Raw genomic sequence first — 144,179 nt, forward strand, 5'->3', positions numbered from 1 at the left:
AAGATAATTTGGCCAATGTCCGAAGATTGGTGATGAGTTCATCTTTCGTGAATTGATAAACCGCAGATGGAATTGATATCAAACCACCGGAAGCATCAACCGGAATTGACCCATTTCCAATTTTTAGCGAATACGATGTAAAATGTCTTCGACAATGTCATTTTTGTTCGTATCTCATAATTGACGCGGATTTAAAGGCTGATATGGAGAAATGATTATCGCGAAAAGTGTGGGAACTTCAGTGGCATTCGAAGTAGCTATCGCATCGTCCAACATTTGTTTCCACTGATTATCGTGTTCCAGCAATTGTAATTGCACACACCATACCATTCACAGTACGCAATACGCCGCGTACATTAATCAGTAGCAACCGAAGGTAGAAGCAATCATCGTTTTTTGGGTGGGTTGTGTAAATTCATCCTAATGCATTAGTTGAGAACACACCTGAATGTCCATCTACTGTTCGGACTTGCTTTCAGCGTAACTATTTCTTCGACGATGCATTCCATGAATGCAAGGTATTTTCAAATAGAGCAATGTTCTCGTAAGCGGATCACTGACGAAAGTTGAGAAAAAAACTCGTCAATGCTAGTTTTGTTGTTGGCGGTGTTACCACCGGCTGTAATGTATTCTCTGGGCTGAAATAAACTCTTTGGCCAATCTCCATATTAACTGCGAGACACACAACAATCGGAAACCGTTCATGAATTGCAAAAGTAAATATCCTACAAAGCGCTTTATTGCAGTTCACGTATGGACCGTATCGTTTAAGACCATTAAGCGCCATGTTGCTTCCCTTGGTGACGTACTTACAAACGTATTTTATAGATTACACCAAACTGCAATACTAAACATTGATATGAGTTTAGAATGTGAATTAGACAACAGTGGAGAATATAGTACGATCCATATGTTGTCAACTTCGATATTCACTACTCTAAGTTGTATGGTCGTCTGATGAGCTACGACGATGGAGTGGATATCCATCATTTCCAGTTTGCGATTCCGAAAGAAAAGCAAGCGGATAGTGTTTCGTGCATTTATTGTTAGACATATAAACCGAAAAGGGATTGTAGTGTCCGCAAGGTCCATGAACCATATTGCTTTCTATCAATTCATATAATACTGGATCTTTCACACGTAAAGTTTTCACTGAATAATTTTCAATTGTTCAATTCACAACCTGTCGTAAAGCATCGTAAATCGTAATAGTAATAATTTTTCTCTTGAATAGCCGGAATAAAAAAGCAAGCGATCGAGACTGAACTATTCAAATAATTTCCAAATCAAAATATTGAAAAACAAAACAGAAATTGAAAAAAAATGTTTTTGGAAAAAAGTTACTTTTTGGAATTATCCAATTTGCCGACTTTTCATGAAAAGTATAAGATGTTTTTATTTCTAAACCTTCCCTAATCCACAACGAACAACATCTTAAAATTTCATCAATATTGGTTCAGCCGTTCTCTTAGCGTTACTAACGAACAAACATTCATTCGTTTGTATGAGAAAAAGAAAAGGACTGTTTTTAGGGGTTTTCCGGCAATTATTCGAATAATCCCTGAACCTAAACGAATATTTTAAAAAAAGAATTATCCAATTTCGTTCAGTCGTATTAAAGTTATGCGCGTACATACATTTTGGCGATTCATTTTTACATACATACATATTTATATAGACGAAGATGTAAGGTTGTTTTTATTGTTTTTTTTTTTTGAAGAAATGAAATATTGAAATGATTCCTACAAACATGAATTTTGAACAAATGCTTATGATTTGAAATATAATTTTTGTATTTATGAGTTGTATTAAATTTTGACATAAAGAGATAAAAAGTATCCTATGTCCTTACCCTGGTTCTAAGCTACCTCCCCACCAATTTTCAGCCAAATCGATTCAGCCTTTCTTGAGTTATAAATTGTGTAACTAACAACAACTTTCTTTTATATATATAGATTATAATTTTAATCAAACTTACAAAATTGTCTCCCACGTTATAGTTTCAGCTTTACAACATTTCAAAGATTTTCATTTAGATGCAATTTATATAGCTACAAATGCCCCACGACGCATGGCACCTCTCAGTCGCAAACGTACTGGTGTACTATTAAATCATGATGATTTTGGGTCACATCTTGATTCAAATAATCGAACTGCTGACTTAGATCTAGAAAAACGAAACTTCGAAAGTGCGGGCAATGTGTTGGCTGACATTTGGAGCAAGTTAGTCATTAATAATTTTCCAGTCGTTGCTGAATGTGTTGCACCAACTGTTACTGAACTCAATATTGAACAGGCTATGATATTGAAAAATAATGCTACTTGGTACGCTAATCATGTACGTGAGTCACAATATTTTTTACAAATAGTTAAATGTGAAACTATTACATGTTTCGGTGTAAGACGTTCTAGTCTTTGGAAATTATTAAAAGAAGGATTTTTACCACCACCTATGTTAATTAAACAGACATCAGAAGGTTATGGAGTTACAGGGAGTGATGACAACGACGCTAAGTTTGCTCCATTATTACTACAGATATTATTAAATCTCCAAGCATCATCCCATCTGAAACAAGTTCCATGTGATAGTTATTGCCTTAGTGTCGAGTCATACTTATTTAAAAGATCGTGTAGCATATGTGGCCTATATTTTTCTTCATATAAAGCCACCAATCAACACAAACAATCACATAAAAAACAAGAGCTGTTACGTATTGCGAAAATTTGTCCTCAAAGAATTGCGGCTAGACGTGCCCGAGATGGATGGAAGAACACGATGTTGATACGAAAGATGTTCCTGACATCCAACTTCAGAACGAAAATGAAGTGCCTGATTTACCAGTAATAAATGATATAAAGGGAGTGGGTCAAAAGTCCATGGACACAAGATGATTAAGTTTTGTATTTTTAATTAGCATAATTAAGTATCTATTATTGCTTGACTAGCCATTCGTTGTGTCTGTACTTTAACATTTAACTAAATGTTGATTCTATTAAAGATTATTCAATAAATATAAGAATAAATAGAATAACCTTTTTTTATTTTTTGATAAATCCATAAAATTGGAAAATGTGTGACGTCACGAAAGGGGGAGGGCTAGTTCAAAATGTGACAACTTGTGACAAGGACGGGGGGAGGGGTTAAAAAGTCCTTAAATTCGTGTGACATAATTTATGGATGGCCCCTAAGATTATACACTTTTTCACGCATTTGAGCCAATTGTTGAACCACGTTTGCCACTCTGATTGAGGTATCTTCAAAACATGCCTTTCTAACGCATCAACCGTTAATTTTTTACGAACGGGATAATGAAGATGTCATTCGATGCCAAGTCAGGACCACACAGGAGATGACTCATCAAATCTATGTTTTGAGTGTTCAAAAAGTTGATGTGTGAGATCTCCCATTGTCGTGGTGAAGAGTGTTTCGTATTCGGTGGTTAGTTTTTATTATTTTTTGAAAGCAACATGTCCAGTTTGTACAAAAAAAGTAGAGGACCATTTGCATGGAAGTGCTTCGTGAGCGAACAACTTTTGTTGGATTCGGTTCATGTTGAAATAACCATACAGTCGACTTCTGTTTACTTTCGAGCGAGTAAATCCACAATTTCTCACCTGACATGAATCCCCGCTATCGCATTTTGTTATAATTTCTCTCGACCAGTCGACATGAGCCTGTTTTGAGCGTTTAACAAATTGTGTGGGATTCAGTGTTGAATTATTTTTTTTTTTAAGTCAGATGTTCATGCAATATTGAATGTATGCTAGCCCCACTAATGCATACTATGGTCTCAATCTTACAATAGGTCACCTGACGATCTTGCAATATCAGTTTGCGCACAGCATCAATAGATTCCGGAACATCAACTGATTTTGGGCGACCTACGCGAAATTTGTCTTAGAGTAATCTAGGGCTTCGATTGAATTCACCATATCATCGATAAATCCTGGAGCGAAAATTTAATTAAATTCATTGATGCACTCTTGATGAGTTAAACCACGTCAAAAGTTATAAAAAATAAACGCACGAAAGTGATAAAGATTTAATTCCATTTTTTGACATATCAAGCTGACGAAAATATATTTTTTTCGATTAATTTTATTGACTGACCCCGCAGTCGTTGTCCTGCGTGAAATTATGTGTTTTGAAATTAAAAGAAAGTTGAATTTATCATTTCATTTTTTTTTTTTTTTTCAATGTAACGCAGCTTGATGAACAAAATTTTTTTTTTGGTTTCTATTCCGGTGTACAGAAATGCTGGTTTTCCAACATGAAAAACATAGCAATAATAACGACAGATCCAATTTTGAGACGCTAATGATGCGGTGGCATACCAAGCCTCTCCAAAGAATTCACGGCGTCGTATTCATTGTCAAGACGATCGATCGATTTGTAAGTATGAGCGCAAGTCTACCGGAATTTGACTTTGAATCTTCCAGTTTAAGTCAACAACGGCAGATGGAATTGATATCAAACAACCGGAACCTATGTATTTCCAATTTTTAACGAATACGATGTAAAATGTTTTCGGCAATGTCATTTTTGTCCGTATCCCATAACCGACGCAGATTTGAAGTCAGATACAATATGTTGAAATGATCGCATCGGATCGACCATCGTTTGATTCCAGTGGTTATCATGTTCGAGCAATTGTAATTGCTGAATTCTTCTCAAAGAGTTGCACATACCGTACCATTCACAATATATAATGACTCAAATAAAATTGAACTGCGTACATTAATCAATACCAACCAAAGGTAGAAGCAATCGTCGTTTTCGGGTGGATTGTGGAAATTCATCCAAAGGCATTAGTTGAAAACACATCTGGATGTCCATCTACTGGTTGGCCTTGCTTTCTGCGTAACTATTTCTTCGACTATGGATTCCATTATTATACATGTAATCAAGGCATTTCCGAATAGAGCAATGTTCTCGCAAACGGATCACTGACGCAAGTGGAGAAAAAGTTCGTCAAGGTCAATTTTGTTGTTGGCGGTGTTTTCAGAGGCTTTAATGTATTCCTTGGGTTGAAATACGCTCTTTGGCCATTCTCCAAATTAACGAGACGCACAATAGTCGGAAAACGTTCATGAATTGCATAAGTAAATATCCAACAAAGCGCTTTATTGCAGTTCACGTATCGATCCATTTGATACTTGCTGATCTCATCTCGTTCAAGACCAATAACCGCCACGTTGCTTCCTTTAGTGACGTACTTACAAACGTATCGATTTCACCAAACTGCACTACTCAACATTGATATGAGTTTTGAATGTGAATTAGACAATAGTGGTGAATATAGTACGATCCATGTGTTGTCAACTCGATGTTGATGTTTCCGAAAGAAAAGCACGTGGATAGTGTTTCGTGCACTTATCGTCAGACATACAAATCGAAGGGGGATTGTAGTGTCCGCAATGTCCATGAACCATATTGGTTTTCACCACTTCGTATAATACTGGATCTTTCTCTGTATCAGGAATTTCCGCAGAAATGATTTCATCAATTTGATTTAGTGTAACCACCTTCCACCATCCAAAGAAGAATGTGTGCTTGCAGCAAACCTCTCTTTTGCAACTACATCTCGCATGTAACAGCACCACATAAACGTTGCTTCAAGATAAAATCCATCAACCATCGTAACTGTTGTTTGAAAGGTCGTATGTCATCGCATCCTGGAAGTACTCGGTCATATGGCAGCCCAAGCCAATGTAGAAAGTGACAAAGTAAAGGACTTGAAAAAAACAGAACAAATCGGGTTTTCGGTAATATCAATTTATTTTATTCAAAATAGTCTCCTTCTGCTTCAATGCAGCTTTTTGCACGATCCAAAAGCATGTCGAATGAGTATTTTAGCTCGTTGGCCGGTATGGCCGCCAGTGTGCCGGTGCAAGCGTTTTGAATGGCCTCTGGTCTGCATAACGCTTTCCTTTCATCGAAAAATGCATTTTTCCGAAAAGGAAGAAGTCGCACGGGGGATGAATAGGGGGAGTGGTTAATGGTTGAAATGTGATTTTTGGTCAAATAATCGGTCACAAGCGTCGATCGATGAGATGGCGCATAATCGTGCCACAAACGCCAACTGCGGAGCAAACGTGAACACACACCTTTCGTAAGCCCAAATGTTCGGTCAAAATGCGATAAATCGATGTTTTGGTGTTGTGCAATTCTATTTCCATGAATTTCAATGATAATTTCGGGTAATTTTTGATGAATTCATGTACAGTTTCCATGGAATTTCCGGTGATCACGGATTTTGATTTGCCCACATGTTGATCGTCACTTTGAAAACGTTGAAATCACTCGTGCACTCAGCTACAATCATCATCATAAACTTGTTTCATCAATTGAAACTTTTCGGTAAAAGTTTTACCAATTTTAAAACAAAATTTAATGTTGGCTCTTTGTTCCAAGCTCATTTTCGCACCGATATCACAAACATACTGACACTTAAAATGCAATAACTTTATTTCCAATTGATGAAATGTTATGAATGCACAATTGATAAAGATAACAGATTCTAACGCACCAGTCAACATATAGATGATGCCACCACGGGGCACTAAATTCAAAAAGTCTTGTTTACCTTGGAACTCACCTTGTATGTTGATGCCAAAAAATAACGTCGACCGATATTAGGGTGACCTCTTCGCGCCAACGTAACAAATTTCAACCTGTATTTGATCACTTTACATGAAACACACATACAGTTTTCACTGAATAATTTTCAATAATTTTTTTTTTTTTAATAGCCGGAATAAAAAACAACAAACGACAAATTTGAACGATTCTAATAATTGAAAAACGAAGCAAAAAAATTTTTATGAAAAAAGTTACGTTTTGGAATTGTCCAATTTCCCGCCTTTTCCTCACGAAAAGCATACGTTTTTTTATTTCTAAAACTTCATCTGGATTGGTTCAGCCGTTCTCGAGCATTAGCGTTACTAAGGGGCCATCCATAAATTACGTCAGACGAATTTAAGGACTTTTTACCTTCACCTTCGTGACGTCACACATTTTCAAATTTTATGGATTTATCAAAAAAAAGGTTATTCTATTTATTTTTATATTTATCGAATAATCTTTAATAAAGTCAACATTTAGTAAAACAGACACAACGAATGACTAGTCAAGAAATAATAGATACTTAATTACGCTAATTAAAAATACAAGAGTTGTGTCCATGGACTTTTGACCCACTCCTTTATATCATTTATTACTGGTAAATTATGCACTTCATTTTCGTTCTGAATTTGGATGTCAGGAACATCTTTCGTATCAACATCGTCTTCTTCCATCCATAAAGCATCGTCATTATTCATTAAACAGAGAATCTCCGGGCACGTCCAGCCGCAATTCTTTGAGGACGAATTTTCGCGATAGGTAATAGCTATTATTTTTTATGTGATTGTTTGTGTTGATTGGAGGCTTCATATGAAGAAAAATATATCGTGAAACTAATTGTCTTACTAACTATTCATAGCAAATCATAACCCATATAGGTATCAAACTAGATGCTAAGCTACGCTAGAAAGAGCATGTCAAAAAAAAAAAAGAGTGAGGTTGATATGAAATTTGCTAAACTTTACCACCTTGTTGGCAGGAAATCTGCTCTAACAATCCAAAACAAGCTGTTAGTATACAATCAAGTTCTAAAGCCAGTTTAGGCCTACGGAGACCAACTATGGGATTGGTCAAGTCAAAGCTGTATTGCCAACATTCAGCGCTTTCAAAATAAGATGCTAAGGACTTTAGTAAATGCTCCTTGGTACGTGAGGCCTTCTGACACATGATCTAGGCGTGCATTTAGTGGTAAATGAAATATACAAAATTGCAAAGTATCACGAACTGAGGCTTAGAGAGCCCGTTAATGAGGAGGCTTCCAGACTCATTGAAACTGGTGGGCGAGAAATTCGGTTGAAATGCAAGAAGCCTTCCGAACTAGTGAGAGAACAGTAGTAGCAAATGTACAAGGTGCGTTCCAAAGTTAATAGGACTTAAAAAAACCCGATGAAATTATTTTTTCAATTTACCAAAAATAAATTTATTTTATGCAAAATAGTCTCTTTCTGCTTCAATACAGCGTTTTGCACGGTCCAAAAGCATGTTGAACGAGTGTGTTAGCCAGTATTCCGGTGCAAGCCTTTTGAATGGCCTCTACGTCTGCATAACGATTTTCTTTCATGGGCAAATGCATTTTTCCGAAAAGGAAGACATTTTGCTTTAAAACATTTTTCCTAATTAATTAAAATAAAATTTTTTGTTAGCATTATATCTTTATATACTGGGTACAATTGTAAAATAATAAAATAACACTTATAATATATCCCATAGGGTACATCCATTTATTTTCTAAATTGATGCAGTTTAATATTAACATATATTATAAGCATACTTATACACACACTTGAGAAATTACCTTAATATTGAATAGGGAAAAATTCTTATGGTACCAGGGAAAGGAAAGGTTTTTGAGTGGTTCACCTGGTATACATAGTTGAAGTGATCTCTATATTCCCAATTGTATATGCATGTATGTATGTATGTGTATATTTATGAATACTTGAGTTATCACATACAAGCAAACAAGAGAAAGTATATGCAACCCTCAAAACATACTCAGGCACTCACATATATTTCAAATATTTCTATGCGATTAGTTGAGTTTAAATCAATACCATAGGAAAACACAAACATTGAAACCGAATTACTCAAAGTAACAACAGAAAATACAACTTAGGGAAAACTTAAGCCTACTTAACACTTTTGGGAATAATGGCATTGAGTCTCGGATCTCAACAATGGTTCACAAATGGATCGGTTATGATCAGTGTTTGCGGTGCGTTGCGGCTTTCACTGCGGTACAAATGCGTTTATTATTTTTTAAGTAACGTACCTATATCAATTCATTGGCATAAGAAGGTTCCTTTTAAGTATAAGTAAAATAGAAATATTGCAATGTTTAGCTAAGTGTCCATATTTCTCAGAAATGGGTACATACAAACACACAAATGTAATGTGAGTACAGTGAAGACACTGACAATAAAATTTACTAGTGAGAGAAAATCACCAGATTTATACCAAATATAGAACGATTTACAATATAACTTACAGTTTTGGTCACGTAAAATTGTTTACAACACCTAAGTAATACTAAAGATATAAAAGAGCCATATAAGTATGCTATATACCAAAACTGTTTAATTGCGGATGTCTGTTCGTCCGTCCTTCTCCACTGTTGACACCAAGTACACGCATTCTTAAGCACTCTGAAGAGGTTGGTTTTGCAGATTAGCGAAAACGGTCTATTAGCATGCCTACGAAATACCGTTAAGCTGAAAATTGTAAAGTGATGGTACAAAGGTTCATAGCACGACGCGGGGAGGACCATCCTCATACGTGCGAAATTAGACGAGTCATGACAGTTTTTTAAGCGACGAGGTTTAAAATTAAGTTATAATAAGTTGTTACGATTTTATTCAATCAGAGAAAACTATATAGTCTTTTTAATTTTGAAAACTGAGTCAGATAAATCAAATGTGCAGGAATGAGAATTAAAGTAGGAATGGGTAAATTAAGGGAGCCAAGCTAATAAGTTTTGAACAGGAATAAAGTGATGTCCAACTTATTCCAGTGTGAGAGCGCCTTAAAATTAGCGTTTTTATGACATTTTTCATTGTAGCCAGATCAGAAAAAAACAATTTTTTGGGCATTTTAAATAAAGCACCCAATTCGCATTTTCCACACCACCTATGAGGTATGCTAAAGGGCGCGTTACCGATGTTATTTTTGGGTGCTCGGTTCTCCAGTAGGCCTATATCACCCATTAAAAATTTATTTACATGAAAAAATAAAAAAACAAAACGATAACAATTCAAAGTTATATAGTTAAAAAAAAAAATTAACAAAAACAATATCACTCCATATTACAGAATACTAAAACATAATTAATAAATCTATATATATAAAAGAAAATAACGTTAGTTACTACGCTTATAAATGGAGAACGCCTGGACCGATTTCGGTGATTACCACCAATTCGGACAGGTCTCCGCCCAAACAAGGAGAATAGTTAAGAAAATTCTGGAAAATCATCCGAAAAAAATAAGAAAATCTCTATATATAAAAGAAAATGACGTTAGCTACTACGCTTATAACTGGAGAACGCCTGGACCGATTTCGGTGATTACCACCAATTCGGACAGGTCTCCGCCCAAACAAGGAGAATACTTAAGAAAATTCTGGAAAATTTTCCAGTAAATAATAAATACTAAAATACTAGCTGACCCCGCAGCCGTTGTCCTGCGTGAAATTATGTAGTTTGAAATGAAAAGAAAGTTAAATTTATCATCTTATTTTTTTTTTTTCAATGTAACACAGCTTTATAAACAAAATTTTTCGGTTTCTGTTCCGGTGTACAGAAAAGATGGTTTTCCAATTAGTGAGCACGCTACGGCCATGTGAAAAAACATAGCATTTCCAAAATTATGCCTCACACTATGCGACTATCTTTAGGTCCTGTTGACTGTCATCTCAAATTCAATTTTCACTGGAAACGGAATACGTTTGAACTGAAATGGCAAATCGTTAGAACTCAAAGGAATTCGTAGGATCAAGCATTCTATCCCTTTGTACTCGATACGTGCGTCACAATCAGTCGGGTTCCATTACACAGTTTCGGCGCATGAAGATTGGGAAACATAATAACGACAGATCCTACTTTGAGACGCAAATGATGCGGTGGCATACCAAGCCTGTCCAAAGAATTTAGGAATACCACTGGATAATTCACGGCGTCGTCTTCATAGTCAAGACGATCGATCGATTTGTATGAGCGCAAGTCTCCCGGAATTTGACTTTGAATCTTCTAGTTTAAGTCAACAACATTGGTATTTTTGGCAGCTAACATTGTGCGTGCACTTAAGGAATCGCAGTTATGATAATTTGGACAATGTCCGAACATTTGATGAGTTCATCCTTTGTGAATTGATAAAGGGAAGATGGAATTGATATCGAACCACCGGAAGTATCAACCGAAATTGAACCATTTCCAATTTTTAGCGAAGACGATGTAAAATGTCTTTGACAATGTCGAGGTTTATATCGAAAAGAATGCGAACTTCATTTTCATTCCAGTAGTTAGCGTGTTCCAGCATTTGTAATTGCTGGCTTACTTCTCCAAAACTTGCACATATTCCCATATACCATTCACAGTAAGCAATGACTCAAATAAAGTTGAACCGCGTACATTAATCAATAGCAACCGAAGGTAGAAACAAAGCGTCGTTTTTCGGCTGGATTGTGTAAATTCGTCCTAATGCATTAGTTGATAAGACACCTGGATGTCAATCTACTGGTTGGCCTTGCTTTCTGTGTAACTATTCGACGATGCATTCCATGTACAATATCAAGGTATTTTCGAATAGAGCAATGTTCTCACAAACACATCACTGACGAAAGTTAAGAAAAAACTCATCAATGTTAATTTTGTTGCTGGCGATGTTTCCACAGGCTATACTGCATTCTCTGGGATGAAATACATCTTTGGCCATTCTCCAAAATAACTGCGAGACGCACAACAGTCGGAAAACGTTCATGACTTGCAAAACTAAATATCCTACAAAGCGGTTTATTGCAGTCAGGCACGTAGCCAGGGGGGGGGCTAGAGGGCTGAAGCCCCCCCCGAAATAAGGAAATTTTTTAAATAAATCGCAAATAAAAAAGATTTATCACTGACTGAATCTTTTGAAACTCTTATACACAACTCAGCTCAAACCTATAACAGTCGTACGCAACTACACTAGACGGTGACTGAAAACTTATCAAAAGTCATACTTAAGGGGTTATATACAGTTAGGATTTTCAAAAAATCGATTTTTTTGTTTTTACGTTTTCTTAATATATACCTACCTACCTATACACATACAAAATTTTAAGTCGATCCGACGAATATTTTCGAAGTTATAGACACATTAGTGAAGGCGCGCCGACTACAAGTAAAGTGCTTTCAAAACTTTAAACTCGTTTTTCTCGAAACGGTGTTTTCAAAGTCGGTGAGCAAGATTTCTCAGAAACGGCTGAACCGATCGGTCTGAAATTTTTACATAAGCTTCTTAACTATATTTTTTAGTACCTAATCGAAGGATTTCCCCATCCGATGAAAATTTCTTATTTTTAGAAACAATTAAAGACACGAATTTTGGTCGAAAATCGAACCTTTTGCTTTGAGTAGACGCCATTTTTTCAAAAAAATTTTTTTTGCTAATTCCTTCGATCAATCACTAGATTATTTCTTATATTATTGAAATTTATCTGGTTTTTGCTTTTTAGATGATCCAGTCCAGAGATATCGTGCTCACCGCAAGAGGCCTTTTTTTTGCGGACCTCTGCAAAATTGGCAATATCAACGTTCCCGATAATTATTTTTGGCAAAAAAAAACATGTGAATATAGTTTAAGGTTGTCATAATATACCTGCCAAGTTTCAAATCAATAAACCAAATAGTTTGCTTAGAAAAAATTCTTGAAAAATGCCTTTTTTTCGACCTCCTAACTGTATATGACCCCTTAAGCGTTGTACAGATCTCCATCTTGATATGGCGAAGTTGGTTGGCCAGGGATATGACGGAGCAGCAAACATATCAGGGCATTTAAGTGGAGTGCAAACCAGGATAAGACAACTGTATCCAAAAGCACGATATTTTCATTGCGCTAGTCACCGATTGAACCTTGCGCTTTCTAATACTATGTCATTACCTTCAATACGGAACTGCCTTGGTATTGTCAGTGAAATAGCAAATTTATTTAGAAACCATTCAAATGCAAACACAACTTTCCAGGACGTTATACAGAAGCACGCACCAGAAAGCAAAAAAAGACGACTTGTTCGCCTTTGTGAAACAAGGTTTATAGAAAGGCATGAAAGCATTATAAGCTTTGTGGAGCTTTTCAAATTCATTGTACTAAGTTTGGAAATAATTTCGAGTAAGACATGGTCCATTTCGTCTAAAGCATCAGCCTTCTTAGCAGCGGTAGAGAAAAGCGATTTTTTGCTTAGTCTATTCGTCTATGAGCAATTGTTCAGCTTAACGCTGCCACTGTCTGTGTAACTCCAAGAAAAATCTATGGATTTTGTATTAGCAATGAACCGAGCCAAAGAATTAATAAGAACTCTGCACCAGATAAGAGAAACAGCGGATGGTTTTTTCAACGATATTTTCCAAACAGCATCACAAATGTCTAAAGATCTTTATGACATAGATCTTGTAGTGCCTAGAGTGACTTCGCGTCAAACTACTAGTGCTAATCCACCTTGCACAACCCCTGAAAGCCACTTCAGAGTTACAATATTTATTCGATGCGTTGATGCTCTGATTCAAAACATGACAGAACGTTTATTAGTGAATGAGGATATACTCTCGTCATTTCAAATTCTACTCCCAGGTTTTGCTGCAATTGATAATGCCGAAGAATTAAAAAATTTAACTATTTACTTCGAGGAGCAAATATCAATGACAGCATTAAAATCAGAGTATCGATTGTGGTGTGCCAGCTTATCAACAATAGATCCAACCATAGAAGTGTTGAAATTACTGCAACATTGCGATGCAACGTATTTTAAAAATATTCACTACCTGCTTACAATTTTACCAACTCTTCCAGTGAGGACCGCTTCCTTCGAAAGAACTTCTTCAACCTTAAAAAGAATAAAAACTTTACCACGCAGTGTGATGGGCAATGAGCGGCTGAGTGCACTTGCTGTTATTGCAGTGCACTGGGATATTAAAATAGATCCAGATGAAGTAATTAATGATATGGCAAGCAAGAAGAAAAGAAAAATATTACTTATTTAAGTTACAACTACCAAATAATTTAAGTAATACGTATATGAATTTATATTGTTTTTTTTAATAAACAGAAAATTCAAAGTTTATATATGTTTTTACTTCAGCCCCCTCCGAAATGAAAAGCTGGCTACGGGCCTGATTGCAGTTCACGTATTGACCGTATCGTTCAAGATCAATAATCGCCATGTTGCTTCCTTTGGTGACGTACTTACAAACGTATTGACTGAATTAGACAACAGTGGCGAATATGGTACGATCCATGTGTTGTCAACTTCGATGCTCACACCTGTAAATTGAATGCTAAATGTTCTGCCATTCTCGTCTGGTGAGCAACGCCGATAGAGTGGATATCCATCATTTCTAGTTTGTGTTTCCGAAAAAAAAGTACGTGGATACTGTTTTGTGCATTTATTGAAAGACATTCAAAGCGAAGTGGGGTTGTGGTGTCCGCAAGTTCCATGAACCTTATTAGTTTTCATCACTTCGATAATACTGGATCTTTCTTTGCATCAGGATTTCATCAATTTGATCTGGTGTAACCACCTTCCACCATCCAAAGAAGAATGTGTGCGTGCGGCAAACCTCTCTTTTGCCACTCAACAGACTACATCTAGCATCTAACAGCACCATATATGCGTTGCTTCAAGATAATGTCCATCGAAGGCTTGCTATGACATCGTGACGATCGCTTTCTGATTGATCGCGACCCATAATACCGCACGTATATCATTGCATCCTGGGAGTACTCATTCATGTGGCTTGGGCTGCTAATGTATGTTGATGCCAAAAAGAACGCCGACCGATATAAGCGCGACCTCTTCATGGCATCGTGACAAATTTCAAGCTGTAATTGATCACTTTGTGTGAAAAACACATAACATTTTCACGGAATGATTTTAAAAAATTTTTGAAGCAAACGCCAAATTTGAAAGATTTAAATAATTGAAAAACAAAACAAAAAAATTTAATAAAAACATTTATATGGAAAAAATTAACTTTTTGGAATTGTTCAATTTTCCGACTTTTCCTCATGAAAAACATACAGATTCTTTATTTCTAAACCTTTCCCGATCCACGACGAACAACCTCTTAAAATTTCATCAATATTGGTTCGGCCGTTCTCTTAGCGTTACTAGCGAACAATTCATTCGTTTGTATGAGAAAAATAAAAAGGCTGTTTTCAGGGGTTTTCAGGCAATTATTCGAATTTTTTTCTCCGCAGAAACCATCCCTGAACCTCAACGAACATTATAAAAAAAGAATCATCAAATTTGGTTCAGTCGTATGAAAGTTATGAGCGTACATACATTTTGGCGATTCATTTTTATTTATACAGATTTATTTTCTTCATATTTTTTTCGGAACATTTTCCAGAATTTTCTTAAGTATTCTCCTTGTTTGTGCGGAGACCTGTCCGAATTGGTGGTAATCACCGAAATCGGTCCAGGCGTTCTCCAGTTATAAGCGTAGTAACTAACGTTACTTTCTTTTATATATATAGATATTAAAATTATATACATATATGTATGTACATATTTGTATAATACTTAAAACTATAAAAATAAACGTATATACAAATGCCAGTATTAAAGCATTAAAGCCCCAAATTCTAATTTATAATTAAAAACTTTCTAAAATCGTTCTAACTTTACAGATAAGATTTTAAAAATTTTCAAATTAAGTTAACCGCAAAAAGAGCTGAAAGCATTTTCTTATAAAAAGTTAATTTCTAAACTACTATCCAAAGTAGTGGATCTAACAATGGAGTGTTCGGGCTGTGGTAAGCCCTGGAAATCCTGCCAAGAAAGTTCACTTGAAACAGAATCATTGCACATGTTAAGAAGAACATTTTGGCTATGTTATGGAATAACTGTGCCTTCGGGTTCTAAAGGCATCTCACAGCGACTACATTTTAATAAATGGGGGCTATCGTAAAAAAAAAAATATTTCCTTACCATTAACGTTGAAAAAATGCTGTGACATTGAAACACCTAACAAATTAGCTAAATTTTGAAATGTGGTACCCTGGTCACAAACAAAATGGTAAGGAACTAGCCCTATATTTTGAAGTTGGGTAATGGCTTCAACAATATATTTATTGAGGACATCCTCTTTACATGAGCCTCTAACGAAAAAAAAGCTAACGGGTGGGACCAAGGCTCCCCACCTATACCTTGAACCATTATGGTCATTGCAGTTGTGGCTATTCTAGATGTGCGATTCTCATCGACATAATTTGCAAGACCTATCACCCTATCAAATTTCCTATCATACTGCAAATGACATTTCATTCCCTTACGCCTAATTTGAGACTTTATGCTGCTTTGGGTGCAACCTGGGAAACGAGGCCAATCTGCGACAAAATTATATAAAGTATTTTCCGAGAGAATACTAAGTTGGTGCCTTAGGTAGCGGTAAGCAAATGGCGACAAAAAAATACACCCAAAACCAAATTTAAAAAAAAAACTATCATATCGCCGACCGTGATTTTGGCGATTACTATTCAAAAAACTACTCCTAATACAAGCACCTAACTGAGGAGGAACTTTGTTGCAGACTATCTCACGAGGATCTGACTTTTCCCTAAATGAATTACTTCTTAACATTTCCCTACATCATTCTAATTGTAATTCTCCTGTTTTCCATCTAATTTTATTTTCTATTCCTATTATTCTCTTCCCTCAATTTTTTTTTGTATCTGTCCCTGCTGTCAGACCCCTACCTGTTTGCGCGGCTTTTTCACTACTCTTTAATAGTTCCTCCTTAAGAAATGGCAGAGGCTCTAAAATATTATCACGGTCTTTCCTTTCTAAAATCGGAAGCTGCTGCCTCGATGCACCGTTTACATTTAAGACAGATCCTTCCATATGGGGAAAAAACCTTCTACGCCCATTTCAATGGTATTTTCAAAAAAAGAATTTAAGGCGTTAAATATTAGCTCAATAATTGAATTGATGTCCGGCACGGCTCTCGGATGCAATTTGTTTGCGTTACGCATCAGAAAAATGCCGCTCACACGCAAAAATGTATTAAAAGAAAAAATAATACGTATAATATACAAAATATTAAATATAATCATAAAATATGTATAATAATAACTGTGCAAAAAGTGCCTAAAAATTAACTTATATTTGAATAAACTCGTTGAATATTTAAAAGTTCGATTTTTTTATATATATAATAACTATCATAAATATTCAATGATAAATCGTTACTTTAAAATAAGTTATTTAATTAATTAACGGCAATGGCAATAAATTGACAGTTACGCTCTGAACAAGTAGAGCGCAACAGACTGCAAGCGACATCTGTCAAATATTAAAATGCACACGTTCTTAAGGACACAGTTATTGAGGCAACTGCACGACTACATAACTGTGTCCATAAGAACGTGTGTATTTTAATATGTGACAGATGTCGCAGTCTGTCGCGCTCTACGTGTTCAGCACATCGCACTTAAAAGTACACGGAACCTCATTTCAATTATTGTATTTATATCCAAAATTACTATTTTAATTGCAAAATCGAAACACTTATTTCAGCAAATTATCGAAATTTTTCAAAAAGTCACATAAATATGCTAAACACTTTTTGCACTATTTAGCGTTTTTTACTCACCGTTCGAGATCTGTTCCACTGTTAGGAAAATTGAGTATTCTTCCTCCCTCCCTGCAGCCAGCAACACATTTCCTTCAACTGTTTCTTGTTTTATGCATTTTGTCTGTAAAATAAAATAAAAAAGTATTAAATAAATGCAATGCAAATGCAAAAAAATTAAAAATGTTCCCATTCGAATAATAATTTGGCGAGATTTTAATCTGGTCGTGCCTCTTTTCCAATTGCTAAACGTCAAAACCTCCTGAACTCGATTAGCTGTCAAATTTCAGGAGGTTTTGACGTTTAGAAATTACTCTCTCACTTCTAGTGTTCTCTGGTTTTGAATGTGTATGAAAATAAATAAATTCTCACAGCCCCCATATACGTAAAATATGGACTTTTAGATTTCTGTTTGACTTTTCAAGTATACCATGTACAACCGTCAATATATACAATATTTTAGCAACTTAAGTGAACAAATAATCTTGGATATATTACAGTTTACTGCCATAATTGAGCATTCGATCTCCGAATTACCCAGCCCACATTTTTGTTATTCCAGTAGGTTTTTTGTCACAGTATGTGAATGTGTGAAATATCATAACAAAATTGTTCGGAAAAAAAAATGGAAAATCTTTATTTGAGGTATATGGGGTTATCAGATATGTTTGCTGATGTTAATAAATACGGTATCCGGAGGCTTGAAAAGTTTGCACCGATTTCGATTTTTAGAAGTAAAATGTCATGCCCCAAAGAAACTCTTTGTACATAGTTTTATTCTGATATCTTCTTTAGTATTGGCTTCTACACTGTAAAGGAAGAAATCAGATGGAATGGTTGTTTTTCAGTTTCACCCATTTTCGTAATGTAACAACTAATACTACTAAACGAAATAATATTATGCACTGAATTTGGTGGAATTGATATGAATTCAGATCCTTAATTTTCTATATACAAGTATATCTTAACTTTTTAGAGGAATATAGATTAGTTTTAAGTGTTACAAACAACATTTAGGTGAACAAACATGTGTCGAGGGTATTAAAAGCACGTGTAATGTTGCTTATCCGGGGTATAGTCATAAACTACTGAACCGATTTTACCGCATTTGGTCGAAGGGGGCCGTCGCCCCGGGCGCACGTCTTGGGGGCGGTAAAACGATCTTCGCTGTTTTTTAATATTCAGAAAAATACTTCAACAAGTTTTTTTACAAAATTTTTTATAAAAGATGAAGAGTTGTACACTCACAATGTATGTAATGATCTGAATAACAATGAAAAATATTAATTTTTACTCGAATGCTCTTCAGTCGTAGGAGTGACAAAAAAAAAACAGTATCTTTATATTAACTCTGTCGTCGCGACGTGTCACTCTCACAGTTATCCTGTGCTTTGAATGTAACAAATACTTTTATTACTCCAAATTTTCAAAAATGGTATTTAAAAACTCCAATTCGGGCAAAAATTCCTGTAAATTGTGTCAAAAGTGTACAAGATATAGGGTGAAAATGGGTTTTTTCTATGGCTTTTAATAAGATGTCTTGTAAATTTACTATCAATTTCCTCAAAAACCGTATTGTGAGAATTTTGGAACTTCAGAATTTGCGTGGCTTCTGATTCCCAAATTTTATATACTTAATATCGAAGATATTTTGTAAAAGTTCACTTTTGTTCGAACCACCACATGAAACTTATAGGTATGTAGATAAAAGGGGGCAGCAGAACATCTTTGGCCCCGGGCGCCCGAAGTTGTAGCTACGCCACTGATTCATAGTCAGTGATTGCTAAGCATCCATACTTATGTACATATGTACATACATATTGTTAGTTGTGTGTAGGGAGAGGTGTATGTGTTTGATGGTCGAATTGCACATCAGTATCCCCCTCATTTTGTTACTGTTCTTCGAATTACAACTGTATCAATGGATATGCTTGTACTTACATATGTAGTTATATGTGCTACACATGTAGAAGTTATTTGAATGTGTGCATGCACTATATAAGCAAGCAGAAATATTCAATGATGGAGACACAGATGTTATATAGTATATTGACTTTGTTTTTACCCTTCAACTTTTATATTCATTGTGTAGTTATTATGATGTTTTATAAATACTTGTATTCACATACATACATATGTATGTATATGTACAAAATTACTCATGCACATTTACATGAACCGTATAAAAGTTCATTTATTTACGACATGTACATATTGCCTAGGATAATGTTGCGCTCTTTTCAAATTTGCAACTATTTTTATCTAAAATTGATTTAAACCACTATTGCGGAATGTTAGTGGACTTTAGTTTCCCTTGTACTTGCATTGGATACTAAAACAGATTTGCTATTTGCGGATGAGGCAAAGCCAGTCTTCTAGAAAACGCAGATAATTTTTTTACATTATATCGAGTATTTGGCAGCATAAATGGAAAATAATGACGTTCATTAGAATTTCAAACAGTTAGGTTTCGTAGAATTTCATTAATATCTACGCTCGTTAATCGAAAACATATAAAGTGTTGTAACTAAAATCTTAGTTAAGAAACAAATATGTGATTTAGTACAATAAATCACAGTAGAATGCCGCATTTGTAATTTAAAAGAAGAAGAAGTTTTTCAGCAGCTCTTTACACAAAATTTGATAATGAGTGTGGCACCGCTCACACTTAGGTGACATAGTATCTTAAACCGCTTGACCAATTTCAACCGAGTTTGGTGCGTAAAAATGGATGAAATTGAATGACAACCACGCCTATTTTCCATATGTAACAATTTTGAATTCCATATGGCTTTTTCTCTTCGTCACATTGTCGAAATCGGACCTTAGGTTTTTAAGGAGGGGAAAGAAGGCGTTGTAAGGTCAAATCATACGAAAAAAGCCATGTTTTTGTGATTTTTTTTCCTTACGACACAGTTAAAATTTATTTTTTCCAACCATTCATTGAAGTATGACATTCGAAAAATGTCTTATCAATTTTTTACAAGAAATATTAAAAAATACGGCAATGGCAGCAATTGTCCGGACGGGTCTCAAAAAAAAGTTGAATTGCAGTGGCCCTCATAACTTCAAAACTATTGCACCGATCCTTTTGAAATTTTAAATACTATTTCTGTTCATATTTTAAGAGGTAACGCTGTAAATGTTTTTTTGAAATTCCAATTTTTGAATTTTTTCGAAAACTTTGAAGTGAAAACACATGTTTAAAATTTCAAAAAGAACGGTGCAGTAGTTTTGAAGTTATAACTTTGATTTTGAAAACGTGAGTTGTGGGAAAAGCACGTTTAAAGTTTCACAGACGCTCACAATCAAATCGGAGGGCGGATACTTACAAGTGTATTCCGTCAATTTTTCTTTAATTGCTCTCAAATTTTCACAGAATAATCTTAAGATATTGTACATTAATATAAAACAAAATAAAAAAATGCAAAAAAAAAACAAAAATACCTTAAAGTATGTATAAGATATCTTAGCAAAATTAAGCGAACGTATAATTTTGAATGTACGAAAGTTTAATCCCGAAAATGTGTGAATCGGATTACAAGGTGTATCCTACAATTATTTTTTTTTTTAATTTGAATGCTAATCGTCAAATCATTATAAAGTGTAAATTTAGCGCTAAGAAAAGGCTTGAGTTCTGGACTTTAAAAAATATGCCTAAAAAATTATCAGTGCCAAGTGATAAAATTTTTCGGCTACCATTCACATAAAGTTGGGACTTCTGTAAAGCTTTGTGAATGCTATCAACAAAGAAAGTGCTTACTTTCAATGTCTCAAAACAAATTATTTTCGAGCTTGGGAGCTTTTTTAAAAGTACGTCATAATTTTTTTCTGGAATAAAAAACTAAAAATCATTGACAAGCCTTAGGACTCGGACGTACATTTCTTTCTGGAAAGTATTGGAGACGTAACAGATGAGCATGGTGGAAGGTTTCTTTAGGTTATTATGCAAATTAAAAACTGCAGCGACTTCTTTTGGTAGATTCGTCGCGAATTTCTATTAGAATAAAGTATCTTGAATTTTATCACCATTATGAGATCGTTTATTTGAATTTTTTGGAATTTGTGCCTGTAAAATTATAATTTTTCAGGGTAAAACTTAATACTTCAGTTGAGTTAAAGCCGTTTGAAAGGTTGCAGCTAAATTCTAAATTTCACAAAATATTGTAGGCAACTGTTTCTGAAAGTTTTCGTGATTTTGTCATTTCGAATAAGGATTCGACTGACAACTCAAAGCCTGCGGTAAATAGTTGTTTTTCATTCGTAAAGTGCATATTGATATTCTGTTATCGAAAGGCAGTTAGACGAGAGTTATTAGAGGTGCAAATTGGGAGTTTTATTTTTAAAAACAGAACAATATTAAGTTTTAGAGATATCGAAATGAAAGCTTGCCAACGTATTTTTATCCCCTGCTAAAGCAGATAACTACAAACTGAAATTAAGATAAATATGTTTTTATACCTAGTACGTATGTATATGGACCAAACTCAATAAACAAAATACATTTGTTTTGTGTAATGCAAACCATATACAATATGTTAAAATATATAATGACCCACTGATTACCCTCCTCCCGTCCAATCGAAGCGAAGATCGCATAAGCCGAGTCATGAAAGGCAAAAGCGTTTTTTTTAAGGACGAGTTTCTAAAATTGAAACAAAAACAAAATTTTCAATAGTTAAGATTTAAAATTATGTTATAATATTACGTCTACAACTTTGCTTCCGCCGTTTTCCAATAGATGTCTCTAGGGTCAAGCATTGGTCGATTAAATCGATTAAGTCGTTTTATATCGACCTTGGACATTTGTGTCAACATTAACCCAACAAAATATTTGTATTTGATCTGTTCGCATCCCAAACTTATTCTCAACTGAAAATGTCACTTTTTGAGCCGAATTCTAGACATTAGCGAGAAATTTTGCTTTTCTTTTTTAATTCCAAGAAAAGTGCGGTTGAGGACCCGTCCACGCTTTACTGAGGTTGACACATACATAGATAATACTATTACTCTACTACTACCATCTATATGATTTCTATTAGGTATTAAAAAAATATAGAATTTTTGTAAAGCAAATTGTGTTAGTTTACAAAAAAATGGATCATAAAGCATTTCGTGTGTTAATTAAGCATTGCTTTTTTGAGGGAATAAAGGAAAACACTTTTGGACCGTTTTTATACAATAAAGCCTTAAATTTACAAAACGACCGGCAGAAACAAAGTTGTAGACCTAAAAAATTGCTGCGATTTAATTTATTACGAGATACCAATACAATGTTCGTTCCAAAGTAAAGAGGACTTAAAAAAAAAACAGAATAAATGGGTTTTTCGGCAAAATCAATTTTTTCATTCAAAATAGTCTCCTTCTGCTTCAATATAGATTTTTGCACGGTCCAAAAGCATGTCAAACATTGAAAGAATTACGAACGGTTCCAATTAGTATTTTCTCTAAGAATAATATGCCAAGCATTTCTCTATGTTTAGCAAGTGTAGGTAGATTTATAAGATTTTAACGACTGTTATTTGCAAGAAGATTTAACATAAAACCCCTTCGGTAATGCCATAAGGCGAACCATATTCTAATAAAGGCTAAGCCAGAGTTGTAAAAAGAGTTTTAGTAACATATGAAAATCAGAAGCCCAGGGTTTAACAAAACTAAGAACACCTTTGGCTTCCAAATATCAGCAAGAAGACTAGAATTTAACTTAAGGTCCATAGTAACTTCCAGATCAACAAAATTGAAAACGTTCTAGTTTGTAATTTTCTTCATTAAGGAAATTTACAATATATAGAGATATGACTATGTCGTATTACCTAAATGTGCCTTTGTAGTGGATAAATATGTATAAAAGTGCTACCTCATCAATGTCCCTGAAACCCATCCCATCGAAAGCTTTTCGGAAAAAAATTAGTGGTAATATCTCTCTAGCATTACCCTTGCTTCATGAATATTCTAATTTCAGTAAGTTCGAAGATTTCAAGGTACATATAAACATAGGTATTGTATTATTTGTACCTGAGACGTCCGTCTATTTACATTTAAAATATTTCATATTGTTATTCAATGTAATTAGAAATTTTTTGGCCATTATAAGGATTTAAAATTCCTTCGCACCATAAAGGGATCGTCATCACACGTGAGTGGGGTAGCCACTAAAGCTCTTGGGCATTGCTCTTGCTCTGGGTCTGCTTTCTTTTTAGTACATAGTGCATTTTCCACATACGAGGCAATTTACTGCCAATTTTCGTTGCTGGTTATAACTTACTACTAGATTTTGCGTATTGAGTTGCCTAAGCTTGTTTTCTAAAGTCCTTCGTGCTTCTTTCCATCAGTGGCACTTAAAAGGATATGAATTTCGTCGTCTAATAATTCCTCCTCATAAATAAATACATGCAGGACTTTCTGTTTTTTCCATTAAGTGCAGGTGTTTTCGAAAATACTCGTGACCGGAAAGCATCTGTGTTACGTAGAAACTATTACAATTATATATATTAATATTTAAATATGTATTAAAAATATCATATTTTACATTTTTTGCATGAATCTTTCTTGCAATGTAATGCTTGTTCAATTCACATTCTACTGAAAATATATGTAATAGGAATGACACCGTTTCATTTAAGGGGCTATACCAGTGTGACACTTTCAAAAAAACATTTTTTTATTTGCTTTTTCGGTAGAATATATTTCCGTAAATATCCTGTGAAATCGGGAAGGTCGTATCTTGAATAGTTTTCGGATGGCAGCGTTCTAAAGAGCGACCGCTCGAAGGTGCAAACATATATACATAAGTGAAACTTTAAACGCGTTTTTCTCGAAACGACATTTTTCAAAATTGCTGTCATCATAACTCAACCAGAAATTGACCGATCGACTTCAAATTAAAACTGAGTATTTTTGAATACATTTACTATACAATGGACTACGATCTTTTTGATTGATTGAAAATTGTCAATTTCGCATTAAAAAAACGACCAACTTTTTCCTAAAACAACGATTTTTTTTTTTCAAAATTACGCCATTTTGTAAATTTTTGTTTTTTTTCAAGGATCGTAGTACATTGTATAGGAAATATCTTTAAGTTTAATGAACTTTTCAAATTTTTTTGTTTCAGCTACTCATTCGGCCGGAATCATGCCAACAGTTGGGGCACTTTTTTTTGGCAACTCTGAAGGCAGCCGTTATTTTTCAACATTTTTGTAAAAAAAAAAATCTTAAAATATAGCTGAAAATATACCTTATTACGTCCAAAGACGTTCGAAATATTCAATAGCGTACTTTATTTAAAAAAGAATCACGAAAATCGCCAAATTTTTCATGCGTCACACTGGTATAGCCCCTTAAAAGGTTTCAATTAACTACAAATTTACAATTTCAATGAAAATTTTGAAATTATGCTTAGAATCATGGTATGAAATCATTTCTGTTTTGTTTTTAGAGCATATTTATGCGGTTTAGTTTTTTAATAAAATTGAAAATTTAATTTTATTATCAATAAACAGTTTTTAGCCTTTATAGAAGAAAAAATCTGCACCCTAGTAATATTTGAGCATAGGTAAAGTGTTATTCACGTTGCCCGACATTCATACAAATATATAAACTTCGAATGCTGTGTACAAGCATTTGCGTTAGTCAAAAACTTCTGAGTCCCCTCATCAGTCCACTAACGGTTGCGGGCATCAGTCTTTTCCTAACATGTTTGATTTTGTGCTCGGCTATCTCGACACTTTGGCTCTCTTTCCCATTCAGAGAATTTTCGGTTTCATGCGTGCTTTGGTGCAGTTTTTTTCATTTTGTGTTTTATATGTATATTTCAGTCTCTTCCTCGCACATATAGCTTACCTTTACCGTCACCGACAATTCGAAATATCTTTCTTTCTTTCACATCATGCCACCAAACTTTACATTTTTGTTGGGCTGCAACCGAAATGTTTTTTATGTTTGTTTCATTTTTTCTCCTTTTTTATTGAGATGCTTGTGAGTATAAGTGTATATAGCTGTTAGATACGTGAGGTACACGTTTATTCATTTTTATACGGCAGTTTACAGTTAGTACGGCAGCTGTTATCAGCGTCGTGTGTTTTATAGTGGCAGCAACGACTTACCCTGCAGACATACTGCTCATTCGTGTGTTTGTATATTTCTTTCTTTTTAAAGGTTTCACTACGTTGGACCTCTGGTTGGCTCAACATTTGCGCACATAAACAAACGTACATTTATATGTATAATTCATATAAGGAGTCTACCGACGATTTTTAAAATTCGTGTCAAATTTTTATAAAAATATATAATAAATACACGAGAAAGGATAGTAATGGGGATGCGGCCATACGTTATGACCTATACAAATAATTAATAATGGAATAGCGGGCACTGACAGGACCAGACTTTTTCGGTTAATAAATTATCCTTAACAAATATCAAAAATAGTTGGAACCGTCCAATGTTCACGGTTTATGAAGATGTTTGCTGTATTTCATTATGTGCACAAAATGTGGTCAAATTACTCAAAATACACTTGTTCCTTAACGTATGAATTTATAAACCCGTAACTTGCGCTTCGGTTATAGATACACATTGGTGACAACCAATGCTTCACGTATCGAGGTTTCAGCAAAAATTTTGTTAACGACGGATTTTGTTAACGGGCGATCAAGGCTACACGAATCGAGGTTTCAATGAAATTGTTTTTGGAATGCGTTTGAACTCAAAATCGAACAATCAAGGTTTCGAAAAAAAAAATTCTGTTATTGGATCGCTTTCGGATTCAAAAGAAAACCACACCCAAAATTGTTTTGAATTTTACAAAATCCTGTATCTTCAAAATGGCTACGGGAAATTCGTGTATTTAGCAATAATTTCAGAGCTAAACTTAAACAGTCGGCTCTATTTCTTCAATATATCCATAACTAATTACAGTTAAATTCGTCGTATCTGGAACTCCCCGACGTGGTACTTTTGTCCGGCTACTGGTGCAAAATCGCGTGTTTAAAATGTATTCCTAGAGGCAGAAGCTGCAACACAGAACTATATTTCTACTAAACTAATAAATGTCAAGCAGGAGTGAATGAATGACAATTATCCCATTAGATTCCGTTGAACCACCACGAAGCAGACGGCGCCAGGGCTAGTCAATTTTCTTGCTGTGATCATTTTACAAGTTTGTATACATGTATATAAGAATTTTAAAAATCCGAAACTATAAATCGTTCACAACTTTCTTGAAACATTTTATGAAATTTTGTCTGTTTTCAAACATAATTTGAACAAAATATTACCAAAATAGTATCCGTGTCCGGTCGGAACGTACTCATGTCCGGTTGTAAGAATTGATTTTTTATGAAAATATTGTTTAAAACAATGTATTCATTAAATTCGTCCAGATATATGTAGGTATCCGGTTATAAGGACTGTCCTGACTGAGTGTTTCACTTTATTACCGTTATCATCAACATTTTATGGACCCTATAACTTTTATAATTAGATGTGCGCATATTGCTATTCTGATAATACCAATGTGTTTTCAATTTAAATATGTTTAAAGTGTTGCTGACACGGTCAGCTGAGACATCTGCGTTATTAATGCATATATATGACAATATTTTAAATACGAAATTAGAAGCTACAATACATGTACAATGTAAATAAAAATATTTGGCAGTTATGTACACATTTGCAAAGATGGTTGTGAGGTGCACTAACTGTGCAATGTTACTAACATTAAAGATTTTCAAAATGTTCACGGATATACATATATTGTATTTGAGTTTGTACAACCAAGTAAATATATGTATACATAAGTATGTACTTGCATTTGTATCTTCCCAACTCGTATGATTTAGTTTGCAGCGTGGCAGTTGTTGCGGCACACTCACTGAAGTCGAAGCTTCAGTCATTTCGCTTCGTTTGATGCGGCTTTTATTTTAGCATCGGGTTTGTCCACACGATGATTCTGGCAGCGAGTTACTGCCGTCTGTTGGATGACTCCGGGCCCAAAAGCGTTCACAAATAGTAAACAAGCGCACATTTCTTAATGCATACATCCATATATACACTTTGTTTCATTGCTATAAAGACATTATATTTCTGTGAAATATAGTGTGATGTTAAAGCTCCATAGTAACTCTAACAATTCTATAAATACATATTTTTTTTCTAACGGTACTTTACCTACCATTGTAGGTAGTAAGCGGAATGCACTGAAAACGGTGTTTCATAGCTATAAAGACACTCATACTGATCCGTGCCATTTAGAGTTATAAATTAATCTTATTAAATTGTGTTTGCTAATCTAAGAATGCCGCGCAAAAGCATACGTAACGATTAAGAGAAAGAATTTGAATGGTGAGGGTTTGACCAATCGAGTTATTGCTCTGAATTTGGGAAGGTCGGTAACAGTGGTAATTACACTGTGCAACATTTTTGGGATTATTGTCTGGGGGGTGAGAAATTCCAAGTCATTGTGATGGTACTAGGTCAGTATACTAAAACCCTCAAAGGGTTTGGCGTTCGTATGAGTCAGTTTTCCCCAATAACTCCAGACTTCTGGCCATAAACTACTAAAAAAATAAAGTAAACATTTTTATAATTTTTTATTTTTATTTTATTTATTTATTTTTATTCATTTTAATAAATATTGCCTAAAAAGAAATTATAAAAAAGGCGATAAATGACACTTTTTTGAATAAAAACAAATAGAAATTGTAATTCTTAATTTTTCTAAATTTGTTTCATCAAAATCGGACAAGTGGTTCGCGAAAAAACATCAAGATAAGGAAAAAATTTAAAAGGTCATAAAAAAACTGACACATACGAACGCCAAACCCTTTGAGGGTTTTACTATACTGACCTAGTACCATCACCCTGACTTGAAATTTCTCACCCCCCAGATTAGCTGTTGTACTGTGTTACCTGAATTACAAAGAAAATTATGGTCAGAGAACATACATATATATGTATCTATGTACTTATTAACACTCGACAGGAAAGAGAAATTTGTGGACAATTATCAAATAAAACGACGCCAATGCGGAAAGTGAAAAAGGACAACCAAATTTCTGCATTCAACAACGATTTGGTGTGCGGTGAAACGAAATTTTAACATTGTACGTAAGCAAATGCAGAAAACACCTCTTTTTAAACCACGCCACAAAGTCTATCGTCTCAGTTTTGTCTGAAATCACATGAATAAAGAATGGCATGAGGTAATAATAATACGATTGCGGCAAAGTAGACAATGCGCTTACAAAAAACTTTACTGTTGATCGTAGGTGATTTTTTCGATGATTAAAAGTTCAACCTTGGTAGTCCAGAGGGCTTTTTGGGATACTAGAGAGATTTATGAAAAGAGCCGCAATATTTTTCAAAACGCAGTTTCGGCGGAGGCGCATTTATGGTATGGGCGCATTCTCAAATTCTGGGACAGTACCATTGGCATTCCCTTCTTACCGAATGAATAGTTCCGAGTACCAGGAAGTATTAGAAGCAAATATGCTACCCTATATGGCTTGAATGTAAAAATATCAATATTTTGGAATAGCCAGCTGGTTCTTCTGATGTAAGTCCTATTGAGAACAACTGGGGATGGCTGGGAAGAAAGGTTTAAGTGAATTACCGTCAACTAATTACGATGTCGAAGCTGAAAGCGGCTATTTTGAAAAATTATTGACCCTGGAAATACTTTTTCATTACACAAACTCAGTGACAAATTGAATATTCGTACTTATTAATTATAATGGAAACACAATAAACTATTAGAAAGAAATTGTTTCTTTCCTTTTTTCGTGGTGGAAGGGTTGTCTTTATAGCAATGAAACACCGTTTTCAGTACATTCCGCTTACTACATATCAAGAAATTTTTTCACAGAAATATAATGTTTTTATAGTAATGAAACAAAGTGTATGCATGCCCATGTTCTCATGCACTTATATAATTATGTATGTACATGCTTAGTATATAGTTCGTGCGCTCCGACTTCGCCATCGCCATCGCCATCGACATCGTCATATTGTCGTTTATGCTCGTTCGTGTTTGTTGATTTGTTGGTTCTTCGGTTCGTTGGTTTGTTGGTGTATTTTTTCGCTTGAGAGCTCATTAACGTTTCGCTTCGCTAAGTGCGCTGTATCGCCTGGGAGACAGCAACGCGTCAGCCCAAGCAAATCGAATATCGTCAAAGTTAGCAAAACCCAGTCATACAGCCAAAATTAAAATTCATTAAGCTGTGAAAAAGTCTCGAACTTATATTTTTTGTTAATGTTTTTCTTCACCCGTGTCTATGCGTGCGTATCATAGTTTCGTGTACAGGTGTTTGACTGTCTGTAGGCGAATGAAATAATGTATCTGATTATCTAAAAACGCAAAAATATCACCTTTGGAAATTAGTGACATTACATATATGTGTATATACAAATATTAAAAAAAATTGCAGTGAAAAAAGAACATAATGAAGAAAAACGTTACAAGTAGTTAAATTTAAAGCGCGAAATAAAGTAAAAATGTAATTTTTAAAATTCTACTGGACACAATGAGAAATAAAATCAATCATTTTATCTAAAAGCGAATTTTTGTGTAAAATGTCCCACCGTTACAAATACGTACATACATACATACATATATTTATATAATATAAATTATATGCATATATGATATATGTTAAATTATTAACGTATAAATAAAATATTTCCATCGAAATTCTCGCAGAATAATTAGTTGCACTCCAACAAACACGTTACAGGATTTCTCATATATTAATCTTAAACAGTAAGTGTATATGTAATAATAAATACAAAATAATAAAATGTGTATATGTACGTATTTTTTAAAATTGCCGAATTACAATAACAGCAATTGAACTCGATTCTAAATATTTACGTATTCAATGAATGCTGAGAAAATTTTAATATACATAACGTGTAAAAAATTCGTAACGGGAATATGCAAAAACTATATGCATTCGCATATGCAGAGTGCAAACTTAGCAAATAAAATAAAAGTAGAACACAATTTTTTGAAATTATATTTTATACTAATATCTTACATAATACATCAAAATAAAACGTGTTGGAAAATATAATATAAATCATAAATACGTAAAAACATCAAAAATTAAAGCTACATATGTATATGTACGTTTATTCCTGTGCTAATAATTTCAACAATAATAAGCAAACTCATATCAACTGTATGGTTCATTGTTATTCACAATCATACTCCACGAAATATAGACAAAAATAAAAACATCCGATGATGATGCTAACTACAGAACACCTCATGCATGGCCATGCATCTTCGGTCAGCCAGAGCGCACTTTTTGGCTGCTCGACGGCAGGGCATAGTGGCATCAATCAGCTTGGTGGCGTCTATGTCAACGGGCGACCCCTGCCAGATTCGACACGTCAGAAGATCGTCGAGTTAGCGCATTCAGGTGCGCGTCCCTGTGATATATCGCGTATACTGCAAGTATCCAACGGATGCGTTAGCAAAATTCTAGGCAGGTAAGTGGGCCAACTAATAAACTGGCATTGACAATCAATGACATAAACGATACTTTTGTATAGATATCTAGATTAAAACTCACAGATACAGATACTACATACATATGTATATTAACAAAAAACATTAATTAATTTATAAATAACATTAGTCATCCATTTTGTTTATGATATTTTGGGTACTCACAAAATATATGTTATTATCCAATAAGTTAAGAAATAAATAACCATTAAATTGATTTGAATAATTGAAAATAATTGGTTAATTTAATGCATAACTTCTATTTTTTCGTAACATAATGTAGTCAATTATGAGGTTTAATATATAGTTGTAGAGACACATGTACACACGCCACCGGCAGCAATTACTCGCCAGTGTTTCGTGAAAAAGTCAAATTAAGGTCCCTTCATACATAACTCGGTGCTGGATCATCTGAATTCGAAAAATCAAAATTACATTGTTGTACATGTACATTATAGTGATCTTAACAGAGTATTATGGTAAACAAAGTTTTAGAAGGGATAAAGTGATGCTCTGTTTATTCTAGTGTGAGAGCGTCTCAAAACGAGCTTTTTTCGTAACATTTTTCATTATAGCCAGAATCAGTCAAATTAATAATAATACATTCTGAACTCAACTCAACTGTTAAAACTCAGGAGGTGATTTACTTTCTCACTCCTAATGAGATGAAAGTTGAGCATGTCTTATTCTTAGAAATTATCTGCGACTTCAAAGTTATGACTGCAAACAGTAAGTGAGCCTAGTCGCGAGTGTGATGCCCATTTGTTTGATGACAGAAGATATTTCGTCTTGCCCTCGTTCACTACCATACCCATTTTCTTTGCTTCTTTATCCATTCTGCAGAAAGCAGATCAAACGGAGCGATTGTTGAAGCCAATGATATCAATATAATCGGCGTACGCCAGTAACTGAACACTCTTATAGTACCTCCGTTATTTAGTTCTGCAGATCGAATTATTTTCTCCAAAAGTAGAATGAAGAAGTCGAAAGGGAGTCGCCTTATCTGAAACCTCGTTTCACGGGTCTTTTCCATGATTTGGCGCATGGTGGATATCTGGTCAGTTGTTGATTTTCCAGGTCCAAAAGCACACTGATAAGGCCCAATCAGCTCGGTGGCGGTGGGCTTTAATCTTTCACACAATACACTCGATAGAACCTTATATGCGATGCTTAGGAGACTTATCCCAGTTTAGTTTAGTTTGCGCAGATTGTGGGGCCTCCCTTTTTGTGGGTTGGGCAGAGCGCAGTTAAATTCCAATTGTCGGGCTTGCTTTTGCCCGACCATATTCCACAAAGAAGCTTCTTATCAGTTCTTGCCCGCCGTTTTTGAATAGCTCGGCCGGCAATTGATTGGCTCCCGCCGCTTTATTGTTCTTCAGACAGGTAATAGCTATTCGAACTTCTGCGTGGTCGCGCAATGGAACGTCTGCTCCACCGTCATCGATTGGAGATCAGGTTCACCATCTTCTGGTGTTATCCTTTTACTGCAACAGACTAGAGAAGTGTTCCCTCCATAATTTTAGCATGCTCTGAGCTAGATCACCTCTGGGGTTCTACAAGAGTGATCTCCGGTCATGAATCTTTATGTTAGTTGCCGCATCTTTTCGTAGAATTTTCGAGCATTCATACTGACGCATTTCACCCTCTCTCCTTTGCTGTCTACAAATGCGTCTCGCTTCCCCCTTCAAGTTTCAGTATCTATGATAGGATATATAGCACGTGTTGACGGCTTTTCTCATCTTCACGGCATTTCTCTTCGTTCCAGCTGTTATTTTACCTTTTCCGGAAACCAATGATTTAATTTGCAGCTGTACGTAAGAAGCTCGACGTCCCACAGTTCCCTTATACCAAGTTTCAGGCGAGAACAGGAGTGCAAGTCGAGTAAAAAATCGCACAGCTGTCTGTTGTGGATGCAGCTTTTCGACGTCGAACCTTCCTTGTGTTTGTTGGCGTGCGTTTTCTACTTCACAGAGGCGGATGCGTATCTTGGCTGCAACAAGATAGTGGTCCGAGTCAATGTTAGGACCTCGGAGCATACGCACAACTAAAACACTGGAGACGTGTCTTCCGTCTATCAAAACATGTCCGAGACTGTTGTTATGTTTTCATTGGGGCCGTTTTTTACGTGGGGGGTCCCAAACCCAGCGCTCAACCCTGGGAAGAGATTGTTTCACCTTCTCACTTTAGCTCGCCTTCAATCGTTGTTCTTTGGTTTGTGACCTGCTTGAGCCATATGTAAAATAATCATTTCTGGCCACTCCAAAGTGAATGATAATCACAGACCTTACTCAATTGCGATCTCTTCTACACACGACTCCACCCTCCATACATAACACTCAGTTGTCACTCACCATCCATAGCACATTACTCAGTTATAAAATACATACAGATTAATTGAATAGTTCAGTCAGCAGGTAGTCATGCCTTGCCAATTATTACCCTTGTTCTACCTTGCACAGGTAGTTTGTAACACCCAGAAGAAAACGTCGATCTTCCTTTTCTCCATAAGAAGCTACTCATCGATCAGATCAACATAAAACGGAATAAAGTGCTTATACGGAAAGTTTTTTCATTTGTCGAATTATTTTCACGAAATTTAACGTGGAAAATTCATAGTAAGTACTCAATAGTGCAATTTTCGAAGAAAGATCAGAACACTATAGCTGTCATATAAACTGAACTATCGAAATCAAGTGCTTGTAAAGAATGTTTTTTAATACGTTTTTATTAGCTTCACTTGTATGTATGTATGTATGTTTGTAACTTTTTTAAGTGGTACTGAAACGTAGAATATCTAAGCGACACTGTAGGAAGGCGATAGTAAGTTTAAGCAGCTCACCAAAAAGACGCGCTTAAAAGTATGCAACATCTATATAAAACTAGGTTTAGTGACATTTAAATAGTATACTGATTTGGGCGTCGACCGTTCATAAGATGCAAGGTTGTACAGTAGAACATGCAGTAATTTATCTGGGCTCTCGACTGTTTGCTGCTGGACAAGCTTATGTAGCACTTACGTGTATATCGGTATTCTGCTTGAGACGATTGTCTCATGTCTCTAATTGTCACAATCTTCATTTAGTGACTCTGTTAGTCAGGAGTCTTATTTTGGTATTCTGGCAGATACAGTATATTACTATACAGTATACTACTTTACTGTGTCTGCCAGAATATTAAAATGAGACTCCTGACTAACAGGGTCACTAAATTACTATTGTGACAATTAGAGACATGAGACAATCGTCTCACGCAGAATACCGATATTAGTCGTTGTAGATCTTTGGACTGTATTCGAATTGAAGAACTGGACTGCTCAAAGTTGACACGTAAAACCCCATGTAACAGTGAAGCTTTAGAAGAAATGATTCGATTAAGAAGTAATAATTCGTAATATTCCTGCATTATTGTGAGAAAAGCGTGGGCTGCTTTGTGACATATTTTTCATATATCGAGCATGCCACGCTTTTCTCACAATAATGCAGGAATTTTTCCTTCATTATTATTGTTAGTTTATACAAAGAATTATTTTTCACTTTTTAGTTTGATATGCTTTAAAAGCGTGTTTTTTAGTTTTTTTAAACTATATTTATTATTTGTGAAGGGTACTATACCTTCGGTACAATCGAAGTAAAGGGGTTTTCTTGCTTTTGCTGTTCTTGCGATGTTAATATCAACACAAAAATTTATGTAGAATGCTCCAGAGGTGACGTCTATAATTATATAACACCCAAATGTGTTCACTTCAGTTTTGATAAGGAAACTCCTTTGTTCGGAACTTAATTGCTGTACCCGTTTAAAATATATAAAAGGTGTTTTACTTCAAAAATAAATTTTTACTCCCTTTAATATCTCTGCAAACATTCAATGTATTTTAAACAAATTCGCTGAGGAAAAGTCTTCTAGCACTTTATCATAAAATGTAAAAATGGCTGAATTGTAGTAATAAAACTCCATATAACGGTTATGACGATTAAGTGTGATAAGTCGCTAAACAAATAATTTTGCATGGCCAGAGTTCGTGATACTTTTCAATTTTGTAGATTTCATATACCATTGAATTCACGCCCAGATCATGTGGAAGGTCACTGGCAAATAAAGCATTGGCCCCAACACGCTTCCCAGAGGAACATCCGCTTCTCTCGGTTGCAAGTTGAAGTATGCATCCTCTTGTTTAATGCAGAACTACCTATATTTTAAGTAGGAAACAATTATTTCGCAATACTGTTTGGGTAGCATGTATTTCAATTTGAGAAGCAGGCCCGAATACCAAACTTTGTCAAAATCTTGAGACACGTAAAAGAAGGCTGCCGTACAAACGTGCTTTTTATCCATTGTATTTTCAACGAAATTAACAATTCGGTGCACCTGATCAATTGTTGAATGGTGCTCATGAAAACCAAATTGATGTATTGGTATGAGGTGTTTACGATCGTTTATTGGTTTGAGCCTATTTATGAGTACATTCTCAAATATTTTAGATAAAGCTGGCAGCAGCGATATTTGCCCATATGATGTAATACCATGTTCAGACTACTAATCTTATAATTTTAACTAGATTTCGTAATACAAAAATTATAGTTCTTAATCTTATCGCCGAGGTGGTTTTTATCAAATTCACGCGAAAACTCTCTGAAAACGACTCTGATTTAGCACCATCTACTTGTCAGCATTGGAAATCTATCACATTATAACCGCTGATTTAGACACTACAAAGAGAAAAATATGTACACAAACAAATGAATTAAACGCAATGAATCTGAACTCACCTGAAAATCGATTTCCCAAATAAAAAAATGTGTCCATTATTTTCATTATGGGGAAATCATTTAAAAGAAGACTGCTTTTATAACAAAATACTATATAACAATATTCGTGTATATCGGTATTCTGCTTGAGACGATTGTCTCATGTCTCTAATTGTCACAATCTTCATTTAGTGACTCTGTTAGTCAGGAGTCTTATTTTGGTATTCTGGCAGATACAGTATATTACTATACAGTATACTACTTTACTGTGTCTGCCAGAATATTAAAATGAGACTACTTTCTTTTAATAAATATTAGGCGATGTGAATTCTTGAATGGCAAAAACATCTCTGTTTTATCATCTGTCTAACGACAGTGAGAACGGCTAGATTAGTAAAGAGGTGAAATGTAATCTAATCACTTCAAATTTTTGATGGGAACATAGTATAAAATCGTGTGTGGTTTACACGGCTTACCCCGTTTATAATGTTTACAAGTTTCTATATACAATTTTTTGGTAAATTTCATAATATTTCTCCAGTTGTTAAATCGTATCCAGGTGCTTTTTTGAGTCGCGTATTCCCGATAAGATTTTTAATTTATTTACTATCAACAGGAGAAATGCTGAAGTGTGGATCCAACCAACTATTTTCACAGTTTATTTCTTCTCTATCGTTAGGCGTAAATGTTTTTCAAATGCTTTGCAAATACGGCAGCTTTATGTTCATTCGTTTTGGCCCATGTAGCTTCGTTTAGTTTTATTGGTGCGTCATGTTTTATTTGCTTATTCATATTTCTTGTTGCTTTCCAGATTGAATAATCAGTGGATTTTCAGCTGTAAGTTTAGCCAGATAACTTAAAAAAAAAAAAAACAATTTTTAAAATGTTTAGTTTGTGTCCATAGTTTTTCCCTGTATATTTATCTCCGACGAAGCTTGAGCTTTTTATGGATACTTTCTAAGTTATGTTTTGGGTATTTGTTACCATTTTGATTCACGCGAGTATTTGATGTGCTCTTTCACGCAGCATTGTGAATTAGTTTTGTGAAATATTGAACCTCACAGTCAAAGTCAATACCTCTCAATATGTGCTTAAGTTTTTGTCGACTTTATTCAGTATAATTTTAAATTTATACCAATAAGTACGTTTATTACATAACGTTGGCGTGACGGCCGAAATGATGGGCTTTCATACAGAGAAAGTAACACTTGTTAATGGTCAGAGCTATCTTTAATACTTAAATTGTTTTAGTTTACTGATTATAAAGAAGTCAAGAAGGCCTGGAAATTTCTGTCTATCTGTAGGTCAATAAGTGGGTCAACCTGTAGAAACAAAATTGCATTCAACTGCTTGTACAGCTTTGAGAATTTGTCGACTTTTGGTTGTAGTTAAACGAGATCATCAATGAGTGTGCTTTGCGTTAAAGGCACCACCGATAATGTACCTTCCGTAATATTTTTTAAATAATTTCATATTATCAATATGTCTATCGTTATTCTAATTCAATTAATATTTATTTTTGGAAAGACCATTAGCGTACCATAGTTATTATAAATCAAGTAAATCAAATTAAAACGAGCTCAACACGAAAGAAAATAGGATATCCAGATGAAACTAATGATGTTGCTATTTAATTTCTGGTGCAGTGGAAGGTATCTGATTAAAACTCTAAACTAATAATGCCTTCATGGTATAGCAATTTTTCATTTGGCAGACTTATTGTCGATAATATCGATCAATTTGTGTAATAAATTAAGAGAGTATCTCTTCCACTAGTTTTAGGTTATCCGGTAGTATAAATTATGGCTATTAGTACTGGTATTTACCTTCCCACAGCACTAATACGATGAATATGGTATTTTGTCACGGACAAAAAGCATCCTTGCAAATTGTTAGAGTATAGAATATTTTTTAATTTGTTATACATACACTGAACAGGGTATATTTATTTTATCACGAAGCTTGTATTTATAATTCATTATTCTGACGAACTGAGTTCATTTCGATCTGATCATTCGCATATCAGATCAGAATTTTCGGGTTAACGAGCGAAATTCTTGTAGTACACACCTTTAGACCTTTTATTTACCTACAATATTGACATATAACTATTTTCTATAGGACTCGTAGTTTCGCCGAAAATCGAAATAAGCTACTCGCAATCCTCAAACAATCCTTCAAACTGCATGGTGAACGAAAAAATTGTATTTTTAGTTATTACACTATTGAAATAAATGAATCCAATATAATATGTAGAATTCACAATGATTGAAGTGTACTCAGTGTATTTTAAAACAGTTTTCAGACAAAAATCTTTTGACTGTTATTATTTTTGTTTTCAGATATTACGAGACGGGATCCATTAAGCCGAGGGCGATAGGTGGATCCAAACCACGTGTTGCTACAACGCCTGTCGTACAAAAAATCGCCGATTACAAACGAGAATGTCCGAGCATTTTCGCGTGGGAAATAAGAGATCGATTATTGTCGGAACAAGTTTGCAATAGCGATAATATACCAAGCGTAAGTATATATTGAAACAATTTGATTTTTTAAGGATTTAACAATTGTGTTATTGTGATATTGTGCCATTGTTGTTTTGCTTTCGCTTGAACAATTGTAGTCATAAAAATACGCATCAAGTTGATTTGTAGCGAGGAAAATTCATTCAAACGACGACAAACATATACAAGTAAGTCAGGAGCGAATCCTGGGGCCTATTTCACTAAACTACAAGTTCACAATTACAAGTGTTTTTACATGTGAAATTGTGAACTTGTGAATCATTGTGTTTCATAAAAATACAATTACAAGTTTGTAGCTACAAGTGAATTCTACAAGTCACAAGTCTACAAATGATACTTTTACAAGTGATCTTGTTTCACTAAATAAAATTTGCACTTGTACACTTGTAGAATTGTAGAAAAAAGCTTAGGGTCGACGGAGACCCTAAGAAAAAATTTTACAAGTTACAAGTGAATGATAAATGATTTAGAATTTGATTTATAACAAATTGTTCTTAAAAATTAGTTCAAATGAACACAAAATCAATCATATTTAATATTTTATGACACACATTAATCGAATCGCATTGTTGGTTTATTACAAATTATCGATAAGCGGCAACACCACTAATCATATATTATAAATAAATGAACACGTGTGCAAGTGAAACTTATATTATATTAAGAAGCTCATATTTTTTGTGTGTGTGCAAAATGAACTTATTATACAATTTTAGTGATGAAAGCGATAATGAAATCACATTAAAAAGGAGAAGACTATTTGGGCCACGTCTAGAATATGAATTCCTGGAATCCACGTTGGAGTATAATGAGCGTTTTAGGCTAAAACGTGAAAAATTTGTTTTGTTGTTAAATTTGTTGTGTCCAATACTGGAGAGGAAGACAAGTAAAAGCCATTCTCTAACGGTGTGCAACAGCAGAACAGGAACAACATACCATGCAATAGGTGACTTGCATGGTGTGAGCAAAGCCACTGTGCGCAGAGTGGTAAAAAGCGTAGTTACTGCAATAAATACCGCCTTGTTTGCAACGTATGTAAGATGGCCAGAAAATGTGGATCAATTGGTTACTAAATTCTACGCCGTTAGTTTGCGGCTGTTTGGACGGCACTTTAAAATAAAATTAAGATGCACCTAAAGAGCATGAAGAAGCTTATGTTGATAGGCATGGTAATCACTCCATTTCGTGTATGGTGGTTTGCGGACCCGATCTCCAGTTCTATTACTCCTATGCAAATTGGCCTGGGATACTCACGATTCTCGCGTCTTGCGGAATAGTTATTTGTTCCGCAGAATGGAAAACGGCTGGCGTCCAATTCAGAATGGAATCATTCTAGGTGATTCAGCATATCCGCTGAAAGATTGGCTGATTCCTCCACTATCTAATAATAGAAGATTCCTCAATGCCCATAAACCAACCAGAAGAGTTGTGGAAAATGCAATTTGTATTTTAATTGAAAAATTTCCCATTTTAAATTATTTGCGGGAGACCCCTAAAATGGCCAGCGATATTTTTACTTGTGCGGTCACACTTTGCAATTTTTCACGCACTGAAGAAGATGAAAACTATACAATTACTAACCTTAGTGACTCCGATAATGTAGAAGAAGTCAGCCAAACCATAACAGACATTAGAGGCCAAGCTAGGCTACAAACTATTTTAAATTATTTTAATTAATTTACAAATAAGAAAAATATTAATAAAAAAAGTATAAAGAACAAAAAGTTGTTACTAAAAAAATAAGGGGGTGTATGCCCCCTTACGGCCCATACATTTTTGCTCCAACATTTTAATCTGAAGAGCTTTATTTTTCAAGTGAAAATTTTTATTCTGCAGCTTCAAGTTTTCGATCTGGCACTCCACCTTTTCATCCATCTTCAATTTTTTAATTTCTGCTTCCCCGTGGGCGGAAGATCCATTTTCCATATATCGCTCTAAATTAAAAAAAAGATGGGACAAATTTTAAATATAATTTAATGGTACTCACTTCTTTTTCGGGAGCTCTCAGGCATAGGCACTGGCTTTTCTTCCTTCTTGGTAGCAGTCACTTCCGTAATTACCAATTTAATGTGATGCCAATCAAATCTTGCAATGACATATCCTCACCATCATTCTCTTGGGGCCGAATACCATCGCAGGTTGGTGACTCCTTCCCAATCACTTCTAAGACCAGGGTATCCAACTCGGATAATTTACAGCCCCTGCCTCCAGCCGCCCCTGTCTTTCTGGAGTTGTCCATTTTGGCCTTAATTTGAAAAATTGCTATATAAATTTTTAACACTTTTTTAAGTAAACTCATCAGTGTCGCCCGTTTGATGTTTGCCCAAAAAACATCACGTACTTATTTGGCGTCTTCTGCACTTGAAACCAGTCCAATTGTAGTTTACAGTTTATCGCTAAACTTACCAAAGAGAATGTCTTTGGCAGCTAAGATCTCCCGCACTACACTAATTTTGTTATGTTCATTTGCCAGTTTTACAAATAAACAATTTTTAACTTTTTTATAAACACAACAAGTGGGCAAACAACATAAAACACACACAACATGTGTTTTGATTGATTAGGGATGTGATAACAATCAAAACACATTATCGATATACATATATTTACACATACATATGTTTGATTTATCAAAATAACTTTATAAAAATATTTTATTTTATTTAAAAATTCACAAGTATACAAGAACTTGTAATTGTAGAAATTGTAGTTTACAAGTGCAGAAAACTACAAGTGTTGTCAAAATTTTAATGAAACGCAATTTATCAACACTTGTGAAAATTAAACTTGTGATTGTAACTTGTAAACTTGTAGAATTGTAGTTTAGTGAAATAGGCCCCTGAAATAGTTTTTTGGGGGGCGGAGACATTTATTTGAAACATAAAGATTATTATATTAAATATAGTAGTATTTAAACAGTTTAATATCATGGTGCAAAAATTTCAAATTGACCTTATAATATCAAACCCTACTAAATTGACACTGACATATTTTATTGCAATGTAAAATACTGTAGTCAGTTCGTGTATTGAATAAAAAAATTTTACAAAACAAAATCATTTGGGCCAAGTTTTGAGAATCTTTCAAGAAATTCTTCTGCAGTGACTTCAATGTCCTGCGCGTGTGCAGCAATGCCAGGCCGATTAATCTATCTTGAAGAGTTCGTTATCAGCAACGATTTTAAGCGGCGAAGTGTCAAAAAAGAGTTCGCAGTTCTTTAACGTTTCCAACGCAGTACTTCGTAACTTGTTGTCTTTTGACTTTTGAGTTTTCCCCAATGGCACTGCCAGTGCTCAAGTTCACCTTTGAGCTTCAAACGTCTTCCTCACTTTCTTGTCTTCAATTGCGGAACATTACAAGCAGCGCATCTATCATATTTGATGCCTTCGCCAGATCGATCGAATTTTTCCGAAGAATCAAGCTGAGTGACTTAGAATATCACATAGACAAAAAATCCCAATCATAAATAGTAATTTTGACACGGCAGCAATGAGTATTGTTACTTTTTCCGCTGTTTGTTTGAATTTCCTCGCTCTGAATCCGCCACTGAGTAAGCCCACTTCCAACTCGGCTATAAAATATTGGAGTGGGCGTACTATATTGTGAAACTTTAAGTTCGTTTTTCTCAAAAATTCTTACTTTTTCCAATAGGCGAGACAAATAACTTTGGCAATTTTTTCCGATCTACTTAAAATTTTGAAATTATATTTAGAATTGGATTTTGCATAGAAGTACTTAGGAAATTTTCGATTCAGGAAAACTTTAGTACACCTTCCCAGGTTTTCGAGAATATAGTGAGTATGATCGGTAAGAGGAGGATCTCCAAATCAAAAATATGTATAGCAACGGGAAGTTATAGTTATAGTTTTCGAGAGAGCGTTTAAAGCCGAAGATTTCAACTATTTAAAGTAAGTTTTTTTCATATAAAATTGATTTTACGGTTATATTTTTCACTTTTATGTCTACTCCAGTTTAATAGAACAAAAATGTTTTGTGACTTATGCGTAAAGTGTATTGTCCCTAATAGTTTTACAAAAGGATCCTCGGTAAAATTCCGATTTCTTTGGAAATTTGAATTTGAAGGTACCGTTGAAAAGTGGAAATCTTCTTGATCAAATAGGTACCGCAAACACTAAGTTTACGAGATATTCGACTTTAAAATTCAAAAATTCCAACATTTCTACAAGTTATTGCACTACATTTAAGACACTTTACGCACATTTTTCACTCGTAGTGGACATCATTTATGTACTAACAAGTATGCTTCTTTATTTAGCATTATTAGTTCTAATAAACACAAGCGCCTATTGATTATATTTCAAATAAAACACTCTTTCCATGCATATGTATATTTTCTTATTTAAATTTAATAAACATATAAGTAATATTATTTATATAATAATATTATGTAATAAAATAATTAGGTTAATAGATTACCCCGTTTTCTGTCCCCTACCGCCAAAGTAATCGGAATCGTGCTGGATCCTCGTGACTACTGGCATTTTTTCGCTAAACGTATTCTAATATCGAATCCACAAAGTTTTCGGGATTATTGTTGTTGTTTCTCGCAAACAAATTTTTATTACACGCCATTGGAGTGTGTTAAGTTTTTTCGCGTATAACTCCTTTTTGCGTTAGCATCTATCAATTTTTTTCGCGCAGAACTCCTTTCTGCATGGGCGGCTTTCGGCAACGTTTGAAAAAAAATAAACCTGGTCAATCAAATACCGGGGTTCCTTTGTTCGTGAGCCTCCTCCGATCTTATATGATATGATTTTATGTTTAATAAATAGAATTGAACAATAAGTTAAATATTGAGTTTGTACAAACGAATTAGTGAAGTGTTAGTGGATATAAAAGTGTAAAGTAAATTTTAAAACGATAAAGTACAGTTGAAATTTTCAACTTTAAACGCAAATATCTCGAAAATTATAACTTTTCCTCGGCTATAACTATACATATGCATAATTATTGTACATATATAGCATGCCGTGGAGGAAACACACCATCGTAGTCGATGGAAATTAAACGTTGAGAGTACTTGTTCAAATTATTTTGTTCTACTCTACTGCTATATTTTCCGGTTAAAATAAAGTAATTCCCATTGCGCATTTTCTCACAACCAGCTGTTACTCTCTCTACAGTTGCCATTGCCTGGAATTTTATCTGTTATTGCCCATTGGCTGTTGAGTAATGAACCAATCACGAATGTCTGCGCAAGAAAGAGCGCCAGCATACAAATTGTAACATGTCGTCCTGTACTTACATTACTAACCGCCATTCGTATGCATTATATTGTAATACCACAATACCAACTTATTAAAAGAGAAACATTTTGTTTCGGCAAATCTTTTTCTTCTTTATTGGCGTAGACACCACTTACGCTGCTATAGTCTATATCGACAAATCCTAAAATATAATATATAATAAGAGATATACATATGCATAAATGTCAATAGAGTATAGCTAAGTACAAGATATAGTACAGTAACAAATTTTATTGCATTAAACATATTACATATATAAGAATGGATAATACTAAGTAGTAAAATTTGGAAAATAAACGGAACATGGAAAAAAATCAAATGAGTTGGGCGTTTTATATTTTGGGTTAAGAAGACAAAAACAAATATCAATCATCAAAAGTCGTTTTTTAGTTTTGAAAATATTCTACAAGCGTGTGAACCAATTGTTGAAGTTTTGCCTCTTTGATTGAGTTATCTCCAAAACAGGCGTTCTGAACACATCAACCGACTCTTCAGGTGTCGAAAAACATTGACCTTTTAGTTCATATTTTACGGGCGGGAATAAAAAGAAGTCACACGGTGCTAAGTCAGGACTGTACGGAGGATGACTCATCAAATCGATGTTTGCAGTGCTCAAATAATTCAGCTGTGTCAGTCGATGTGTGAGAGCTGACATTGTCGTGGTGAAGAGTGATCCGTCGGAGGTTGGTTTTCCTGATTTACTGAAAGACAACTGACCACAAACATACTGCTTTGTATTGTTTCAGTGGTATGATTGTGACATCTCCAGTTTTCAAAAAAAAAGAAAACTATTTGCTTAGAAGCACTTCGTGGACGAACACCTACTTTTGGAATTGACTTACACGAGCATAGAAAATTCATCACTATGGTTTATGAATTTAACGCTTCTTATTATTTTTGCCAACTATTATATTTTTTTTCTTTCATTAAATGAGTATCAGTATTTATTCATTAGGAAAAGAAGAAATAAGAATATAGTAACCCAGTGGTTTTATAAAAAATAGTTTTAATAATAAAACACTTCTGAATTAATTTTTTTCAAAAGTTTATTAGAAATATTCAACAGGATCTTTCAATATTCTGTTGATTTTTTCAACTCATATGTAGTTATTGGATTCCTCTTGGAAATCTCTTGCTTTAATATTAAGACTTTCTATAGGATTTAAATCGGGGCTATTTCCCGCCCAAGAAAATGTTGGAATCTCATGCTGTTCTAGAAAATTTTAAACCTAAAATTAGGAAATGTGGAAAATAGAATGTAGTATAATATAATAATTCCTAAGATATTAGGGGACAGAAAAAAACGTATACTCACTTTTTATGCCCAGAATCGTTTTGGAAAATAAACTTTTTACAGCGTGAAAAGTGGTTTTCCATTGAGGCCACCAAACTGTTCTCCAAAATTTTTAAATATTTTTTCGAGTTCACTGTTCCGTCAACGAGCTCTAGTTCTCCAGTCCCGTAAAAATAAAAGTTCCCTCAAAACATTACCTATGGATTTTGCTTTACAATTCGGTACAATTATACGCATCATTGCTGCATTTTCTATGAACGTGGCTGTATATAGAAGCATCCACAGTCGACTGCTGTTTACTTTCGGTCTCATACGGGTAAATAAATCCACGATTCCTCACCTAATACGATGTCATAGAAGTGTTTCGAAGTATCGTAGTCGTAATATTTTAAGTTAAGTTAAAACAAGTACGGAAGTGCTCTCGCAAGTCTTGAAAATACTTTTATATTTTCAGTAAAATTTCAGTTACTTTGTAAAGAAAATATAACCTCCTAAACGCACATTTTGTTGGTCAAAAAGGTCTTTTCGTATTTTGTCAATAGATGTCGTTGCAGTCGTATGTCTCCAGGGCTACCAATCACAATGTGTCATTCCATATAGTGTTGGAAAGGAGAGATTTTAGGCTTTTTAAGTTGATGTGTTCAAAAATAAGTGAAAATAGTGAAGAAATTCACTATATTTTGAAATTTTTGTATAAAAAAGGAAAAAATGCCACGGACGTCAACCAATTAAATTTGTGAAGTTTACGGCGACTGAATTTCGAAATTTCGATTTATACTGATGGGATAATGTCTCTAGCGGAAAAATGGAAAATAGTGGTCTACCAAATTTGTTCATATTTGTTTAATTTATTGGTATAAATATAATAAAATGAAAAAATGCGTCCATTATTTCAATTATATGAAAAATATTTAAAAGAAGACGGCTTTTATTACAAAATGCTATATGGCAATATTTTCTTTTAATAAATACTAAGCGATGTGAATTCTTAAATGGCAAAAACAGCTGTTTTTTCATCTTTCCAACGGCAGTGAGAACGGGCTGATTAGTGACGGGCTTAAATGTAATCTAATCCCATCAAATATTCGGTCTGAACATGGTATAACGAAAGCTTTAGAATATTAATAATTAGTGAATTGCTGATTTAGTCCATTAATGGTAATGCACGATAGACAAACATTACTCATCAAAACACTGATAGACCCTTTCTCTGAAGACGAGCTCGGCTAGCTGAGCCAAATAAAATTTTCGCTAGGGGATTAGGGTGATTTTACAGTTTCGACAGGTATTTATCACTTCTGTGTTAACCATTAGTATTTTAAGATCCCTATGTGTATTCTCTCATCTACCATGATGCACCGATACTTCATTAGAGTTTTTAATTGGAATTGCTGTAGTTTATGAGTACTGGTGGCGCAGGCAGAGCCTCATAATTGTATTCCATACCATATTGGCTTTATGACTGAATTGTATAGGAGGTCTTGATGGCTCAAGCAGAGGTGTTGTATTTTTGGAGAATTGTGTCTCATCCAGATCAAATGCCTATCTAGGTAAATGCTTAACTTCGCTTACTTGAGCGATCATTACGTTGTTTAACTTCAGAGTTAGGCATGTTTCCGTCTTTAAGCTTATATCGGTATTCTGATTGAGACGATTGTCTCATGTCTCTAATTCTCACAATCTTCAGTAAAGTAGTATTCTGTATAGTAGTATACTGTATCTGCCAGAATACCAAAATGAGACTCCTGACTAACAGAGTCACTAAATGAAGATTGTGACAATTAGAGACATGAGACAATCGTCTCAAGCAGAATACCGATATTAGTATCAGATCTCAAGGAATGTAAAAACTTCATATAAAAAACGCTTAAGAAATGGTCAAGAAATTTTCCTGCGATAAATTTTCCTTTGCTAGTATGCAGCTCTGAAGAAATGTACTACTAATTTTTAATACATTTTTTAATGAAATGCGTATTTGGCAATCCTGGTTTTGCGAAAAAAACAGTTCATCAACAATTGTTTCTTGAACGAAATTCAAAGTAATCGTTAAATTCATCATAAATTAGTTAACATCATTATTATGAAGTTTAGTTCATTTTGAAATGTTGTATAAAACTTACCAATCATCAAAAACATTCCTTAAATCGCAATGAAAATATTCATGTTACTACACACATACATACATATTTCACACAAAGTTTATTTTCTTTGTTAGATGCTCTTCTAATGTGCATCATTCACAATACGTAACTAGCTGTCAAAATTACTTGAAGAAATAATGTATTTTTTTCTTGAGCAATTACTTAGGATCTGGACGTGCTTACATACATACATATGTACTCGTTCACTTTTATGTGTCAGTTTAACTTCCAATGAGTTTTGAGTGATTTTCTAGTGTGTTTGTGGAGTCGTCTGTGAATGTTGATGTTAGTACTTTGCACTCGTTGAAAAGTCTGCGGTAAATAAAACATTTAGTATTGATCCCACTACCTTGAGGAACTCCAGCCAGAATTGGAAACTCCTATAAGATAAATTCCTTTACTTTCACTGTAAACCACTTGTTTGCAAGGTATGATATGAACAACTGATGGATTGTTTTGGCTTAACCAGTTCAATTTTATGTATGAGTCCTTCATGTCATATGTATGTAGTTGCAGGGTCCACATCAAGTGGACCCTAAGAATTTCGCTGAATCCCCGATTTTGAAAATTAGCGCATCAGTTTTCTCATTAAATACTCCAGATAAATCGATGAAATTTTGTGTACTCGTTCTATATTATAAATATTCTTTCACGGTCGATTTGTTTAAATATCAATATTTTATATACACTGTTGTTAAACAATTGAAAATTTCAATACCTTCTTCACCTACAAAAAATTGCAAACTATGTGACACAATGCGGAAAACGTTCACCTTTAATAATCTGCAAAAAAAAGGTCATTTATGCCGTATAAAGATGTACAGAGATGCAAATATTCCCCTAAGTATACCGTGCATATGTTTGCATATGTCGGGGCTTTTTTCGGGAACAGACTCATAATTAATACGTATTTGTTTTATTTAAGTACAGCAAGTTCCAGACTCTGTGAAGACACAGCGCCTAATTCTTTCCTTCTTTATTAAGAGCACTTAACGGTTCCCATCGGTCGAATCAGCTGATACGACCTATCTTATGAGAGTGCAATGTAACTGATTACCTAACACCGCTTCTACCGCCCGCTTCACCGTAGGATACCGTAGAATTTCCACGATTCGGATTTTTCCCGTAGAAACGACTCAGCTGATTGCTCTCTCCCAACGTAGGGTTATACTGTAGTAATTATAAAAATTGTCTTCAATATGTTTGAAATTTTCTTAAACTAACACAAAATCAGAGTCGAATGCTATTATTTATAAATATATAAACTATTTTTAATAGTTTGATTTCAGTTTTATTGTTTTATATTATGAAAAACTATAATTGAAAAGCTTGATGTGTACAAAACTTTATATGCGTATTGAGTAAAGGCAACATTGTTCAAATGAAAACAAAAGAGCATGGCGGATTTCTACGTTGTCCCTACGGGCTCAACTTTTCAGAAACTTTGTTCGCTACGGGCGGGAACTAAGGAAGGGAGGAGCGGAATTCGCTTTTTCTTCTACAGTTTCTCTATTTCTGCTACTATGCTTATTGGCGCATTTGCAAGCCAAAGTACCGTAATATATGCCGATATGGGTTGAGTTTTTGGCGAAATGATCACGAATTATGAGGGCAGTATGGTATGGTGCATTATCGTGGTGTAATAACCAAGAATTATCTTTCCACAATTCCGGCCTTTCTAGGCGGATAGCGTTACGCAAACGACGCATAACGTTCAAATAATATTCCTTGTTGACTGTTTGACCGGTTGGAAGGAATTCATAATGTACAACACCACGATAATCGAAGAAAACAGTCAACATGACCTTTATATTCTAATATTCGCTCGATTGATCGGTTGTTTTGGGGTCGTAAACATAGATCCAAGTCTCATCGCCAGTTATAATGCATTTCATGACACCCTGGTAGTCGGAAAGCATCGTTTCCCACACTTCAACGCGACGCCTTTTTTCCAAAAAATTCAATGTTTTCGGTACTAGTCGAGATTTGACGATCTTGAGGCCCAAAACATCTTTCAAAATGGTATTGGCTGAGCCTTTCGATATGCCAACTTCATCAGCAAGGTCTCTAATTGTTAATAGACGGTTTTTCAGCACCAAATCTTCGATTTCTTGAACGTGAGCTTCGTCGGTTGAGGTTGATGGTCGCCCTGGACGCTCTTCGTCTTCGACACGTTCACGGCCGGCTTGGAACTCACTATACCACTTGGTAAACATTTTTTTTAGACATAGCCTCATCACCAAATGATTTCTGCACCATCCTCAACGTATCCGCAGCAGAAAATTGATTCCGTAAACAAAATTTAATGCAAATTCTTTGCTCAACAAATTTCGACATCGCAAAAAACGAAAAACTCACTTTTAGCAGCTCACAAAACGACACGTAATGAATATTATGACATTAAATTTGACATATGTAAATGTGACTGAACTAGCAACCTAAAAAAAAATAATTCTTCAAATCCTTCGACGCGCGCAGTTTAAATTCAAAAATCTCACCTTATTTTTTTGGACACAGTATATGTGAACGCAGAGATCAAGATCGCTAATAAAAAATGTAAAACAGTGAAAATTGAAAAAATTGCGAAGTTCAAATGTATTTGATGAAAAGCTTTGTAATGTGATTCATATTAATATAAATTTTCAATTAAAAATTAGTAGAAGCATTTATTAAATGAAAGCTAACAGACTTAATTCACTCTATTAAGTATTGAAAGTTCAAAAGTCAGTTGTTTTAATCTTTATATATAACAAGTAAGGAAGGGCTAAGTTCGGGTGTCACCGAACATTTTATACTCTCGCATGATAAAGTGATAATCGAGATTTCATTATCCGTCATTTACAAATTTTTTTTATTTTGCTGTAAAATTAATTAGATTAGTAGTTCCTGAGATATGGTTTTTGGTCCATAAGTGGGCGACGCCACGGCCATTTTCAATTTTTAAAAAAAGCCTGTGTGCAGCTTCCTTCTGCCATTTCTTCCGTAAAATTTAGTGTTTCTGACGTTTTTTGTTAGTCGGTTAACGCACTTTTAGTGATTTTCAACATAACCTTTGTATGGGAGGTGGGCGTGGTTATTATCCGATTTCTGGTATTTTTGAACTGTATGTGTAATTGCCTGATGTAAACGACTCTATAGAGTTTGGTTGACATAGCTATCGTAGTTTCCGAGATATGCACAAAAAACTTAGTAGGGGGCGGGGCCACACCCACTTTCTAGTTCTCCAGTCCCGTAAAAATAAAAGTTCCCTCAAAACATTACCTATGGATTTTGCTTTACAATTCGGTACAATTATACGCATCATTGCTGCATTTTCTATGAACGTGGCTGTATATAGAAGCATCCACAGTCGACTGCTGTTTACTTTCGGTCTCATACGGGTAAATAAATCCACGATTCCTCACCTAATACGATGTCATAGAAGTGTTTCGAAGTATCGTAGTCGTAATATTTTAAGTTAAGTTAAAACAAGTACGGAAGTGCTCTCGCAAGTCTTGAAAATACTTTTATATTTTCAGTAAAATTTCAGTTACTTTGTAAAGAAAATATAACCTCCTAAACGCACATTTTGTTGGTCAAAAAGGTCTTTTCGTATTTTGTCAATAGATGTCGTTGCAGTCGTATGTCTCCAGGGCTACCAATCACAATGTGTCATTCCATATAGTGTTGGAAAGGAGAGATTTTAGGCTTTTTAAGTTGATGTGTTCAAAAATAAGTGAAAATAGTGAAGAAATTCACTATATTTTGAAATTTTTGTATAAAAAAGGAAAAAATGCCACGGACGTCAACCAATTAAATTTGTGAAGTTTACGGCGACTGAATTTCGAAATTTCGATTTATACTGATGGGATAATGTCTCTAGCGGAAAAATGGAAAATAGTGGTCTACCAAATTTGTTCATATTTGTTTAATTTATTGGTATAAATATAATAAAATGAAAAAATGCGTCCATTATTTCAATTATATGAAAAATATTTAAAAGAAGACGGCTTTTATTACAAAATGCTATATGGCAATATTTTCTTTTAATAAATACTAAGCGATGTGAATTCTTAAATGGCAAAAACAGCTGTTTTTTCATCTTTCCAACGGCAGTGAGAACGGGCTGATTAGTGACGGGCTTAAATGTAATCTAATCCCATCAAATATTCGGTCTGAACATGGTATAACGAAAGCTTTAGAATATTAATAATTAGTGAATTGCTGATTTAGTCCATTAATGGTAATGCACGATAGACAAACATTACTCATCAAAACACTGATAGACCCTTTCTCTGAAGACGAGCTCGGCTAGCTGAGCCAAATAAAATTTTCGCTAGGGGATTAGGGTGATTTTACAGTTTCGACAGGTATTTATCACTTCTGTGTTAACCATTAGTATTTTAAGATCCCTATGTGTATTCTCTCATCTACCATGATGCACCGATACTTCATTAGAGTTTTTAATTGGAATTGCTGTAGTTTATGAGTACTGGTGGCGCAGGCAGAGCCTCATAATTGTATTCCATACCATATTGGCTTTATGACTGAATTGTATAGGAGGTCTTGATGGCTCAAGCAGAGGTGTTGTATTTTTGGAGAATTGTGTCTCATCCAGATCAAATGCCTATCTAGGTAAATGCTTAACTTCGCTTACTTGAGCGATCATTACGTTGTTTAACTTCAGAGTTAGGCATGTTTCCGTCTTTAAGCTTATATCGGTATTCTGATTGAGACGATTGTCTCATGTCTCTAATTCTCACAATCTTCAGTAAAGTAGTATTCTGTATAGTAGTATACTGTATCTGCCAGAATACCAAAATGAGACTCCTGACTAACAGAGTCACTAAATGAAGATTGTGACAATTAGAGACATGAGACAATCGTCTCAAGCAGAATACCGATATTAGTATCAGATCTCAAGGAATGTAAAAACTTCATATAAAAAACGCTTAAGAAATGGTCAAGAAATTTTCCTGCGATAAATTTTCCTTTGCTAGTATGCAGCTCTGAAGAAATGTACTACTAATTTTTAATACATTTTTTAATGAAATGCGTATTTGGCAATCCTGGTTTTGCGAAAAAAACAGTTCATCAACAATTGTTTCTTGAACGAAATTCAAAGTAATCGTTAAATTCATCATAAATTAGTTAACATCATTATTATGAAGTTTAGTTCATTTTGAAATGTTGTATAAAACTTACCAATCATCAAAAACATTCCTTAAATCGCAATGAAAATATTCATGTTACTACACACATACATACATATTTCACACAAAGTTTATTTTCTTTGTTAGATGCTCTTCTAATGTGCATCATTCACAATACGTAACTAGCTGTCAAAATTACTTGAAGAAATAATGTATTTTTTTCTTGAGCAATTACTTAGGATCTGGACGTGCTTACATACATACATATGTACTCGTTCACTTTTATGTGTCAGTTTAACTTCCAATGAGTTTTGAGTGATTTTCTAGTGTGTTTGTGGAGTCGTCTGTGAATGTTGATGTTAGTACTTTGCACTCGTTGAAAAGTCTGCGGTAAATAAAACATTTAGTATTGATCCCACTACCTTGAGGAACTCCAGCCAGAATTGGAAACTCCTATAAGATAAATTCCTTTACTTTCACTGTAAACCACTTGTTTGCAAGGTATGATATGAACAACTGATGGATTGTTTTGGCTTAACCAGTTCAATTTTATGTATGAGTCCTTCATGTCATATGTATGTAGTTGCAGGGTCCACATCAAGTGGACCCTAAGAATTTCGCTGAATCCCCGATTTTGAAAATTAGCGCATCAGTTTTCTCATTAAATACTCCAGATAAATCGATGAAATTTTGTGTACTCGTTCTATATTATAAATATTCTTTCACGGTCGATTTGTTTAAATATCAATATTTTATATACACTGTTGTTAAACAATTGAAAATTTCAATACCTTCTTCACCTACAAAAAATTGCAAACTATGTGACACAATGCGGAAAACGTTCACCTTTAATAATCTGCAAAAAAAAGGTCATTTATGCCGTATAAAGATGTACAGAGATGCAAATATTCCCCTAAGTATACCGTGCATATGTTTGCATATGTCGGGGCTTTTTTCGGGAACAGACTCATAATTAATACGTATTTGTTTTATTTAAGTACAGCAAGTTCCAGACTCTGTGAAGACACAGCGCCTAATTCTTTCCTTCTTTATTAAGAGCACTTAACGGTTCCCATCGGTCGAATCAGCTGATACGACCTATCTTATGAGAGTGCAATGTAACTGATTACCTAACACCGCTTCTACCGCCCGCTTCACCGTAGGATACCGTAGAATTTCCACGATTCGGATTTTTCCCGTAGAAACGACTCAGCTGATTGCTCTCTCCCAACGTAGGGTTATACTGTAGTAATTATAAAAATTGTCTTCAATATGTTTGAAATTTTCTTAAACTAACACAAAATCAGAGTCGAATGCTATTATTTATAAATATATAAACTATTTTTAATAGTTTGATTTCAGTTTTATTGTTTTATATTATGAAAAACTATAATTGAAAAGCTTGATGTGTACAAAACTTTATATGCGTATTGAGTAAAGGCAACATTGTTCAAATGAAAACAAAAGAGCATGGCGGATTTCTACGTTGTCCCTACGGGCTCAACTTTTCAGAAACTTTGTTCGCTACGGGCGGGAACTAAGGAAGGGAGGAGCGGAATTCGCTTTTTCTTCTACAGTTTCTCTATTTCTGCTACTATGCTTATTGGCGCATTTGCAAGCCAAAGTACCGTAATATATGCCGATATGGGTTGAGTTTTTGGCGAAATGATCACGAATTATGAGGGCAGTATGGTATGGTGCATTATCGTGGTGTAATAACCAAGAATTATCTTTCCACAATTCCGGCCTTTCTAGGCGGATAGCGTTACGCAAACGACGCATAACGTTCAAATAATATTCCTTGTTGACTGTTTGACCGGTTGGAAGGAATTCATAATGTACAACACCACGATAATCGAAGAAAAACAGTCAACATGACCTTTATATTCTAATATTCGCTCGATTGATCGGTTGTTTTGGGGTCGTAAACATAGATCCAAGTCTCATCGCCAGTTATAATGCATTTCATGACACCCTGGTAGTCGGAAAGCATCGTTTCCCACACTTCAACGCGACGCCTTTTTTCCAAAAAATTCAATGTTTTCGGTACTAGTCGAGATTTGACGATCTTGAGGCCCAAAACATCTTTCAAAATGGTATTGGCTGAGCCTTTCGATATGCCAACTTCATCAGCAAGGTCTCTAATTGTTAATAGACGGTTTTTCAGCACCAAATCTTCGATTTCTTGAACGTGAGCTTCGTCGGTTGAGGTTGATGGTCGCCCTGGACGCTCTTCGTCTTCGACACGTTCACGGCCGGCTTGGAACTCACTATACCACTTGGTAAACATTTTTTTTAGACATAGCCTCATCACCAAATGATTTCTGCACCATCCTCAACGTATCCGCAGCAGAAAATTGATTCCGTAAACAAAATTTAATGCAAATTCTTTGCTCAACAAATTTCGACATCGCAAAAAACGAAAAACTCACTTTTAGCAGCTCACAAAACGACACGTAATGAATATTATGACATTAAATTTGACATATGTAAATGTGACTGAACTAGCAACCTAAAAAAAATAATTCTTCAAATCCTTCGACGCGCGCAGTTTAAATTCAAAAATCTCACCTTATTTTTTTGGACACAGTATATGTGAACGCAGAGATCAAGATCGCTAATAAAAAATGTAAAACAGTGAAAATTGAAAAAATTGCGAAGTTCAAATGTATTTGATGAAAAGCTTTGTAATGTGATTCATATTAATATAAATTTTCAATTAAAAATTAGTAGAAGCATTTATTAAATGAAAGCTAACAGACTTAATTCACTCTATTAAGTATTGAAAGTTCAAAAGTCAGTTGTTTTAATCTTTATATATAACAAGTAAGGAATGGCTAAGTTCGGGTGTCACCGAACATTTTATACTCTCGCATGATAAAGTGATAATCGAGATTTCATTATCCGTCATTTACAAATTTTTTTATTTTGCTGTAAAATTAATTAGATTAGTAGTTCCTGAGATATGGTTTTTGGTCCATAAGTGGGCGACGCCACGCCCATTTTCAATTTTTAAAAAAAGCCTGTGTGCAGCTTCCTTCTGCCATTTCTTCCGTAAAATTTAGTGTTTCTGACGTTTTTTGTTAGTCGGTTAACGCACTTTTAGTGATTTTCAACATAACCTTTGTATGGGAGGTGGGCGTGGTTATTATCCTTTTTCTCCATTTTTTGAACTTTTTGTGGAATTGCCTTATGCACACGACTCTATAGAGTTTGGTTGACATAGCTATAGTAGTTTCCGAGATATGTACAAAAAACTTTGTAGGGGGCGGGGTCACGCCCACTTTCTAGTTCTCCAGTCCCGTAAAAATAAAAGTTCCCTCAAAACATTACCTATGGATTTTGCTTTACAATTCGGTACAATTATACGCATCATTGCTGCATTTTCTATGAACGTGGCTGTATATAGAAGCATCCACAGTCGACTGCTGTTTACTTTCGGTCTCATACGGGTAAATAAATCCACGATTCCTCACCTAATACGATGTCATAGAAGTGTTTCGAAGTATCGTAGTCGTAATATTTTAAGTTAAGTTAAAACAAGTACGGAAGTGCTCTCGCAAGTCTTGAAAATACTTTTATATTTTCAGTAAAATTTCAGTTACTTTGTAAAGAAAATATAACCTCCTAAACGCACATTTTGTTGGTCAAAAAGGTCTTTTCGTATTTTGTCAATAGATGTCGTTGCAGTCGTATGTCTCCAGGGCTACCAATCACAATGTGTCATTCCATATAGTGTTGGAAAGGAGAGATTTTAGGCTTTTTAAGTTGATGTGTTCAAAAATAAGTGAAAATAGTGAAGAAATTCACTATATTTTGAAATTTTTGTATAAAAAAGGAAAAAATGCCACGGACGTCAACCAATTAAATTTGTGAAGTTTACGGCGACTGAATTTCGAAATTTCGATTTATACTGATGGGATAATGTCTCTAGCGGAAAAATGGAAAATAGTGGTCTACCAAATTTGTTCATATTTGTTTAATTTATTGGTATAAATATAATAAAATGAAAAAATGCGTCCATTATTTCAATTATATGAAAAATATTTAAAAGAAGACGGCTTTTATTACAAAATGCTATATGGCAATATTTTCTTTTAATAAATACTAAGCGATGTGAATTCTTAAATGGCAAAAACAGCTGTTTTTTCATCTTTCCAACGGCAGTGAGAACGGGCTGATTAGTGACGGGCTTAAATGTAATCTAATCCCATCAAATATTCGGTCTGAACATGGTATAACGAAAGCTTTAGAATATTAATAATTAGTGAATTGCTGATTTAGTCCATTAATGGTAATGCACGATAGACAAACATTACTCATCAAAACACTGATAGACCCTTTCTCTGAAGACGAGCTCGGCTAGCTGAGCCAAATAAAATTTTCGCTAGGGGATTAGGGTGATTTTACAGTTTCGACAGGTATTTATCACTTCTGTGTTAACCATTAGTATTTTAAGATCCCTATGTGTATTCTCTCATCTACCATGATGCACCGATACTTCATTAGAGTTTTTAATTGGAATTGCTGTAGTTTATGAGTACTGGTGGCGCAGGCAGAGCCTCATAATTGTATTCCATACCATATTGGCTTTATGACTGAATTGTATAGGAGGTCTTGATGGCTCAAGCAGAGGTGTTGTATTTTTGGAGAATTGTGTCTCATCCAGATCAAATGCCTATCTAGGTAAATGCTTAACTTCGCTTACTTGAGCGATCATTACGTTGTTTAACTTCAGAGTTAGGCATGTTTCCGTCTTTAAGCTTATATCGGTATTCTGATTGAGACGATTGTCTCATGTCTCTAATTCTCACAATCTTCAGTAAAGTAGTATTCTGTATAGTAGTATACTGTATCTGCCAGAATACCAAAATGAGACTCCTGACTAACAGAGTCACTAAATGAAGATTGTGACAATTAGAGACATGAGACAATCGTCTCAAGCAGAATACCGATATTAGTATCAGATCTCAAGGAATGTAAAAACTTCATATAAAAAACGCTTAAGAAATGGTCAAGAAATTTTCCTGCGATAAATTTTCCTTTGCTAGTATGCAGCTCTGAAGAAATGTACTACTAATTTTTAATACATTTTTTAATGAAATGCGTATTTGGCAATCCTGGTTTTGCGAAAAAAACAGTTCATCAACAATTGTTTCTTGAACGAAATTCAAAGTAATCGTTAAATTCATCATAAATTAGTTAACATCATTATTATGAAGTTTAGTTCATTTTGAAATGTTGTATAAAACTTACCAATCATCAAAAACATTCCTTAAATCGCAATGAAAATATTCATGTTACTACACACATACATACATATTTCACACAAAGTTTATTTTCTTTGTTAGATGCTCTTCTAATGTGCATCATTCACAATACGTAACTAGCTGTCAAAATTACTTGAAGAAATAATGTATTTTTTTCTTGAGCAATTACTTAGGATCTGGACGTGCTTACATACATACATATGTACTCGTTCACTTTTATGTGTCAGTTTAACTTCCAATGAGTTTTGAGTGATTTTCTAGTGTGTTTGTGGAGTCGTCTGTGAATGTTGATGTTAGTACTTTGCACTCGTTGAAAAGTCTGCGGTAAATAAAACATTTAGTATTGATCCCACTATCTTGAGGAACTCCAGCCAGAATTGGAAACTCCTATAAGATAAATTCCTTTACTTTCACTGTAAACCACTTGTTTGCAAGGTATGATATGAACAACTGATGGATTGTTTTGGCTTAACCAGTTCAATTTTATGTATGAGTCCTTCATGTCATATGTATGTAGTTGCAGGGTCCACATCAAGTGGACCCTAAGAATTTCGCTGAATCCCCGATTTTGAAAATTAGCGCATCAGTTTTCTCATTAAATACTCCAGATAAATCGATGAAATTTTGTGTACTCGTTCTATATTATAAATATTCTTTCACGGTCGATTTGTTTAAATATCAATATTTTATATACACTGTTGTTAAACAATTGAAAATTTCAATACCTTCTTCACCTACAAAAAATTGCAAACTATGTGACACAATGCGGAAAACGTTCACCTTTAATAATCTGCAAAAAAAAGGTCATTTATGCCGTATAAAGATGTACAGAGATGCAAATATTCCCCTAAGTATACCGTGCATATGTTTGCATATGTCGGGGCTTTTTTCGGGAACAGACTCATAATTAATACGTATTTGTTTTATTTAAGTACAGCAAGTTCCAGACTCTGTGAAGACACAGCGCCTAATTCTTTCCTTCTTTATTAAGAGCACTTAACGGTTCCCATCGGTCGAATCAGCTGATACGACCTATCTTATGAGAGTGCAATGTAACTGATTACCTAACACCGCTTCTACCGCCCGCTTCACCGTAGGATACCGTAGAATTTCCACGATTCGGATTTTTCCCGTAGAAACGACTCAGCTGATTGCTCTCTCCCAACGTAGGGTTATACTGTAGTAATTATAAAAATTGTCTTCAATATGTTTGAAATTTTCTTAAACTAACACAAAATCAGAGTCGAATGCTATTATTTATAAATATATAAACTATTTTTAATAGTTTGATTTCAGTTTTATTGTTTTATATTATGAAAAACTATAATTGAAAAGCTTGATGTGTACAAAACTTTATATGCGTATTGAGTAAAGGCAACATTGTTCAAATGAAAACAAAAGAGCATGGCGGATTTCTACGTTGTCCCTACGGGCTCAACTTTTCAGAAACTTTGTTCGCTACGGGCGGGAACTAAGGAAGGGAGGAGCGGAATTCGCTTTTTCTTCTACAGTTTCTCTATTTCTGCTACTATGCTTATTGGCGCATTTGCAAGCCAAAGTACCGTAATATATGCCGATATGGGTTGAGTTTTTGGCGAAATGATCACGAATTATGAGGGCAGTATGGTATGGTGCATTATCGTGGTGTAAAAACCAAGAATTATCTTTCCACAATTCCGGCCTTTCTAGGCGGATAGCGTTACGCAAACGACGCATAACGTTCAAATAATATTCCTTGTTGACTGTTTGACCGGTTGGAAGGAATTCATAATGTACAACACCACGATAATCGAAGAAAACAGTCAACATGACCTTTATATTCTAATATTCGCTCGATTGATCGGTTGTTTTGGGGTCGTAAACATAGATCCAAGTCTCATCGCCAGTTATAATGCATTTCATGACACCCTGGTAGTCGGAAAGCATCGTTTCCCACACTTCAACGCGACGCCTTTTTTCCAAAAAATTCAATGTTTTCGGTACTAGTCGAGATTTGACGATCTTGAGGCCCAAAACATCTTTCAAAATGGTATTGGCTGAGCCTTTCGATATGCCAACTTCATCAGCAAGGTCTCTAATTGTTAATAGACGGTTTTTCAGCACCAAATCTTCGATTTCTTGAACGTGAGCTTCGTCGGTTGAGGTTGATGGTCGCCCTGGACGCTCTTCGTCTTCGACACGTTCACGGCCGGCTTGGAACTCACTATACCACTTGGTAAACATTTTTTTTAGACATAGCCTCATCACCAAATGATTTCTGCACCATCCTCAACGTATCCGCAGCAGAAAATTGATTCCGTAAACAAAATTTAATGCAAATTCTTTGCTCAACAAATTTCGACATCGCAAAAAACGAAAAACTCACTTTTAGCAGCTCACAAAACGACACGTAATGAATATTATGACATTAAATTTGACATATGTAAATGTGACTGAACTAGCAACCTAAAAAAAAATAATTCTTCAAATCCTTCGACGCGCGCAGTTTAAATTCAAAAATCTCACCTTATTTTTTTGGACACAGTATATGTGAACGCAGAGATCAAGATCGCTAATAAAAAATGTAAAACAGTGAAAATTGAAAAAATTGCGAAGTTCAAATGTATTTGATGAAAAGCTTTGTAATGTGATTCATATTAATATAAATTTTCAATTAAAAATTAGTAGAAGCATTTATTAAATGAAAGCTAACAGACTTAATTCACTCTATTAAGTATTGAAAGTTCAAAAGTCAGTTGTTTTAATCTTTATATATAACAAGTAAGGAAGGGCTAAGTTCGGGTGTCACCGAACATTTTATACTCTCGCATGATAAAGTGATAATCGAGATTTCATTATCCGTCATTTACAAATTTTTTTTATTTTGCTGTAAAATTAATTAGATTAGTAGTTCCTGAGATATGGTTTTTGGTCCATATATATGGTCCATATAATTATATTTTCAATTTTTAAAAAAAGCCTGTGTGCAGCTTCCTTCTGCCATTTCTTCCGTAAAATTTAGTGTTTCTGACGTTTTTTGTTAGTCGGTTAACGCACTTTTAGTGATTTTCAACATAACCTTTGTATGGGAGGTGGGCGTGGTTATTATCCGATTTCTGGTATTTTTGAACTGTATGTGGAAATGCCTGAAGGAAACGACTCTATAGAGTTTGGTTGACATAGCTATCGTAGTTTCCGAGATATGCACAAAAAACTTAGTAGGGGGCGGGGCCACACCCACTTTTCCAAAAACATTACGTCCAAATATGCCCCTCCTTAATGCAATCTTTTGTGCCAAAGTTCACTTTAATATCTTTATTTATGGCTTAGTTATGCCACTTTATAGGTTTTCGGTTTTCGCCATTTTGTGGGCGTGGCAGTGGGCCGATTTTGCCCATCTTCGAACTTAACCTTCTTATGGAGCCAAGGAATACGTGTACCAAGTTTCATCGTGATATCTAAATTTTTACTTCAGTTACAGCTTGCACGGACGGCCGGACAGACGCACGGACGGACAGACAGACATCCGGATTTCAACTCTACTCGTCAGCCTGATCACTTTGGTATATATAACCCTATATCTGACTCTTTTAGTTTTAGGACTTACAAACAACCGTTATGCGAACAAAACTATAATACTCTCCTTAGCAACTTTGTTGCGAGAGTATAAAAATTACGTGTGACGTTGTTTGTCCGCGATAGACTCCTAGACTTATGAACCGATTTTGCCAAAATTTAGCACATTGTGTCCAGTTTGAATCAACTTAGAAGATAGGATAGTCAAAATAATTCGTAAATAAGAAATACAGTGAAAGCTGTATTAAATGGGCGCTATATTAAGTCGACGCTCTCTTAAGTGGACAACTCTAATAACTGGACTGAAAGGCTGGTTGGTCAGTGTCTGTTTATGGGAGATTTCATTGTGTATTTTTCTAATCATACACATGCATTCACAATCCCCCAAAAAATATAATACAGTTGAACTCGAAGTTCTCCATAACTCGAACTGTTGAATTAGAAATTGAAGTCAAATTGCATACAAATTTCCTGCCATAACTCGAAATTTTTTTATGGATTATGGTGATTCGAGTTAAGAAAGTTCAACTGTAATTGTAATTTTTAATAAAATGTCAAATCTTAAGGACCATTTTCTCAAGGTTTAGTTAGCAGCCATTTGTAAGTTAAATCGTGGTAAACTTAACCAAGGTTCCTTCTTTCGATAAAGAACTTTTTTTAACTAGAATTGACAGATACTTTTAACATAACTGAGGTGCCTTAAATCCGTTATTTTTTCGATTGGCATTTATTTGTATGAACATATTCAAAATTAAACCTCAACTACAATCCCCTGGATTCTTATACCGACAAAAACGTTTTCGCTCTTACTCGTAAACGAAAATTTCCCTGTATTGAATAGTTTATTATACAATATGAATAATAGTATACATAAAATGTATACCACAACAACGCGTGGCCGGATCCACTGGTATACCATAAAATCCTAAAAAAATATTTAAACAATTTCATTATATACAAGGTGCGTTCCTAAGTAAACAGGACTATTCAAAAAACATAACAAGTGGGTTTTTTCACAAAGTCAATTTGTTTTATTCTAAATAGTGTCCTTCTGCTTCAATACAGCTTTTTGCGCGGTCCAAAAGCATGTCGAACGAGTGTTTTAGCTCCTTGGCCGCCAGTATGCCGGTGTAAGCCTTTTGATTTCTACGTTGCACAACGTTTTCGTTTTATGGGCAAATATAATACATTTTTCCGAAAAGGAAGAAGTCGCACGGTGCCATATCGTGAGAATACAAGGAGTGATTAATGGTTAAAATGTGATTTTTGGTCAAATAATCGGTCACAAGCGACGATCGATGAAACGCATTTTTGGTCGTTAGTCAATTTGCGTGGAACAAACCGTGCACACACCTTTCGTAAGCCCAAATGTTCGGTCAAAATGCGATAAATCGATGTTCCAATGATGATTTCTGATGAATTCACGTACAGTCGTTCGATGGAATTTCCGGTGATCACGGATTATGATTGGCCCACATGTTGATCGTCATTTATGTCCTCACGGTCACTTTGAAAACGTTGAAACCACTAGTGCTCTTTGCTACGGGATAGGCAATCATCGCCATAAACTCGTTTCATCAATTGAAACGTTTCGGTAGAAGTTTTACCAAATTTAAAACAAAAATTTAATGTTGGCCCTTTGTTCGAAGCTCATTTTCGCACCGATAACACAAACATACTGACACTTAAAACGTAATAACTTCACTTCCAATCAATAAAATGTCATGAAATTCTCACTGGACAATCGATAAAGATAGCAGATTCTAACGCCGACATATAGATGGCGCCACCAGGGTGCTCTAGATTCCAACGGCTAAGATTTAACTTTATAATAAATTATTATGGTTTTATTATAAAGGAGTTAAATGCGTTTCGGAGGTTCAAAAGAGGGTACATTTCGTTTTTATATTCTTGCAACTTGTTGGTACAAAGTATAATAGTTTTGATCATCTAACGGTTAATTGTGTCACCTAAAACTAATCAAGATAGATTTAAGTTTATGTACTTACAAATAATCAAGATGACGAGAAGAGTTTAAATCCAAATGTCTGTCTGTTCGTCTGACTGTAGAAAAAGAGTTCGTAGATGGGCGTTATCGAACCACTGTCGTGCCCACAAAAGGCCATTAAGCCAAAACTGTTGAAGTACAGTAACTTAACACTAAATTAAGATGAACGGCTGTAATTTAGTACAGGGGTTCGCAGTAACAAGAAACACCTATGGGTTCAAAATAAAAAAAAAAGAAAATTGCATGGCTCCGGCCTCCAATTGGTTAAATGTACATACTTATATCTTTAACCACTTAAGCTACAATAGCGAAATTCGCTCAGGACAAATCCCTTAAGGAGCCCTACCGGCACTGTAAAACTGGGTGAAATCGGAACCTTATCTCGTCCACTTCCAACATAACGGAACTTTCGGGAGACTTTCTACCGCATACTACCGGTCAATATGTAAGTTATTTTAATTAATACGATAGAGCGTTTTTTACTTACAACAGTGTATCGTTGTTCCTAAAATCTAAACTAATATCAGAATTATTGAATTGATTGTATGTGAGGTACCTTAGTGAAACCTTAATGAAGCCCAAGGAAAATTGGTATGTGGCATTTTAATAGTACTACAAGTATGTGTGATGTTGGCAAAAAGATAAAATAAATACAATTTTCCTTGGGCTTCATTAAGGTTTCACTAAGGATGCGAGCGTGAATTTCGATTTCTGTACTCTGTAAAATTTTTATTAAAAATATTGTAAACTTCTTAGTTCAAGGACTAGACTTTTGAGATAGTAAGCGCTTTAAGTGCAAAGAGGTACACTGACGTAGCCTGATGCACGGAACTTCCGAAGCATCTATCTCTTAGAATTTTACTTCGATCAATTTGAAATTTTGGGAGAATACTTTAAACATATTATTTTATTTAATATTTATTTTTTGAAAATTTCAAACCCACCTTAAAAGAAAACAATACAGTATTTTTAATTTTGAAAAGTGAGTCAAATAAATCAAATGTGCAGGAATGAGAACTAAAGGACTGCAAACTATTCCATTTAGGATTGATACTTAGAATATTATACCAAGCAATTCTCTACGACTATAAGTTTTTAAAGACTAGTGTATGGAGGAAGACTTAACCTAGAATTACATCGGAAATGCCTTAAGACGAAAATTAAAATGTTTTTAAACAGACTCTAAATCAGTGTTTCCCAAAATGAGCGATAACGCCCCCTTGTGGGCGCTGCAGGTGTCAAGGGGGGCGGTAAGAGACCCAGAAAGAAAATTGGGGCATTGTGTAAATGCCTGGGGGGTTATTTGTAATTTTATTTAGCTAACTTGTGAACATCAACTAATATGAATTAAAAGATTGCTCAAACTCGGTTCTATATTTCTCTCCGCGTAGTTCATATATCTGTCCTATTTTATTGAATATAGAAAAAATGAAAATCATGTCAATCGGTCTCTCCGTTTCATAACGGGGCATCTCGACAGGACAGAATTTATAGAATACTAACTGTCAAACGTATTGCTATTGCCATTGCCAAATAAAAGGATAAAGACCCTTTTTTTACAAATGTATTTCTCGGAAAAATAAGAATTCATATTTTGGACTACTATATAATAATTGTGCTTAAGCATTCCTATATAAACAATGTAATATTTATTTCATATTCATTTTTGGTTTTGCGCGCAATAGATGAGCATTACTTACGCCTCCTTTACACTACTCGCGAAGTTAAAGGTATTTCTCAAAGCAAAACAATAACGGAAGTAAAAAAGAAGAGACGGCAATACTGTGCGGAATACATTAAATTCGGATTCATTGAAAATCCCACAAACCCATACTCGCCTTTGTGTCTTCTATGTCTAAAAACAATTTCGAATGAAGCAATGAAGACTTCAAGACTGCAAGATCATTTGAATAAAATGCATCCAGATAAGAGAGACAAGAATGTAGCATATTCTCAAGACCTAAAGAAGAAGCATAATACTCAGCCAAGTGTAGCAAAACTATTTTCGGCGGCTGCTAAGCAAGATGACGACGGACTTCGAGCTTCGTACAATAACTCATTGTTAATTGCTCAAAAAGGCAAACCACATAACATCGGAGAAGAGTTAATACATACTGCCAGCAATAAATGAAGTATTAACTACCGTGCTTCATAAACCGGCCGCAGATATTATCCGAAAAAATTCTTTGAGTAATAATTCTGTGCAAAGACGAATTGATGAAATGGCTAAAAACATTGAAGAATCATTGTGCGAATCATCATGCCAATTCTCAATTCAGTTCGATGAGTCCACTTTACCAACTAATGAAGCATTGTTGTTATCTTACGTGAGGTTTATTAAAGATGAGAAAGTATGTGAAGAACTATTATTTGCTAGAAATTTAGAGACCGATACAAAAGGCGAAACCATATTCAATATATTGGAAAAGTTTTGCGATGAGAAAGAGACTCCTTTGAAAAATATTATTTCAATTGTTACGGATGGCGCTCCGGCTATGATAGGGTGCCATAAAGGCTTAATAGCGCACTTAAAAAATAAAATTCCAGATGTCCTTGGTGTACATTGCGTTACTCATAGACAACATTTAGTTGCTAGAAACTTATGTATGTGAAATACTATTTCAATCACTGCAATATGTCATCAAAGCAGTCAATAAAATCCGGAACAGCTCTTTGAATGATAGATTATTTCAACAGCTTTGTGTTACTAATGACGAGGATTTCAATCGTTTGTTGTTTCATACTGAAGTTCGTTGGCTATCAAGAGGCAATTGTCTGACTCGAATCTACAACCTGTTTGACTCTGTTATAGAGTTTTTGGAAACTAAAGATACAGAATTTCAAGACAAGCTCATAACATCTAAGAATGATATAGCTTACATGACAGACCTGTATAAATTGTTCAACGACATGAATCTCCAACTGCAAGGCGATAAACTAAATATAATTAAAACAAAAAACGTCGTTGCTGCTTTCGCAGCCAAACTGCTTCTACACAAAAAGAATCTGGGCAGACGTGAGTTTCACAATTTTCCAAATTTATCAGTATAATGCAGTAACGACGAATTGTTTGCCTACTGCCAACATTTGGAAAACCTCCGCATTGACTTCACCGAACGATACCAGGACATTTTGAACTTGGAAATACCAGACTAGGTGTTGGATCCGTTTTCAAATGTCAACACAGCAATGTCAGCTGGAAGAAGAACTTATAGAATTGACAACAAACGAGAAAATAAAAATCAAGTTCAAAAATGGTTACCAAGAATTTTGGCTACAAAAACCGATCTCGCAATTGTACCCTGGATTGTGGTCAATCGTTCAACGATTCTTCATAGCATTCCCATCGTCATATTTGTGTGAACGTGGATTTAGTGCTGTGACAACACTGCTCACTAAAAATAGAAATCGTTTGCTTGTTACCTAACGTGGCGACTTGCGACTGTTCTTGAGTAAATTGGAACCTGATATTAACAAACTTATTAAACAGCATCAGATTCAGCCTTCACATTAGTTTTTATATATGGATCGATTATTTTAGTTTTATTTTTAATAGAAGATTCTCTGTTTTAATACTACAAAGTTGTGTTTCAATAATCATTCTTATTGGCAGGTGGAGCCCGTAAGAGTTAACTTGAGACCTAAGCGCCGTTGTATGTTACCTACTGCGCTCAGGTTTCAAGTTGCTGGTTATAGTAAAAGTTTCGTTTAGAACTCTCCGTTAATATACATATATAGGTCACAATAATTAATTTGAAGCTATAGTGGTTTTTAAATGGGTGAAAATATGGGGGCGCTAAAAAAATATTTATTCTCAAAGTGGGCGATAGACAAAATAAGTTTGGGAACCACTGCTCTAAATTATCAGAATGGATTTGGCAACTAGGATTTCATACCACAGCGCTATATTCCAACATAGGACAAACCAGAGTTGTAAAAGTTTTGTAGTTTTAATTCTCTATAAGAACAGGATTTGACAAAACTAAGAACACCATTCGCTTTCAAAAACCATGGTATCAATGTGAACACTAAAATTAAGCATACAGTTCATAATAACTCCCAAATCAACCAAGTTAAAAAGGTCTTTAGTCTATAGTTTTTTATTACATAGGGGAAGAGGTGCAAAGATCTGAAAATCAGATTAGGGGTATTCAAACCGAAGCCTGTTAATTTGGTAATTCGTTAGTTGATACTTGGTAAATTTTATTCCAAAACAGCTGAGTCAATTTTATTAAAGAGTAAAAATGCCTCAACAAAGTGTAAAATCAAAAATTGTCAGTCATTTAATTTAAAATTGTGTGGAGCAGATCAAATTGATTACTGGTAAGTACTTTAAATTGATGTAAAGAGGAACATGGAACTAACTTTCAAATTATTTCAAGACATATTCAGTGAAGATGAAGATTTGGTAGAGAATACCATTGACGAGGTGTATGATGAATTGCTCATTACACTAAACTGTCGTAGAGATGTAGAAAATATTGTTCCAAAGTCAATTCACTGGTGCGATGATATTTTAACCACAATGGATGACAATCGGTTCCGTCAAATGCTGCGTGTAGGCCGAACTCAATTTACTCACTTATTGACCCTCATATCAAGTGACGAAGTTTTTAAAAAAAGTAGTGGCAAGCAATTCCCGATTGATATATAGCTAGCTGTCGTTCTATACAGATTGGGCTCGACTGGAGAAAGTGCATCGATACGAAAAATTGCGTCAATTTTTGGGATTGGTGACGGAGAAACGTTAACAAATATTACTCGCAGAGTATTCAAGGCGTTTTTAAAACAACTCCATTTATATATATATTGGCCAGATAATACTGAGCGCTCTTTAATAGTACGAGAAACGTTCAACGAACTACCATTTTGTGTAGGTTACGTGGATGGCACTGATATAAAACTCGCCGAATCCCCAATAAAAAATCATGAAGCGTTCTTTTCCAGAAATCATATATATGCAGTTAAAGCTCAAACGGTTTGCGACTACAAGCTCAAAATTCGCTATGTTGTCGTTGGCTACAGTGGCTCTACTCACGATGCAAAAATATTTAAAAACTGTTCACTAAACAAATATCAGCCAAGATTTCTTTCAGGACATGAGTGGATTGCTGGAGACTCTGCTTACCCCCTCAGTAACATTATTATAACGCCCTACAGAAGCAACTCTCAACAATTTGAACTACCGAAAAGAAAAAAAATCAACAAACAGCAAAGCAAATACCGTGTAAGAATTGAACACTGTTTCGGCTTATTAAAAGAGCGATTTTGCAGTTTAAAAGAGCTCAGGATTCGAATTCGAAATAAAAGTAGTCAAAAATACTGTAACGAATGGATACTAGTATGCTGCATTCTTCACAATATACTACTTGATAACAGTGAAAATAAGAATTTCAATGAGAGTACAAATGAAGACATTTATGAAGAAAAAGTGGAAGAAACGATCTCAAGTAGCTTTGAATTAAAAATACAATCGTTATATCATCTTATGTTTCCAAATGCTGTTTTATTAAATTAAAAATTATAATTACATCAAAAATTCATTTTTCATTTTTATATATGTACTCGTACATATAAAAAGTTGTACTTCAAGTTATCACATTTAGATACATTTGTATATTCTTAAAAATTATTATACAAAACATACATATAAAATTGTTACATATTATATTTGCACTTTAGTTCAATCATCGCCAGTCTTTCTTTTTGCTCGAACTCCAATTTTTTTTATTTCAAAATCTTTATTTAACTTTTCTCTGTCCAATTCTAGCTTTAACTTTTCCAAATTTAACTTTTCTTTTTCAATTTCTATTCGTTGTTAAAAAAAACTGTTCTCTTCTTTTGTATATCTTTAAGTTCACTAAGAATATTCTTTGGAGTGCGTTATTTCACTTTTTCGAGGAGCGACGGAGTGGTAGGAGGATCTGTTGCTACCTCTGCTCCTATTGTTGTCTGTTCTGCTTTGTCGTTAAGTGAACCCGATGGTTTCGCAGATGATTGTGATGGTTCGGTTGGAATTTCCACTACCTCTACAAGGTCTGCAAAATCGCTGCAGTATTGTGACACTTCAGGGTTGTACGTCTCTAAAACACAATTGGCTTCGGATTTACTCCCAAATAGAACCGAAAACCGTTCATAATTCGGACACATTTGTGAAAGTTTTGCTGAAAGAACGGAGAATTATTAAAAAACCAAAAAAGTTTCACTTAACATTAAAGCCGCATTTACCTTTTATTAAGGAAACATCATCGCCAACGTCTATTCCAGAACCAGTCGATTTGCGCCACTCCTCAGCTTTATTATACATCTGCTTCCAGTACCTTGCAGCGCAACATGTCCGTAGTCGCATCGATATTTGTTGTTTCAACTAGTTTTTTGTAGTACAATTGGGCGTTTGGTTTCTATAAAAAACGTATTAAAGTGTTTAGTTAAAGCTAATTGTATAATATAAAGAACTACAGTCGACTCTTGTTAATTCGAAACTCGAGGGACTCTTGAAATATTACGAATTATCGAGTGTTTGAAATATCAAATGGTTCGAAATTTTTGAGAGAAAATAAATAAATCTTCGAATTATTAAGTGTTGGTAAATTTTTATTTATTAATATAAAAATGACAAAAATTAAGAGGTATATTCGTTAATGTGAATTAATTAATCTTTCGAAAGAACTTTGTTATACTGGTTTGCTTTAAAGCACAATTCTGCTGCTCACACTGCTCAATAAATTTTTAAGAGAAAAAGTGCCTGAAATGCTTTTTCATCACTTCCGTTTTGTAGACAGAAGCTTTGTAAGGTATCAAATGAGGATCTTGCTTCCTTAACTGACACCTCTGCCAAAGGTTCCGATGTATCGTCATCTTCATCGTTACTTTGTGTATCTGTCGCAGATAAAATTTCCCCATCGGTTAGTGAACCTGAGACAGCAACATTTTCATCCACTTGAACAAAATCAAAAAAACTCACACCGCTGATGTCAACTAATGGTTCTATTGCTAGTTCTTCATCATCTATAAGTATTGGAAGATTTTCTTGATTTTCTTTTAAGAAACCGGATTTTTGAAGCCGTTGAAATCGTTAGGGGTGCTACAGCTCTCCATGCTTTGTCAATTAGTAAAATAGCTGTCATAACCGTGATATTTGTAGTTAGCTGTTTGTCGAGAGATTCTAAAATGATCTTAACAATTTCGTTGCGATAGAACGTCCTAAAATTATGGATAATCCCTCGGTCCAATGATTGCAATTTGGAAGTTGTATTTGGCGGAAAGAAGTAGACAATGTAGGAGGACTGTTGTGGACAGCGAAGTTGTCTAAAAATAGTAAAATTTTCCGCTTTTGTCGTTTCATGTCCCCATTGACTGTTAAAAGCCAATTGTTAAAAAGTTCTGTCGTCATCTAAGCTTTTTTGTTAGCACGATAATCAGTTGGAAACGATTTCACTCCTTTGAAACATCGTGGTCTAATTGCTTTTCCTGTCACTAAGGGTTTAAGTTTTTCCGATCCATCCATATTTACTGCAAGTAAAACTGTCAACCTCTCTTTACTATGTTTTCCTCGGTGACATTTTTCATCTTTATAAGTAAGCGTCTTGTCCGGTAAACATTTAAAAAATAGGCCAGTTTCATCAGTATTAAAAATGACTCGGGTATCATAGTTTTCAATCAAGGTCTTCAATTTACCGTGCCAAACAAACTACATGATCAACACTTCCACTTTCCCCACAAACTTTTTTAAAAACAACTCTATTTCTCTTTTTGAAATTTATAAGCCACCCTTCACTTGCCGCAAAGTTTTTGATGCTTAGAGTAGACGCGAACTCTTTTGTTTTTTCCTTCAACAAGTTCCCGTTAATAGACACTTTTTGTCCTCTACACTGTCTTAGCCAAATGACCAGGCTTTCTTCCAGATGAGGAAATTCACGCTGACGAGTACAAATTAACACGTCGTTTTGTTAAATAGCAATGATTTTTTCGTTCGAATTACCAAGTGTATGAAAATGCATTGATTTAGTTCGAAATATAAAGAGATTTAGTAAGGAACTCGTGATAACTTTGAATTATAGAGAGGTTCGAATTATCGCAGGTTTGAATTAACGAGAGTCGACTGTTCCTCAATTTCCACATTTTCTAGTAAATATCTAGAATCAAATGGTTTTCCTCCTCACTCCATTTTTTTTTAGGCTTTGCCCTCTTGCGTATTTTCTTTTGAGGTTCCACTGAAAATAAGTATTTAATGAAATAAAAAGCAACTATTTGTTAAAGATATACTTACTTTTGCAAAATTTTTCCAAACTCACGAGTGTGCACCAAATTTATTTTTCCCTTTAAAAATAAGCAACGAACGCCAGACTTATTTTTCCGTTGAAAATGAATAAAGCAACGAACAACAAACAAACAGCTGATGTGATATTACCGAGTAACGAAACAATTATCAAGCTTGCCAGCTGGATAGTTCGTTACTCGGTAAAACGATAGTCTGTTAATTTTACAAAAACAAAATACATGTAAAAACTACCGAACTAACGACTAACGAATTAACAAGGCTGGTCTGAATACCCCTATTGTCTAACATATTCTGCGATTCGACGGCAAAAGTTTCTATATACATATGTATGTAGATACGTGATCAAGATTTGCAAAGCTTGTGTTCAGCTCGTAACTCGCACAGTACTGTTAAAACCACAGTGCTTATAGTTGATTTTTCACCAAAATATCGATCAATGTGCGATGTATAATTGAAAATTGGAGAGAATTATTTCCTTATAATAGTATGTCTGTATGTTAAAAAAGGGTTAAAGCGGGTCAATATTTACCTTATCTCCCATATACCAAATGTAAAGATTTTTGAACTTCCGGGTGACTTTATACCGCATACACATATTGGCGAATATGTAAGTTATTTTAATAAAATTAAGAGAGCTTGTTTTCTTATAACGGTGCACCTTTGTGCTTAGAATGAATAAAATCGGGTGAAAACTTGCATACATATGTATACTCCTGCTTACATTCTTGAAGGTTGCATGAGTATGAAATGTTCGGTTATTCTAGATTCTAGAACAGCGATGGGCAAATGAAATGTATGGGTGTATTGGTAACCGCGAGCGTAAAGTGGCCACCATGGGACAAAGAACATTTGCAGTCAGTTGATTAACAAACAACAGCGAAGCAACATCGTCGCCGCTTGATTGTTTTATGATACTATTTATGCGCGTACCTATATGTGTTTGTTCAAAATGAATGACAAATATTGCTTTATGATTTCCGATGCCTTTGGTAATATGCAATGTCTATTGTGTAATATGTGTGTAAAGGGGACCCGGGCATAGGTATAATTTTAGGAGGCACTATAATACCTTCCATAAATACTTTGAGAAATATGAGGGTATTGAGAGAGATAATATGTTAAAAAAAAAAAAAAATCGAGAACTTCACAATTTCAACTTTATCTTAAAATTTCCGCTAACTAGTTTGCTAGTAAAAGTAGTCAACTCCCAATTTACCCCACCAAAGGTATCTGAAATTATAACATTTTATTTATGTTATACATTTCAAATGGGGCAAAAATATACTAGGGCATAAAAAAACATCAACATACCGACTACCTATGTTACCTCGTTGCTGTCTGCAGCGCAACTGGCAGGAAAATCAATTCATTATCCCACAGTGCAAAAATGGTTTTTTTCGCTCTCAACAGCGACTGAAATAAGAGCGTAAGAATACGTGTGCTGAGAGTAACTGCTCATGTGAGTCAAAACGCCCATGTATGTATGTTCTAGAACTTAAGCCTTCCTTATTAGTTATATGTATATTAGGGTGTGTCATTCTGAGGCAACCTTCTTTTTAAACTGAAAAACAGGCTCAAAACTTTCGAAAATGTGTAAAATTAAGATGAGCTCTTAATATTAATATTAAAATCTGCCTATTTCAAATTTTCTGTTTTCCATATAAATTACATGAAAAAAAAATCATTTTTTTTTGTGGTGGTTATTGTGCGGAGGTTTTATATGTGCCCCGATAGCTGCCAGTAGGGATGGTAAACTCAATTCCGATTCTACTCGAAAATCGAGTTTTCTCGTAAAATAATCGATTTTTAAAAATCGATTTTCAGTAGTCGAAGTGGAATAAAAATCGGTTCTTGACATTCGAAAAATCGATTATTTTACAAGAAAACTAGATTCTCGAGTAGAATCGGGATCAAGTTTACCATCCCTACTGGCAGCCATCGGGGCACATATAAAACCTCCGCACAATAACCACCACAAAAAAAAATGATTTTTTTTCCATGTAATTTATATGGAAAACAGAAAATTTGAAATAGGCACCTCTTAATATTAATATTAAGAGCTCATCTTTTGAGTGACTTTTTTTACACATTTTCGAAAGTTTTGAGCCTGTTTTTCAGTTGAAAAAAAAAAGGTTGCCTCAGAATGGCACACTCTAATGTATATACTATTGCTAACGGTAATAATTGTGCGTGGCAGATGACGCCATAAATAACGGGACTTTTGTTGCTGCAGATGCATCAAGTGTACAAGCTCATCTCGTTTCAATTACTGTATCGCACACTCGAGAAGTTTAAATTAAAACACGTTTTAATAGTAAAAGAAATTTTACTTTTATTGTGCAATTAAAAAAAAATTGCCTTTCACCTTTTTTATTGCTTTGCCTCAATCGCTATCAAAACTGTTTGTTTAAAAATATATAAATTAAGGCTTTATTAATATTGTTTTTACTATAAAAATAAGTTCTTATTTATATTCCTCAGGTGTATGGTACAATAACTAGAACTGAAACGAGAGACGATTTTGGCCAGATAATAGTCGTGGAGCAGCTACTAATATAACCGTAAAATAAGTACATGCAATTAAGACAAATTATAACCGCATTGAGTAATCAAACTCTACTTGAGTGGCAGCGTGCGCGCCGCAGTTTATTGTATCTGACTTATCGCCTTCGCCTTTTCATGATTTATTTCATCTTGGCATGGTGATCTGTAGAATTCGCATTTATGCGCCACGTGACTTCACTCGCACTGTACATCAACCTCAAAGCAGACACGCTCATATAAGTACATGTATACTGAGTGGTCAAATGTGTCACTTCCCTTGTTAATTAAATGTTCGACATATGAAATCAAAGAGATGAACGTCGTTCTATCTTTACATACATTTGTACGCGCGTGTTTAAGTGTTTGTACGCAGAAGTGAAATTATTCCGCTTTGATGTGTTAATTATGTGTGTGGTCACCCCAATTAAACTTGAATTCTTGATAAAAAAATACGTTCAAATGAAAAAAAGACTATTTAAGACTGAATTTGGTAACAATCTTCCAAATAAAATATTGTCTCAGCTATAACCTACCAACAAAAACCAAATACTAATTGATCAATCTCAAACCGTAATAGTAGACTATATTCTCGCGGCAGTTGAGCCTATGTAACCGAAGCAGACCACAAATTATTTCAGGGATGTTTTCTCGCTACAATTTGCGGAACATATGTACACCTTTTATCTTAGCTGCACTAACTTAAGTTTTCTATGCACTTTGTTCCATAAAACTTAAATATTATTTTGTTCTAAACCAATTGCTATATATTATTTAAAGGTATCCTCTATAAATCGGGTTCTACGAAATTTGGCTTCACAAAAAGAGCAGCAAGCACAACAACAAAACGAATCGGTATACGAGAAGTTACGTATGTTTAATGGACAATCAGCAGGTTGGGCTTGGTACCCCAGTAATACAACACCGGCACACCTGGCCTTGCCACCCACGCCGACAGCAACGAATTTAACGGGGCAAATAGTCCGCGATGATTTACCAAAACGTGGTAAGTAACTTACATTTGGCCTTACACTTACGAGTAAAAAAAGAAAGGGAGTGCTCTCGCAAGTCGTGAAAATTTTTTTATATGATCAATTAAATTTCAGTTACTTTGTAAAGAAAGTATAACCTCGCATATTTTATTGTGTTGGAAAGATGAGATTTTAAGCTTTATTTAAAAAAATAAATTCGGGGAAGTTGAAAAAAAATTAGATCTGTTCAAAAATAAGTCAAAATAATGAAGAAATAATTTCGAAATTTCGATTTACACTGATGCAATAATGTCTCTAGCGGAAAAATGGCAAAAAGTGGTCGACCAAATTTGTTCATATTTGTTTATTAATTTATTGGTCTAAATATAAAAAAGAATAAGTTGAAGTTTGATTAGACATAAGAAAAGACTTTACCCAATTTAATCCTTCTTATACTAATTTGTAAAGATCAAAGGCGCATACAATTTTTAGTGATGGCAAGATTAATATTAAACATGAAAAAACGTTAATATCGGTTTTATCGAATCTGGAGTACAATTCAAATTCAAAAATAAAGAATTTTCTTCACATAAACTTACCACCGTGATCCGAGATATTCTGGAGAATGTAGCTGGAGATAATATCATTTTTTAACACCAAAGAAATTATTTATTGAATCTGCTTTCATAATTTAAGCCTAATACCATGTTCAGACCGACACTTAACCACACGATTTCGGCTGTTAAGTAGTTTATCCCACTAATCTGATAAACTTATCAAGATTTCGCCATACAAAAATGACAGTTCAAAATCTCTTCATCGAAGTGATTTGAAACTGATCCACTCTAAATCTCTCGGTGCGACTCTGATTTTGCGCCATCTACTTGTCAGCATTGGAAATCTATTATACTATCACAGCTGATTTAGACACTACAAACAGAAAAAATTTAAACAAACAAAAATTTATTAAAGCAATGAATCTAATTTCACCTGAAAATCGACTTCCCAAATGAAAAAATGCGTCCATTATTTCAATTATATGAAAAATATTTAAAAGAAGACGCCTTTTATTACAAAATGCTATATGGCAATATTTTCTTTTAATAAATATTAAGCGATGTGAATTCTTAAATGGCAAAAACAGCTGTTTTTTCATCTTTCCAACGGCAGTGAGAACGGGCTGATTAGTGAAGGGCTTAAATGTAATCTAATCCCTTCAAATTTTTGGTCTGAACATGGTATAACGAAAGTTTTAGAATATTAATAATTAGTGAATTGCTGCTTTAGTCAATTAATGGTAATGCACGATAGACAAGCATTGCTCATCAAAACACTGACAGATCCTTTCTCTGAAGACATGCTCGGCTAGCTGAGCCAAATAAAATTTTCGCTAGAGGATTAGGGTGATATTACAGTTTCTATTTTGCAGCTCTGAAAAAATGAACTACTAATTTTTAATACATTTTTTAATGAAATGCGTATTTGGCAATCCTGGTTTTGCGAAAAAAAACAATTCATCAACAATTGTTTCTTGAACGAAATTCAAAGTAATCGTTAAATTCATCCTAAATTAGTTAAAATCATTATTATGAAGTATAGTTCATTTTGAAATGTTGTACAAAACTTACCATTCATCAAAAACATTCCTTAAATCGCAATGAAAGTATTTATGTTACTACACACATACATACATACATATTACACACAAAGTTTATTCTCTTTGTTTATTCTCTCTTGCTCTTCTAATGTGCATCATTCATAATAGGCTGGTTAGTGAACAACGCAGAATCGTGGGTCGTGTCAGCTGGGACGACCTATCTTATGGGCGCGCAATGTAACTGAACAGTGAAAAACGCTACTCCCTTCTCTCTGACGTGACGTTGACGTGAGAATCTGCGACATTTGGATTTTAGCCGTCGCAAACGTCTCAGCTGATTGCTCTCTCACAACGCAAGGTTGCCAATATCGATATACTGCAGTAATTATCAACTTTTATAATTCAATCGGTTCAATATGTTTGAAATTTTCTTAAAATAACTCAAAATCAGAGTCGAATGCTATTATTTATAAATATATAAACTATTTTTAATAGTTTGTTTTCAGTTTTGATACTTTATTTTTTAAAAAATTGTTATTGAAAACAAAGATGTGCTTAAAACTATATATGCGTATTGGGCAATGGCAACATTAATCAAATGAAAACAAAGCAAAGATGGCTGATTTCTGCGTTTTTACCACGTTTTTGACTGTGCACACATTTTGCCGATAAGGAAGGAAAAGGAAGGAAGGAAGGAAGCGTTTTTGAGTGTTTCTACTATAATGCGTAACTAGCTGTCAAAATTACTTGAAGAAATAATGTATTTTTTTCTCGAGCAATTACTTAGGAGCTGGATACCTACCTTTAGAGTGAATGTGACGTGCTTACATACATACATATGTACTCGTTCACTTTTATGCGTCAGTTTAACTTCCAATGAGTTTTGAGTGATTTTCTATTGTGTTTGTGGAGTCGTCTGTGAATGTTGAAGTTAGTACTTTGTACTCGTTGAAAAGTCTGCGGTAAATAAAACATTTAGTATTGATCCCACTACCTTGAGGAACTCCAGCCAGAATTGGAAACTTCTATAAGATAAATTCCTTTACTTTCACTGTAAACCACTTGTTTGCAAGGTATGATATGAACAACTGATGGATTGTTTTGGCTTAACCATTTCAATTTTATGTATGAGTCCTTCATGTCATATGTATGTAGTTGCAGGGTCCACATCAAGTGGACACTAAGAATTTCGCTGAATCCCCGATTTTGAAAATTAGCGCATCATTAGGTATTATATTATCGAAAGTTGAATCTTAGAGAACAAAAAAATTGTAAAACAGTTTTCTCATTAAATACTCCAAATAAATCGATGAAATTTTGTGTACTCGTTCTATATTATAAATATTCTTTCACGGTCGATTTGTTTAAATATCAATATTTTATATACACTGTTGTTAAACAATTGAAAATTTCAATACCTTCTTCACCTACAAAAAATTGCAAACTATGTGACACAATGCGGAAAACGTTCACCTTTAATAATCTGCAAAAAAAAGGTCATTTATGCCGTATAAAGATGTACAGAGATGCAAATATTCCCCTAAGTATACCGTGCATATGTTTGCATATGTCGGGGCTTTTTTCGGGAACAGACTCATAATTAATACGTATTTGTTTTATTTAAGTACAGCAAGTTCCAGACTCTGTGAAGACACAGCGCCTAATTCTTTCCTTCTTTATTAAGAGCACTTAACGGTTCCCATCGGTCGAATCAGCTGATACGACCTATCTTATGAGAGTGCAATGTAACTGATTACCTAACACCGCTTCTACCGCCCGCTTCACCGTAGGATACCGTAGAATTTCCACGATTCGGATTTTTCCCGTAGAAACGACTCAGCTGATTGCTCTCTCCCAACGCAGGGTTATACTGTAGTAATTATAAAAATTGTCTTCAATATGTTTGAAATTTTCTTAAACTAACACAAAATCAGAGTCGAATGCTATTATTTATAAATATATAAACTATTTTTAATAGTTTGATTTCAGTTTTATTGTTTTATATTATGAAAAACTATAATTGAAAAGCTTGATGTGTACAAAACTTTATATGCGTATTGAGTAAAGGCAACATTGTTCAAATGAAAACAAAAGAGCATGGCGGATTTCTACGTTGTCCCTACGGGCTCAACTTTTCAGAAACTTTGTTCGCTACGGGCGGGAACTAAGGAAGGGAGGAGCGGAATTCGCTTTTTCTTCTACAGTTTCTCTATTTCTGCTACTATGCTTATTGGCGCATTTGCAAGCCAAAGTACCGTAATATATGCCGATATGGGTTGAGTTTTTGGCGAAATGATCACGAATTATGAGGGCAGTATGGTATGGTGCATTATCGTGGTGTAAAAACCAAGAATTATCTTTCCACAATTCCGGCCTTTCTAGGCGGATAGCGTTACGCAAACGACGCATAACGTTCAAATAATATTCCTTGTTGACTGTTTGACCGGTTGGAAGGAATTCATAATGTACAACACCACGATAATCGAAGAAAACAGTCAACATGACCTTTATATTCTAATATTCGCTCGATTGATCGGTTGTTTTGGGGTCGTAAACATAGATCCAAGTCTCATCGCCAGTTATAATGCATTTCATGACACCCTGGTAGTCGGAAAGCATCGTTTCCCACACTTCAACGCGACGCCTTTTTTCCAAAAAATTCAATGTTTTCGGTACCAGTCGAGATTTGACGCTCTTAAGGCCCAAAACATCTTTCAAAATGGTACCTATTGGCTGAGCCTTTCGATTTGTCAACTTCATCAGCAAGGTCTCCAATTGTTAATAGACGGGTTTTCAGCACCAAATCTTTGATTTCTTGAACGTGAGCTTCGTACAACGACATGATTCTGATTCTTCAGTTTGATGGCATAGTCCGATATCCGGCAAATAAGCAGTTTCATAGGAATAAAACATGGTACTTGGGTATTATGTGAGTTGGCCAATTTCTTTTCCGATTCTTATAGGTCGCACTTCATGGAAGCAAATGCAGTGGAAAGATCATAACTACTATCTGTGCCAGCACAGGCATATTTATTTCCATCATGCGAACCCAACGAATTACCAGAAACAATTACACTCCATCAGACATAGAACGCTTCATCGAAGAAGATTCAATCCAATTTATTATATAAATTTTTTTTACGAAACTTTTAACACCCAGAATGAAAAACGGGAGAGCCTATAAAAATATACTTGTTTATATACACACTTTATACTTCTCACTTTCTTTTCACTTTAAGAAACAAATTCATTCATTGGAACAGCCAATATTTGGTCCCTATAGCATGTCTGGGTATGTCGACGTATGGGGCCGATTGCGAGTAAATAAAAAGTAATTAGTTTAAGTGTGAACGTTATAAACATCTTATTTAATTGTATATATATAAATATATGGGTGTGTGTGTGCGTTATCAATAATTGTTAATTATGTTATTCTATATATATATGTAAATCTATGTTAATTTATTAAATTATTGTAACCTGCTGCTTCCTTATAATTCTTTTATCCTGTGTTGTTGTTGTTGATTCAATCGCTGTAGAGCAGTGGTTCCCAAACTTATTTTGTCTATCGCCCACTTTGAGAATAAATATTTTTTTAGCGCCCCCATATTTTCACCCATTTAAAAACCACTTTAGCTTCAAATTAATTATTGTGACCTATATATGTATATTAACGGAGAATTCTAAACGAAACTTTTACTATAACCAGCAACTTGAAACCTGAGCGCAGTAGGTAACATACAACGGCGCTTAGGTCTCAAGTTAACTCTTACGGGCTCCACCTGCCAATAAGAATGATTATTGAAACACAACTTTGTAGTATTAAAACAGAGAATCTTCTATTAAAAATAAAACTAAAATAATCGATCCATATATAAAAACTAATGTGAAGGATGAATCTGATGCTGTTTAATAAGTTTGTTAATATCAGGTTCCAATTTACTCAAGAACAGTCGCAAGTCGCCACGTTAGGTAAAAAGCAAACGATTTCTATTTTTAGTAAGCAGTGTTGTCACAGCACTAAATCCACGTTCACACAAATATGACGATGGGAATGCTATGAAGAATCGTTAAACGATTGACCACAATCCAGGGTACAATTGCGAGATCGGTTTTTGTAGCCAAAATTCTTGGTAACCATTTTTGAACTTGATTTTTATTTTCTCGTTTGTTGTCAATTCTATAAATTCTTCTTCCAGCTGACATTGCTGTGTTGACATTTGAAAACGGATCCAACACCTAGTCTGGTATTTCCAAGTTCAAAATGTCCTGGTATCGTTCGGTGAAGTCAATGTGGAGGTTTTCCAAATGTTGGCAGTAGGCAAACAATTCGTCGTTACTGCATTATACTGATAAATTCGGAAAATTGTGAAACTCACATCTGCCCAGATTCTTTTTGTAGAAGCAGTTTGGCTGCGAAAGCAGCAACGACGTTTTTTGTTTTAATTAAATTTAGTTTATCGCCTTGCAGTTGAGATTCATGTCGTTGAACAATTTATACAGGTCTGTCATGTAAGCTATATCATTCTTTGATGTTATGAGCTTGTCTTGAAATTCTGTATCTTTAGTTTCCAAGAACTCTATAACAGAGTCAAACAGGTTGTAGATTCGAGTCAGACAATTGCCTCTTGATAGCCAACGAACTTCAGTATGATACAACAAACGATTGAAATCCTCGTCATTAGTAACACAAAGCTGTTGAGATAATTTATCATTCAAAGAGCTGTTCCGGATTTTATTGACTGCTTTGATGACATATTGCAGTGATTGAAATAGTATTTCACATAAGTTTCTAGCAACTAAGTGTTGTCTATGAATAACGCAATGTACACCAAGGACATCTGGAATTTTATTTTTTAAGTGCGCTATTAAGCCTTTATGGCACCCTATCATAGCCGGAGCGCCATCCGTAAAACTTTTCCAGTATATTGAATATGGTTTCGCCTTTTGTATCGGTCTCTAAATTTCTAGCAAATAATAGTTCTTCACATATTTTCTCATCTTTAATAAACCTCACGTAAGACAACAACAATGCTTCATTAGTTGGTAAAGTGGACTCATCGAACTGAATTGAGAATTGGCATGATGATTCGCACAATGATTCTTCAATGTTTTCAGCCATTTCATCAATTCGTCTTTGCACAGAATTATTACTCAAAGAATTTTTTCGGATAATATCTGCGGCCGGTTTATGAAGCACGGTAGTTAATACTTCATTTATTGCTGGCAGTATGTATTAACTCTTCTCCGATGTTATGTGGTTTGACTTTTTGAGCAATTAACAATGAGATATTGTACGAAGCTCGAAGTCCGTCGTCATCTTGCTTAGCAGCCGCCGAAAATAGTTTTGCTACACTTGGCTGAGTATTATGCTTCTTCTCTAGGTCTTGAGAATATGCTACATTCTTGTCTCTCTTATCTGGATGCATTTTATTCAAATGATCTTGCAGTCTTGAAGTCTTCATTGCTTCATTCGAAATTGTTTTTAGACATAGAAGACACAAAGGCGAGTATGGGTTTGTGGGATTTTCAATGAACCCGCATTTTATGTATTCCGCACAGTATTGCCGTCTCTTCTTTTTTACTTCCGACATTGTTTTGCTTTGAGAAATACGTTTAACTTCGCGAGTAGTGTAAAGGAGGCCTAAGTAATGCTCATCTATTGCGCGCAAAACCAAAAATGAATATAAAATAAATATTACATTGTTTATATAGGAATGCTTAAGCACAATTATTATATAGTAGTCCAAAAATAAGAATTCTTATTTTTCCGAGAAATACATTTGTAAAAAAAGGGTCTTTATCCTTTTATTTGGCAATGGCAATAGCAATACGTTTGACAGTTAGTATTCTATAAATTCTGTCCTGTCGAGATGCCCCGTTATGAAACGGAGAGACCGATTGACATGATTTTCATTTTTTCTATATTCAATAAAATAGGACAGATATATGAACTACGCGGAGAGAAATATAGCACCGAGTTTGAGCAATCTTTTAATTCATATTAGTTGATGTTCACAAGTTGTTGTTGAGAGTCGAGAGCTCATGTAGTCGTTGTCTAAGAAGGCTCCCCCACCCCCCAGGCCTCTACACAACGCCCCCATTTTCTTTATGGGTCTCTTACCGCCCCCCTTGACACCTGCAGCGCCCACAAGGGGGCGTTATCGCCCACTTTGGGAAACACTGCTGTAGAGTATCGCTGTTTAATGTTGTGTGGATTCCTATGTTGAATCCGTATTGTTGTACATATGTAGTAATTCGGGATTGTACTTAACGTGTACTTTGTAAAATAATTGTTCACTTTGTTTGGTTTATCAGTTGTCTAATTAAACTTTGCTTGTTATATGTCTCCGTGTTCGCTTGTGTTTTAATGCCTTTTGGTAAAAAGCGCGGGAAAATCGTCTTCTTTTTTGTCTCCGTTTTCGCCTGTTACGTGAAATTGGGACGGTTGATATTCCTCTGGATTACGCCTCTATTTCTTTATGTAATTTGTAGGAGTAAATGCAGAGGAGTATTTGTTTGGATTAAACATCCCGGTCACCTTGCAGAATCTGTGAAATAATTTTAATATTAATAGGCTATTGAAAATTGAAATTTTTTGAGTATTTATCAGAAGTATACTTAGGCTTAGATGGTGCCAGTAAGGGTCCAGCCAATTCTGCGCTACCACTGTACCATTGTCGGGTTTGAAGAGTCCACTTCTGATAATTTGTGGGTAGATATCCGCTCCAATCTCCAACATTAGCTATGGAATTGAGGGTCAGCGAGAACTAAGTGTTCAAACCGCATTTGAACATCGTCACTTAGATCTCGCTCATAGGGTTTTAAGGGTAAATTTTGGGTGATAACGGCGTTACATTCCAGACAAAATTTTGTGTCAATATTTGAGCTAATTTTTATGCTACAAATACGATAAGTGTTGCGGTATGTAATTGGCAGTTGGAATTGTTTGACGAGTTCGGCTGCTATATTTGTAATTTTAAGAGTAGGGTTCAAAATGGCTCGAACTTTATGCCATTCACCATCGCATCTCAAACGGATCTTCAGTGTGGGTACTAGTGTCTGCTTAGCCAGTAAGGATGGTAGTCGGGTCTCTATCGCAAGTGGATGTTTCTCAACAATGTTTGCATCGTTGGCCGGGTATAGCCTCGGATGTCCGTGTAGGGATGAATGATGTTTCCCATGACAAATGGAACATCGATTTTTGCTTGTGCATCCGTCTGTCTTGTGAGACCTGGCTAAGCAAATAACGCAATAGTGGTGTTTTATTACTGCTTCATATTTTTGTTTATATTGTATGCCGAGTACGTAGCGCAAATCACTAGACGGTGGTCTTTTTTGCATATTCCGCAAGCGACATGACGGGATGACGTATGTTTTCTACGATGTGAGATCGTTTTTAGGGTTGTGTGATCATCACATTCCTTTTCTTCGCGAATAGTGGGAAGGGTCGACTTGAAACGCCGAATGCGTCGTGACATCGTTTCGTCTTCCGCAATTGGTGTAATGCTACGGGTTGCGCTACGGGACCGGATGATAATGGTTGAGCTCATATGACGAGGTTTGGGTGAGTTGGTGATTGTTGGGGCCATTTCACTAAAAAAGAAGATAAATCTTTTAAGTTATTCTGAACTTAATATCACAATTTTTGTGATGGGGCGGTTACTGTGCCTTGAGCAGCTCGGATTTCAACCACTCGTGTTTCATTGTCTAAGCCGGAGAAGACCTTTTGAATTCGACCGAGCTTCCATTTGTTGGGTGAAATATTTTCGTTTCTTATAACGACTAAGTGGTTAACTTCAACATTACGTTGTGGATATTTCCATTTATATCGTTTGTGTTGTTCCTTAAGGTTCTCTTCCTTCCATCTCTTGCAAATGTGTTGGAGTATTTCTGCCATCTGTTAACGATGCTTAAATTTGCATCCTCTAAATTGGGTTCGGCAGGGGTTAGCAATGGGGTACCTATAAGGAAGTGTCCTGGAGTTAGAGGTTCCAAGTTTGTTGAGTCAACGCTTATGGGGCTTATTGGCCGAGAGTTTAAACAACTTTCAACGCGGGTTAATAAGTTAGCAAATTCTTCAAACGTGAATTTTTGTATTTTTGCGATCTTTTTTAAATGGGTTTTTAGACTTTTTACGCCTGCTTCCCATAATTCACCCATATGTGGAGCTCCTGGTAGGTTGAAGTGCCATGAGATATTTTGATGACTATGGAGAGATGTAGTCTGAGTTCGAAGTGTCTGCAGGAATTCACGCCGATCTTTAATTAGCATTTGTGAAGTTCCCATAAAGTTTGTTCCGTTGTCGGAATAAAGATTGGCGGGGCATCCACGCCTCGATAAGAAACGGGCGAATGCTGCTAGGAAGGTTTGCGTAGTGAGATCGCTAAAGGGTTCGAGATGTATTGCTTTAGTTGAGAAGCATACACATACATATATACATATATATCATTTGGTGATTCGACATGCTCTCCCAGTGTAGTTTTTGGTGTCATATGGTGCAGCAAAGTCGATACCAGTGGCAGCAAACGGACGGGTTAGGACAGTTCTTTCAGTTGGAAGAGCTGCCATTATTTGGGTTTGTTGAGCCTTGTTATGTATGACGCACGTTTTGCATTGATGAATTATTGTTTTAATCAGCATCTTTGCTTTGGGTATCCAGAATTTGGGGTCAGTGCATCATATTCTTCTCGGAAATGTGTTTTTTGGGTGTGAATAATTAACTTCATTCGGGCTGTTTTGAACTCTTCCGGGGTTATTTCGTGGTTTGAGTAATCAGTTTCTCGTCTCCTTGGTGAGGCATTTGCGCAAAATCTGAGTAGGTAAGCGATAGCGCGAATAGCTCTGGGGAATGAGGAAAACCTTTCGAGTATATCCTCTTGGGTGGTTATCGAAAACGTCTTAATGAGTTTGAATTCCACGGTAGTGTTGTATGTTTTCTCCGTTGCTGGGAAATGCTCCTTTCCATGTTGTAGCCATTGGGGTCCATGCCACCAGAGGTTGCAATTCAATAGATCGGTGGGTGTACATCCTCGGCTTGCCAAGTCTGCGGGATTGTCTTGGCTTTCCACATGGTTCCAATTATCGCCTCCCACTTTCTCGGTGATTGCAGCTACTCGATGAGAAACGAAAGTGGTCCATGAAAAATAATTTTTATATTGGGTTAGGTATAAGTGGGATAGGGTAGATTTCACAAGGTTAGCCAGTAGAACCGCTCCGCAGAGTTCCAATCTGGGTAGGGATACGGTTATAATGGGAGCAACTCTTGTTTTTGAGTTGTCCATATTTTGGGTCCAACTAAAACCCTTATGTAAAATGTCGCGGCATATGCTTTTTCTGAAGCATCAGTGAAACGGTGGAATTCGATTGTGGCTGTTGAATTGAAATGGGTCCATCTGGGTATTTCAATTTTATTTATGTTTTCATAATCCTTTACGAAGCTGTTCCATCGATGAAGGGTGAGGGGCTTCAGGCTTTCATCCCAGTCATTTTTATCTAGCCATATTTGTTGCATAATTATTTTTGCCGTGATTATTAATGGACTAAGCCAACCGCCTGGGTCAAACAATTTTGTTATGCCTGATAAAACTACGCGTTTGGTGTGTGCGGGTTTTTTCTCCATTGGGTTGACGAGGAAGAAAAATGAATCCTTTTTAGAGTTCCATCGAATGCCTAGAGTTTTGGTGTTTTCGGGTTCCGAAGGGTTGAGTGTTTCCGTTTCTAAAAGATGATCCTGTGGAAGTCCTTTCAGAATGTGTGAATCATTGGAGGTCCATTTTCGCAGAGCGAGTCCTGGAGACTTCAGAGCAGAAATGAGTTCATCGCGTGCTGACTTTGCCGAATTCAGGTCATGAGTTCCAGCTAAAACATGGTCTACATACATTTCCTGGCGAAGTATTTTGGATGCTAATGGGTGGGTTTCTTCTACATCATCGGCTAGCTTCATGAGGGTACGGATCGCTAGATACGGCACACAATTTATGCCGAACGTGACTGTTTGCAATTCGAAGTCTTCTATTGCGTCTTCCGGGGACTTTCTAAATAGTATTCTTTGGAACCTAGTATGATTAGGGTCTTCGAGTATTTACCGGTACATTTTTTGAATATCCGCATTAAAAACGAATTGGAAGAGTCGCCAATTTGTGATCAGAATGACAAGGTCTTTCTGTAAAGTAGGCCCGATGTGTAAGACGTCATTTAAGCTTTTGTTATTTGACGTGGGGCAAGATGCATTAAATACCACACGCAATTTCGTGGTTATGCGATCGGGTTTAATGACTGCGTGGTGTGGTAAGTAATATTAGGTCGCTTTACTTTCTTCATTTGTCCGAGTTTCAAATATTCCATAATTGTTTTTTCATATTCTACTTTCAATTCGGGTTTTTTAAGTAAAGCTCGTTCATTTCTGAGGAATTGGGCCAACGCTATGTGTCTAGAGTATCCGATATCAATATTGTCGGGTTCTTTGCAGGGTAGGGTTACTATATAGCGCCCATCTGGATTACGACGGGTAGTTTTTTGGAAAATTTCCTCACAAATTTGGTCCGATTTAGAAACTACGGATTCCTTTGGGATTTCCTCCACCTCCCAAAAACGTGTGAGTAGATTCTCGGGGTTCACTTTATTGTGAAATGATACTATGGCTGAATTTTGGGAGGGTTGGGTTATGGGTCCGGACAATATCCATCTGAATTCTGTCTCTTGAGCTAAGAGTGAACCTAGTATGTTTCTCTTTACTCCATTGAGTAAAATACTTGGATAGATATCACTACCGATTAGTATATCCACGGGTCTGGGTTTGTGGAATTGGGTGTCTGCTAAGTGAATCCAAGATTTTTTAGACACTGCTTTGGATCCAAGGGGTATGAGGGTAAATTATCAGTTAGGCTATTTAGTATAAATGTCAATAAATCAAACGCGTGTTAGCGCGTGAAATGAGCTTTCTAAAAAGGTGTAGCATGACCCGATGCGACGAATAAAACTCGAACTACGCGCTTTCAGCGCCAACTAGCGAAAATACCGCAAGAATTTTTTGACAACTCAATATACGTATAAGCGAATGGGTGCGCTATTCATTTGTAGATATGTAGCCGGTGTGTGTATATTTATTTAAGTATATACATATGTACTATATGTAATTTTAGTTCAACGAGAAGAACGGAATAGCCGACAGCAAAATATTATTGCACTTCTTCCCTTCGATAAATATATGTAAATATGTGTGTATATACATATAATTAAATAGTGCAAATCAAATTTTTGTCAACCCAATAAAACAAATAAATTATACTTAAGTTTTCTTAAGGACACAATTTGACAATTGGGTACTTTTTAACAAATATGATTTGCACTTTATATTGTTATGTAGAAAAAATCTGGGTCGCACTTACAGCTTTTTCCGGTTTTTGTTAATTTCGGGTTGTTTTTGTTTTTAATTACTTGTTGGGGTATTTGTTGATTCAGCGTATAAGCTTTTTGTTTGTTGGGTGCACTCTTTGAACTTTTGGGTTTGGTTCTGGAACTCCAACGATGTTGTTGTTGGTAAAATTCCCAACGAAGACTTTTTCTTTTAATTATCGCGGCTCGATAGGACCAAAAATATCGGTGTATGTCGACGTATGGGACCGATTGCGAGTAAATAAAAAGTAATTAGTTTATGTGTAAACGTTATAAACTTTTTATTTAATTGTATTTATATACATATATAAATATATGGGTGTGTGTGTGCGTTATCTATAATTTTTAATTATGTTATTCTATAGAAATATGTAAATCTGTGTTAATTTATTAATTTACACTGTGATAGTCAAAAAAAAAGACAAGACCAAATTCGACGGTTTCCCCCCATTTCGGGTCCTACGAATCGAACTGCATCATTACTTTTTTGAGTTACAATCATGGTTTCATACAAAAATTTTTATGTTATAACATCTGTGCAGCCGAAGTTAATATCTTGGTTTTATATCGATTTCTTTTGACTGCGATTTCATTAATGTACACACCTCCACTAATATCTCAACAGAATTAGCAGTGACTGTAGATTTATTTGAATCCCCTATGTATTTCGTTTCTAATATTAATGCACACAATTAACAACATAAAAGTAAAATTTTTTTCTCAAATGTTTATTAGCCGCAATTCACTGGGGGTGGGCTAAATGCCATCGGAATAGGCGCTTTCCATTGGGAAACCCACAATGTGGTGTAATCTATTAACTTTATACATATATACATAATTTGCTGAAATGTATGCTTCCGTTCAACTTTAAGCACACATGTATGTACATATACATACATACATATGTGTTGCTGAGTTTGATTTTCATGCTCAAATATCACTACGTCCCGCTCAGTGTTTTAGCCACACGTTTCAAGCATTTGTAGAACTCGTTTAACTTTAATACGAAAATTAACGTAATATTTTGCAAGAATCGACCTTCTGAAGCAACATCGCTTCGCTTTATTGAAAAATTCCAAGAAGATCCGACACTTGGAGCCAAATTTTGTTCAGCGAATGGACCCATATCTAGATCGATGAGTATGTAAAGAAGCAAAATTGCTGCAATTGGGGCAAAGAACAACCGGAAGGGATTCAAGAGCGTCATTCCATTCAGAAAAAAACAACAGCTTGGTGTGGTTTTTAGGCCGGTGGAGTAATGGGTCAATTGGCCACCAAGACCGTGTGATCTCAAACCGTTAGACTTTTTACTGCGGAAATATGTATAGTCTAAAGTCTATATGGACAATCCTGCTTCGATCACCAGTTACCAGTCGAAGTGCTCGAACGAGTCATCGTTCTGTAAAATATTGGACTCAACGTAGCCGCGGACAACATTTGAAAGAATATTTTTTAAAAAATAAATACCAAAGAATGTTCTTTCAAATGATAATAAACATATCCCCTTAAATTTGAAGTTTATGTATTTTTTTCATTAAATATATTTATATTTATTTATAAACACTTATAAACTATATTTTTAAAACATATCTACATTCACAAATAATTAATGTGCTTGTAGCTACTTAAACAATAACCAAAGAGATTTTGTTATAAATACTATGCTCACTGAGTGCAAATAATTGGAGTAATGTGCTTAATATGCAAAGCTATTAACCAACAGGAATCTAAAAATTTACAGCCATATGTCACCGTAAATTTTAATATCGGAAACAATATTGAGAATGAATGTCAAAAGTTGGGTTATCAATAAAAATATCAAATGAAGATCGCTTTCGACAGTGGTAGGTACTGTTTTGTTAGGCAATTGGCAAACAACAAACAAACAACAAATGACCATCAAATTAACTGCTTGTCCAATTCATTATATTTGTTTGTGCGATTGTAAGTTTTTATATCTAATAGGACACACGACTGTAGGTTTCTTTATTTGCACCAATGTTTGATCATCTGTGACAATACAGTTGTGGAGAAAATTAAATGGGATGTCGCCAAGCATTTACGAGGGTAAAAATCTTCTGGTCATTGTAACGGCAATTGTATACATACAAACGTTAACACAATTTACACATGTACTCGTATCTTAATAATGCAAAGGGATGAATGAAATCTTCAAAATCGCGATACTCATGCAGGAGCAAAGAAAGAAGAATTCATGTATTTATTTAAAGGAAGGGAAAAGCAATTCGAATGTCCCAAAGTTGAAATTGTAGGTAGTTACAATTAAAAGTTCAGGTACGATTTCTGCACAGAGGTTACAATTCCATTAAAGGCGAATTATTGGTAACAATGTGCTATTTGCAATTTAAGATTCGAGCAAAAGTATGTTTCAGCTCCGTTAATTAAAATAATCTTTATTACTGCCATTTAAACTGACTGATCAAAGTTAAGATAATGATATTTTTATATCGTATACCGTAATGCGAAATGCCAAAGTAAACGTTTGCCCTTGTTATTTTCCAAATTTTCCCATACTAAGAAGCAGTATACAAGAAGGCATAATTGCATTTATTATTATTGCATGCAAAAGTTTTGTGCTTTTTGTACAGCGTATGATCACTGCTTATTTTAGCTCGGTAATTGGCTACTTATATATCATCTACATAAATACTGTATTCTTCTTCTTTATTGGCGTAGACACCGGTTACGCGATTATAGCCGAGTTAACACCAGCGCGCCAGTCGCTTCTTCTTTTCGCTACGTGGCGCCAAGTGGATATTCCAAGAGAAGCCAGGTCTTTCTCCACTTGGTGCTTCCAACGGAGTGGATGTCTTCCTCTTCCTCTGCATCCCTCGGCGAGTACTGCGTCGAATACTTTCAGAGCTGGTGTGTTTTCGTCCATTCGGACAACATGACCTTGCCAGCGTAACCGCTGTCTTTAATTCGTTGAACTATGTCAATGTCGTTATATATCTCATACAGCTCATCGTTCCATCGAATGCGATATTCGCCGTAGCCAACGCCCAAAGGACCATAAATCTTTCGCAGGACTTTTCTCTCGAAAACTCGCAACGTCGACTCATCGGTTGTTGTCATCGTCCAAGCCTCTGCACCATATAGCAGGACGGGAATTATGAATGACATATAGAGTTTGGTTTTTGTTCGTCGAGAGAGGACTTTACTTCTCAATTGCCTACTCAGTTCGAAGTAGCACCTGTTGGCAAGAGTTACCCTGCGTTGGATTTCCAGGCTGACATTGTTGGTGGTGTTTACACTCGTTCCAAGATAGACGAAATTATCTAAAACTTCGAAATCAACAGTGAAGTGAGAGCCAAGTCGCGAGAGCGACGACTGTTTGTTTGAAGACAGGAGATATTTCGTCTTGCCCTCGTTTACTGCCAGACCCATTTTCTTTGCTTCCTTGTTCAGTCTGGAGAAAGCAGAACTAACGGCGCGGGTGTTGAGGCTGATGACTTCAATATCATCGGCATACGCCAGCAGCTGTACACTCTTATAAAAGATTGTACCTGCTCGATTCAGTTCTGCAGCTCGCGGCATAAAAGCAGCCCTTTTTGTGCTGTCGAAAGCAGCTTTGAAATCGACGAAGAGGTGGTGTTTGTCGATTCTAATTTCACAGGTCTTTTCCAAAATTTGGCGCATGGTGAATATCTGGTCGGTTATTGATTTTCCAGGTCTAAAGGACCTGGGTTCAATCAGTTTGTTGACGGTGGGCTTTAATCTTTCACACAATACGCTCGATAGAACCTTGTACGCGATGTTGAAGAGGCTTATCCTACGGTAGCTGGCGCAGATTGTAGGGTCTCCTTTTTTATGGATTGGGCATAGCACACTTAAATTCCAATTGTTGGCCATGCTTTTGTCCGACCATATTTTACAAAGAAGCTGATGCATGCTCCTTATCAGTTCTTCGCCGCCGTGTTTGAATAGCTCGGCCGGCAATCCGTCAGCCCTTGCCGCTTTGTTGTTTTTCAGGCGGGAAATTGCTATTCGAACTTCTTCATGGTCGGGTAGTGGAACGTCTGCTCTGTCATCGATTGGGGAATCGGGATCGCGTTCTCCTGGCGTTGTACGTTCACTGCCATTCAGCAGGCTGGAGAAGTGTCCCCTCTGGAGAAGTGTCCCCTCCATAATTTAAGTATGCTCTGGGCATCGGTCACTAGGTCACCTTTGGGGGTTCTACAAGAGTATGTTCCGGTCTTGAAACCTTCTGTAAGTCGCCGCATTTTTTCGTAGAATTTTCGATCATTACCTCTGTCGGCCACCTTATCAAGCTTTTCATACTCACGCATTTCGGTCTCTTTCTTTTTCTGTCTGTAAATGTGTCTTGCTTCCCTCTTCAACTCTCGGTGTCTATCCCATCCCGCACGTGTTGTGTTCGATCGTAGCGTTGCGAGGTAGGCAGTCTGTTTTCTCTCCGGTGCGACACGGCACTCTTCGTCGTACCAGCTGTTCTTTTGAATTTTCCGGAAACTAATGGTTTCGGTTGCAGCTGTATGTAAGGAGTTTGAGATGCCGTCCCACAGTTCCCTTATACTGAGTTCTTGACGAATGCTCTCAGAGAAGAGGAGTGCAAGTCGAGAAGAAAATCGTTCGACTGTCTGCTGAGCTTCTCTACGTCGAACACTCCTTGTGTTTGTTGACGTGCGTTTTTTGCTGCAAAGTCCGAGTCGACATCGTCTTTCTCTTTCGTTGGGGTGTGGCCGCAAATCAGTGATATGTTGAAGAACTTCGCTTTAATACGGATTGTGGCTAAATGTTATCCACCGGTGTGAATGACAGTACTCGGCGACAGAGTCTCTCTCCCACCACGAATCCCACTCCAAATTTGCGCTCCTTTATATGGCCACTGTAGTAAATGCCACAAGGACCTACTCGCTTCAATCCTTCTCCGGTCCATCGCATTTATTGGACGGTGGTGATGTCAGCCTTCACTTTCACGAGGCAGCAGCACCTTCCCAATTAAGGGACCGGCTATTCCAGGTGCATGTCCTTAACTCGTAGTCCTTATTTCGTTTGCCATGGTCGTCATCAAAAGGGGGGTCTCTCATCCGGGGCTGTCGATAATTTTTCATTGGTACTGTTTTTTACGTTTCGGGTCCCAAAATCAGCGCACAACCCTGTGGAGGGAATGTTTCGCTTTCTCATTTTAGTTAGCCTTCAAACGGATGTTCTAAGGCTACCCAGAGGATACTTGGTTAAACACCGGAAGTCATGAGCTGCTTGAGCCATATGTAGAAATATTGTTTCTGGCCACTCCCAAGTGAATGGCGATCAGACAACTTTCCTCACTTGCGTGAACTTCTAAACATGACTCCATCCTCCCACATAAATACTGTATATGTAAATAAATTAGCTTATTTTGTCGCTTACACTATGAAGAGCAACGAATTCAAATCGAGTCTACAAATGTCTGGAGTTGAAATTATACCAGAAATCGAATTTCTGCATCATTACATATGTTTATAGTTTATGCGAAATAAATTTGTATCTACACGCATGAAAGCATTGCTGCAACTGAGCATCAAATAACCCTCGTAATTCAGTAGTGCACGCAGCAAACATATTGGATTAATGACATCTTTCCGACTGCTAACAACATATTTGGTCTTATAAATTGAAAAAATAATTCAAATAATACACAAATGTCCATCAAATTAGTCTGAAAGCCATTTCCACACAGTTACAGATTTAAAGATGATAAAATAGCGATAAGTGCGAGAGAAAAGTTTAACGCGGTGTAATAATGTAGCGTATGATAGTCATCAATTCGGCAATATCTTGCCAAATGCTTGAAAACTATAAATAACTATTGCATACTTGTAAATAATGCCATCCATCATACTATAATATACATGCATATGAATATATTTACATATGTACATGTGTACGTCGCACTCATATCGTCATTGCATTAGACTTCTAATAGGCTTAGTGCACATATAGTACAATGTATAACCTACGAGTAAACAGCTATGGCTATAATAAATGAATTCGGATGTTAACCCCGCTCACTACCTATATAACAGTTTTGTTAAAATTTTAATAGTTTTTTTTTAATTAAATTTTACACCAGAGATGGTACGAGAAGGCTTTATAGGAACCGCTGTCAAATCAGACGTTGTGCGTAGCACCGCCCACATTTAGGTGAGAACTCATATCTCGGGACCTGCGGGACCTATTTCAGCCAAATTTGGGACTTCTGATATTTTTATGTTACAGTGAGAAAATGGGTGAAATACTACTTCCCATTTAACATAAATCTAAATTCCATCTGATTCTTTCACTTTCCAGTATACATATCAAACACCAATGAATATAACAATAAAACTTTGCACGAATAGTGTCTTTGAAGTGTGCCACCTTGAGCCAAAATTGTCCAAATCGAACCAAAACTTTTCAAGACCCTTGGTACCGAATATGTGAACCCCAGTTCCTATTGCGAACTTTTTATCGAAAATATTGATTGATATGTCAGATATCTAGCAAAATTAAATGAACGTATGATACTGGATGTACTATAGTTTAATGCCGAAAATATTTTAAATTACATATTTATGTGTGATGATTTTCGTTAATCTAACAAACCTTATGCCGAAAAGTTCATTCAAAAACAAAAATTTCAAAAAAAAAATGGTCCCCAAAAGTCAATTTCTGCAAAAGTTATGGCTATTTGAATATAAAAAAGTCATTTTTTTTAGCAAAAAATAGCAAAATTCATAACTTTTTTGAAGTTGGAAAAAAAATTTTGAAAAAATTCTCAAAAATGTTTTTCAAGGGTAGAAAGGGATGGATTCAGCAAAATCTAAAGGGGTCGGGTTCAAAAGTGGTCGATTTGGTATGGAATACCCCATATATAAAATTGCTTAAAAATATGTATCGAGTATACCTGAGTAATGTTAAAGGTTAATGTAACGAGCCCCGACCTAATACACTCTATATAGCGATTTCCGCTTTCCACCTTATTCTAAAGTGTTTAAGTTAATCAAAATGTGTGATATTATATTGAAATGAAGTTTAATATGTTTAAGTTAATAAGATTAATTGCAAACCAATCGGTTGCGTCGTACAATGAATGTTGAAATTTTTCGCAATATTTTTTTATATACAGTTTGGTAACACCTCGAGATATTTCCCCGGCTTTGAGCCTTACAAGTAGAAAAAGTATGAAATGTTCGATTTCACCTGAACTAAGCCCTTGTTAAATACTATTTTTGAACGAAGTGCAAACTTTTAAAAATAATAAATTAATGGAATAATAATTTCAAAGCAATTCTTCGTGTTCCACCTGTTTGAAAGTCTGAATGTCTATCTAGGTCAATCTAGGTCCCCATATTGTACATCTATCCACGGGTAAGGTAATTGAAAAGTCCCCGAACACATAGATGGCGCTACTAGAGTTAAATCCAAATTATTTTTAGTTAGCTTTAACATAAATTTGACAACTGTCGGATCATTAGTTTGTGAATCATTTCAAGTGAAGCCCTTTTGTTATTGTGAAAAATGGACAAAAAGGAATATGGTGTGTTAATAAAGCATTGCTTTTTAGGGGAAAATGCAGTTGAAGCCAAGGTTTCGATTGATCAACATTATTTGAACTATGCACCAGGGAAATCAGCCGTTGAAAAGTGGTTTTCTAAGTTTGAACCGACCGATGCGTCGATATGTGACAACGGGTGAAATATGGCTCAATAATTTCACTTCGAAATCCAATCGACAGTCATCCGAGTGAACTGCACACACCGAATTTACTCCAAAGCGTGGAAAAACGCAAAAGTTGCCTGGTAAAGTTATGGCGTATGCATTTTGGGATGCGCATGAAATAATTATTGATTTTCTTGGAAAAGGAAGAACCATCAACAGGTACTATTACATAGCGTACCGTTTTAAGAAAAAGAATGCAGTTTCACCAAGGAATGCAGCGGGTCCAAGTCAGGAAAAACGATACCATAAATTGGGCTTTGGATTACTTTCGTACTCATCGTATTCTCCAAATCTGGCTTCAGCGACTATGTGCTGTTCTCAGAACCAAAAAATATGCTCGGTGGGAAGAAAATTTCGTCGAATGAAGAGGTGATAGCCAAAACTAAGACCTATTTTGAAAGAAAAGGCAAATCGTACTACACAAAAATGGTTCGAAAAGTTGGCGGAATTTGTATGTGAGTCCACTGTCCTTTGGTTGGGGTTTGCCACTGTTGCTGCCACAATGTGATTCTCTGATAGCTAGTAAAATGGCGAGAATTCGTCTTAGACGTCAATGGGCGGCGCACTGGCTCGAACTTCAGCAACGAGCAAGACATGGTTCTGAAAGCAATTATAACTCGTATAGTTGAAAGCCTATGCACTGTATTTATAATACATATATGTTTAGCATATGATATATTATGTCCATGTCTTTCATAAGCTTTCAATGTGCTTGCAAGACTTCTTTTTTCGGTTCAGCCAGCTAACCAGAAAACCATTGGTTTGGTTGATGTATTCTTAGTACTCCGTCATACGTTAGGTTCCATAGTAGTAGCCTAAAACCGAGCCATGCGGTACTCCATTCGAAATAGAGTAGATCTGAGTGCTCTCCCCATGTAGAATAGCCATTTTTCGGGTTGCTAACTTAAAGCGGTTTCACAGAGATCGGTATTATCAAAGTTCTTCAGGTCACTTTTTTGGTTTTGAGACTAGAACCAACCGCTGTACTTTCCTCAGATCGGAGAACATCCTTTCTATTTTGCACAAATTGTAAGTTTTACCTTTTCAATTTGTTACTTTCTGATGTTTGACAAATTAAGATATATTCTATTATATTTATATAAGAGTAAGTTTAAGTAAGTGTACATATTTATAGCAACGCAATAGCAACGAATAAAAGTTATTTCATTTTTCTAGATATATTCTCGGGTGAAGTGTCACATCCCAATTCTCATGAAAGTACTTCCGACGGCAATTCAGAACACAATTCATCTGGTGATGAGGACTCCCAGATGCGATTGCGTCTTAAACGGAAACTGCAGCGCAATCGCACTTCTTTTACAAACGAGCAAATCGACAGCCTGGAAAAAGGTAAGTGTGCCCTAAAAGCATGATAAGGGTAGTCTAAATGACGTTTATATTAGGCGGTATTTTTATTGAATCAATTCGTGTGGCACCCATCCATAATACTTGTATAATAGTGACAAAATGGCACTTTGGGTTAAATAAACGCTCCGTGGCAATATTGTAATCTGTCAGCTGTTCTTCATTTATCCATAGTCGTTTTTTCTATAAATATTTCTTCTTCAATGAATTTGAATTTCTTTAGTGAATTTTTCGAAAAATCGATTTTTTTTTGTTGCATTATCGGATAATATACCCTGTAATAAACATTCTCTAAAGTTTAGAAATCAAAATTCAAAATATTACGGTCACTACAGCGTTTCTTGTAGAGAGGCAATAGAGTGGGGAACATAGAGACTCCAATCTTTAAACGCGTTTTCTCAGAATGGTATTTTACAAAACGATTTTCACTCTTAAAGTTTTTTTTTTGAAAAATTCGTATTTTTTTCTACAAAGAACTTTCGAAAAAAAACACCAAACTCGATACTTTTTGTTCAAACCTCCGTCATTTTGTCAGGTAACAAAAAAAAAGCTGCCATGGTGCTATAGCGACTATTCTACAGATTAGTAATCTTTTTGAAAGTTTTGTTTTAGACCAAAATTCCGGCCGCAATCGTGGACTTCGTACTTTTTTTTACGTGTAATTTCCACAATTTATTTAACCATTATACAGCTAATAAATAAAAATAAAAAAATCATTTTGTAATGGTCTTGACTGTATTTATTTATAAAAAAAAACACCAGACTGAAACAGCTGAGTGTGATTTTCGTAAAATTGCCAAGATTTGCCAAGAAAATAAATGCTAAAAGTTTGAGACATTAAATGAGTGCAACTAATATATGTACATATTTTATAAAACAATTGCTAATATTAAAATTTTATTTTTGTCTATAATAAACTATATACGACCCATACTGTTATCACGCAATATAAATTTTCTTATATTGAACATAACTGTATCAGAAAATATTTCGAAAAACATAAATGTCTGAATAAGTAACTAAGAATATCACATTGGGGATATAGTAGTCTATACTCGAAATAAGGAAACAAATTTTCATGATTAAGGGACGCGAAGTTTTTAATATACTAACTTTTGCTAAAGCTGTGTAAGATATTGGTTATTTAGTCTTCATTTTAAAGATATAAAATATATTTTTATTAATATTGTTTTTTTCATTTTTTGTTACGGAAACTATGCATTTACAATAAAGTTATTTCTTATTATATTTCTAATTTTGCAGAATTCGAGAGAACACATTATCCAGATGTATTTGCACGTGAAAGGCTCGCTGAAAAAATTGGTTTACCCGAGGCACGTATTCAGGTTTGTCTTTTCATTTTTATTTTAAGTTTTAGTTACTACTTTTTATTGTTGCTTTGACTTTTAGTTTGATTTAGTTCTTTTAAAAATCATTTTGTCGAAGAGTGGGCTTAAATAGCTGTAATGTAAAATTTATCTAGTGCAAATATACCATCATAACGGGTGATTTTTTTGAGGTTAGGATTTTCATGCATTAGTATTTGACAGATCACGTGGGATTTCAGACATGGTGTCAAAGAGAAAGATGCTCAGTATGCTTTGACATTTCATCATGAATAGACTTACTAACGAGCAACGCTTGCAAATCATTGAATTTTATTACCAAAATCAGTGTTCGGTTCGAAATGTGTTTATCGACAAATTTTGTTCAGCGATGAGGCTCATTTCTGGTTGAATGGCTACGTAAATAAGCAAAATTGCCGCATTTGGGGTGAAGAGCAACCAGAAGCCGTTCAAGAACTGCCCATGCATCCCGAAAAATGCACTGTTTGGTGTGGTTTGTACGCTGGTGGAATCATTGGACCGTATTTTTTCAAAGATGCTGTTGGACGCAACGTTACGGTGAATGGCGATCGCTATCGTTCGATGCTAACAAACTTTTTGTTGCCAAAAATGGAAGAACTGAACTTGGTTGACATGTGGTTTCAACAAGATGGCGCTACATGCCACACAGCTCGCGATTCTATGGCCATTTTGAGGGAAAACTTCGGACAACAATTCATCTCAAGAAATGGACCCGTAAGTTGGCCACCAAGATCATGCGATTTAACGCCTTTAGACTATTTTTTGTGGGGCTACGTCAAGTCTAAAGTCTACAGAATAAGCCAACTATTCCAGCTTTGGAAGACAACATTTCCGAAGAAATTCGGGCTATTCCGGCCGAAATGCTCGAAAAAGTTGCCCAAAATTGGACTTTCCGAATGGACCACCTAAGACGCAGCCGCGGTCAACATTTAAATGAAATTATCTTCAAAAAGTAAATGTCATGAACCAATCTAACGTTTCAAATAAAGAACCGATGAGATTTTGCAAATTTTATGCGTTTTTTTTTTTAAAAAAGTTATCAAGCTCTTAAAAAATCACCCTTTATATATGTTAGGATGTATATGTAGCCCATTTAAAGTTGACCCATCTGGCAACGCTGTAACTTTTAACAGCGCTGACAAATCGGCTAATGTCATACCGCGTTAGAAGCGTCATTCGAAGACAATTTATACCATGGAACAGTACACTCCAAAAGAACGCGCTGAAATTGTTCAGCTTTATATTCAAAATAACTTTTCAATTGTGTTAACTCAACGTGCGTTTCGCAAAAAAAATAAAGTGAAAAGTGCTCCAGTTAAGAACACAATTAAGTCTTTATACGCAAAATTTGTGAACACCGGTAATCTCAGTAATGCCAGTCATGCATCCAGACAACGCACAAGACGTTCTGATGAAAATATCGAAGCTGTACGAGCTAGTATTGAGGAGACTCCATCGACATCGAGTTATCGCCGCTCTCAGGAATTAGACATCTCTCGCACCACTCTCCGACGCATAATTCATAAAGATTTGAAGATGTTTCCATATAAAATTCAAATGACACAAAAACTAAACCCAGCTGATTATCCGCGACGCCTTAATTTTGGCAAATGGGCCATCGAAATGGCTGAAAACGAACTTGACTTTTGGCGAAAACTCATCATGTCAGACGAGGCACATTTCTCGTTGAATGGAGGCGTAAACAAGCAAAATTGCCGATTTTATGCCACCGAAAATCCTCAATTAATTGAAGAACAGCCTCCTTACGACCAAAAAGTAACAGTTTGGTGCGGTGTTTGCGCGAATATGATCATCGGACCGTATTTTTTCGAAGACGATGATGGAGCCACGACAACAGTCAATGGTGAGCGTTATCGAGCCATGATAACGGATTTTGTGATACCCATTATTCGCGAAAATGACATGGATAACTTCTGGTTTCAACAGGACGGGGCTACATGCCATACAGCTGGACCAACAATCAATTTATTGCGACCATTTTTCCCCGGGCGATTGATATCGAAAAATGGTGATGTTGACTGGCCACCGAGATCACCAGATTTGACGCCACCAGACTTTTATTTGTGGGGTTATTTGAAATCCAAGGTATACGCTAATAAGCCAAAGACCTTAGCTCAACTGAAAGCCAACATTCGACGTGAAACAGCCGCCATATCATCCGAAACATTGGCCAAAGTCATGGAAAATGTCGAAAAAAGAGTGCATTTAGCTGTCAAAGCTAAAGGTGCCCATTTACGCGATCTAATTTTTAAATATTAGCTGAAACAAATCCCCTTGGACCAAAATAAATTATTTTTGAAATGAACAAAAAACATTGTTTTCTTTTGTTCTTTTTTTTAGAAACAAATGGGTCAACTTTAAATGGCCTACCCTGTATATAGTATATATGCATATACTTTGATAACTTTGCCCTATTATATCTAGACCGCTGTAATTCCACCATCGATAATAGTCATGTGAAATTTTTTGAATTCTCCCTAAAATAGTACTACCTAATTTTCCTGTTTTGACGATATACATATATATGTAGATAAAAAACTTAATACTGGCATGATTGTGAAAATTTTAATTATATTTAAAGAATAATATTTTGCACTATTTTCATTATGAATTTTGAGACGTTTTAAAATTGCTATAAGATTTTTGTTCACAATCTCAAGATTTAGATGAAATATGTAATAGATGTGTTGTTAGCTCGGCAACTAACTTTACATACATTTTTATACTCTTGCTACCAATTGCTAGAGTATTATAGTTTTTTTACCTAACGGTTGTACGTATCACATAAAACTAATCGAGATAGATATAAGGTTATATATACATATGTATATAAATATCACGGTGACGAGGAAAGTAGAAATCCGGTTGCCTCTCTGTCCACCCGTTCGGCGTCCGTCCGTGCAAGCTGTAACTTGAGTAAAAATTAAGATATCTTGATGAAACTTTGTACACGAGTTCCTTAGTACAAAAAAAATTAATTCGTAGATGGCCGTAATCGAACCACTGCCATGCTCACAAATAGCCATTAACCGAATTCATATTAAGTACCATAACTAAGCACCAAATTAAGATATAAAACTGTAATTTGACACTGGAGATCGTGGTAGCCAGGGGCACCTGTGAGTAATAAATTTTGAAAAAGTGGGCGTAGCCCTGCCCTCTAATAATTGGACGATTGGCGTGGCACCACCCACATTTTGGTGAAATCTCATATCTCGGGACCTGACAAACCGGACTTCCTATATTACAGACCGAAAATGAGCGAATGTGCGATCGGAGTGCAACCACGTGGAATTAGAGAGCGTGTTTTGCTCATAATAGTGTATCTTTGTGTCTAAAATAAATAAATTTGAGCGAAAACTTTACCTATCCTCTATATAACAAATATCAGGATTTTCGAACATGCGACTGTCTCTGCCCTATAAGGTTGGTTTTATAGTATGTGACTGGTCAATAGAATGTGGCACTGGAAAAATAAGTAAAATCGGGTCGATACTACCCCAAATTCCATATAATGGTTTCCGTTTTTCTAACAAACCCTATGGGTCTGTCGGTATAGGATTTATATATAAATAAGTTTTTATAAAATTGCTTGAATTTCGGTCCTCTTGTTAAGGTTTTATACTTTAAAGTAATTCCCTGACTTTAATTCTTGCAAGATGCAAGAGTATAAAATGTTCGGTTGCATCCGAACTTAGCTCTTCCTTACTTGTTTATAGTAAGATTATAAATTGAAGCTTTTATCTTAAGTGCAATAAATCAATGCTAGGAAACGTGTATGCTATATTTTTCTGCCGAATTTCGGGTGAATATTAATTATTTAATCTTAATTCATTATTGTACTTGTATTGAACGTGATGTTCAGTTCGATCAAGAAACAACATTTTTTTTCATTACTTGTCATAAAATGTAGAAAACATTGACATAACTTGAAACAGCAGTAACAATAACACTTGAGATTTTGAAGCGTTAAGTAAAAGCGACATGTTCGCCAGACCACTTTTTGAACCATGTCCAGTATAAAAATCCCACTGGCCGATAATTTTTTATAGATCTTCAGCTGGCAATAGCAGAAAATTTTATATGTCCATCTTAATCTTTTTAATTTTCGCTTTTGCCTCTACGATACGGTAGAATCAGTAATGTTAACGACCAGTTACCTGGTTATCTCAAGAACTATCGTAATAAGCAGTTGATCTAATACGAGGTATGACAATTAAGTAATGAGACTGATTCCATAAAAACCGTATATTTGAAAATTATTCTACAGCTCTGCCATCCCCTTCAAAGTAGTCCCCTTGGGAGGCTATACAGCGATTCCAGCGCGTTTTCCATGATTCGTAACATTTCTGGAACGCTTCGACTGGGATCCGCGACTGGATTCCGCGAGTACTCTCGTCACGGCCGCCTGGATGTCCGTAATCGACTCAAAATGGGTTCCTTTGACCACCGATTTGGTTTTAGGAAGCAAAAAAAAGTCACAGGGTGACACGTCGGGCGAATAAGGCGGCTGTTGCAACACGTCGATCTCTTTAAAGGCCAAATACTGGGACACGCTGAGGGCGGTGTGGCACGGCGCGTTGTCGTGATGAAGGATCCAGTTACGAGCGATGTCTGGGCGCTCCCTGTTGACTCGTTTTCACAATCTTTCGAGTACTTGGTAATAGTAGACTTGATTCACAGTTTTCCCCGGTGGAACGAATTCTTTGTGGACGCCACGGCTATCAAAAAAGGCAATAATCATCGTTTTCACCTTCGATTTGCTCATGCGAGCTTTTTTCGGGCGGGGGCGCTCGGAGACAACCATTGTGAGCTTTGGCGTTTAGTTTTCGGTTCTAAGAGCACTATCACCTACACTCCTACAATTTTAGCGTACGTTTCCGAAGCTGTTTCACCCAATCTAGCGCAAAATTTCATCGCGACGCGTTGCTCTTGGTTAAGTTTTTCCATTTTCGTGACGAGCACTACAAACACATGTCTACTCAACTTCACGCAGTAGGCGAACTAAACAAGCTAGAGCGATGATACATATATCAATGGAGAGGGGAGGGATGCCGAGAGAAAGGGAGTTTCAAGGTCACAGGTTTACCACAAGCGCGGCAATAAAATCAGTCTCATTACTTAATTGTCAAACCTCGTAATACACTATAAATCTTCATGAATTAATTTGAGGGTGTTGAATTTATCATTGAACATAAATACATATATAAATGATCAGCATGAGGAGCTGAGTCAATTAAGCCTTGTTGGTTTCGGATATCAATGCCATTATATATGGAACTCGATTTCTTTTGCATGGCCACCACGGGCACGCTTGCAGAAGTCCAGATACTGAACCCAATTTTCGACGGTTTTCAAGCATAAACGGGCTGCTGCAATTTGGCTTTCGATATTCGTACGAAATTTATCGATCGTCGCTGGCTTCTTGGCATAGACCATAGACTTGACGTAGCTCCACAGGAAATGGTCTAACGGCGTCAAATCGCACAACCGAGGCGGCCAATTAGCTGGGCCATTTCGTGAGATAACACGTTTAACAAATTTGGCTGTGGAAGTGTGGCTTGCGGCGCCGTCTTGTTGGAACCACATAATCCAGTTCGAGCCAAAATATTCGGTTATCATTCCTATTTTCAGTAACGTGCCGGTCGTAATCATTACGGAAGAAGTACGGCCCAATGACGGCACCGGCCCATAAACCGCAACAAACCGTAATTTTTTCGGAAATTCGGAATGGTGACTCATGGAGTACGTGTGGATTACTGCCTGGCCAGTAACGCATATTTTGCTAATTGGCCATTCAGCCAGAAATCAGACTTATCGCTGAAGATGATTTTTCGATAAAAATCCGGATCATTTGCAAGTTGTTGCTCAAACCAATTCACGAGCATACGACAATTCTAGTGGTTAAGCGGCTTCATTTCTTGCGTCAATTTCACAAAATTCGCCACAGAGACGTCATAGAGATACCCAACGCTTGAGGAGGACGTGTGAGAGACTGATTTGGGACTTCATCAATTGATGCGCTAGCGTCAGCAAGATTCTCGACACTACGGGCACTTCTTTATCTCAATGGCACGGGGACATTTTGAACTGTGTCTGTGGATTAAAATTTTTCCACTAGATGCTCAATTGTTGATCTGACACGATGAGTATTATTATCATAAATTGGACGTAGTGCTCTTAAAGTTGAGGCCACTGACTCCGAATATCGGTAGTAAATTTTAACAATTTGAACTCGTTGTTGGCTCGTACATCTTTCCAAACCCTACTGAAGAGAAATGACAAAAGAATGGGAAAAATATGGCATCGTTTGCTGTCCCTATCGGTATACTTTTGTAGCGTCCCTATTGAAAACCCCGTTACATAGCTGTATTGTACGGAAAACTTTTTTATTTGACATATCTTCACAAAATTTGTTTAATTGTTTAAAGCAATGGTAAGATTAAAATAAATCAACCCAAAAATAAATTTTTCACAAAAAATTATTGGAAAGTTACCACTAGTTGATCGTCAAGAATCAAGCGCTTCCAGTTCGTGAAGTACAGGCCGTTGAGTTTGCTGTTGTACTTATATGCATGCTTGTCAAGAATAGGAAGTTAAGCAAACAGTTGAAAGGGACAATGAACGAATGAAATGACGTCCCACCAAAAAACATTTATATATGCTGTCTTATTTAGGAATTGTATCGTAATACCATCAACATCGTTATGAACAACTACAAAAACAAATAAACGCTAAGACTGCAAATAAAGCTCTACAAAAGAGTTATTACAATAGCTATAATAGCGAGAAATAATAATAAATTCTCAAGTGTCACAAATGTTTATTTCGGGGGAGGCACATTCGTAAAGACCTTTAGCAGTATTTTCAATGTGTACACATATTTACAAATGTATACATACATATATCGGCGTCGTTTGTGTATACTTACGCACAATGCTTTCGAACATCCACCATAGCGCATTAAGAAGGTGGGCACGGCACGGAGACCAGAATGGCCACAGTAAAATACCGTGAAAATCATTGTTGAAAGGGAGCAAAATTAAATGCCGAGATGTCATCGTATAACTGAAATGTTTTTTTTTTTTTGAAACGGCCTAAACCATAACAATATCTACATACTCTTTTTCACAACAAAAAGCAACATTTATGTGACTTATGAGTTAACTTGCACAATTGTGCGCATTAAGAGAAGTCTTAATGGAAGGGATGATAGCATTCTATAAATATCAAACCAAAATTAAATATTTAAAAACTACAATAAATTTTAGGCCAATATATTCCTGAAAAAATGTGTTTTCTATTATTCAACTTACATTGTGGTAATAGTTACAAATATGGCAGCTGAAAACGGTTTTATTTTTTTACCCTGAATAGGGTATATACCCGAACTAGTTACTCAGTTTTTGAGGTGCCGATCTAAAATTTTACAGACATATGTATGTATGTCCTTTGTATTAAAGAAATTGCTTATTTGTCGAAACCGCCAAATTAGGACCGCTGCAACATTGTCTTACAAACTGAACGAAAAAATACAAAGCCTTGTATGGAAAACGTATACATATGTATATAATATTTAACAAACATTTTCATTTCAATGCATTCTTGCACGCTAATGTCAAAATTTTAGCCGAACCGAACTCGTAATTTTATATTTACGTGAAATGTGAAAATGCGCAGACTTTAGAATAACTGAAAACAAGCAACGTCTTTTGGTCATCCGATTCTCATTTTTGAAAGAGGAATTGCGAACAGAAATATATACCTCGAAAATGTCTGTCACAGAGGGTAAAGCAACAAGAGTCCATTAACCCGTATTTTTTGCATATAGACCGCGGATTGAAAGTGGGATAGCTGAAAGAGCAGGAAGTACAAAAGACCTCGTTGGTCATATAATGAATAAACTATTCAGTATGAGAAAGGTGTGGAATCGCCATTAGCTAAATTCAGACACGTTAAGCGCTATTTAAGAGCAAGGTGATGGCTTTCGTTTTCTGGGACACGCAAGGTATGATTTACAGACTACCTTAAAAAAGGTAAAACGGTCATAAAACTCTACATTGACTTTTTGACCAAAAAAATTATTTTCAGCAATGACAATACACATTCGTTGTCGCCATGGTTAAATTGGTTCATTTATACTACGACCCTAGTCCCCAACTACTTGTACAGTAGTCTTCATATGACTCTTTTGCATTTCTAAATGTTCAAAAGGCACCTGGCGGCAAACATTTTTGTCGAATTACAATGCTATAACCGCCAAGGAGGTCTTAATGGTTGAAAATTATTTAGGTAGTTAAAAAAACATTCATATTTGGAAGATTTTATTACTTAAAAAATTTATAATTAGTAGAACAGAAAAATAATTCTTTAAATATTTTCGTGCCTGCGGGAAAATCTGTTGCCAGTCTGCCTGTCTGCCTTAGGTTTTGATAGGTTTCAAATTAGAGAAACTGCGCTCTCCACTAGCTACCGACACAGGAAGAGTTAGAAACACCCGCACTGTCGTAAGCAGCAACAGGGGTTCTACAAAAGTATGCTCCGGTCAAGAAACTTTCTGTTAGTCGCCGCATTTTTTCGTAGAATTTTCGAGCACAACTCCTTTCGCCCAGCTTGTCAAGCTCTCCGTACTCACGCATATCGGCCTCTTTTTTTTTTCATATGCACATGCGTCTCGTTTCCCTACTCAACTCTCGGTATTTATCCGCTCTAATGTTCCGAGGTAGGCAGTCTGTTTTTTGACTACTGTTATTTTGCCTTTGTACGTAAAGCTTAGTACGCAGCTCTCAAGAAACGTAAAAACTTCATATAAAAAAACGCTTAAGAAACGGTCCAGAAACGTTCCTGCGATAAAGTTACTTGTGCTAGTACGCAGCTCTCAAGAAATCTAGTACTAATTTTTAATACTTTTTTTCAATAAAATATGAATATGGCAAACCTGGTTTTGTGAAGAAACATCAAATCGACAATTGTTTCTTGCAGGAAATTCGAAGTGATCGTCAAATTCATCCTAAATTAGTTGAAATCATTATTATAAAGTATATTCCATTTTGAAATGTTGTATAAAACCAACAAATCATCAACAACATTCCTTAAATCTCAATGAAAATATTTGTGTTACCATACACATACATACATACATACATACGCACAAAGTTTGTTTACTTTGTTTATTCTCTCTTGCTCTTCTAATGTGGATCATTCACAATGCGTAACCAGCTGTCAAACTTACTTCAGAAATAATGTATTTTTTTTTTTGAGTAATTACTTGAGAGCTACGTACCAACCTTAAGAAGCAAAAAATGCCGTCCCACAGTCCCCTTATACCAAGTTGCTCATGAGTGCTCACAGGCTAGTGCAAGTCGAGTAGAAAATTAGTAGTGGCTGTCTATTGTAATCGCAGCTTTTCGACGACGAACCTTCCTTGTGTTTGTTGACGTACGTTTTTTTTCTGCACAGAGTCGGGTGCGTATCTTGGCTTCAACAAGCTAATGGTCTGAGTCGATATAAGGACTTCGGAGCATACGCATGTCTAAAACTCTGGAGGCATGTCTTCCTTACATCACATAATTTGGTTGATGGCTTTTTGATAAATTTTCCTATGGTGAAATCTAGTACTACAGGTAACCACATTTCGGACGGCTGAATTTACCGACTGTTTGTGGGTGTGACAGGGGTTCAATATTTAGTCAAGTTATCGCAGGAACAGACGAATAGACGAGCAGGCAGACAGTCTCTTAGATTTCAACGGATTTTGTCCTTCTGATCATTTAAGTATTCAGAACTCCTATCACGATTAGGTTTAAGTGATACAAACAGCCGTTAGGTTAACAAAAATTTTATACTCTGTAGCAACATGTTGCAAGAGAAAATTAAATGCATTTTTTTACTGTAAAACTGATCTACGATATGCAAAACAAAACTGGGTAGCATTGAATTTAAAGGTTATACCACTTTAATGAAAGATCCCTACACTCCTCTGTACGAATTCAACTCGATGCCTTTGTTGTTGCATGTAATTGTTTTGAGAAGTGAGAAAAAGCATGCACTGAAAAGGCAATTCGAAGACAGCTATAATTCCAAACGAAAAACATATTTTTAATATATAAAATACTGCTTTTTACCCGCGGCTTCGCCCGCAGTAGAGCCATTAAATAAGTATGAGAGATAAAGGGTAAGGGTATAATAATAGAAATGAGTCAAAATGATAACTAAATTTTATTGCTTGGCTGAGATCAACAATTTTTAAAAATTCCTACAGACAATGAAGATTCAACATCTTAAAATATGCGTATTGAAATGCAACAACTAAAATATAAAATACAAAGTATTAATCTAGGATATTTTTGTAGACCATGTTATAAGTTTTCCCGTCGGGTGCAAATACATATATGTATGTGTGAATTCTGGGCATTAGATACACGTGAACAGGCTACATAAAGTTGACCATGAGAGAAGCATGGGTTTTCTAAATGCACTCCTGCTACCAGTAATGTTTGTCCTTGTGCCTTGTTTATAGTAACAGCAAAGCTAAGCTTTGCAGGAAACTGAACCCTTTTAAATTTGAATGGAAAGTCAGTGGGAATAATTGGTATCCGAAGTATTATAACAATATTTCCCTTACCGACACCTGTTAAAATAGTAGCACCAAGTATGTTCTGTCCCAATTTTGTTATCCGAAGCTTTGTTCCATTACATAGGAAAGGAGCATCTAGATTTCGCATAAGCATTACTGGTATATTTAGTTTCAATTGAAGTTTATGTGACGGTACGTACACCCTATAGTTCAAGTGAATTTGAAAACTCCACAGGATATGAAGTACTTAGTTCCGTATCTATAATTGTATCCATTGACAAATATTCTTTCATTTTTCCTTGAACCTCGTTTAAAATACCAGTGCTGATCCTATTAACAATTTCATTTCTTGGTGCTAATATTGCTCTTGCACGCAACCACTGATCACTACACAAATTTTGTTGCAATTCCGGAAAAATATTAGCAATGAAATCCACATCACTTTCTACTAAATTACAAAATTCTCTTGACAGTAATATATAGCCTTCAACGTCAACAGCTAAACAACCATCACCAATTTTCAACAACATTTCTGCGTAAAGTCCTGAATCCACGTCATTATGAAGATGCATTCTCATATTAGTTTTCAGGCGGAGATTTTCAACTGTCGACCATAAGCGTGATGATTTAATGCACGCTTGAATTTCATCTGCTGGTGTCCCCCTCTGAATCACTGAGAGGGTTTGACGAAAATCACCAGTCAATAAAACTACCATGCCATTTTGGATATACCAGATTTTCGCTTCCGAGGCATTTTCTAAGAAAATTAGAGTAAGAATTAACATCAGCGAATAAGATCTAAAATAATAAAATGACTGCTAACCACAAAAATTACGGATTACCTCAAAAATTTGAATAGTTTTATACTGCATGCAACGACAGAAGAAAATAACAATTAATATAGAAAAATTAATATTAAATATTATGTTAATACAACTCTAACAAATAATTTCGACCAAATTAGTTATCACAAAAACGGCTGCGTTTTCGCAGCGCAAGGAACGGAAGCCCTCAAAGATAAATAATTTCCCTCGTTTTTTACACATTTACCACTGTTTCTTCGCTCCTATTGTTCGCAGCGTAGTGCTATATAGCCTATAGCCTTCCTTGATAAATGGACTATCCAACACAAAAAGAATTATTCAATTCGAACCAGCAGTTTCGGAGATTAGCGCGTTCAAATAAACAAACTCTTCAGCTTTATAATATTAGTATAGATATATTAATTATATCAGTGCTAGGGATTGCCCTGACCCGATTATATCCATTTTTGTTTTAACGACAGTGTGACACTCAGAAATACCTGGAAAGTGATGTTATTTTTAATGTCGAGTAGAACGACAAACCAATTTTGGAATTCACCAAACCCCCCCAAAATCTCGACTTAGCTTATCAACCGTTTTTTTGTACTCTTGCGCACTATTAACCTAATAGTAATATAGTTCCAGTCCGGTCGGTATCCGGTTATGAGGATTTTTACTGTAATAGGTATAAATATAAATGTATAAGAGCATATGTATGTAAGTAGTAACGAAGCTTGGAGTAACTTGGAGAATAATCGGTTATCCGTTACATGAAAGGCATCCAACAGTGACCCATCTTGCTGAGCACTTCCCAAACGACGAGCGCGTGTATTTTACAGAAGCAAACCTGCAAAACCGAGTTGCAACATCAAAACGTAGATGTGCAGGAAAAGGCCACATTTCGAAAAGAATGTAAGGCGATGGATTTGCTTGAAGACGTCGGTGGTGGGGATCTACAACCCCCGGCAACAAGGGAGACATTGTTTACCGATAATACTAGCCAACGATGATATAATTTTAAACGAAGCGCTGAAACTTATTGAGGATGTAATTTTTTCGATGGTTGGAAAATTACAGCCCAATGCGTGCCCTACAGAGAATGGAAGAGCTGTACAATGATTTTGTCAGAAAGTTAGGTTATGATACTGTGTATTCAAGCTCCCGCTAAACCTTGCAATTGAAGAAACACTCATTTCCAACATCAACAAAAGTAATAGTCGCAGTGCTCTATTGTTATGGTGCATATTGAACGTGTGGACGAATCCACAATGTCGCAAAAGCGAGCGATTGAAGATGGGTGCAGTGGTCGTCTTGCTGGCAGATGGTTTCCGGCAGACGATGCAAGGAACCGCGGCAGACGAGATAAAGGCATGCTTTAAGGCTTCGCCGTTATGGGCTAAGATAGAGCGGTTACAGTGGAAAACTAACATGAAAGCCCATTTTTTCAATGATCTGGACTCCTCGTACAAACGCTTCTGGAGGTCTGCGAAGGTCGTATGGCGACGGATACTAACGGCCAAATATGTTTTGACAGCCTATTAACCAATGTTTCAGCTCTAAAGATAACATTGTTAATATTTACAAGAAAATATGGCTTACGAGGAGTGAGATAAAGTGAGGTGAGCCCCTATACCTCAATAGTTACGGTGGTGACAACTTACGACGCCACTACATACATACACAACTGTACGTGGATTGTGCGCAGGTGTTGAAAGCAAGAAATCTTTTATTTACGCAGAAAACAATAGTCCGGCAATGTTATTTACCGGGATGTACTGCAGTAAAATGATTTCTAGCTCTATGATTCAGTTATAAAATTTTGTAAACTGATCTTCCGATGCCAAAATTAAAATTAATTTGCTTTTGAAAATGTGAATAGTCATATTATTTACTTCACAAATGAATTGCAGCTCGTACCAGTAACTCGCACTATAAAACCTTTTAAAAATTTTGTTATATATCACAGGTGAACAACAGAGAGTTATAAAGACGTCAAAATTGGGTAAAAAACATAACCAAAAAAATTATACATATTTATTGGTAAAGTAAGTTCGTTGAAAATTTTTGCAAAATTTTCGTTTTTATAAAAAGTTAAGTAACTTAGTAAATTTTTAACCGATTTTTGAAAAGAAACATTTGTTAAACTCGGTTTTAAACGTACTCTTTGAATCAAATCAAATAATGTTTGAAAATATCGCCAAAGTAAGAAAAAGAGTAACAAAAGTTAAGGTTGTTGTGCAAAAAACAATTAAATCTCTTAAGCTATATTAAGACATCTATATATCAAAAAATCGAAAGATCTGATATTCTTCTCTCTTAAACCGTTCTTAAAATCAAAATCGGTTGATAATTAGTTAAAAGTTTTATACCGTTACATTATTTGCTTCTTGATTTTTACACATGAAAGTGAAAGAAACGAATGGCAATTGTATTATTTGGGATGTAGACGTGGCTGTAGTCCGATTTCATTAATTTTCACTAAAATCGGTCGTGCGGTTCTCGAGATACGTGTTTTCACCTAAAAGTGGGCGGTGCTACACCCATCGTCCAAATTCGACTCCGATTCCATTAAAGGAAGGAAAAGAAAGAATATGTCCTCAAAGTTTTAAATGAGAATTTGAAATATTTTCGAAGAAGGAAAATAGTGACCGAGCGTCTTAGGCAGAAAGCGAAAACTTTGGCGCGCGATTTCTCGGTTTTTCATTTTTACCATTTTTCTTAATTGGCGGGCAGGATAGAAAAAAACTAAACGTCTTATGGAATTGGGGTTTATTATCTTTGACATTATATTATCTTCAAGTTAAACTAAAAAAAACTAAGAAATGTCATGTTTGAACATATTTTTAAACAACATAAAGTAAAATTTTTTTGGTTAAAAACCGCATTTTTTTCAAGTTTTCAAAAATTTCTAAAATTTTACACTTTGTTTTGGAATTTTTTTAGTTTAACTAGAAGATAAATTATTAAAAAATATGAATCCCTTTGAATTTTGTGTTTCCGATAGAAGTTGCAACCTGCGTCCTGCTCGCCGTCCGACAAATGCACGTGCGAAATGCATCGGGCAATTACTTGTCAAAGGCGGAATATCAATTATTCGTATACAAAAAAAAAATTGTGAATGATGCTTAAATATATAACTATAAACCCTACAAAATTCGCTTTAATCAATTGTTTCTTTCCTTCTCAAAAAAATCCTTAAAAAAATCGATTTCTGAAGCCTCTAAACCAGGCTCCCCCCTTAAAGCCCTGTCATACCATCTTGCGGGAAAAATTTCTGGCGTATTTTTTTTATTGATTTATCGCGCTTTTACGTTATGTTTATCGCGGTAGAAAGTCTCATAATATTTGCGCTAGCCGTATTTGATTGTTCTATCTTAAGTGGTTTCAGAAACATGAGCATTAAACATTTTAGCGAACGGGGCCACGCCCACTTTTTCAACATTTTTTTCTCAAAGGTACTCCTTAGCACTGCGTTTTTCTGTGCTAAATTGGAGTTTTATATCTGAATTTATTGCTAGTTATGGCACTTTATATGACCAAGTTTCATCAAGATATTTAAATTTTTACTCAAGTTATAGCTTTCACGTACCGACAGACGGACAATCATTCGGATTTCAACTCGTTTCGTCATCCTGATTATTTAAATATATAACCCTATATCTATGGTATCTCAATTAGTTTTAGGTGATACGTACAATCGTTAGATGAACAAAACTATTCGTACTCTGTAGCAACATGTTGCAAGAGCATAATAAAATCACTTTCCAGTTGTTTCGACTTCATTCTTCTTTGTGCACTGTGTTGTTCTCAGAAAAGATGATATTTGTGTTGCATTACAAAACCTACATTGACTGATATACAGTCTAAAGTCAAACAGAAGTTCGAAAATCTTCGTATGAGGTATACAGGGGTGAAAGGGAGTTTTAACCCGATTTAACACTTTTCTGGCACAAAGGCCCGCGTTGGTAAGAATGAATAATCACCTGGATATCGATTCGTCTTGTTATATAAATATCTATAGAGCATTTCATTTAAAACTGTTTTTAATTTCTTTCCGGATAGTTGAAAATTTTGTTTTCTGTGTTGAAAAAATATCCTGAAAATTTTAATCCTTAATTTTATTTTTCGATTTTTTACGTTTTTTTATATTTGATAGGCTTAAATAAAAAATTGATATAAAGTCATTGAATCAAATTTTAGGTACAAACGTTTTAAAAAAATCAATATTTTTTTAATTATTTTTTATTAAAGCGCTTATATCTCTGAAACCAAGCATTTTTATGACATGAGCGTATGGATATTTTTTGTCCAAAACTTAATTTATCTCTATTAGCTCTAACAACCCTTAAGTGAACAAAATATTTCTACCAGCATGTTGTGAGAGTATATGTATGTAAAAAGCTGTGGAGATTATTCTATTTTCCGAATGCGCACAGAAAAAGAAAGTCCCTAGAGCATGAGACGAATTTATCGACTTTAAATCGACAACGTATATCGTGGAGAATCAAATCTATTTTAGAACTAGATACCATCTATATCCAGTATTAGAGTAGGTTGTTTTCTTAAGTGATTTTACACCCGGTGTATTACATTTTTTTATTTCGATAATGTTATTACTTCTATCAAAGTATTTATTATTTTCGATTTTTAATTATTTGTTGTAATTTTCTATTTAGGTTTATGATCGAAATCCTTTTACAGAAGAAACACACTAACTTTAATTTACCACAATTCTTCCACATTAGGTATGGTTTTCTAACCGACGCGCAAAATGGAGACGCGAAGAAAAACTACGAACTCAACGCCGTTCAGCCGACCATATCAGCAATAATGGCTGTTCTGTCGGTGGTCGGTCGAGCACCGGCAATACGGCTGCCATTTCCGAGGCCGCCGTGGTCAGCAATCAAAGTGGATCTGGGATAAATGGAGTTGGCGGCGTCGGAGTGGGCGGTGGTGCAGCCGCCGACATAAATTCCGCTAGCAACAATGGTAGCGCCACAGCAGGTTCAAATGAAGGTGGAACAAGCGCTTCAGCAGCGGTGTCAATACCAGGAACAAGTGACAATGGTTCAGCCATTTCGGCACTGGGTGATTCAGCAGTCACAGCAGCAGTGACAGCTGCTGTGGTTGGTGGTCACGGCAGCTCACTGAGTCCTCCTCTACAATCTGTTGCGCCTCGCCTTCCCCTGAACACTGGTTTCAACACGATGTATTCTTCGATACCACAGCCCATTGCTACAATGGCAGAGAACTACAAGTAGGTTATCTATATTGGAGTGCTTACCTCACATTGCACTAAACTTGGAGTATTTTAAGAAATATTGCTGTAATTTTGGCTTACAATACAATACTTTACAGATATAGTTTTCTATATTTCAGCTCTATGACCTCGTCTTTGAGCTCAATGACGTCAACTTGTTTGCAGCAACGCGATGCCTATCCATATATGTTTCACGATCCACTTACGTTGGGTTCTGTGCCCTATGCAGCTCACACACGACCGTCTTGCAATCCTGCCGCGGCCCATCAACAGCCCCCACCACAACATACATCGGTATATGGAGGCGGTGCAGCAAATACATCTGGCGGTACAGGTAGAAATATTCGATGTTAATAGCCTAATGATGAACAAATGTTAAAGGTGTTTACTAAAAGTAAACCACATTAATAAAGCTTGGGATTTATAATTGTACCTAGTTATATTTAAACTTCAACCGATTTCCGAAGTTCACCTACCGAGCACCACTTTGCTTTACCAAAGATTATGATTCCATACCATATATTTTTAACTATTTACTTAGATAAAGTTTATCAATTAAAAATTTAATACTTTATGTGCTATTTATATTTCAGATAACCATACATTTCCAGGTGTCATTTCGGCAGGTGTGTCTGTACCCGTGCAAATACCCGCTCAAAGTGCTAGCGATTTAACCAGCACTAATTACTGGCCCCGTCTCCAGTGATCTACACTGTTACTAACTCCGTCGTCAACCGCATCAGTAGCTAACATTGGAACAGGTCAGTCGTCAATTGGTTCTCTAACCGGTTCGCCTCGCCCAGACATTAGTGTTTCTGCTGCGGCTGCCGCAGCAGCTGTGGTCGCAAACGCAGCCGCGGCGACGTCCGTAGCTGCTGCAGCAGCCGCGGCAGCTGTTGCTTCTGCAGCTATAAACGCGAGCGCTAATGCAGTAAGCGGTGGCAGTGGTGGCTTTGTCAGTATAGGCACACCTTCACCTGTCGGCAGCAATGCAAGCAGCAGCCATAGTACGTTCAGTGGTTGCAACACCGGCAGCGGATTACAGGCCAGTACTAGAGGAGCAATAGTAGAAGCGACAAATAACACAAGTAACGATTTCAATGAGAACGAAACTATCGGCCCAGGCACAAGAACATCGGCAGAAACCATTTTGGCAACAGCACCACCGACATTAATGCTAACTGTTCAACAGCAACAACAACAAGGCATACAAAGAGTAATGCAGCAACAACAACACCATCACTATTCACATCCTCATTACAGCCATCATGTGCACGGTCACCACCACCAATATCAACAATTGCAGCATTTGCATCAACATCAGCAATATCTAACCGCTCATGCGGCACAACAGCACCGACACCAACAAATGCAGTCCCACAAACAGCCGCAGCATCAAATGCAAACGGGTTTGCCACATCACACACATGCCCATTCACATTCGCTGCTGCATGCACATTCACAACAGCAGAATGAACCGCACTGTTACCACTAGCGATAAATTAACAAATATAAAAAACAAAATACTCGAACCTCTTACTTAAAAAAATATTTTAGAGAGCTTCGATTTGTCAAAACAGATATAGTGATGAATCTATCAAACAACTGGTGTAATCGAATATAGATAGTAAAGAAAGAGATGATAACACCTAATGAGCGATCCACATACTCGCTGCTACTAAATTCTTGACTTGGCAGCGTTGAAATTGCATTCACATGTAAAGTGACCAAGCCAAACCTATCCTTTCTTATACTATATATTGTATAAACACACTCGTATATTCAGAAACATAGATCTTTTCTCATTTTCTAAAGTAATCAGAATCCTAAATTTTGAACACAAAATTAGTTTACGTAAATATTTGAAAAATTAAGTTAACATGTAAGGATGTAATACAAAATCAGTTTACGTACATTTTTGAAATATTGGGTGTAACCGAACATTTTATACTCTTGCAACCTGCAGAAACCAAAGCCCGAAAATTTTTTTTGAGGTGCTAGCAAAACCTTATATCTAACAAGTAAAAAGAGGTATGTTCGGGTGCAACCGAACATTTTATACTATTGCAATTTGCAAGAATCAAGGCCAGGGAAATACTTTAAGATGTAAAACCACAACCAAAGAATCAGAATCTAGCAATTTTGTATATACATACATATACTCATACACTGACCGACAAATTCGGCATAGGATTTCTTAGAACAACGAAAACTATTATAAGTAGTATATGAGAGTTGGGGTAGTATCGACACGATTTCATATACATATTAATTATTGTCATGCCAAATTATAAAAAAATTTTACATACATATTGTATGTTTCATTAAAGTACCTCACATACAATAACTTATCATATGGAGCAAAGTCAGCCTGATGTTCGAAAATCCTAGTAATAGTTATATGGGAGCTAGGTCAAATTTTGGCCCAATTGTATATATTTTGGGTACAAAGAAAATCTGTTAGGAGTAAAACACGTTCTGTAATTTTCATTGAGAGAACTCAAATATTGGCCGATATACTCGTATAAACCATAAAATCACCTAGAAGTTCTTAATATCAAGGTAGTATTGACCTGTTTCAACACATTTTTGATGCACAGAGTTACTATTGTCAAGAAAGGATTCTGTCTAAATTTTAATTGTATATCTCATACATGGACCGATATTTTCAGTCTGGGTTCAACATATTCGGTATTTAGAGGCTTGAACAGTTTTGGTTGAATTTGAACAAATTTTTGTTAAAAGGTGGCATACCCTAAAGGCATTATTCGTACAAAAATTTATCCTGTTATATTAATTATTACTTGATTTGATCACTGTAAAGTGAAAAGAAAGGCAGTGGTCCCATTGTGCCCATCTATGAACACGTAATTTTTTTTTTTTTTTTGTTTCAATATCTTTTTTATTTGTTGAATCTGCTTTTTGTTTTGAAAGCCTAACAATAAGTAATAAAATCTTAAACCTATTTAAAAACTAGACAGGTTCAAGCAAGTGATTGAGCTGTTTTGGTGATACATTGCTCCTCAGTACGCGGCATATTTCTTCGTAGGAATGTACCAAAGCATTAACCAAAGGGTTTGGGTGATCACGGAGTTTAGATATATATTTATTTCTGCTGTCTTCTACTTCTTTCCTTACCATAGAAATACCAAGGTCTTTATGGATATTTTCATTACGCATGTACCATGGTGAACACGTGATTGATCTAAGCATTTTTGATTGGAACCTTTGTATTATGTCTATATTAGTTGCACAGGTCGTACCTTACAGTTGAATGCCATACATCTAAATCGGCTTTGCGACCGCATTATATAAAAGGACTTTGTTGTCTAGGCTAAGTTTAGACTGTTTATTTAAAAGCCAATTTAAATTTGCAGGTCTTATCTTCATGCAATTTATTTTACTTACTAAATATACATATGTTTTCTCCACGTAAGTCTTCTATCTAGGTGAATACCAAGATAAGTTACTTCATTCGCTTGGGGTACTAAAATATTGTTCATTTTTACTACCGGACACATTTTTGGTCTAAGCGAAAATGTAACATGCTTACACTTTTGTTCATTTACCTTTATACGCCAGTTGGCTAGCCATTCTTCGACAAACCTTAAGTGCTCGTCTAATATTCTTGATGCTATTATGTGGCATTTGTTACGGCTCACTATACGAGGGCTGTCCGATAAATAACCGACCTCAACGTGAAGCTAGCGGCACATCTGAAAAAAAAGTTTCTACTTCAAATTGTGCATATTATAATAGCTACTCGCCAAAATTTCAGAAATTTATCTTGCGCAATTATCTGTTGGCAGTCGTTTTTGTGAGTCTATTTCGGTGATTTCCCCAAAATGGAAAAAATTGAATATCGAGCTGTAATTAAATTTTTATTTTTGAAAGGCAATACGCCTTCACAAATCAAAGATGAGTTGGATTCTGTGTATGGTGACTCTGCACCATCGTTTACCACCGTAAAATTTTGGGCAGCTGAATTTAAACGTGGTCGCAGGAGCTTGGAAGATGATAAACGTCCTGGGCGTCCAAAAACTGTAACCACTAACGATAACATCGCTAAAGTTCATCAATTGGTACTAGACGACCGCCGGATTATAGTTAGGGAAATAGCTGAGATTATGAAGATGTCAAAAGAAACTGTTTGTCACATATTAAACCAAGATTTGGGCATCAGAAAGCTGTCCGCGCGTTGGGTGCCGCGTTTGCTTACGCTAGACCACAAACGTGCGCGCATGAACATTTCCAGCGCTCTGTTGGCTCAGTTTAGAGGCAATAAGACCGAGTTTTGGCGCCGATTGATAACTGTAGACGAAACTTGGATTCATCATTATACGCCCGAAACAAAAATCTAATCTAAACAGTGGATTGAAAAAGGGGAACCAGCTCCAAAAAAACCTAAAGCTGTGTATTCGGCTGGCAAAGTGATGGCGAGTGTTTTTTGGGACAGCCATGGAATTATTTTTATCGACTATCTTGAAAAAGGAAAAACTATAACAGGAGCATACTACGCATCATTATTGGACAAGCTAAAGGAAGAAATTTCGAAAAATCGGCCACATTTGCAAAAAAAGTAAGTCTTGTTCCACCAAGACAACGCACCATCTCACACCTCAATAGTCGCCATGGCGAAAATCCACGAATTGCGGTTCGAACTGCTTGACCATCCACCTTATTCACCGGATCTAGCACCAAGCGACTATTTTTTGTTTCCTCAACTTAAAACTGCGCTCGGCGGCCAGAGATTTTCGTCAAATGAGGAGGCAATCTCTTTTGTAAACTCGTATTTTGCAGACAAAGACGCCAAGTACCATTTGGAAGGGTTGCAGAGATGGGAGCATCGCTGGGAGAAGTGTGTGGAGTTACAAGCAGACTATGTAGAAAAATAAAAAAAAAAAATTTTTGAATAAGTCGCGCGCATCATGGTTAGGTCGGTTATTTATCGGACGGCCCTCGTAGCTGTGTCGTCCGCAAAAGTAGAAGTTAATACATTGTTAGCTGTTGGAAGATCTGCTGTATAAATGATGTATAGTGTTGGGCCTAGAACACTGCCCCCCCAGGGCCAGCCCTTATGTGTCTTTCATCAGATATGAAATCTCCCACTTTTACCATAAACAGTACTCTCTGTGCTCAAATGCCTTTCTTATTTCGTTAGTAATTCTATTTACTTGCTCAATCGTGCTATGTTTTTCACGAAACCCAAATTGGTGCGTTGGTATTATATTATTTTCGTGGAGGAAAGGAGTCATCTGTGATAGTAACAATTTTTCAAATATCTTTGAAAGACAGGGTAGAAGACTGATTGGTCTGTATGAAGACGGCTGTGTTAAGTCTTTCCCAGGTTTGTCTATCAAGATGATCTGCGACTTTTTCCATGAATTTGGATAGTATCCGAGATTAAGAATTGCATTGAAGAGCAAAGAGAGCACCTTTACGGCAATATTTGGTAACTTAATTAGCATTTTTGGGGTAATATTATCATGTCCTGGTGATTTTTTGGGGTTAAGTTCTTTTATTATTCTAGTAACTTCAGAAGTAGAAGTCCTAATAGACACATGCGACTTGTTTGCGGTATTGGGCAAGGTTGGCAACTCAAAGTTGTTCTTTGGGCAATTGGGTTGAAATACCTTTTCTAGGTGATTTGCAAAGCAATTTGCCTTATCCTCATCACTACGTGCCCAATTACCATTCAACTGTCTTAGAGGCATGTTGGAATCTACTGGTGGCTTGAAAGACTTTTGTGCTTTCCAAAGAGAGTTTTGCTTGCGAGAATTTGGACACAGATTCTTTATATAATTTTCAGTGCTGTGTTCCTCTTCGCGTTTAAGCGCTTTTTTAACTTTCGTAAAGCAGATTTCAGTTGAAGCAGAGTTGAAGGGGATCGATTTAACTGCCATTCCCGCCTAGCTCGCCTTTTCTCATTTACAAGTTTCTCTATTTCATTATTGGTGATCTTTCTAAAACCAACAGGTTTGTTGTTTCTTTTTGGTGTTGCCAATACAGCTGCATTAGTTATTACGTCATTAATTTCTCTTATATTTTCATCAATGTCTCTTCCTGTATTTATTTTGCAATCAATATTGATGTGGGTGCTGATATACTTTCTATATTTCAACCAGTTAGTTTTATGTGATGTTAGAGAAACTTTCGGCTCAAATATCATGGGCTGTTCGTATAACTTTATTAGTACAGGAGAATGATCAGATGACAAGTCTGTACATGTATCAGCTGTCATAAGAGATCTATCTATATTTTTGACTACAGCAAAATCTATTAAGTCTGGTATTTTTCTTCTATCACTGGGCCAGTATGTCGGCTTACCAGGAGATATTATATCCAGCTTATTATGCTTATTCATAATAGTGTAGTACAACTGTCGTCCTTTCGGATTAATTAGCCGTGAGCCCCAATACGTGTGCTTTGCATTGTAATCTCCACCTGCTATAAATCTATGGCCTAGTGATTCAAAAAAATCTTTGAATTGTATGTGTGTAATTTTAAATCGAGGTGGGCAGTATATGGCCGTCAGATTTAAGTCCCCGCAGCGATTTTTTATAGTTATTGTTGTAGCTTGTAATTGCGCTGTGGCATAAGATTCTGATGTGTGGTGATTTAACCGTTTTCTAACCAACACTGCTGTTCCTCCATGTGCCTTTCCATCTAGGTGGTTTGTAACATAGAGTCTAAATCCCGGTATAAAGAAATTGTTTTTGTTCGTAATATGAGTTTCTGACAATAGCATTACATCGATACTATTTTCATCCAGAAATCTAATAAGTTCCAATTTATGTTAGTTAACACCGTTAACATTCCATAAACAAATGTTCAATACACTCATTTTTTACTTAAAAAAGTTTGCAACATTTGGTTTTGAGATTTGATTATCTCTTGAATCATATTTTGCATTGAAGCCATAAATTGTGTCATACATTGGGTAAGGTTTAAAATCATAGTTTCAACGCTTCCATTTGGTTGGTTTTGGGGCAATTGCATTTGTGTAGTATTGCCTTTCACAACGTTTGCATAACTCCCTTGTGTAGCATTGTCTTCAAGATTTTCTGGTTTCGAGATATGGACGGGGATTTTAATATTTTCATTAGATGGAATATTCATCATTTGATTACGACATGCTTGGATACCCTGTGACAATTTCGATTTTAAATCTTTGTAAACAGGGCAACCCCTGTAGTTAGCAGTATGATTTCCTTCACAATTGCTGCATCTTTTATTTAAATCCTCTTTTTTAAGAGTACATTTTGAAGTGGGATGTAGATCACCACATACTACACAGACACTTCGTAGAGTGCAATATGCTTTCGTGTGTCCATACTCTTGGCAGTTTGTACATTGTACTGGACCATTTCTCTTGTGTGGTTCCTCAACGGTGATTCTGCGATGGAGAAGATATTTTAAATTGTAAATCGAGTGTATTTCCTTTTTCTTTAATTTTTTAGAATCTGGCATCAATTCTATTTTGAACATAGGTTGTGGGACTTTGTTCCTGTTAAAAATATTTACTACTGATTTAATGCTAAAACCACCTTCTTCTAGTGCTTCTTTAACGTCGTTAGAGTCTACCGAAGACTCTATACCTTTTATTACAACAACTAGGCCTTTTGAGCTCTTCAGTTGGTAAGAGTAGTAATTCTTTTTATTATCTGATAGGAATTTTACAATATCCATGAAACTTTTTTCAGTGTATGTTTGAATTTTAGTTTCATCTATGTTACCTTTTTTCAAAGGCACAATGTGAAAATTGTTTGTGTCTATTATATTGCTCAATTTGGAAACAAGCGCATTTGAGCTACGCTCACGCAAATAGATTGGAGGGGGTTTGGCATTCACGACCGTGGTGGTACCCTTTGCTTCGTCGTTAGGCTCTTTGCTTAATAAGGCAAATCTGTTGCCATTAAGAATTTCTGGCTTTTTACTGTTTGGTGTGCCTGCTTGAAATTTTTTGGTATTGACCGCTGTTTTAATAGGACTCAATTTCCTTTTTACATTAATGTAGCGATCAATACCAGTCTGAACTGATGGCCCTTTTTTGCTTGGTACATTCTCACCTTGCATTTTCTTTTCCTTCGCTGTCCGGGTGCTTGCTGGTACCTGCATAGTGGCTGCTGTCAGTGGATTTGTTGTTGCCCGATTGCTGTTTACTGCTGCTTCTGCTGACTGCGCTTGCTTAGTCTCTCTTTCATCTGATCGCTGCGATGACTCATCATCGCCGTTACGTTTGTTTTTGCCAGGCGTTGTTTTTGTTGCCTCGACAAAGCTAAAGTAGGCATTTAAGGAATGCCTACGGTTTTGCATGTGAGGCTGCGAAGGACTCATTATTGTTTGTTATTTTTTGTTTTGTCTTTTGTTTTTATATATTTGTTTGGTGCACTGTTTATTATTAAAAGTTTGTGTGCACTGTTTTTTATTTGTTTGTTTATTTTTATTTGGTATTATTGTTTGTTTACTTTTTGCAAAAATCAGAATCACGGAGCGAATTCAAAAACACGTCCGTACACTTTGAACACTGATATGCAACTGTAATTTTTTGTACAAAGGAACCTGGATACCAAGCTTCAGCAAGATATTTGAATTTTTACTCAAGTTACTGCATGACCGGAAGAACGGAGGGACAGACAGACAGTCACCCTGATTTCAACTGTTCTCGTCATCCTGATCATTTATACAATACATGTATGTATATGTATAAATAACATTATATGTAGTATATCTCTAACTACTATAATAATCTGTAGCAACAGGTTGCAAGAGTATAAAAATGTTGCGAATGATTGAAACTTCCGTTATTCGATGGAATCGTGAATAACAATCAAATTTGGTATATGCTTGACTTCAGTATATTAAACGACACAACTTAGTTTTATTGCTATAATTTAGTTCGCATTAGTTTGTATTAAAATCATCTTCAAATGAGATATGTACATATGTATGTGTGATACGTGATTAACTGGATCGCAGAAATTAAATTTAATATTATACGAGTATTGGGCTGGTATGTTGAGTTAATGTGGAAAAATCAATCAAAAGATCGGAATTCACTATTTTAGGGATTTGAAGTTTCGGCCTAGTTTAAAACCAATTCCATTCTAATTCAGCGTTACCCCATATAATTTTTAAGAAAACGTGTCCATTACAATTATAGTATTACTATTTTAATGAAACTAAAATATCACACCTGAAAGATTTAAATACAGATGTATAGACAGAAATCATTTAATATGGTATTTTGAGGGCAGAAAAATTTTTTTGAAGCAATTTTATATATAAATATATATACATAATATTAACATTGTGACATATTCGGCATAAAATTGGGTAGAATAACGAAAATTATTTTAAGTTGTACATGACAGTTGGGGGTAGTATTGCTCGTGTTTACCTATTTTTGCCAATACTACATACAATTAACATACCACTGACTAATAAAATGCTCTCAGGGTTTCATTAAGGTACCTCACATACAAACACCGAACATAGGGAGTAAACTCAACCTCGTTCCAAAATCCTGATATTAGTTATTAGTGGGCTAGCTCAAGTTTTCACCCAATGTTATCCATTTTGGGCATTGGGTTATGAATTAAGCACGCTCTCTTATTTTCATTGAGTTAACTCACATATTGACCGATATATGCGATATAAAGTCACCCAGAAGTTCGACCACTTTTATATTAGGTATATGGGGGCTAAGGGAAGTATAAACCGGATTCCACCCATTTTTGACACACAGACAAACTTCAAGTATATATCTCACAGTTTGACCGACATTTTCGTTCAAAGTCAACTATTAGTCCCATATTTTCGGAACCTAGAGGCTTCAACGTCTAGGGCTTTATGGGCTACACCCATTATTTCAAAATTCGTACCCCAAATGTGCCCCTTCAACAGCGATCCCCTGTGATAAATTACAGTTCAATATCTTAATAACTAGTTATGGAACTTTATTTGTTTTAGTTTTTGGGCGGGAAGTAGTCCGACTACGCCTATCTTCAAACTCATCCCCATTCATTAAAGTACCTAAATTTTTACTCAAGGTACAGTTTGCGCAGGTAGACACATGGGCGGACAGACAGTGACTCGATTAGTTTTAGGTGATGCAAGTAATCTTCCGCAACACCTTTCTCTTGAAAACTCGGTAACATCTAGAAATCATATGTTATTATTGTCCATTCCTCTGCACCATATAGCAGGACGGGAATAATGAGTGACTTATAGAGTTTGGTCTTTATTTATCGAGAGAGGATTTTACTCTTCAATTGCATGCTCAGTCCGAAGTAGCACCTGTTGGCAAGAGTTATTTGGCGTTGGATTTCGAGGCTGACATTGTTCATAATTTCGTCAATTTTGCTTCAATCGACTTTAGATAGATTACATTAATTTAAGAAAAAATACAAAAAAAATTTAAACTTTACTCCTTAAAATGAGGTAGAAAAGTTGTTGCGCTTAAGAAACTCGCATTGTGAAATACTTGTAATTATGCCATAATTTGCCATTAAATCTTCGCTGTGATCAAACATCAGTTATGATAAAATTATGGATGTCCCTGTTTAAGCGAAAAAACCTAGTATAGTGGCGGTGTTGTACTTGTATTACGTAGTGAGAACTTAAGCTTTGAATTGTTTGTTTTTTTTTGCCTGTGATAAAGGCTTAGATCCTCAAGAATCATTCCTTAAGTAGTTTATGTGGATAACTAAACATCAATCACCTTGTAAGAGCTATACGATCGCGGAACAACGAGCTCATTAAAGTTAGTTAGCAGAGGAATCTTTATCTCGCAAACTTTTAAAACAATTTTGCACTTTCAAATTGTAAAAATTCCGAACTTTCAAGAGTATATAAATGAGTGGGCTTTCATTAACGTTAGTAAAGTGCTATTGCTTTAATTTATTTAATGTATTCATACAATTAGCATTCAATTCAGTTTATGTAATACTTTTTGCAAATTCTCAAAGTATTGTACAGCATATTCATTCATATTAGTACATACATAAATACATATAGATATATGTATATGTAAAATGTGCATAAATCTATTATAGAATTGAATGGGTAACTTCGGTTTTTGTTGGGAGCCACTTGACGGAAGAATTGCATTTTGTTAATAAGTAAAGAAAAATAAATGCAGCATAGCCGACAACGAAACTTAATATGTTACACATAGCAAATATGTAGAAAATTAGTTTAAGTATAGATATAAAGTCAGGAGGAAATGATGAGACGTATGTATGTATACGGTAAAACTGGTGCATCCCTTCACATTACGGTGTCCATTACTTCCCTAGTTGATTGTGTTTCGGCAAGCGCCGCCTGAAATTTCAGTTTTAGCTCTAAATGTGAGGATCTAGCGTAAACAAGCGCTTTATTTTCATTTAAAACCGCACATAAATCATGTGTATATAGCATATATATTGCATTGCATTCTTTGATATTTTGAATTAAAGAAATAAACCTACAACCTTGGAAAAATTCTATTCACTCTGCAAAAAAAGTTCGAATAATTTTTTCTTAAACGCATTCTCACATTCTCTTAAATATTATAGGCAGTCAAAATTATACTCGTACATCAAATGACCTTAGCATTCATACAAGTAATTTACACTAACACTATACAATAAAAATCACGTGTCACGTTGTTTGTTTGCGATGGACTCCTAAACTACTGAACCGGTTTTAATGAAATTTTTAACATTGTGTGCAGTTTGGTCCAACTTGAAAGATAGGATAGTTTATAACTCTCCTTATAGTCGCATTATTTATTTATTGCAAATTATTTGTTTATTATTAGCAAAGAGCTATCCACCAGTTGGTGGCGCTAACAGCGGTATTGAGTGCGGTATGTTACAGTAGATGGCGCTACAAACATTAAAAACATTAAATGAAAATGCGTTGTTTGAAGTTTATATTATTTGTGGTAAAGTTATACGAGTCTATGACTTCCAAAAAAAAATAAAAATTGGGCGGGGCGAAGTTCGCCGGGTCAGCTAGTAAATATTATAAATTTGATGCATAACTTTAACTGCGTAAACTTTTAAACCATTGTTTGTATGAAAAAAATGATTCGGACCATTTTTGTGGAGCGGAAAATTTCGCATTGCAATTATAATTTTTCCATCGTTGTAGATTAGTTTGTTTTAGAAATAAAAATATTATTTGTAAAAGATCAAAAATCCCGTAAAAAATATATGGGAAAAGTAATTTGGTAATTTGGCACGGTTTAAATTGAAAATAAAGAACTTGTTTAAATTGGATCCCTCTCTTTAGGACAAAGACGGAAACTTCAGGGAAGGCGTATTAAAAAAAAAATTAATTTGGGAAATAACGAATACCCTACTTCACATGAACGTTAAAAATATCATAGTGCTACTATGTACTCATATCTTCATATACATGCATAAAGTCATATTTACACTTGTATGGTTTTTATTTTATTTGCATTTAATAATCTACATACAGATTTATTGTAGGAATTATTTGTAATCGTCCTTTTCGAATTAATGTAATGTAATCATGTAAGAAACATTGTTTTATTTACACTACTTTGTACGAGTATATACATAAAAGGCTCGATACACAAATAAATACATTTACATACGTGTACACACATATTACATATGTGAATAGTTATAGTGCATAAAATTTATATTTATACAAGGGGTTTTTGCCTGGTTGCGAGACTGCGTTGCAGGTATATACCATTTTTAAATTATTTTGTTTATTTCTAACAAAATTCTAAACTTAAAAAATATAGAATGTTGGCTCATGCAAATTATAGTATTTCTCTACTTCATTTATCAGTTTGTACAACTTGATATCAAAATGTTTTGCTTCACAGGAGCCTTATCTTCATTTTACTACATTTTATACCATGTTCAGACCGACGCTTAATCACACGATTTCGGCTGTTGATTATCCCACTAATCTTAAAAATTTATCAAGATTTCGCCATTCAAAAATGACAGTTCCAAATCACTTCACTGAAATGATTTGAAACTGATCCACGCTAAATCTCTCTGTGCGACTCTGATTTTGCGCAATCTACTTGTCAGCACGGGATATCTGTTACATTGCCACAGCTGATTTAGACACTACGAAGGGAAAAAAAGAAAACAAACAATTGTTTTTAAAGCAATGAATCTAGTTTCACCTCGAAATCGACTTAACAAATGAAAAAATGCATCCATTATTTCTATTATATGGAAAATATTAAAAAAAATACAGCTTTTATTACAAAATACTATATGACAATCTTTTCTTTTGATAAATATTAAGCGATGTGAATTCTTGAATGACAATAACAGCTGTTTTTTGATCTTTCTAACGGCAGTGAGAACACTGTTAGGTTATAAAATGCTTAAATGTAATCTAATCTTTTAAATTTTCAGTCTGAACATGGTATTAGGTTCTTTTGAGCTTCATTTTTGTGAAATCGCCACATCTAATTGGTATTTCAGTGCGTGACATATGTAATGGGAAATACATATGAAGTGCAAAATCTGTTCGAACTGGATGTCAAAAAATATAAACAAAGAGAGACATGTTTCATTTGGTATTGTATATTTTGCTCAAACTTTTCAGAATTTACTCACCCTTATTAGTGTGTTGCAGCCAGAGATAATGAGATGTCCAACTCCTCTCTCACTGGAAGTGAGAGAACACTTGCTAAACGTCAAAACCACCTAAACTTTGACAGTTGACTGGATTGAGGAGGTTTTGACGTTTAGCAATTGGAAACGAGCGATGGCCAGACTGAAATCTTACTAAAAAATATGAAAACGGAGGGATTTGTTGCATCGTTCAAGGCCACTTATAAAAAATGTTAAGCAATGAAAATTAAATAAATTTATGAAATTTAAAAGTATTTGATGAAACGTTTTGTAATGTGATGCATCATGGTATTATTTTCAATGGAAATTTATTAAAAACATTTATTGATTAAGAGCTAAAAAGCTTAAATTCTTTTATTGGGTATTGAAAGTTCAAAAGTCAATTGTTCTAATATACTTTAAAAAGATTTAAATAGTTTCTTCATATAATAAATAACCACTATATAGTAGTTTTTATTCGTACTAAATGTTGGGTGTTTTAATTTAAAATGCCCAAAAATTTTTATTTTGTTCGATCTGGCCATAATGGAAAATGTTATAAAAAACGCTTATTTTGAGGCGCTCTCACACTGGAATAAGTTGGGCATCCCATTATCCCTGGTTGCAGCCATCGTTTGAAAAGCTTCGCTACTCCCGTAGCATTTCATTTTGCTATTGCTACCGCTCTCACTTTGACGGGAGCCATAGAAGAGCAGAGCACATACTTTTACATTGTTCTGCTATGGCTCTGTAATGCAAGGCATACACGCACCAATTATTGCACCAATTTCATCGAATTGTACAACTGATTGTTACGTATATGGGGCAGTTGAATGAGTTGTTCAAACTGATTGGATGAACATCAAAATTTTTTGATATTTTGTCAAGTTGGTTGTGATAGTTGGATCGTTGGGTTGGTGGTGCGATTTCAAACGTTTTCGCCATTTTATTTCGGCTGTCGAAGAGAGCGCGTTATATATAATAAGTAAAGCAACAACTTCCGAACTCATGTTTAAGCAAAGAAGTGAATATTCAAAATGAAGTTGGCCTCAAAATATTGTATTAAAAGTTGTGTCGTATGTAGCGACAAGGGCAATTTCTAGCCCAACTCAATCAACCAACTAATTGGAGCGTGTATGCCTTCCATAACGGCTCCCCACAAAGTGAGAGCGGTAATTATAGCATAGCAATAATTCTAGAAATTTTGCTGCTACGGAGTAGTAAATGAAAACCCTAGTTGCAGCTTAGCTAAATGTTAAATAACATTACGTTCTGTCTAAATTTAGCATTCTCTGTTGTAAGTTAGTCATGATTTTATTTTTTTTTTAATTTACGCTCGAAAGTCGGTTGAAATGAACATTTTCTGACTATGTTTTTTACAAACCATCCTCATTGGATTCTCTTCAAAGTTCAGGCCAGTTTTTAATTTCAACGGTTTAGTCAGCTATAGCGAACAGACAAAAGCCCAACTTATTTTTATATATAAGATTAGTACATATGTATATATATGCAGACAAGTGCGTGCATACATTACATACACAAATTTATATATTTTCTGTACGAAATAGCCATCTATCAATACAGTTATGTGTATTATGGCATAAGTAGTAAATGGATGAATATAATATATACATATATATAATTGTATTCATACCATACATGTATATAGTATACATAGTATATTTACAAACATATATATACATATTGCAGTTGCAAGTACGGGTTTTGTTGTAAAACATTAATAACAAATAAACAAATGCATTATTTCCCTTGTGTGTGAAATACTGCATTAGAAAAAATATATCGGTTGTGGTATTTGCTATATGTGACGATGAACCATAAATTTTTCCTAAACAACTTAATAAAAAATAACAGTTAAGCCCCCAAATTCAAATTGGTATTGTTTTATAATTAAATATTGTTCATTCCCAAACTCAAGTGCCAGCAAAATCCCCATTCTCCATTGTTTTTTTTTTGTTGCCTTTTGCAGGCGAATAATGCGGAATCCTTGTATGCGCGAGCAACATTAAGCTCAACTTAAAAAAGTCGCAAAGTAATTAATTGAAATATTTATTGCGGTCTCACCCCTGGCAAAGTAATTTTATTTTTGCTACTCCAAGATAAGATTTATACCTCAGCACTTACAAATAACGACCATAAAAAATTTTTAAGTAAGAAATAGTGTGTTGAAGAAATTAAATTTTGAAACGATTATGTGTGGTTTGATTGTATACATTATAGCACATACAAATTTTGTTAAAGTGTTATATGTATATTGAGCATACACATGCTTAAATATCAGATATTTGAAACTCAGGACAATACATCTACAAATAATATATGTGCGTCAGTTAAGTATGGTGACAGCTACAAAGGTTTCTACATCTGTACTGATGTATGGAGAGAAAGTTTACATGGAGTAGTAATTCCTTTCCATTACGCTGCAAACCATGACCGTTGCCAGAAATGGGGTAAACTTCCAGCAAACTTTGAAAAAACTATGACACTATCGGCAATAGTTTGATTTATGAATGTATGTTTGGTAGCTGTCTGGGGAATTACCTTCATAGGTAATGTTTTCCGTATTAAGCAAAAATTTCTCTGTATGTTTGTACTCTTTAAGAATATAATAATATATATCTTGATGTCACAAGAAAACCTAAAGTGTCATTTTTTTTTCATTCGCATATTTTTGTTAAGTGGCCCTTTTATATTCAAAATTAAAAATTTATTAACAAGTGTTAAATGATCGTATAATTGTGGTTACAAACAGTCAATATTGTGCGTATATGGAGGCTCGGTGTTTCCTTACTTAAATCATCCTTGATGTTTTGCTTTGCGCGTACTTCTTGACCATTATCGCTTGGTTTTCGTACGACGACTTTCGGTAAACTATTTCGTTTCTTGTTAAATATTAAGATTATTCAAAACATTTAAGTGTAATAACGCTCCCCTATCTGTTATTATTTCTGATTACAGACCAAGGGAGGATGTGAATTCATTAAGCGCTTTGAGAGAACGTGGCTGCTCGGCTTTAACTATTATAAATTTACTGAATGCGTCGGATATAACTGATGCGTAACAAATTCCGAGCTTGCTTTATATGAATGGATCCATATGACCCAGATGAATACGGTGAAATGGAATTGACTTGATCAAATTAAAATGCTTAGTACTTTCGGCTTTGCCGCAACGTTGTGTCTGTGAACTTTAACGTATTTTCTCATTATTCGATAATACGTTTGTCTCATACGTTGAATTATACAATGCACCACAAATTATGGCTCATTGGATTCTTTACGGAATAAGCGATGATTATGTAGCTTGAATCCAGTCTTTTAGATTTTCTCACATCAAAGTTTGTGAGGAGCTAGTCGCTAGATACTTTCAGAATGACACTTACTGAAACAACTTCTTTTGCAGATTGGTAGGGCACTTGACTTAAAACGCCGGCGTGCTGTAGACGACTACCTTGACGACGTACCCATATAAAATTGTACTGAAGATATTTTAGCGATTGCAGAGCATTCGGTTAAAATTTTTAGTATTTTCCCAATAATTAGAAGTGGAAACTTCCTATCGTCGACCCGAGGTGTACGATTTTTTCCGAAAAAATAAAATTTACCGTTGCAGAGTAAAACCGGATTCTTTAAGAAATTAGAAAACTTTCTATTAGTAATATAAGAGCCTATTCTAATAATAGCGTGCAGTCTTACTTGGAATAATCCATGTGCACTAACAGTTCTGCGCTATTTTTTACGCGATTTTGTTTGTTAATCTGCATTCACTAAATCAAAAGACATATGCACGGTTGAACAAAGTAACCATTAGATGTCACGAATTCGGTAGATTGTATTCTTCAATTCGAATCTGGTGATAGCCTATTCTAAATGATATGTGTAAAAAAAATTTGTTTTATCCACTCTTTCAAAGTCCACGGTATTTGCACATGGTGTTTTCGAACTGCTTGTTTTTTCGAAGCACTTTTGTCAATCTGATTGGGGTATCTCCAAAGCATGCGTTCTGCATCAACCGCCTCTTCAGGCGTCGTAAAACGTTGACTTTAGACCAGCGTTGTCCACGGCCTATGCGCACAATAGCGCACGGACAGTGCCAGACACCTCACACACCAACATGTCGCGAAAAGTGTCTGTGAAAGCACGATTGTGCTACTGTATTCAACTTCGTAGGCAAGCAAAGAAGAATTTTGCGATCAGTTGACGCTAGAATAACCAACACAAGCATACCGTGCACACAGTCATGTTGGACAACACTTCTGTAAACCGACCGATCAATCGGTACGAGCTTTTTTTTTAAATATCAACCAATTGTGTGGGATCCAATGTGAAACAATTTTTACAGTCAAATGCTCATGGAATATTAACTGTATGCTGTGCCACTAATGCACAGTTTCCGATTGAACTCATAATACCATCGATAAACCAAAGATAAAGAGACTGAGCAATTTCTTAACGTCACGTCCTGAACTCTATCAACTGTCAAAGTTTAGGAGGTTTTAACGTTTAGCAATTGGAAACGAAGGACGGCCAGATTGAAATCCTACTAAAAAAAAAGTGGACGGAGGGATTTGTTGGCGTCGTTAAAGACCACTAATAAAAAATGTAAACCAATGAAAATTAAAGACAAATCTAAATGTATGTGATGGAAGGTAATATATTGTGAGATATTATAGTATTGATTTTGAATGGAAAATTATTAAAAACATTTATGTATAAATTGCGCGCTTAAATGCCATCATAAAGTATTGAAAGTCAAAGAGTCAGTTGTTTTAATATATCATAAAAAATATTTGAATAGTCTCTCGATATAAGTATTAAAATAGACTTAAATAGTTTCTCCATATATTAAACAACCACTACATTGTAATTTTGAATCGTAATAAATGATGGGTGATTTAATTTAAATGCCCAAAATTTGTTATTCTGTCCGATTTGGTTATAATGAAAAATGTTATAAGAAACGCTTATTTGGAGCGCCTTCTCAAAAAAAAAAAAAACTGAATTAACCAAACTGAATGGCAAAAAACCACGTTGAACGTTGCAAAAATTAGTCGCTCGAAAATAATAGCGGTTTAATTGCATTTTTTGCTGAGATGCATATTTCAAGTTTCTGTAATCAATACAAACAGCGATCGTATGTCAAAACATTATGAATATGTATTGGGTAGTCAAAAAAGTCTTTTCGTATTTCTGATTAAGCTTCAACTTATTTTTTTATATTTATACTAATAAATAAATAAACAAATATACAAGGTGCGTTCCAAAGTAAACAGGACAGGACAGGTAAAAAAAAACAGAGCAGATAGTATTTTCGGCAAAATCAATTTATTTTATTCAATAAAAATTCCTTCTGAAATACAGCTTTTTGCATGGTCCAAAAGTATGTCGAACGAGTGTTTTAGCTCGTTGGCCGCCAGTATGCCGGTGCAAGCCTTTTGAATGGCCTCTACGTCTGCATAACGCTTTCCTTTTATGGGCAAATGTATTTCTCCGAAAAGGAAGAAGAAAGAAGCCATAACAGGTGAATACGATGAGTGACTAATGGTTAAAATGTGATTTTTGGTCAAATAATCGGTCACAAGCGTCGAATCGAATGTTTTGGTCGTCAGTCAATTTGTGCGTAAATCTTTCGTAAGCCCAAATGTTTGGTCAAAATGCGATAAATTGATGTTTTGGAAATGTTTAATTCTATTTCCTTGAATTTCAATGATGATTTCGGCTGTTTTTTGACGAATTCACGTACTGTTTCGATGGAATTTCCAGTGATCACGAATTTTGACCACTTTGAAAACGTTGAAACCACTAGTGCTCTCTGCTACGGGATAGGCAATCATCGCCATAATCTTTTTTCATTAATTAAAACGTTTCGGTAAAAGTTTTACCAATTTCTCTTTGTTCGAAGTTCATTTTCACAGTCGTCATATAGATGTTGCCACCAGGGGGCGCTAGATTCAAAAAGTATATCATTGTGGTCGACAATTTTTGCCATTTGAAATTTCGAAATTTCCAGAACGGAAGCGAGCAAACCATTGTTGTGCTACACGAACTGACACACCATCGTCTCCGTAAACTTCACAAATTTCATTGGTGGCTTACGTGGCACTCTTCCATTTTTATTCAAAATTTTCAAAATAATGCGAGTTTCTTCATTAAAAAATTTATATTTTTATTGCAAAATTATGGTTTTCAAATCGTATAATGGTTCAAAATCTTATGTCGTAATGCTATGCTAAGCACATGGAACATACTTAACCCTGGCTCCCTTGATTTAACAGCAATTTAATTGATTGAGCTTCAATGGCGGCTGATTACATTGATCAAAAGATATCTTGGTAATAAGTTCCAAATAATAGATAATTTAAAGTTGCCAAGAATATAATGTGTTTTTTTTTTACTTAATCAAAACGTCTTATATTATAAAGATATATATTATGGACAATGAGTAATAAGTAAACCATATAATGAAAACGGATGTTAAAGTCCACCCGATTCCTATTCTAAAATGATTTTGGCTATCGGTTCTGGCTTATTATAAATGTGGAAAAACCAAAATATCTTAGAGATTAAAACATTAGCGGTCATTGATCAACAAATACTACTTATATAATATATTCCATAAGCTTTAAAACTTAGAAAATCCTTTACTCACTGTGCTCTCCTTACACAATTCAAATGCCACATTAGTCTCCACATTTCAGGATAGGATGAGATTCCGACATAATTTTGAAAAATGAATCTACGATGGTAGTCCTTGGTCAAATCAAAATTGGAGACCGTTGCTATTGCCTAAATCGGACTGTTAGTGTAGCCGGAAGGGACGTGCTATATATCGCAGGTGTCCTTACAAATAGCAAAAGTGTCAACACAAATGTTAGCACAACAATTGTACTCAGAGTTAGAAAGAAGTTAGAGAAGAAATAGCTACAAAATTCTCTGTCGCAAAAGCATATTGAGCAGATCGCAGTAGATATAGGTTGGTGTCTGACAGCTTATATTAAGAAAAGATTAACGTCCATAAGAGAATCAACACTATCGTAGAAAACGAATTGACAGACATAAGGGCTATGCGTTTGGAACCGCAAATATGTCGATAAGGGACGATCAGACTTCAGTGGAGGACGGTGTAACAAACATGGATTCGATAACTAAATCGAATCGCCTATAAATAGCCAGAATTAACCAGACAGCGAAATTTGTAGTTGCCAGAATGTTCCTGTTGCGTAGTTTTGTTCAACTACATAAATATGGGATCAGTAGACTCGACCGTACGGTCAACAAGATCGCGTACGAACAAAATGCGACCGTACTAAATATAGCAACCGTACCTAATACAAAATAAACAACGCGGACTCGAACTAGATAGCCAACCCGCGGACGCTGACAGGTCACATTTTGGTTCTGAGCTTAGTAACGTTCGGTTGTTCATTTGCGCTTCACATATACTACGTGCGTTTTACAGTTTTTTGAATATACTTATTTATCTAATTAAAAAAACAACTGAATGTGAAATAAACATTTTAAAAAGACGAGGTGCGTGTTTCAATAAGGGTCGAACCCACAGAAACTAGGTTTCGAACCCACAAATTTGGGGACTCAGTCCGGCATAATCCGTGGTCATGTCGATTTAACAAGATCAACTGTACATAAAGACATGTTGTAGTGGAAAATTTGTAACGGAAATTTGGTGAAGCAATACACTGAGTAGCGGAAAAATTTGTAACGGAAATATGGTAAAACAAGACTTGTGTATTGGCAATATTTAAACGGAATTTTGGTGTGAAGGGAAAGAAACAGTGAAGGTGTGAAACAGCAACAGCGCTGCTATTGTCAGCAAACAAAAACAGCAGTGCAGTGTGAATAGCAGAGAAAAAGGAACGTGGAACACAGAACAGAGCAACATCAGTAGCAGACAGCCTATGCTGTACGGCTGTGTTTAGAAGCAAGGTAAAGAAGAGTAACATCGATTACTAGCGAAGATTTCAGAAGAGGAATAGGTACGAGTCAAAGCGACGAGCAATCAGAGTGAAAAAGTAGCGGAATAAGCAAAAGCTAGGTAAAGAAGAGTAACATCGATTACTAGCGAAGGTTCCAGAAGAGGAATAGGTAAGAGTCAAAGCGGCGAGCAAGCAGAGTGAAAAAGAAGAGCGGCATCGACTACTAGCGAAGATTCCAGTAAGTGTCCAATTAGAAGAGTATAAGAATTGTATTGTTCATTTCCAATTAGTGATTCGGCTTAGAAGATACAGTAACTGCGATACATATTAGCACTGACTAAAAATTGACCTACAGACCCGTCTGATCCGACATTTTAGCCTGAGTGATGCTGAGTTTAGCGACGACGAATCGAGTGCCGGTCAGTATGAAGACGTAGAAACCGTAGGTCCACGTGTTAGGAACATTTCACACTTTACATTGAGAGACATTGAAGAGAGTATATCTTCATTTACTGGTACAGACTCACTAAACGTTAATCAGTGGGTAATTGAGTTTGAAAATAATGTGGCCACAGTAGGGTGGAATGAAGTACAAATGTTTATTTATGCCAAGCAACTCTTAAAGGGTGCAGCTAAGACGCTTATTAGGGGCGTAGTTGGTATACGCAATTGGTCGTCTTTAAAAAAGATATTTGTTGAAGAGTTTGGGGTGAAACCGTCTTCAGCGGAAATACACAATAGTTTAAGGAATCGTCGTAAAAAAGTATCAGAATCGTTTTTTGAGTATTTATACAGTTTAATTGAAGTTGGTAAACCTATCGAAATCGATGACGAAAGTATTATCGAATATTACGTGAATGGTATTTCAGATTCTAAAATAAATAAAGCTATTTTATATCAAGCCAGAACGATCAGTAATCTTAAGAATCAAATCAAGATATACGAAAAAATTCGGTTGATGCAACAACATCAGCCTAAAGTTTTTCAGAATCAATTTGATTTTAGGCGTTCAGATGTCAAAGAAGATAGTAACTCAGGGAAAAACAAGAAATGTTTCAAGTGTGTTGAAGGTACACATTTTGCAAATATGTGTACGGGTAAGCAGTACCGTTGTTACAAGTGTAATAAGATTGGTCATCGTTCTTTTGAGTGTAAAGGTAATAATCTACCGAACGGTGCAATTAAGCAAGAGAAAAATATAAACGTTATAAAAGATATGGGCGGGTTAATATTTAAGACCATTCAACAAAATGGTTTTACTTTTTCCGCGTTAATTGCTACCGGAAGTGATCTTTGCATTATGCGTTACGATACTATGTGCAACTTAATCAGCATATTAAATTAAGTAACGACAAACGGCGTTTAGTAGGATTAAAGGATAGTGCTATTATAACACTAGGAAGTTTCGATATAGAGTTGAACATAGATAAAATAAAGATGAACATCAACTTCCATGTAGCTAAGGAAAAAGATCTGCGATACGCTGCTATAATAGGCAACAGTGTATTGGGAAAAGTCGACATGTTGGTAAGAGAAGGTGAAGTTATCTTCATTAAAAGATCGGTTAGTAGTGAACCTTTGCAGAACCAAAGCGACTTGTTTCCCGAATTTAAAAGTTTTTGTTTACCTATAGAGGACGAGAAGGAGAATAAACTGGTAGATGGTTTAAATCATTTGAATAGAGAGCAAGCTACAATTTTATCTTCCATGATTAATACGTATTCACCTGTAAAGAAAATAGAAAGTCCAGTCGCTATGAAGATCATTTTGACAGATGATACACCAGTGTATACTACCCCTAGACGAGTACCTTATGTAGATTAGTGCTTTATCAAAAATCAAGTTAGTCAATGGTTACAGGAAGGAATAATACAGCAGAGCACTTCAGAGTATGCTTCTCCTATAGAATTAGTATCAAAGAAAGATGGGTCTAAAAGAATGTGTTGTGATTACCAAAAGATAAACCAGAAAAGAGTTAAGGATAATTTTCCTATGGTATTGATTGACGATGTCCTAGAACGATTACAGAGCGCAAAGATTTTTACTTTGGATTTGGCTAATGGATTCTTCCATGTGCCAGTCTCACGCGAGTCACAAAATGTTTACATCATTTGTTACCCACCATGGTCAATATGAGTTTTTATACGTTCCGTTTGGCATTTCGAATTCTCCTGCAGTTGTCGATTCATTAGTTCAGTTTTCAGAGATTTAATACAGAATGGTACTATTATCGTGTAGATGGACGACATTATTGTGCCTGCCAAAGATGAGGAGACTAATATACAGAAATTTGAGCTTGTGTTGAAACGCACATCGGAATATGATTTACGAACACGTTGGGACAAATGCCAGTTTTTAAAGGAAAGAGTGTTCTTCTTGGGATATCTAGTAGAAAAGGAGCTATTGAGACTTCAGAGGAGAAAATACGAGCGGTGTGAAACTTTCCAATCCCTAATAATGTGAAGTCGGTTCAGCGTTTTTTGGGATTATTCATATGCGAGAATGTATGGATATGGGGCGGTATTATTGCAAAAAGACTCAACTGATCAACAGTATCATCCAAAACAATACATGAGTCGTCGGACAACTCCACAGGAAGAAAAATATCATTCATACGAATTAGAGGTTTTAGCTATCATAGAGGCTTTAAAAAAGTGGCGTATATATCTATTGGGCATACATTTTAAAATCATAACAGATTGTAACGCGTTCGCTCAAACGATGAAAAAGAGTGAGGTTACTCTAAGGGTTTCGAGATGGGCTATTTTTCTTCAAGACATTTCGTTTACTATCGAGCATCGATCCGGAACAAAAATGAGGCACGCAGATGCTTTGAGTCGAATTTCTTGTTTACTGATAGAGGACTCTCATAAGACACCATTTAAAAGTAGCTCAATTAAGTGACGAGTGGGTAAAAGCGATCCGCAAAGTACTTGAGAAGAAAGAGTATATGGATTTTTTCATGAAATATGACTTATTGTACAAAGACCCAGTATTAGAATTGCTAGTATTACCAACAGGGATGGGAAGGAAATTTTTATGTTAGATCATAGAAAAGGGCACTATGGCATAAAAAAACTCAAGATTGCCTGGAAAAAGAATTTTTTTATTTCAAATTTGCGTTCCAAGGTAGAGAGAGTGGTTAAAAATTGGGTTGAGTGTATTATAAATGAAAGCAAAATGGGTAAAAAAGAAGGGTTTCTTTCACCAATAGAAAAAAAACACATCTTTAGCAACGTTTCACATTGACCATCTAGGACCGATGGAATTAACCACCAAAAAATACAAACATATATTAGTTGTTGTCGACAGTTTCTCGAAGTTTGTTTGGTTATTTCCGGTGAAGTCAACGGATAGTGCAGCAGTTATTGGGTGTTTAGTAAAATTGTCGATTATATTTGGTAACCCGAGGAGAATAATTTCAGACAGGGGAACTGCGTTGACGTCAGAAGCGTTCGCAGAGTATTGTAAAGCAAACGGAATTCAGCACTTGCTTATAGCAACAGGCGTACCGAAAGGGAATGGACAAGTCGAACGTATCCATAAGATTGTAGTTCCGATGCTAGCGAAACTATCACAAAAAAATCCATCTCGTGGTATAAGTTTGTATGACGTGTTCAGCAAATTATTAATAACACACCCCCTAGAAGTACAAAAATCACTCCGTTTACAATTTTGACGGGGTTAGATATGCGCAGTACTGATCATTTAGAATTAAGAGAATTATTACGAAATGAGACAGTGGAAGAAATTGATAGTTAAAGAGATAGTTTAAGAAAAGAAGCACAGAATAACATTCAAAAACTGCAACAAGAAAATTGTAACAACTATAATTCTAAGGGAAGACCTGAAACTCAATATAAAACAAATGACCTAGTCGCAATTAAGAGAACTCAATTCGGACCGGGGTTAAAGTTGAAACCTAAATTCTTGGGTAATTATAAGGTGACTGCTACGCTTAAACATGGCAGGTACGAGGTAATGAAAATTGGAGACCACGAAGGACCGCACAAAACAATCACAGGAATACATGAAAAAATGGTATGATTCATTCGGGGCGAATGAACCATCAGGACGGCCGAATGTGGGATCAGTAGACTCGACCGTACGGTCAACAAGATCGCGTACGAACAAAATGCGACCGTACTAAATATAGCAACCGTACGTAATACAAAATAAACGACGCTGGCTCGAACTAGATAGCCAACCAGCCAACGCTGACAGGTCACATTTTGGTTCTGAGCTTAGTAGCGTTCGGTTGTTTTCGCTTTCATTTTCGCTTCACATATACTACGTACGTTTTACAGTTTTTAGAATATACTTATTTATCTAATTAAAAAGAACAACTACAGTTTTTTGAATATACTTACTTATCTAATTAAAAAGAACAACTACAGTTTTTCGAATATACTTACTTACATATCTAATTAAAAAGTACAACTGCCGTTTATAATTTGAAATAATTTAATTCTAATATGTAATAAACATTTTAAAAAAGACGAGGTGCGTGTTTCAATAAGGGTCGAACCCGCAGAAACTAGGTTACGAACCCACATAAATTTTGTGTAGCAAGCCTTTTTAACCTCTAGTGGATATCCACAAACGTGCACTAGTAAAAGAAAAAAAAAACACTTTCAGGTGTATAAAACAGATTCCCAACTGTCAGTTTCAAACCAATTTTAGTATGATATCTAAGCTGGCATAGAACTAAGGCGTAGATGGTCTTCATAAATTAAAATCTTCCACAGTTACATACCATAAAGTGAAGAATTAAGTGACCAACTACTTAGAAAGGCAATGACTTGGCCAACGATAATTAATGACTTTTTATATATTAATAATATATATTATATATTAATAAATATTAAATATTAAATTTTTTTTAATTTTTCATGTGTTCTGCACGCTAAAAAAAAGGAAAAGTATGTGACACAATGCTGAATATATTAACCTTTAATAATCTGCAAACAAAATTTTGTTCATTCATACCATTCCAAAGATATTGAATTTTTTGCCCCCCTTCCCCTTCAGAAAAACTGAGCGTATTGATTTGCTGCAGCAGTACAGGAGAAATGTTAATGACGCTGGTTATAGGTAAGGCTGCGAAGCCCCGAGCTTTTCACCGAAATAAAATCAACACTAAAAATTTTATTGTGCAATGGGCTCACAATAAAAAGGCTTGGATGGCATCCGTAATTATTAGCAATGGCTTAGTTCCATCAATGGGCAAATGAAGAAGCAAAATAGAAAAATTATCGCTTTAAGCAGTGGTTTAATAAATAAATGAATTACTTAAAATGTAAAAACAAAATATAGATAAAAAATTGTGCTTTCTCTGAGAATACTTATTGATGAATGCAATAATGCAAGTGAATTGTCTAAAATAATTTCTGTTTTGGATGCTGTTCAGTTTTTGGTTTCTTCCTAGAACGGATCTTTCCCCCTTTCTTTGCTTTCACCGTGCTAGATTTCTTTGCCATGATTTTTAAAATGTCCCCCGCCAGAATATTTGAATTAAGAAAATTTGATAAATCACAACTAAATTCGAAATTAATTAGTACCGTCCATAGTTGTGGAAAATATGGAAAATTCCCATGCAACTATTTTTAAGAACGTGGTAGAGGAGGTAAATCACATCTCCCAAGGAACTTTTTTAAGTGAAAGTGATGATGTGTGCACTGAAAACTATAATCTTCTCATTGCAAAGGAGGCTTTATCAAACATGAATAAATTTATGTATCAGCGCATCAATCAACTTTGCTGCCGGAGTTTTTAAAGTTAAAAACGAAATTGGAACAAAATATAAACTTATCAAAAATAAAACAAACTGAAATAGATGCATACTTTTCTAAAACATAAATACGTATACATATACGCATACATATTTAAAAATGTGTTTATTTTTATGTTATTTCTTTTTATTATTATTATGAGATTTTAAAATAAAGTAAATAGAATTGAGAAAAAATCATTTCTTTATAACATGTACACTCGCGTAATTTGGACAAAAAGTGCTGAACCGCAGGTGTCCAGCTCAAACAGGTTTTACTGTCCTCAGAGCGGCATAAAGTTTTTAAATAATCTTAAACCATAAAAAAAATTATAAGAAAATATATATTTTTTATACTTTTTATACTCTTGCAACCAGTTGCTACAGAGTATTAAAGTTTTGTTCACCTAACAGTTGAAAGTATCACCTACAGAGGATCAAGCAAGAGTAGCAAGAGACACCTGTGGACAAAATTGTTTGAAAAAGTGATAGTGACCCCGCCCTCTAACAAGTTTAATGTACATAACTCGTAACCCACTTAAGCTACAACACCCAAATTTACTGAGTACACTGAGCGCGATATATCAAAAACTAAATGCGCCAGGGACATTAAATTTTTCCACCAAGTTGGTATGAAAGAGCCTTCTGGGCGCTGGTGTAGAAATTGGGCGATGGGCGTGGCACCGCCCACTTTTTGGTGAAATCCCATATCTCGCGACCCGACCATCCGATTTCGACATTCTTCTTACATTTTTATGTCACCCACGCCTACTTCCCAGTGCCACAATTTTAAATTCCACTTGATTCGTTCAATTTCCAGTGCACAAATTAAGAAGCAATTAATAGAACGGGATACAACTGAATAATGAATAATGCCTTTAGTGTATGCCACCTGATGAACAAAAATTGTTTAGTCCAATAAAAACTGTTCAAGCCCTTAGGTACCGAATATTTAGGCCCCTATATCTATAGTTGACTTTTGATAGAAAATGTTGGTCAATATGTGATATGTACAACTGAAATTAAGGGATAATCCTTCTCTTATAACGGTATGTCTGTATGTCAAAAATGGGTAGAATCGAGTAAATATTTCCCAGAGCCCCCATATCTAATATAAAGATTTTTGAACTTCCAGGTGACTTTATACTGCATATATCGGTCAATATATGTATATATATTGGTTACTACCCCAATACCCATTTACTACATATTTATAGTGATTTTCGTTTTTCTAAGAAACTTTATGTATCTATCAGTGTATGAGTTATATGGTACTGGTATATGTATTTATAAAATTGCTTGTATTTCCTCTGACGTTTTACATCTTAAGGTATTTCCCTGGCTTTGATTCTTGCAAGTTGCAAGAGTATAAAATGGTTTTGGTTGGAACTTTGTCCTTCCTTATTTGTTTTTTTTTTTTTAATTTAGCTTGAAGACGCCTTCATTTCCATAAGTTAACCATATATATTTGCGTGGCATTATGCAGTAAACATAAGTATCTAATTTTTCGGAGGATAAATTCACACGTGTGGGACGTGTTTGCGTTCGCATTGGCTTAAGCGAAGCTCAATTCGTCAGCGTAGGGTCGTTTTGCTCCAATTAGATACGTACAAACATAACCTCTTCATGCTTATGGGGAATGTTAACCAGTGCATCTATAAATATGTATGTATGTAAGAGCAAATAATAATATGTTCATGACTACAATATATGTAAAATTACTCGAAGCTTGCGGTAATTACTTTGTTGTGCCCTAAGTTTTGCTTTGTTGTAATCATAATGAAAGTGAAAATGAAATGATTCTTCAAAAAATAAGTTTAATGTACGTATCCCCTAAATCGCTAAAGCTACAACAACCAAATTTTCCTAGCTCAAATATTATAAGAACATACCTATCAACATGTGAAAATGGATGAAATCCAAGGATATTCCGCTCACTCTCCATAAAACGGCACTGTTAAAAACTACTAAATGACCAATAAATCAATAACTAAATACGCCAGAGACTTCAAACTTAACACCCGAGATGGCATGAGAGGGCTTTAGTGGAGCCAGTGTC

At 35.4% G+C, this 144,179-nt stretch overlaps 2 protein-coding genes and 1 long non-coding RNA gene across 7 annotated transcripts; 1 reads left to right on the forward strand and 2 right to left on the reverse strand.

Annotated features, from left to right (window-relative positions):
• Positions 1-25,203: 25,203 nt before the first annotated feature.
• Positions 25,204-115,542, forward strand: LOC105226178 (paired box protein Pax-6). 5 transcript variants are annotated; one of them, XM_049460508.1, is made up of 10 exons: positions 25,204-28,648; positions 28,715-30,204; positions 30,289-30,938; positions 38,045-38,225; positions 74,497-74,722; positions 96,580-96,753; positions 98,032-98,102; positions 114,281-114,792; positions 114,915-115,129; positions 115,407-115,542. In XM_049460508.1, the coding sequence occupies exons 3-10, from the start codon at positions 30,688-30,690 to the stop codon at positions 115,499-115,501; spliced, it is 1,725 nt and encodes a 574-aa protein (XP_049316465.1). In that variant the 5' UTR covers positions 25,204-28,648; positions 28,715-30,204; positions 30,289-30,687; the 3' UTR covers positions 115,502-115,542. The 5 variants fall into 5 exon arrangements, with proteins under 5 accessions (XP_049316465.1, XP_049316464.1, XP_049316463.1 ...); XM_049460507.1 differs by having other exon boundaries at positions 25,207-28,648; positions 98,032-98,114; XM_049460506.1 differs by having other exon boundaries at positions 25,212-28,648; positions 115,389-115,527.
• LOC125779608 (uncharacterized) lies at positions 68,478-72,805 on the reverse strand. The gene is made up of 4 exons (XR_007423394.1): positions 71,164-72,805; positions 71,057-71,107; positions 69,123-69,295; positions 68,478-69,058 (listed from the first exon to the last, which is right to left on the reverse strand). It is a non-coding gene; the product is annotated as an uncharacterized LOC125779608 (long non-coding RNA).
• Positions 115,543-122,325: 6,783 nt separating the features above from the next.
• On the reverse strand, positions 122,326-132,658 carry LOC125779682 (uncharacterized; the record flags this gene model as incomplete). The annotated part of the gene is made up of 3 exons (XM_049460955.1): positions 132,644-132,658; positions 131,800-131,895; positions 122,326-122,874 (listed from the first exon to the last, which is right to left on the reverse strand). Coding segments are annotated over exons 1-3 (660 nt in total), but the record flags the coding sequence as incomplete, so codon positions are not given.
• Positions 132,659-144,179: the final 11,521 nt, after the last annotated feature.

The sequence above is a fragment of the Bactrocera dorsalis genome, chromosome 6 (assembly GCF_023373825.1).
Source record: "Bactrocera dorsalis isolate Fly_Bdor chromosome 6, ASM2337382v1, whole genome shotgun sequence".
NCBI classification, from domain to species: Eukaryota; Metazoa; Arthropoda; class Insecta; order Diptera; family Tephritidae; genus Bactrocera; species Bactrocera dorsalis.

Excerpts from the sequence above, each read along its gene's own strand:
- LOC105226178 (XM_049460504.1), top strand. The coding sequence starts at position 30,688 with ATGATGATGCTAACTACAGAACACCTCATGCATGGCCATGCATCTTCG. Across the intron at positions 96,754-98,031 it reads AATCGACAGCCTGGAAAAAG|AATTCGAGAGAACACATTAT; the intron begins GTAAGTGTGCCC and ends CTAATTTTGCAG. Across the intron at positions 98,115-114,280 it reads TACCCGAGGCACGTATTCAG|GTATGGTTTTCTAACCGACG; the intron begins GTTTGTCTTTTC and ends CTTCCACATTAG.